The sequence below is a fragment of the Leiobunum rupestre genome, chromosome 7 (genome assembly GCF_980474605.1).
Source record: "Leiobunum rupestre chromosome 7, qqLeiRupe1.1.hap1, whole genome shotgun sequence".
Lineage (NCBI taxonomy): Eukaryota > Metazoa > Arthropoda > Arachnida > Opiliones > Sclerosomatidae > Leiobunum > Leiobunum rupestre.
In genome coordinates, this window is record NC_143390.1 from 18,373,424 (window position 1) to 18,516,543 (window position 143,120).

Genomic DNA, 143,120 nt, shown 5'->3' on the forward strand with positions numbered 1-143,120 from the left:
CGGGATCTTTTATGTTTAATGGAAGAGTAATTTTGTTTCCTCTTATAATTTGGTAGTCAATTGTTGGTTGGTAGCTTTTATCAAAATCTATCATTTCTCTCTGGTTGACAACGCAATGATATTTGTTGCTATTCCCTATACGTAATAGGTGTGTGTGTGTGGTTTTTTTTTATTATTTTAAATTCGTCGGCTATTCCAGAAAGTTAGCTAGATTTGATTTAGAGTCCCTAACCAATTATCTGCATTTCCATATTTTATTGGTAAGATTTATATAGCTTTATGAGTGGTGATTACAGTCCCACTTACCTTGAATATTGCAAACGACAAAGAGAAGCTCGTTACCAAAAGCGAAGCGCAAATAGAGACGCGTCGAATACTCCCGTATCCGCGAACCCCGCTAGCTTAATACCTTGTACGATGAATACAAGTAGTGGTTCCGCCAATCAGGTCATCGCACCTATCCCAACGCTATCTCCAGCCGCAAGTAATGTTGCTACCTCGGGCATTGGTTATACTAACCCCCTGTCTCCGAGTAATGCTAGTGGTAGTGGAGTTAACGTCCCACCGGACGTATTGACCAATATTTTAGCGCAATTGCAAGCTTTAGCGACACAGCAGCAGCAGCTTCAAAACGCATTAACCCAACTCCAAAATGCAAGGCCGCCCTTAGTGCCTCCAGCGTCTTCTGCACCTGCCATGGGAATTATTACTTTACCGGCAACAATGCCTACTGTAACTTCGGCGCAACTGGCACTTTCTTCGGTTAGTAATCTAACTTTGCCCTTGGCATCGACAAGTGCATTTCAATCCCCCACGAACCAAAGTCCGTCACTATTGGCATCAACGGTTGCAAATCAGAGTCAAGCAATTCCACCGGTTGGTGTGAATCAAATTGTCCCATCCTTGGCTAATCTCAGCCTCAGTATGCCTAGCTCTTTATCGTCACAATTGGTAACAACTAATTCAGGGAACCCGATGGTAACCTCCTCAGTGCAACACTCTGCTTTTAATGTTCAAGGTCAAATGCCAGCCGCCCCAATGAGTCTGGCGCCATTTATTTTCTCAAACCCATTTAAAACTCCTACCTATTCCGGTAAACCTACGGACACAGGTCCGAAAGATTTTCTCAGACGCGCCAAACAAATGCGTATAACTAGCCGCTTAAGTGAGGACGATTTCCTGGAACAATGCATTCCGGCTATGTTAGATGGGGCCGCGCTCGACTGGTTTTGTGATAACCAGCCTTTTAGTTCGTGGAATGATTTTGAATCGGGTTTGCGCGCGCAATTTGAGCGTACAGCGCACGACGATCACGTAAAGGATAAAATTTTCGATCGCTTCCAGTACGCTCAGGAAACGGTTTACGAATACACTGAACAAATGCAAAAACTTTTTAGTCAGTTGAATATTTCCTTGTCCGAACGTGAAAAGATTAGATATGTAGAAAGAAACATGAGAGATGACATTAGAATTCATTTAATAAACCCGCGAGGATACGATACATTACGTGAACTTATTGATAGTGCTACGCAGGTGGAAAGAATTGAGAAAAAGCATGGACGCCGTAAGGGTGAAAATAGTTTTCAGGCTGAATCTGGCTCCTCGAGAAACCATGATTTATCAAGCAACAACACCTCTTGGGGTAATAGTAACGCTAATGGTTTTCGCAACCAGAACTCTCGCCGTAATAATCGGGGTAATCACAGTTTTAATCACACTAACCAAACTGAGCACCAAAACCATAATCAAAGCGCTCATAATAATACCCACTCGCGTGGTTATAGCGGGCAACAACCTAGCAACCTTGGTAGTCAGGCTCCAAACACTCAATCCATTAATGGTAGACCAGGACCATATTTCAACCCGAACTTGACTTGTTACGGATGTCAAGAAGTCGGCCACGCAAGAAATCGGGGTCCTAACCTTAGGAACCCTCCGAATCCGGTTCAGGGAAACGGAGAAACGGCCTCTGCCGCATTGACAGGCAGCAGGCCGCCATCTCAACAATAAACACAACCCAATTAGCTAGCGCGGCAGTTTCTCCACCAGGGTACCCAGATATTTTTAATATGGGCCAAGATTTATTAGACATTTATTTGGAAACTGTTCCGTGCGTAGCCCTCATTGACCCTGGTTCAACACATACGATAATTCATAGTAGTCTCAAACCCTTATTAGAAAATTTAGGTTGTCAAACTTCTCAATCTGTTTTAGGCCTTCGTCAACCCGATGGAACCCTTTTACCCACTGATGGGGCAGTAACCGTCAATTTTGGTTTGCCTAGAAAGCTGGTAAAATTTGAGGCAGTCTACTGCCCAAATATTCCCTACACTTGTATTTTAGGGAAAGATATTTTAAGGCATACCGGCATGGTCGTAGACCACGAGTTGAGTAGTTTTTATTGGAAAGATCAGAGTAATCATTTATTGAAATTTAAGGGTGGAATTAACTGTAGTGACTCCTTTAGGTCAGGTAGTTGTTTTCACTTAAGCGTTCAGCAGTTAGTTGATGATAAACCACCATCCATAAGTATTTATCCCAAGGAAAATTTTAGTAACAATTCAATTTTCAACTTAGCAGTTACCGAAGGTTTAATCGATGAAGACGAACTTTTTAAAGCGTTAGAAGCCGCCCCGGTCAATCTAGAACAACGAGAAATATTAGAATCCCTAGTTAACAGATTTAAACCTATATTTTCTACAGTACCCGGACGCACTGACCGCGTTCAACATTATATTGATTTGACAAATGATAGGCCAATTTCGACCGCCCCGTATAGGTTCTCTCCCGCAAAGCGTGCCGAAATTGATAGAATCATCGACGAGATGATTACTCTCGACATCATTGAGCCCTCTTCTGGTCCTTGGGCCAGTCCCACTTTGTTGGTGGGTAAGAAAGATGGAACCCAGCGACTCTGTATAGATTACAGAAAAATTAACTTAATTACAAGACGCGACGTCTATCCGTTACCACGGATAGACGATATTCTCGATTCGCTACACAAACCCAACTTTGTTACGACCCTTGACATGCGTAGTGGTTACTGGCAAATGCCAATTTTTGAGGGTCATAGGGACATAGCTAGTTTTGTAACCCATAGAGGATTGTTTCGGCCTAAAGTACTCATGTTCGGCCTTTGTAACGCACCCGCTTCCTTCCAACGCCTAGTAAATTCGTTATTTTTGGATATGTCGGGACGTGGCGTATGCGCGTACCTTGACGATATTATTGTAGCATCTGCGAACTTTGAAACACACATTAAAACATTGGAAGAGGTGTTTAACCGGTTGTCAAAGGCGGGCCTAACTATTAAAGCTTCAAAGACGCAATTCTGCCAAAAAGAATGCGCTATTTTAGGACATATAGTGAACAACTCCGGAATAATGGTCGACCCAGCAAAGACTGAAACGATGCGAAATTTTCCAACTCCGAAAAATGTTAAACAGCTTCGGCGTTTCTTAGGAATGGCATCCTACTACCGACGTTTTGTTAAGGATTTTGCCAAAATTGCTAGCCCTCTGAACGCGCTGTTGCATAATGACACTCCTTGGAAATGGTCTGCTCAGCGAGAAAGCGCTTTTAACGTTTTGAAAGAGCGCTTGTCCTCAGCCCCGGTTCTTTGCACCCCTGATTATAATCACCCATTTAAAATTTTTACCGATGCCTCACTGACAGGCCTCGGAGGCGTCTTGGCTCAGCACATTGATGGTCAGCGCCGCGTTATTCAGTTCGCGAGTAGGTCACTAAGCGTCACTGAGCAAAAATATTCTACGACGGAGCGTGAGTGTCTCGGAGTTGTTTGGGCCATAGAGAAATTCCGCCCGTACGTCGAAGGCACTCACTTCGAAGTCTACACCGATCACTCGGCACTAAAATGGTTACATCGTGCTCCTGACCCAACAGGCAAATTCGCTCGTTGGAACGCTAGGTTGCAGGCTTTTGACTTCACGATCCACCATGTTCCAGGCAAAGATAACGTGGTAGCCGATGCGTTATCGCGGATCCCCGAAGGAGAAGTAAATGCCATCGTCGGTGTACCGAACTCTACCCCTATAGTTCGGTTCGATAATACAGAATTAATCACCGCGCAGCGAGCTGATGAAAAATTAGGAGCGTTAATAAGATATATGGAGGATAATGAAATCCCAGCTAACGGTTCAATCAGAAATTGGGTTGAAAAAGTTGCGCCCCGTTGCGATATCCGCGATAGAATTTTATACCAAGACATCGGTAAAGCCAACCCAGTCGAATGGGAAACATTTCGAGTTTTAGTACCTACATCCCATAATATCCGCCAGTTAAAACCATATGTACAGCGAATGGATTGTGTTTTAAGGGATTCAGATATAGATGGAAATGTCGATGCCAATGTAGTTACTAGCTCCCCGGCAAGTTATGGTGTTCACAACCTTCGTCAACGAGACTCACAAACTGGAAGAGTCCGACGATAGTGTGCCTGGTATTTGTTTTTGGTTTGTTGTAGTTTCTAAAGGCCTGTTAAAATGGTGCACCAGAAGATTTGTAGTTATTTCATTTGAGCTCATATTTTTTTAACTTTATTTTTTTTTGTTTATCTATCACTGTTAAAAAAGTGGTCTCACGGGGACGTTCGACTTAAGTAGGGGGGGAATTGTAATGCGAAATATCAAATTAATAAGAAATATACCATCCCCTTTCCCCCAAAATAATTGCTGGTCGAATATTTTGGTGATTGGGTGATTCGGTTGTTTGTGTTTTACCCCAGGTAAGGGAAGGGCCCGTCCTTTTACCGGGATATCTTTGTTTTTGTGGGATAGCGAGGAGATCACAGCGCCCCTTTGACCCCTTATTGATATGCCGACGTGTCTAAGACCAGTTGTTTGATAGTCATTTATATTTCTTATACATTATATATATTATAAATTATTTATTGTGTTAAAATATGCTTACATGTATTATACATTTTTACGTTTATATTTATTCTCAAAATTGAAGAGTTGGAAAATAATACGCGAGATAAATAACGCGAGTTTTTTTAATAACGCGCGCTCGGACGCGAGCTAAAAAAAAAAGAAATAGTAACGGTTCGGATTTTGATTTGAAAAGGACTCCATTTTATGATCGGAGCAAAATAATTGATATTTCAACTAATTTTGGACGTTAAAGTCGTGTTTTGTTTAACCTTCGAGCTGTAAACGTGTTGACTTCAAGATAAGGACAGGAACAATCTATATTGGCCAATTCGTTATGCCCAACCATCCAGCGGTTACATTCAACATATTGTACGAGATACCATCGCCACCAACATAAATTCTGTGTTCCGCTGTTCCGAAACGTCAACAACGTCGCTCAGATTCTTCCACGGCTCCAACCGGACTCTGCCACTTCGATAAAGTTTCCGCAGTTCAACTGAACATTTCGGGATGAACTTTGTTAAGTAATGGTTGCAACCTAGATTTTACATTTCGTTAATGCCGCGAGCACTGGCCAGTTGCTTAGTTTGATAATATTTCATTTAGTTTAATTAGTGTTTAGGTAGTTTTAAGTTAGCTTAAATGTTTGGTTAGGATATTGAGTTTAAATTAAATCAATTAGTGTTTGGCAATCTAACAACTGGCTTGATACGTTTAATAACAAATTTCTCCTAGACACCAATTTAATACTGAGGACCCTCGCTAACCCCACCATATCACGTTACGCGAGTAGTCCCGGGCGTATTCAGTCATTATTATTAATTGTAGACGGGTACCTTAGGGGTTCGCTTAAGTCGATTGTCCCTAGGTTGAGATCTCCAACATTCGACACCCGCGCTACAGACTGTTTATCCCCGAAACAAAGATCTCTGAGAGAAACCGTCCCCGAGACAAAATCTTACTTCAAGCTTAACGTTCTTAGGGTCTACTTACTTCCGAGTCAAACTGTTCTCGATATTTATCGCTGAGACTAAAACTCCCTAAGATAAACTGTTGCCAGACAAATTACCTAAATGACAAACTCTTTTCGAGATGAATAATCTCTGAGACAAACTGTCTCCACGGCAAACTATCCTCAGTAAAACTATCCTCTAGACAAACTCTCCCCGAGGTTAACTATGCTAGAGTTTAAATATCCTCGAAGCTAAACTATACCCGAGAATATCTTCCGCGAACAATCCATACCCTAGAGGAATTATCGCTTAGACAATCTATCCCCATGGTTATATCCACTGTGATGAGTAACTCGTGCCCTGCTTAACGGTAGCGTGTTTCCCCCATCATATTTATTGTAAGACGTCATCTGTCAATCACTAACCAATATCCTTTCACCGGGGAAAATCCTTTCTCGGCGTAGTAAGACCTCTCCTTGAAAAGGGACTGCTCACTGCTCTTCGAGGAGAGGTTCTCTCTAATGCTAAATAAAATTATTTCTTTTTCTTTAGATTAACTATCGCCGAGATTTACAATGGCCGAGATTACTATCTTCGTAAGAAACGGTCTTCAAAACCCCTGTCTCTTGTATAAACCTGCTTCGAGAAACTATCTCCGAGACTACTTCGCCCCGAGACAAGCTAACTGACGAAGTAAAATAATACCGGTGAAAAACCTTTTCCGAGTTTAACTATCCTCAAGACTATCCCCGATACAAACATGCACCGAGCCCAACTATTCAGTGCCGGATTAAGGACTAGGCCTACTAGGCACTGGCCTATGGGCCCCAGCAACAGGGCCGTCTTAAGGCATGGGCTAAGTGGGCTACAGCCCAGGGCCTCCAGCCAGTTTGGGCGCCCCTTAAAGGCCATCCATACCGCCTCTACTCTAGGGATTAGGGATTAGTTAATTAAATATTATTTATACTCATTTAATATTGCGTATCTTTTAGTTACGTCTAAAGTAATTTGACTCATCGCCACATCGCGCATCATACGGTACCAACAATTTCTAAAACCTAACAGCGAGTCACTGTCAGTAAAAATCTTATTTTCAGTAGGCCTATGTTATACTTTTGAAATGAAAAGCTTTGGTTTGATTATTGTGTAGTTGAATTTAGACAACGGACATACAAAGGCTTAAGACTGATTAAATCAATGGATTTTTCTTCGGGACATGCGGGTTTTGCGATTTTATGCTTTCCTTATACATAGGCCCCCACCTTCAGTACTGCAACTATTCCCGAAATAAAGTAACCCCGAGACTATTTACCAAGAGAATACTTTCCCCGAGACAACTAACCCCGAGAATACTTACTGAAGCAAAAATCTTCTAGACAATTTACCCCTGAGACAAATGGTCCCCTTAACAAATTATCACCGAGTAAAACCATTCCCGAGAAAAACTATATCCGAGATGGATTATGCCGGAGGCAAACTTTCTCCGAGACTAGTATACTTATCCCCGTGACTGTTATTATCCGTACAAACTATATCCCCAAGACAAACTGTAGCCGATACAAACTCCCTTCGAGACCAACATTCCCCGAGTCTCACTACCCCTGATATTAACTACCCCCGAGACTAAAAATCTTGAACTAACTGTCCATTAAACCAGAAGTTTATTAAAGACCCCCTAAGTTTGAAACTTTATTATGAAAAAGATCAGCTCCGCGAGAAAAGTAATACATAAGTGTATATAATTAGCCGTGTGTTATTCACTGCCCCTAAGAAGAAACAGGGATTAGAGAGGGTGGTTAGTATAGTTGAAAGGTATATTTGCGTGTTTTTAGTAAAACCATAAGTGTATAATATTATTACATAAGTGTGAAACTTCCTATTCTTCACATGCAAAAGTTTTACTGAGAGCTATTCACAAGACAGACTGCATTACGGGCTTCATCACAGTTTTGGGTCCGCTTACTAACGCGTCACACGTAGCATACAGCGCCTCGCTAGGGGGAGATTTTCTTCATATGATGACGTCACTCCGTTACTAGCTCTCAGTAAAATATTCCTCAAAAGGACAAACTTATGGAAAAATATTATAGAATTATGGTAAAACCAATATGTTTTACAAAAATGAAACAAAAGTTTCAATCAGGTTTACAACATCATGTACATAAATGTGATGATATGATGCTATATATTTCAACGGCGAAACTTCGCTGCTCCTTGTAGAGCGTTAATACTTAATAGTAAGTTTAGGGAGCTTGGTGACTCGCGTCAAGGTTGGTAAAAATACTGCGTAGGGCTTCCAACACCCTCCTACGCAATCTAACCCGGCCACCGGAATTAAAGTCAATAGATTATAGATGACTTGGGCTTAGGGTGGACGTGCCTTGGGTATTAGCCTCGCTGATTATTACTTCTGGTATCGAAGCCTCGGAGTTATTACCCGTAAAAATTACTTGCTTAGACCATGATACTTAGAGAAAGTTGAGAACAGTGTTGGAGCAGCTTTCCAGCATTCTGGAAAACGTCATTAATTTTATTGGGCTTGTGTACTGGTGTGGTCCCCGCTTTTTCATATTGATTCTGGCAACGCTGTTATCGACGCTGTCGTTTCGCGCTTTTTAGTGTTTTCCCTTTGCTTTAAATTGTGATTTTTTTTTATTAAATAATAAATAATTTTTATATTGAATTATATTATTATTGAAATGGATCCAAGCTCAAACTACTTTTCTTCGAAAGTAATGCCAATATTATAGTTTTAATATCTATTATAATTTTATATTAGGCCTTGGATTTTGGTGCTAAGTTCAGTTAGGAATAGCAACTTTCAATAATTCAAATTATCATACCATGAGCCTCATAGGCTCTATCCGATTTGGTTTAAATATGGTATTATAAGCTGTTTTCCTTTAATTAGAGTGAGGACTTGGATTCTGATATTGGTTTCACTAGCCCTGATGTTGGATATACAACTAGCGTATCAGGGGAGCAGGATGCTAACAAATCAAACATAGTACGTCAAGGAGAATTACGTCAAAATCTAAGTGATATTCGCAGTTATTGTAAGCCAAACAAGTACAATGAGTCAGGAAAAAATGACAATTCCGGTGGAGAAGATGAGGATGAAGATAGTGATCTATCCGCTTACTGTATTTGTCGCACGAAAGAAACCAACCGTTTTATGATGTATTTTAACTATATTATAATGCTGGTGATGTATAGGAACTTAAAAATATATCTATATTGCAGTGGTTGTGACAATTGTAACGAATGGTATCATGGTGATTGTATAAGTATCACAGAAGAATATGCAAAAAACATACAACAGTTCTTTTGCCTTATGTGTCGGGGTAAATACTAATCCATCTGCAATTTTCTTTTATACCAAAAAACTAAAAAAGTTTAAAATTATCTTTAGAAAGGGATCCCTCACTCTCTATTAAATTTAAAGAGAAACAAAAAAAAGAACCGAAAGAAAAACAAAAAGAATCTAAGAAAAGAAAGAAGCAATCTTCAGAGAGTGCAAAGGTTCATATAACATGGTGACTATTCACATAAGTGTGTATTTTAATTAATTAGTTTATTCATAGGATAATTCTAAAAAGTCTACAAGAAGGTGTGGAGAATGTAAGGCCTGTTATAGAACAGAAGATTGTGGCCGATGCGACTTTTGCAAAGTAAATTTAATTTACATATTTAATTATTAAATTTTAATTGTTTTCTTCAAAATTAAGGATATGAGAAAGTTTGGAGGGCCAAATAAGATTCGCCAGAAATGTAGGCAAAGACAGTGTTTAAATTTTGTAAGTTGGCCTACTTTATGCTTTAAATACCTTTGATACCTTTAATTTGAGAAGTACATTTTGTTTTTGCCCCCTTTCATAACTAAACACCTAAACATTTCTGCTCCTTGTTCTTGCTATTAGGGCTATTCCTGTGCTTCTACTAAGTAGAAAGCGGTGTAGGCTTTTAAGAGGGAATTTTTATTTGTTTTTATTGTGGGGGTGTAATTCGTTTATGTTGATTTTTGTCTGTAGGCAAAGATACACGTTCGTTATCATGACATTCAGTCAACCAGTGATTCAACGGTAAATATCAAAACACATTTTTTTTGTTTCATTTTTTGGTTTCTGTTTAGTTCCAAAACACATTATTACATTATGCACTGGCACGTTGAAGATAAATAAAACACTTCTATCAAAAACATTGTTTATCTTACATAATAACATATTCGAATATAGCACATCCAAAAGAAATAAAACAGCCCCCATCTTTAATTATTCAGAATAAAAATTCTTACATTTATCGGTACTGGGTCTTCCACGCAGGGTTTAGTTTTAGGAAAGAAACCTAAAGAGCAAAGTTCAAAAGGCAATGATGAAGATTACGAGGATGATATGGATTTTGAGGAGTTCGAAAGTGGTGACCCTTCGTATCAACCTGTTTCAAAGAAAGTAATTACCATGGCCTCTGAGATTCAATTAGATAAAAATTTTCTTAAAAAATCACTTATATTCTAGACCCAAAGCCAATCTTCCGATAATGATGAAGATTATGAACCTAAAAGAGCCAAAACTATTTCAAAAGTGAAGCATAAAAAATCCAAGAAAAAGGTATAAACAAATATATTATGGAATCACGTAATGTGAAATTCAAACGCAATTTGAGTTCTTTCTCTTGTCTAGCCAGAAAGGAAAAGAAAGTACAAAAAAAGAAATAGCAGTAGTTGGAAAGCCAAAGAAGCTGAACACCGCAGACGCCGAAGTGGCCACCGAAAGCGGAGAGAACATGAAAAGTGGGTGGAAAAAAAGGAAGAGGAAGCACCACGTCAGTGCTATGGACCAAGTTGCGTGAAAGCGGTGCGCAACAATTCAAAATACTGCAGCGATGAATGCGGCCTCAAACTTGCCACCAAGTAAATTTAGCTCACTTAGGTATTTGTGATGGGTCTGACAAATTTTATTTACAGCCGCATTTACGAAATTCTTCCACATCGTATCCAGCAGTGGCAAAGCACTCAGTGCTATGCGGATGAAAATAATCGGGCGTCAGTGGAGTTAATCAGGCAGCAACAGTTCCAAGCTAAACAAATGCTAATGGATTTGGAGAAGAGACAACAAGATTTAGAAGCTCTTATTCAGAGAGCCAAGAAGACTCCTCTTGTTGATTCAGATCAGGAAGTATGTCTCTATGTTTATCATATAATTTTTTCATTATAATTCTGTAATTATAATTATAGAACAATGATGAAGTCGATGAAGCTGAGCTTAGTATTTATTGTGTCACCTGTGGTCATGAAGTTCCCTCCAGGCTTGCTATGAGACATTTGGAAAAATGCTTCAATAAGGTATATTGTAGTGTTGGCCAATATTGTAATTTAACAGATTCCAATACCGATACAGATTTTTTTTTACCAATATGGCAAAATTCAGTTTCGGAACCAATTTTTATTTTCACCAATACTGCTGCAGTGGGGGAGGGGAGGGGAGAAAATTTTACTCGCCAACCATGTACTGACGTTAACTAGATCAAAGTTAGCTCCACCATCTATCACGTATTTGAAAATAACTTAATCAGTCTTAAATAACTGGAAAAAAATCATGTAAATTCAGTATTGGCAGTTTTATTCAATAAATCTTGCAATGTGCAATTTTTAACTACAATGCTAACTACATTTACCTAAATTGTTTTTCTTTTAGTATGAGAGTCAAACATCATTTGGCTCAATTTTTAAAACAAGGATTGAGGGTAACAACATGTTTTGTGACTTCTATAATCCTCAACAAAATACTTATTGCAAGCGTTTGCGGATACTCTGCCCAGAGCACTCCAAAGAGCCAAAAGTATAATAATTTTTATAATTTGATTACCAAATATGCGTATACAATTCTAATCTTTTTCACCCTTTAGGTAAACGATGACGAAGTGTGTGGATGTCCTTTAGTACAAAATGTTTTTGAGAGCACTGGAGAATATTGTCGACAAGCAAGGAAGAAATGTACTCGTCATTACTGTTGGGAAAAATTAGTCAGAGCAGAAATTGACATGGAGAGAGTAAGACAGGTATGTATTGGTCTTCACTTTTCAGTTACAAAGTTATATAACAATTTTAACGAAAAATTTACTTTTTAAGTGGTTGAAGCTTGATGATTTATTTGAACAAGAACGCAATATTCGTATGGCTATGGCAAATAGAGGAGGAGTGCTTGGTGTCATGTTGCATCAAACAATATCTCACGGTACCATGTATGATGAATCCCCAATTGTTGAATCTCCCGAATCACATATTTTACAAACAACGCCCATTGCAAATGGAAACTAAACGGAAAGAAAAATTAACTTAATAACAGATGAATTATAATAAAAAAAACTTATTTGTTGGTGGGAAAGTTTTTTGCGCCGCCATTTCTTTCAGTGTTGTGTAATTATTTCGGACAATTTCTTTTATATGAAGAAGGAAGTATATTTACATTAAATGTGTACATGCTCTTAGTAAACAAGTGGAATGAAAAATTTAGGGGTGGAATTTGTAAAATGGTTTTTATAACACTGATGTTGAAGTGTATTATATATATTAGTAAAGAAAGACTTTTTCCATGATTAAAAGGTCCACAATACTTTTTAACGTTATGTGTTTATAAGTGACTTTCTCCTGCTTTCAAAATGGAACAATATGGTGTTAGCCAATTAAAAACTGTCTGTTATGATGGTTGCAATAGAGTGTTGTCGTCTGAAACCCTGCGACGTCACCATTGTAATTTGTAATTTGCCTATTGATAAAAAACGGTAACTGTCATGGCGGCCACTATTAACACTACAGCTGTGACGTTACAAGTTTTCAAAATCGTATCAGACGACAATAGAGACTTGTCCTCTGATACGATTTTGAAAACTTGTTACATCACAGCTGTAGTGTTAATAGTGGCCGCCATGACAGTTACCGTTTTTAGTTCCACATCGAGATATATATATCGAAGTGGGACTATTGCTATGGACGGATTGTCGTTAAGTGTTGTTGTTTGTGTGTTTATTGTGGAAAAGCGATGACACGGTAGATGGAGCTGCGAAAAATAATTTATTAATATAATTTAAATTGCTGGCCTGGTCGCTGCTCGAACACAGACAGCCGCTCGCCGCGCAATCTTTAAATAATACCACGGTCTACCAACCTAGCCACGCCGTCTTCAATAATCATTGGCTTGAAATTTTACGGTTGAACAGTTTTTTTCTTCCATTGGGGGCGGGACGAAATTTTGCGTTTACTCAAAAGCGGGACAAGTAGATTGTAAATTAGTAGTGCCCGTAAAGGCAGGAGAGCGCGCCGCTGACGGTGCAGTCTGCGGATCGGACTGAGGATTTGCGGACAGCCGTATTCCGTTCTCTTTTCGTATCACATAGGCTTTTTCGCCCGTCAATTTTCTCCCTCGCCCCTGAATCGCGAAGCCCCGCTGACGGTGCGGTCTGCGGGTCGGGCTGGGGATTTGCGGACAACCATATTCCGTTCTCTTTTCGTATAACATAGGCTTTTTCGCCCGTCAATTTTCTCCCTCGCCCCTGAATCGCGAGCCCCCGCTGACGGTGCGGTCTGCGGGTCGGACTGGGGATAATAAGTGTGGCACTTTCTTATCGAAACCGTGTTTGGTCAAAAGTAAGAAGTGAGGCACTTTCTTATCGAAACCGTGTATGGTCAGAAGTAATAAATAAGTGTGGCACTTTCTATAGCGGTACAAGTAGATTGTTAACTAGTAGTGCCCGTAAAGGCAGGAGAGATAGATCCGTTAGACATTGCAGCAGAGAGCATAGAATATTATATAATAATAATAAGTGTGGCACTTTCTTATCGAAACCGTGTTTGGTCAGAAGTAATAAGTGTGGCACTTTCTTATCGAAACCGTGTTTGGTCAGAAGTAATAAATGTGGCACTTTCTTATCGAAACCGTTTATGGTCAGAAGTAATAAATAAGTGTGTCACTTTCTTATCGAAACCGTGTATGGTCAGAAGTAATAAGTGTGTCACTTTCTTATCGAAACCGTGTATGGTCAGAAGTAATAAGTGTGGCACTTTCTTATGGAAACCGTGTATGGTCAGAAGTAATAAATAAGTGTGGCACTTTCTTATGGAAACCGTGTATGGTCAGAAGTAATAAATAAGGGTGGCACTTTCTTATCGAAACCGTGTATGGTCAGAAGTAATAAATAAGTGTGGCACTTTCTTATCGAAACCGTGTATGGTCAGAAGTAATAAATAAGTGTGGCACTTTCTTATGGAAACCGTGTATGGTCAGAAGTAATAAATAAGTGTGGCACTTTCTTATCGAAACCGTGTATGGTCAGAAGTAATAAATAAGTGTGGCACTTTCTTATCGAAACCGTGTATGGTCAGAAGTAATAAATAAGTGTGGCACTTTCTTATCGAAACCGTGTATGGTCAGAAGTAATAAATAAGTGTGGCACTTTCTTATGGAAACCGTGTATGGTCAGAAGTAATAAATAAGTGTGGCACTTTCTTATCGAAACCGTGTATGGTCAGAAGTAATAAATAAGTGTGGCACTTTCTTATCGAAACCGTGTATGGTCAGAAGTAATAAATAAGTGTGGCACTTTCTTATGGAAACCGTGTATGGTCAGAAGTAATAAATAAGTGTGGCACTTTCTTATCGAAACCGTGTATGGTCAGAAGTATTAAATAAGTGTGGCACTTTCTTATCGAAACCATGTATGGTCAGAAGTAATAAATAAGTGTGGCACTTTCTTATCGAAACCGTGTATGGTCAGAAGTAATAAATAAGTGTGGCACTTTCTTATCGAAACCGTGTATGGTCAGAAGTAATAAATAAGTGTGGCACTTTCTTATGGAAACCGTGTATGGTCAGAAGTAATAAATAAGTGTGGCACTTTCTTATCGAAACCGTGTATGGTCAGAAGTAATAAATAAGTGTGGCACTTTCTTATCGAAACCGTGTATGGTCAGAAGTAATAAATAAGTGTGGCACTTTCTTATCGAAACCGTGTATGGTCAGAAGTAATAAATAAGTGTGGCACTTTCTTATCGAAACCGTGTATGGTCAGAAGTAATAAATAAGTGTGGCACTTTCTTATCGAAACCGTGTATGGTCAGAAGTAATAAATAAGTGTGGCACTTTCTTATTAAAGTGAGAGTAACCGGAAAAAAACAGTTGGTCTCATTCGATAGAACTCTTTAACGCGCACGCAGTGCCGTTAATTTCCGCCCCCTCCGACCAACCCCCTTAAAGGGAGAGTTACCGGAAAAAAAGTTGATTTCATGAGGGTGGGCGGTGGCCACTCTTTAACATAGGATGGTGAATTTTATTTCAAACAATAGGAAATCACATGGGCCCAACAGATTTTTTATTAGTTTGCCCACCCGGGTCAGCTGATGGTGGGCGGCATCCACTCTTTAACTTAGGGTATTCATATAATCATATTTACCAGTGTTCATTCAAATCTACCAGTATTCATACTTTTTTACCAATGTTCATTCATGTTTTCGTTCATTATCACTATTATTCCAACTATATATGTCTCTAAAATTTAATGAAAAAATTAAATTATTAATTTTTACGTCAAACAAATTATTTCATAAAAATAAAAGTATTTTTTATGCTCATTACACTAAAATTTTAGTTGCATCACTTTAAATATCATTTTAATTGTTTATCTACTTGCCATCAAATAGTTTAAAATCCAAACCAAAACGTTTGATGAAAAATTCCACATGTCGGTTTGTTTACATTCCATTCTAAACACGTGATTTTCACTGGCGCCTGAGCGGTGGCACTTTTGGAAATAGTCGATCTCGGCGGGAAAAAGGAATTAGAAAATTTTGAAAAGGGTTGTAAATCATGGAAAAAGGTTTATTATACCTCTGACATCGACGAATATATCGAATAGTTTTCAATAAATTCCTTAAAGTAACGAAAAACCATAATCGTTCCATTCGATTCTATGCTAATAGTTAGGTCCGGAGGTGGCTCCAGCGCCTCCGTAGCGGCAAAGAACGAATTTCGCTATTTTTGATCTTTTGGGTAGGCCGCCTGGTGCGAGCGTAGTGAGCGCGCGAAGTTGGCCATGGGTGAACCACGGCCCACTGCGCATGCGCTCGCGTTCTCTCGCCCCATAGCGGCCCGCTCAATCAGCCCAAAATAGAGAATGCCATTTGTGGCCGCTACGTAGGCTGGAGCGCTATAATCTGACCCCTCTTTAACATTGAATCCTACGGAGATATGTTGTTTTTTGATTTATTATGAAAAAGATTAAGAATTAATAGGCATTTTCAAGGAAATGAAAGGTAAATCAACTCTTTTTATACGTTTTAATCACTTTTTAAAAAATTTTACGTTTGTTTTTCCCGCCGAAAATAATATTTTAAAATCACCAGATGTCAGATGCTCTCGCTACTGAGTCAGCTGTTACAGTTGACAACACGTCGATGAAAAAGACTGCTTGGCAGTGCTGTTCCGGACGGTACAATTGTACTTTTTTAGTACGTTTTGAAATTTGAAGTACCAAAATACGTTTTGGAATTTTTTAAGCGTATTAAGTACGTTTTCATTTTTGCAGTGCTAAAATACAATTTTTTAATATATATATATATGGTTTTTAATACATTTTGAAAATGTTCGTATATAAATAATGAAATATTGAAATATGAAACTCTCGCAAAGAGTAGTAAACCATTGAAATGCCCTAAATATATCCTCCTTTTTTCTTGCTTTAAACATAAACTGTAGCGTGTTTCTATTATAAATTTATGTTTTGAATTTTCGCGCTACATTTTTTAAAAATTCGCGCGCTTTTTAATTTGAAGTCAGTAGATGGCGCTCTCAACGCACCATAGACTACGTAAAGTACGTTTCACCCTTCAAAAATACGTTTTGGAAAGGGGGAAAAATACCTTTTCATTTTAGCCTGGAACAGCACTGCTGCTTGGATAATCACAATTAACGCTTGTAGCTAAGCCAATAGCAAATATTTTAATAACTGGGAAATGGAAAGTAAGTTATTATTTAAATATTTACAATCCATAATATGGAGAAGTTTAAACAAAGTTATTATTTATCTGTTTCCAGGAATGACTGCCGTAAATGTTGTATTGGACGTTTCACATTTGGAGAAACTTTATCGTTTGAGGCTTAAAACTAAGTTCTTTAAGTTTCTCGTAACAAGCTGAAATTTAACTGTGTTATATTATCAACTAAAGGTGGAATTATTTTGTCACAGATAAATTTTGCAGAAGTTGAAGCATGAGTGTCATTGCAATCACACTGTAAAAGAGGACATTTAGAAAGCTTCGGCAAATTGTTACAAATTCCAGCAGTTTCTCGTAAATATGGAATCGCTCCCTCTATGAAGGTCAAAACAATTTAGATAATCAAACAAACTTCTGCTTTGGATATTTTAAACCACCTCTGTCTGATTTTTAAGAGGCAAGAAAATGACTAAACATTATTTACATTTTTGAGGGACTACTAATTTTTAATTTCAGGTCAGTATATCCCACCCCCAAGGGTCTAGAGACGCCAGTGCATTTATAACCAAATTGTTTACAGGTTCTTTGAAAATGTCAAGCCCCACAATTGTCTGTTAAAGATGAATTTTGTACCTTTATCTGTGTCACTAAAGTGTAAACTGCATACTACACTTGATGCTGATGTGTCATTTATTTTGTAATTATCACGTGATGTGATATGATTTTCAGCCATCTTTCTCACAGAATTTCATCACTTTTTTTAGATTTGCAATAAGGAACGCAAAAGCATTTTAATCTAGTTAAGTAAGGGTAACTAAATTGTTGAATAAAAATTATTTAATTTCTAATTACCTGTAAACTGTATTATTACGTTTCAATAGTTTGTATAATCTAGTGAATTCATTGACTTATTGATAAATGAAATTCGAAACCATATAAATATGTTGGAACTTATTCTTAAAAGGGTTTCAAACAATGTAAATCTTAGAACATGTTTATAATAAAAATGAACAAATTCCACCTAAATAAACATTTTATTTTCTTTAGAAGATAATGAAAATTATATAGTTATATCAGAAATTCATGTATTTCTGGTTATATGTATGGAAAAATAGCTACAAGACAAGGTAAAAGTTGTAAATAAAACTAACTAGGGTTAACTTTCTTGCTAAACAATTTGAAAAAAACTGAATTATAACCTAATGTTTTAAGTTATAAATGGAAATATAACTTTCAATTACAAAATAAAAATGAAAAAAATTAGCTTTAAGAATATTTAGGTACTTTTTAGCAGCACGTACTCATCAGTTGTTGAGTTTCCAACCATAGAGTATGATGTTAAATCGGTTGTAAAAAGACGCGTTTTTAGGGTTGGGACGAAGCGCTCCCGGCGGACGACGATGACACTAATCGCTAAACTTTTGATTCGCGCCAATACATGGATTTGAAATTCTTTGAGCGGGCCGCTATGGGGCGAGACACGGCCAACTTTGATCACGCGCTGTTCGCGCTACTACGGCCAACACATTGGTCGAAATTCCGCGAGCAAGGATTTTCCCCCTATAAACTGTACTATAATGTGTAGGAGTTCAGCGCCACGCTCGGTGGTTATATTGTCCCCAATGTAAAAACTATACTAAAAATAATAATCCGCTAGGGGCGCTGACGTCATACACATCTTTTGCTCATAGGTTAACACAGGAACGTCAACGAATGAGATGGCCGCTGTAGCGCGAGAGATGCGCGAGAAATCAAAGTTGGCCGTGGGTGAGAGAACGCGAGCGCATGCGCAGTGGGCCGTGGGTGAACTAACACTCTATTTCGCGGCTTTTCGCCTGAAATTAAATGGCCGACTTTAGCTCGACGCTAACGCGGTTTTTTTTTAAATCTTTAAAGTTTAATTAAAGTTGAAGAATGGCTCAAAACTGTGTAATCAAATCGTGTAAGAGTACATACTCAAAAGAAAACATATCTTTTCACAGGTTAGTGTTAGAAATAGTTTTCTTTTTACCATAATTTCCAATCGCTAAGAACGCACTAGAAAACGCGTTTCTTTCAAATCATAGAAAGCTAGTTTTTTTAAATAAAAAATGAAGAATGGTTCAAAATTCCGTAATTAAATATTTTAGGAGTAATTACTCAAACAAAAACATATCTTTTCACAGGTTACTGTTAGAAATAGTTGTTTTACGAGCAATGGTTATGCGGGAAACCGGTGCACAGTAATGGTTTATCGCGAATATCTACGTTAGTATTGTATGTACGGCTATAAACCCAAGTATGAACATTAGGGTCCGGCTATTTCCTACCAAAAATGTTCTATGAACATTTTACATACGAGCAATCGTTGTGTCGTAATCGCGGTTTTAACGTTGTACCTGAAACGCGTCTTACAATTTTGCGCCTTCGTTGACTTAAAACGCATCCGCCGCTCTTTATGTAACCGCGTTTAAAATTTACCACCTAGCTAACTCTTGTTATTTTTGCAATAAATCGCTTGAAAATGATGCTATTGTGAAGGTTGTGTGAGACAAAATGATAGGAAAGTCGGAATAATATGGGTCACTTCAATTTAAGTTCATATTGCCGTAAGGAATAAATCCAAAAGATCAGTATCAATGCTTTGAAAAGAAAACACGACACCGATGAGACTTTTCGACATGTAGAACTCGAGCGAATCAAACTACCAAATGATATAAGAAATATTCAACATACAAATTGTCCCGTTTATATGAACTTAAATGTAATATAAAATCGTCTTGAAAAAACGTTTATTGCTTTATAACATTCAAAAATAATATTTTTAATGCGCCATGTAGATAATCGAACATCTGCTCGTCTAGGTAATGTTTGCATTGTCAACGCTCGTATTAGAAAGCAGAATGAGATTTTAGAAAGTAGGTTGTAATTCGGAACGATATTAATACTTTTCGCGAATTTGGTCATCAGTGAATTATAAATATGACTCTGCTCTGTGTATGATTTTTAACGATATCCTCGATAATGGCGTTGTTCCTATCTCGTGGCATACAGCAAAGGTGTCTCTAATATTCAAAGGGAAAGGAAAGGATCCTACGGAAATGGACTCCTATAGGCCGATTGCAGTCACTTCGGTGTTGTACAAACTTTTTGCCTTGATTTTAAAGGACCGTTTGAGTGAGACCTTGGAAGACAATGACTTACTCAGTGAGGGTGTATTGTTAGTACAAGTCGTCGTCACTAGGTGACGCCACTCTCCTGGGATATTGTTTGTGACTCTCGGACTACATGTACTCTGAAGGAGATCACGGCACTTGCCGAAGCGGCGACCAAAAGCAAGTCATACTGTTAACTATCGTCTATTTATTACTAGACTAATTGCTAGTTAAGTTAACAATATATAGTTAAAGAAACAATACATGGTGCCAGAAGTTTTATACTCCACGCTCAAGTAAATATTTATGGTTTTTCCAATGGATGGATTGAGATTGCCTCCAGCGTTATCGTTCTCGGGCAACGATGCTGCGGCGTGGGCCATTTTCTTTCAGCGATTTGAAATATACGAACAGGCTACGTCTATACCGAAGGCAAGAAGCGATAAACCGAAAATAGCATTGCTATTAAATGTCGCTGGAGAACATGCTATTGATGTCTTTAATACCTTTACGTTTTCGCAAGAGGATCCTAAAACATTTAACAATGTGGTTGCAAAATTCAAAGCATATTGTTCGCCCAAGAAGCATGAATCGTACGAGCGTTGGATTTTTCGAAATTTGATGCAATCAGAGGGTAAAACTATTGACGAATTTGTGGTGTTGCTCAAAAAAAAAGTGCAATCTTGCAATTTCGGGGTCATTGAAGAGTCAATGATACGGGATCAAATCGTGGCTGGAGTTTCGTCGTCAATGAGAAAGAAACTCTTAGCCGAAGAAGATTTAAGCCTTGATCGAGCGGTAGCACTTTGCCGAGCGGCAGAAAGGTTGGCAGTACATGTACAAACGTGGACGGACCAAGGCGCCGCTACAGCCCAAGACGTTCGTAAAAATACATCATCGGAGCCTCTAGTAGAAGCAGTTACTAAGAACCGAAGAAACAATCAGTCGCAAGCGAGAGAGCGAAGTAAGAATGCCACTCTATCAAAAGCTAATGGAAAACAGGTTCGACCGAAAAGTGGGAATGTCACAAATTGTTTCCGATGTGGCGGAAGTCATAAGGGGAATGGTTGTCCCGCATATGGCGACATTTGTCACAAATGCAAAGGTAAAAATCACTGGGCAAGAGTTTGCAAAAGCAAAAAGAAAGTTGAAATGGTTCAATACGACAGTGAAGACAATGAAGACAGCGATAACGATTTCATCATCGATGTGATTCAAGTTAAAGAAGCTAAAGATTCACGAGATTGGGTAATACCAGTAAAGGTACTCTCTAAAGTGGTCAATATGAAAATTGATTCGGGAGCGCAAGTAAACTGCTTACCATTAGACGTCTATAATAGTTTGAGACCTAAGCCTGAAATAGAGAAAGGCGTTTCGCTTAAAGCTTACGGGGGATCGAAAATAAATTCACATGGGATAACAGTGTTAACCATAGTTATTGGGTCAAAACAATTGACAACCAAATTCGTCTTGACTGATGCAGGCGAGAGGCCAATATTAGGGCTACGATCTAGCGAAGCTTTTGGATTTTTGGAAAGGAACTTTACTCGAAATGGATATATTACCAGTGAAAACCACAAGACTATAGAAATAGTCAAAGAAGTTGAAGTTTCATCAAAGGGAGATGAAAAGTTTAGTGAAGACTTACTCACTCAATACCCGAAAGTATTCAAGGGAATAGGACGTTTGGAGACGCCGTGTAACATTACGCTCAAAGAGACAGCGATACCGGTGGTCATACCACCAAGACGAGTTCCCTATGCACTACACGAGCGTCTTAAAGAAGAGCTTAACCGTCTAGAGAGACAAAATATCATAAGGAAGGTGGACGAACCAACTGATTGGGTAAGCCCATTAGTTATAATTGAGAAGAAAAATGGAAGACTGAGGTTGTGTTTGGACCCCCAGGAGCTTAATGCTACCATAAGGAGGGAACACTTCCAGATACCTACGAAGGAAGATATTGAGGCTGAACTGGCGGGAGCCGTATACTTTTCAAAGCTTGACGCCGCTTCAGGTTTTTATCAAATACCGCTGAATCCGAGTAGCCAGTTGCTGACAACTTTCAATACTCCTTGGGGGCGGTTTTGTTTTTTGGTCTTGCCATTTGGTGTCTCGTGCGCACCTGAAATTTTCTTCAAGATATTCAGCCAGATTTTCGATGCAGTTCAGTGTGTTCGACCTTTACACGATGATGTCATAGTATGGGGTGCCACAGTTGAGAGTCACGACAAAAATCTGCATACTGCTCTAAGCCGCTTAGAAAAAGCTAAGGCTACGCTGAATCCAAGCAAATGTATTTTCAGAGCTACAGAGCTGCTATACATGGGAGAAATCATCTCCAAAGACGGGGCGCGACCAGATCCAAACAAAGTGGAGGCGATTGTCAAAATGGCAAACCCAAAGACTAGAGCCGATGTACAACGTACCTTAGGTGTGGTGAATTTTGTTGGGAAATTTATACCCAATTTATCGGCGCATACTTATCACCTAAGAAGCTATTTACGAAAAGACGTTGAACCTACGTGGCAAAAGGAACACGATAACGAGTGGAATTACATTAAAAACATTCTTACTAGCCAACCACTTCTGCAATTTTACGATCCAGGAAAACTGACCAAAGTTTCAACGGATGCGTCTCAAAATGGGATTGGTTCGGTGTTGTTACAGAGGCACGACAAAGGCTGGAAACCAGTGGCATACGCGTCAAGAACGCTCACAGAAGCGGAGACAAGGTACTCCCAAATCGAAAAAGAGAGTCTAGGGCTTGTGTACGGTTGTCAGCGTTTTCATAACTACATCTATGGAACCGACTTCGTATTAGAGACGGATCATAAGCCACTGTTAGCTATGTCAAAACGAATAATTTCGGATGTTCCACCCCGGTTGCAACGACTTTTCCTAAAGTTAATGAAATATCAATATACTCTACAGTTCACGCCGGGTAAAGAGTTGATCATTGCGGATGCTTTGTCCAGAGCCAGCTTGCCAGCCATGGCGTCAGAAAAGAACCTACACGAAGAGGTTCAGATTCATGTGAATGCAGTTGTAAAAGCACTGCCCGTGAGTAAAAACAAGTTGTCAGTTTTACAAGAAGAAACGGCTAATGATCCGATTCTTAAACAAATAAAAGTTCAGCTACGAAACGGTTGGAACTCCAACGATAAAATCACTTCGTCGTACACTACAATCAACTCCGAGTTAACCGAAGTCAAAGGGTTGATTTTAAAAGGATCGAGGATTGCAGTACCGAGCAGGTGCCGAAAGAAAATACTCGATGTGATACATGACGGTCATCTCGGAATCGAGAAATGTCGAAGACGCGCAAGGCAGTCTGTCTTTTGGCCCAACATCAATGTTGATATAGAAAATAAGTGCAAGAGTTGTTCAACATGCAACAAGTATCGTTATAACCAGCCTTATGAACCTCTAATTATGAGAGTGACCCCCAAAGAACCATGGAAACGTTTAGGAACGGATCTCTTTAGTCTACACGGGAAGGATTACCTAGTAGTCATTGATGCGTATTCCAATTACATTGAAGTCGAAGCCATGAGTTCGATAGCAGCGGGACCAGTCATCAAGAGCCTCAAAAGAATATTTGCTCGACATGGCATACCCAAAGAAGTGCTCTCCGACAACGTACCGTTTAACTCCGAAGAGTTCAAAGATTTCAGTATGGTCTACGGGTTTGATATAACGCTTTCAAGTCCCCGTTATCCGCGATCTAATGGACTTTCAGAAAAAGGGGTACAGATCGCAAAGCGTTTGTTGAAGAAAGCGATAGAATCGAAAGAAGACTTCGAATTGGGCCTAATGAGTTACAGAAGTACACCGTTGGACGGAGGTCTATCACCAGCACAGCTGCTAATGGGCCGAAACATTAAGACAAGACTTCCTGATATACGAAGCTTCAAGTCCTCAACACCAAAGAAGCAAAAGCAAACGTCTAAAGGGAAGGAGTTACCAAAGTTAAAAGCAGGTGATCCGGTGAGAATTCGAGACCAAGGAGAATGGAAGAGACAGGCTACAGTACTGAACGAAGTCGCACCTAGATCATATCGCGTGGAGACGGAAGATGGAGCCATATTACGACGTAATCGCCACCAACTACTACAAACTAGAGAATCGGTACCAGAGTCGCCTATTTCTAAACCAACTAAACTCCAAGTACATAAGGCCAACAGGCAAGTGACGGTAAATAACAAAACTCCTGTGTTAAGTGACCCTAGTGTTCGTACACGCGTTATAGAAGAGAATCGAAACAAAAGTCCAAAAGATAAGTCTGCAAAGGTGCAACCTAGAGCGTTAGCAGAAACACCAAGAGCGTCTACAAGTCGTGAGGCCATGTCTGGGAATTCTCCAAGGAGACCCAAAAGAGTCGTAAGACCACCTATGAAACTTAACCTGTAATTAAATAAGAGATTGAACAATTTCTTAGATCTCAGGTTATATAAACATTAAGTGTTAGTAATATTCTTTAAAAAAAAGTTAAAAAAGTGTTAAAGGCATAATTAGTTATTTTTCTAAATATATATCTTTCTAGCAAAGTATTTAATATTGTTAAACGAAACCACTAAGTGAAATTGTAACGTTGCTTGTATGTGTCTTAAGGGGAAAGATGTATTGTTAGTACAAGTCGTCGTCACTAGGTGACGCCACTCTCCTGGGATATTGTTTGTGACTCTCGGACTACATGTACTCTGAAGGAGATCACGGCACTTGCCGAAGCGGCGACCAAAAGCAAGTCATACTGTTAACTATCGTCTATTTATTACTAGACTAATTGCTAGTTAAGTTAACAATATATAGTTAAAGAAACAATACAGAGGGCTCATCTGTTTGTTATCTGCCACCTGCTTGAAATTTCAAGATCTAGATCAATTCCTCTTAAGGTGGCTTTCCTGGACCTTCAGAAGGCGTATGACAGTGTATCGAGAGACTTTTTACGGAAAAGACTAGATGAAATGGGCATACCTCGGCGCAAAGGTTTCGTTGGGGTGTGTGCACCTCAGCAAGGGAGTCCTATAACCCATATGCAATAGGTCGTATCATTTGGAAAACTGTGGCTGTCCCAGCCTTGACTTTTGCGAACGAGGTAATCTGTTATTCACCCAAAACTCTAGAGGTATTGGATAGAGCTCAGCGGGATGTTGGTAAAACACTCCTAAATGCGGGTCCAATGGCAGCAGATGCTGCGATCCAAGGCGAAATGGGATGGAGCCTGTTTCGTGATAGGGAAGCTAAGAGTAAATTGAAGTATTTGGGAAGACTTAAATTTCTCCCTGAGAGAAGGCTAGTAAAGAAAATGTTCCTCTATATACGAAAAAACGGGATTCGCACGGAGTGGACAAAAGCTGTGGAGCGTCTGGATCGTTCGCATGGGGCTGGTACAAACAGAGGAACGGCTGAAACGTATATACAGTGGATCAACATAGTGGAGAACGAGGTAAAAAAGGCGTCTGAATGTGCTTGGAAGGCTAGAGTGCTGAGCAAAGACATACTACGACAATACTCGGCTAAGGAAAAACCAGCTCCGGAGATGTTTTATGACGGAACAAAGAGCAGCAGTTTGCTGTTCCAGGCGCGATCTGGGTCACTGTTGACAGCGGGGCGTCAGAGTCAGCTGACAGACTGCTCACCTGAATGTCCTTTGTGCGGGTGGTATTATGAAGATATTGAACATGTTTTGGCGGAGTGTCCTGCTGTGAGTAAGAGTACCACGAGTAATGACTGGAGGGCTGAATGGTTTGGCTCGTCTCTCAAAGATATGGTTGGCTTTGGGCGCACTGATTGGAACCCTGTAGGAGTTAAATGTATCTTGTTGGAATGGCACAATGCCAGGGAGCAATGGCGCCGCGATAAATTGCACTGACCCTTTTTACGTTTCTTGTTTTTGTCAGAGGATGCTAGGGATGATAGGAATTAAGTTATAAAAGACATTGGTCAACTTGAAGTAAGGGTGGCGGAGATGTGTAAAGGAAAAGAAGTTGAGCCGCCTAATAAGGCTACTAAGACTAATAAGACTAATAAGACTTTTAATACGACTTATATTTGTATTTTATTTTTTATTGTTTTGCGTTTGTAGAGTGTTTATGGTATGAGGACGTTATAGTTTTAAATGTTGTTATAATTTTCGTAACTTTAAAACGCTAAAATGGTAGGCTGTGCTCCGGCCCTGTGTCGGAGCCGCTCTGTTATAAAAGGGTGTATAACTACGGCTACCAATAAACCTGTAAACCTGTAAGCTAGTTTGTTATCCGATTTCTATGGGCGGGGCGGGGGTCAATGGGAATTTTTTTTTTTCAAAATAAGAAAGATATTTATTTGGTGCCTATGACAGCGGGGTCTTCGCACCACACACTCCAAAATTACATAGTTAATAATTTTATTTTCCACCAGATGGCAATAAAAATAGTTTTGACATTGGTTAATTTTTGTACTGAATGCGTCTTGGTGAATGTGTAGAAACTAACGCTCGAGTAATGACGTTTCTGAAATCATTTTGACGCAGTTGAAGTAATAATTTTCTATTGAAAGGGTATTTGAATGAGAGAATCGTCAGTAAAAATTCAAATAAAATATTTTTCAAAATTTTTATTAAATTACATTAAGTACGGGAAGACGAACTACGCATATTTAAGCTAAGCCTTGGCAATTTTCTGGCCGCATCGAAGACATTCCACCGCGGTGAGTGTTCTATTGTTCACGGGCGGGTCGGAAGTGCTTATTCCCATTTTCAAAAGTCACCCAGCAATGACAGCTCATTTAAATTAATAGCCAAAGTAGTATGTTAGTAGAAATAGGTTTTGCATTAAACGAAAACCATGCCTGACGTAAAGAGTAGTGAACAAAAATCCAAAGTGCCTAGAGAAAGTGGGGGTGAAGATTCTGAAGATGACTGCGATATTTTGGAAGAGAGCCCTTGTGGACGTTGGCTCAAGAGAAGAGAAGAGGTACTGATATCGCGAAAATTTAATGCTCTATCATTTTTCAAAATAAATCTATGATTCTACTTGATATTTGATTTTAGGTTCAGCAACGTGACATTCCAGGAATTGATGTGGCTTACTTGGCAATGGATACTGAAGAAGGAGTAGAAGTTGTATGGAATGAAGTTAAATTTTCTGAGAGAAAAAACTTCAAGTCGCAAGAAGAAAAGATTAGACAAGTGTTTGACAATCTCACTCAATTAGAATACCCCAATATTGTAAAATTTCACAAGTATTGGATAGATAACACTGAAAAACCAAGAGTTATTTTTATTACTGAATATATGTCCAGTGGTTCTTTGAAACAGTTTTTGAAGAAAACCAAAAGAAATGTCATAAAATTACCATTGCAGGTATATTATCAGTCCTAAGTCAATAGTTGACATTATGTAATTTACAAAATTTTACAGGCTTGGAAACGTTGGTGCACTCAGATATTGTCCGCCCTTAGCTATTTGCACAGCTGTTCACCACCAGTGGTGCATGGTAACTTAACCTGTGATACGATTTTTATTCAACACAATGGTCTAGTTAAAATTGGCTCTGGTGAGTAGTCCATTTTTAAATTCTGATTGGCCTTATTTAATTCATTTTGGCTATTAACAGTGGCACCAGATGCTATTCATAGACATGTTAAAACTTTTCGAGAGGACATTACTAATGTCCATTTTATTGCTCCAGAATTTGGAAACAAATCATGTAAGAGCTACTTTTTACCATTTTTAATTTTTGCGCTGTTATATTGCGAACAAAATGGTTCTGAAACTCGACTTTACAGTTTCCATGGTCACACCTGCTGTTGATATTTACTCCTTTGGCATGTGTGCGCTTGAAGTAAGAATTCCCATTATCGCTCAGCCAAAATTCTTTCATACAAATTTAATTAAAAAAAGGTTTTTTCAGTTGGCCTTTATCTATGTACCAAGTACATTTTTACTATTCCCTGTTATAAAAAGTCACGAACCCTTATATGATGTTTAAAAAAGGATCTGATTGTAATATTTAAAATTTTTTTTAGATGGCAGCCCTTGAAATTCCTGGTAATGGTGAATCTGGAACTCAAATCACCCAGGATGTTATAGAAAAAACAATTGAGTCTCTGGAAAATTCTTTGCAAAAGGTTAATGTTCCTAATATCCTGTTTAACACTTTTATGGCAATTTAATTCTATAATTTTCAGGATTTTATTCGTCAATGTTTGAGACTATCTCCTATTGAACGTCCAACTGCCAAAGGTTTACTCTTCCATTCAGTCATTTTTGAAGTTCATTCCTTAAAGCTACTAGCTGCCCATGTAATAGTTCACATTACCTGTATGTTAAAATAACAAAACTTAAGTTACTGTCGATGTGGATTAAATTTTAACAAAGTAATTTTTTTATCAATAGCTTATCAACCGGATCAGTTGACTGACGAAGCGTTTCAATCTGGTTTCGAACAGGATGATTTTGTAGCTGAAATCATTCATAAAGACGGCCGACCAGGAGTAAAACTAAAACGCAGCGATTGTCCAAAACTAGAGTTAGAAAAGTTTTTGGAAGATGTCAGAAATGGTATATATCCCTTAACAGCATTTACGGCTCCTTCTTCCGCTGCTGCTCGCACAAGAGCCTCTTCTCCCGAAGTGGTTGAATCTGTGAAATCAGCATCGCCAGAGCCAACTGATCAAGAGACCCGTAGAATTATCGATATAATGTGTAACATTAAGCCCCAAGATGAAACCCAAAACCTTATGGTAATTTCCAATAATCCCTGTTTAAAGAGGAAAATTTATTCATTTCCATTGCTTAGCTAACACTTTTGCTCAGGATGGATGATAAAATGAACCGACAATTAACCTGCGAAGTTTCTCTTCAAGATACGGCCACTCTGCTTTCCAGCGAGCTTGTTGAAAATGGGTTCATAAATCAGGTTTGAGCAGATTTCTCTTTGATATGTTAGATATTAGATTGGTAAATTTTAGAGTTATGCAATTATAATTATAATAATTTATTTCATATTTTATTATAGACTGATAAGGAAATGGTGGAGAGTTTCATCGCAGATACCCTTAGTCGTAGACACGTTGCTCAGACAATTGTGGCTAAGTGAAATTGGTTATTTTCTAGATTAATAACACATAGTACTCTATAATCCAAATGAACTCATATTACATGGAACTTGAGCGTGGGTTGAGTGAATTTATTGTTTGAATGGTTTTTAACATAAGCATTTTTATGCCTGAGAGGAAAAAAAATTTGAAGAAGATATTTCTAGTGATATTGTATTTTATACGAGCTTATCAGATGTATGCGGAGTGCCATTGAGTGTGCTTTACCAAAGGATTGCGAGTGAAATAAACTTGACTATAATTTTGATGCCAATAAGCTACATTTTAACCTGTTTATTATAAACAAAATTTGTTTTTGAAATATGTTGGCCTATATTCTGGTAAATATATTTTGGAAAAGTGCTTTGGGGTATACTTTGTAAATATTGACAATTTACATGACAGTTCTAGACCCCTACCACTTCCTGTATATTACGCCCTCACTGCATACTTTAGTCATAAGAGGAAAAAATTACTTTTGCCCCTTGTTGGTCCAAGTGGACGCTTGCTTGACAATTTGATGCCCCCAGGGCCCTATTTGAAACTGAAGAATCGCCGCTATTCAACGCTGGGAGGTCACTGGTGGTCAATTCCAAATGGTACAATTTTTTCGGGTATTAATACTTTGATTCTTACTACTTCGCCTTTTGACCTAGTTATTTCAGTACGAATTTAATTTTTTCGTTTTGTTTATATCTTTTGGTTCAAATTTAAACGCTTAAACATAAATAATGTTTTTAAATTTAAGCCTTGCGGGTGCAGTTTTGTTACATGATTTTCGGGGGTAGTCGCTGAGTATATGCAACCTGTTTTCTTAAAATATTTTAGTACGTTTTTGTAGTTTTTTCCAAAAAAACCTGATGCCTCTAAAATGGCAAATTAAAAATTTTGCTTCCCGGCGATGCACGTACTTCGGTGGCAAGTCTTAAACTTCTTTTTGAAAGCGGTTTCTGACCCTGAATGGAATGAAAGGGGGGGGGGGGGACTACTTTAATAACGTTTACTGCCACCGCTACCATATATTTCTTCCCCCTCTTATCATCTCGCGATACGCTTCACTTGCTAGCACCCCTCTAGCTGTGGTCAGAATCATCTGAATTGCCCAAGTACCTGACAATAAAATTATTACACGACTAATACAGTAGCGTTTAGTGGCATCGAGATCTCCCTGTAAACCCCCATTCAGTTAAATTGGTATCCTAACTCTTACTGATAACAATCAATAGGTTAATTATTAGTCTTAATTTCATGTGTGTTGCTTTAATTTTCAAAATTTTTCAGGTGAATAACATTATCTAGCCTATGTAGACATGAGTTACTGTAGCAGTGTGATTAACATTCCCCTCTTAAATTTCTGACAAGTTGTTAAACTCGATACTTTCTATAAAGAATTCCCATAGAACTATCTTAACTAATGCGTGAGGAAGACTTTGAGACTGCCATAAAGGTATGTTTATTGGTCTTTTTTTACATTTTATTTTTCTTAACCATATATTTGTTTTGGCTTAAAACATATAGGTAGTGGTTGTGGGCAATGGTGCTGTTGGAAAATCAAGTATGATACAGCGATATTGCAAAGGAATTTTCACCCAGGAATATAAGAAAACCATTGGGGTAGATTTTCTCGAAAGACAAATAGAGTTAGTACATTTGCTTTATTACTTCTTAATTGTAATTGTAGATGTATATTTTAAATTGGTTTTTAGAATTAATGGCGAAGATGTTAGGCTGATGTTATGGGACACTGCAGGACAAGAAGAATTTGATGCTATAACAAAAGCTTATTATAGAGGTATTTTAAAAAAAATTGTATTTGAATATTGTACTTTATAATTGGACATTTATAGGAGCTCAAGCGTGCGTGTTAGTGTTTTCAACAATGGACAGAGAGTCTTTTCTAGCCATAGAAAGTTGGAAGAAAAAGGTAATATTCCTGAAGTAATTTTTATAGAAATTCATGTTGATTTTGAGCACTTTATTAAGGTTGAGAATGAATGTGGAGGAGTGCCGACGGTACTTGTACAAAATAAGATTGACCTTGTGGATCAAGCCGTAGTTCATAGGTATTAATGAAAGAGATAAAAGTGTGCTAGTGTTTCCCATTTTTTTAAATTAACTCCTCAATTCCAGGGAAGAAGCTGAAGATTTGGCTAGAAAGTTAAAATTAAGATTTTATCGAACCTCTGTTAAAGAGGATTTGAATGTCAGTGATGGTACGTTGTGATTATTGAATTTTTGGCTTATAAATAGCGGACTAACGCTGTATTGTATGGAATAGTGTTTCGCCACTTAGCTACAAAGTATATGCAACAAATGAATGATGTGATAGAAATGCCTCCTGAGAAGCAATCGCCTACGATAGAGAATCGTGAGTTGCCTTTACATTCTTGAAACAAAATAAATTATCTTAAATAATTTTTTTCGCATTAGATTTTCTTAGTGGCAATTCAAACAAGAATCAGCAGTTTAACAGTCGTAACTCAAAACAACTGAATGGTACCATCTCTCTTCACCATCAGAGTAGTAGGTCTAAAAGTGGAAAGAAGCTCCTAAAGAAATCCTGCAGTCTCATCTAATATTATCCCCAAGATATAAAACTACAATGCCACTTATTATTATCCATATTCTAGGCACACGCATCTCGGTAGTTTACTGAATAAGGTAAAAACTTTGTGCAAAGGAAAAACTGTATCCGTCCATTTTTGTTTCCTACAAAACTATACTCAAAATTTGACTGTTTATGGTCAGCTATTTTTGCCCCAAAGTGCCATTATTTTATATTTTCCATGCCATTGCTGCATTTTTTAATTTTTATAGTATTATAAGACGAATGTGTTAATTTTTATATTTCCTGGTGATTTTTTTTATTATTTGAGAATCTTTGTACCTTAGTGATAAATTTATATCCTATTTAGTCGTTAGAAAGCTAAGGAAGCCTGAAAAAGAGCTATAATTTCTAGAGAAGTACTGGCAGTTTTGATGGTTAAAATAGCTACCAAGGTAAAATTTAGGGATGCACCGATATGGGTACAGCTGATTTTAACAAAGTAATGTATCATAACAGTAGTGTATATGATAAAATCATTTTATTCTAATTTACCATGAAAAAAAGTTTGCAAGGGCATATCCAAATTTGTTTCTTTTCATTTTACATGATACATATTTTCTATCAAAAAATGAAATATCATTGCTTTTTATTTGTTAACACTCGTAACCCCCCCCCCCCCCCCCCCGTCTATAAAAAGGTTTGATCTAGCTTCTGGCGTACTTAGCATGGCCAATCAAATAAAATTTTCTCAATAGTTAGTCGAGAATTTTTTTATTTTTAAATGTTTTTCTGAAAATATTGTTCTATTACTGGTATCAGCCAATATCGGCTTCGCTTAAGCCGATATTGATATTAGAAAAATAGGCAGATATATCCGTGCATCCCTAGTAAAATTTATTTACTTTTACATACTGGGTTTTTTTTTTACGTTTATGACACAAAAATAATATATGTTATGCTAATATTTTAAAGTAGCTTATCAAAGTTATTATTTTCAAACGCTGTAAATATTTGGTAGCTTTAAATTTATCGAATTCAATATTCTTTTGAATTCTAGGTCAGTAACTGCGTACTTCATTTACGTAGCGTAATTAACTTGATTTTTAAGTGAAGGGCACTATTTATGCTCAATTTAATAAAGACTTACAATTTTCACTAAAAATCCAATGTTGGCAAATTTGAGCTAAGTGCAATTATTAGAAAACAAGATTATTGAATTATGAAATGATAAAAATATTTTCTAATGACAGTATAGAAAGGTTTCTTTGTCAATGTGGATTTGCACATTCCCATGTAAATCCTTAAGGAATACCATGGCCCACTTCACCATGTGCCCAGGCAATTGCGCCTTCATTTCACAAAAATTTAGGGTATAAATAGAATGAACAAATCAATGTTTTGAATGATCACAAACCGTCCATTTTGTTAATTTAAAGGTGTAATAAAAAATACTCCTCCTTTTTCTGGGTTTGTTTTTTCTAAACCAAAAGACTAAGAATGTTAGTACACCTTTTTTATTATAAAATTAGTAACATTTACAAATTATGTTAAAGCACTCTTAACACTTTTTTTTAATCATTTACAGTTTTTCCCAAGTCAATTTACAAAACATAAACAGAGGAGATCTCGAGGAATATAAATATGCCAGTATATACAAAGGCACGATTTAAAACTTTTGGAGTGTTTTTTTTAAATTTTGCACTTTGGGGGAAGGTGGTGTAGTAATACTGATTAATTTTAAGTACTTATGATTTTAGATGTTTCCCCAAACTGATTTTTTACACTTAAAAAAATTATACCCAGCAAAACAAAAACTTTAGATACGCCCTTTTCTTGAAAATTTAAATTAATGCCTTTAAGGGGTTAATTTTGTATCAAGTCATTTGCGTATCTTGATGCTCGGCGTGTTTTATAGTAGTTAGTATTGATTCCAAACGTTTTCGAGTTTTTTTCTGATCATCGGCAGCGCATTCTATTAAGCAAGCTTGAAACCTCTGATCAATCGGACCTTGATAGTCTGGCAGGCAACAGTTCAGATATGTTTGACACAATAATTTAGCTGCATTTAAATCTGACCGTGCTCTATCTAATACGCTATCTAGATACTGGGTGACTTTTTCCAGTGCTTTTTCTTGAAGTTCATTTCTAGGAGTAGATACAGCTACTTCCACAGTTAAGGTTCTTCTTATCAACCGATCTGCTGTTAATTCTATTTCTTCTTTTTCATCTACATGGATATATATATTAATATACACGTCTTTAACTAATAACATGTTGGTTTTTATTAAATACCACATCCTATATCAAAATATATTTTTGGATACTGTTAGGGAACTTTTAATATGTCATAAAAAAGGTAAACGCTAATTCCCGCCCCATTCTTATGCAATTTTTCACCCCTCCCCTAATCTCTTCCCATACACGTTACGTGTCATTTTCCATGCCTTAAAAAGTATAAAAAGTTCTTAATGATTCAGCCGGTGCCCTCAAGGCACCGTTTCAGCCCAAAAGACAAAGGCCTACCTTGCCGTATATGATGAAGGTCTTTATTATTTTGAATAGTGTGTATCTGGAACGGGCAAAAATGGCTCGATTTAGGTGCAAAAATGTGCCTCCTCTAGAAACAAACACGGTTAAACTTTTAATAAATTTACCATGGAAAGTAGCGCTTCCTTTTCATGCTCGATGGCGTAGGCGGATTCCCTCAAAATTTCTACTCTTTTCTCTATGTGATCTAACATTTCGACAATTCTTGTCGCCATTACTTGGTTAACTAAAAAATTTTAACGTAATTTTGAATAATAGTGTTTGATATACACGCAAAACTTAAGAAATTGGACCCACATGTAGGAAATTTGACGACAATTTTGGAGTTTTCCGCCAATATGTTACCGCCGAATGTCATAGAAACTTCTTCGTGGTTTCGCGTCCCGAAAGTCAAACGCTGACATCGCAAAATAGCTAGTTATAGTAATAAAATTAGACACGCTTAAGGTTACATTAAAATGTCGCTTACCACCACCGCCACCAGAAATTGGTTCATGCTCCCGCCGACTTTCACAGCCGTCGCTTAATTTCAGAGGTGCCCGGTCACTGCTTTCTGGTGAGCCATCCACCCGACGAACTGTTTCATGGGAAACCTTGCGGCACGTTGAAAGAGCGTAGGTTATTAACGAACCTCCTCTTACGTTCATTAGTAAGGATATCAGGGGGGAGTGTGGAAAAATTATCGCTAACCATAAATTTGAATTTCTTATTTCCTGCAATTCTGAGGTAATAGATTTGGTAATAGTACCCAATATCTAACATTTTTCGTTTTTTGGAAATATATTATGAATTGTTTCTATAATGGTTTATTTGCAAGGTGGAAATTTGGTTAAAGATTTATACCACATACATTATCCTATAAATAATGTATTGATTTAGGAGAGTATAAAAGTTTAGACAGCAATAACGTAGCATCTCCGAATTTAATAAGCATTCGGTTTCGCAGTACTGTCACGAAACGAAGAGCCGTTTACGCTCTCCTAAAAACTGACATTTAATAAAAATAAACTTTTGGTCCGTTAAAAATAAGGAACCCAGAAGGTGGTGATACGCGTTTTAAAGCTATGACCTTGGCCTTACCCTGGTATAAATCCGCCGAATAGTCGCTGGTTGCTGAAGGTGATAACCGTACTTTCTAGGGTCCGAAGATGCCATTTTCTTCTTTGGAATGCATACCCAAAGAAATTAGCCCTCTCTCTAGCATCAGGAACCGAAGCGCAAAACTTTAAGCTAAAATTAGTTTCTCTCAGCTGAGAGGGAGAAGTCGGAGGATTATATATATATATAAAAAAAAACTAAAAGCTACAGTTTGGATGTTCTAGAAAAATCGTCATTTTCTTAGTAGTTTTCCGAGACAACAGCAGACGAGTGTGGTGGTTCTAGAAAATGTTTGTCTTTTAAGTTTCTCCATCTTCTACGTCTACAATAGCTGAAAACGTTTTATCTTATAGTTTTGTTTCCCCAGAATTTCAGTTAAAAATTATGAACCGTTTCAAATTACTCCTTTTTATTAGAAAATAGGTATGCATGCCAATTTCATTGTCATATGTAGTAATATAAATTACCTTCAGAAATAAAGTTTCTTTATTTTTTTACATATAAAACCCTAACTTAAACTTAAAATTTTTCAACTTTTTCTTTAGTGCAGCCAAGAATGTATTTGACGTGTACGTTTTAAACCAACTTTATTTATTATCTTTTTATTTTTACATGTCTTTTTGCGTAAAATTGTTTTTTTTTATTAAATATATATAAACTGAGAACGAAATCTTTTGGCACGCACATTTGGTGATATCATTGATTATCTATAATAGCTAATCACTTATTTTAATTAGACGCATCGTAGCTCTACGCGTATGAAGACTTTCCCATATTATTCTACATTACCTGTTCTAAATTCCAATACTGTTTATTTGGTGCTTGTTGATACAATGGAAACTTTTCACCTTTAAACAGAACACCGTGTTTTTGCTAAGCCTTAATATGTCAAAAAAAAGCTACATGGTTAAAAGGAAACACTTGTTGCGTACCGTACAGGTGAAAAGTTTCCATTATTTCTACCAGCACTATATAAACAGTAACTTCCTGTCCTGGCTCTCAGAAACATTACTACTTGGCGATTTCCTTGAAGATGTTATATTGAAGGGCCTATTGAATACATCTGTCGAAGAATAATAACACCTAATTAAGGTGTCTAGTAAGCCCTGAAAAACTTGACAAAACCTAACTACGAGGAGCGTAATTACTATTCTCAACAATAACGTTGGTCCTGCACCTTCGGAAACTACTGAACATATCAATTTCGGCAACAGTAAAGGGACCAAATGATAATCAGTCGCTTCATGAAGAGGGGTGGTGCCTTAGGTAATAGCCTATCTGATTATTATTATCATAAGTAACATAATATATTACTAGTGTAATTAATTATAAATGAATTGCGTCGTCTTGCCTGATTTTACAACTGCAGTACTAATCTCGTTACCATGTTAATATACCGTTTAGTGGCGGAATCGATAATGAAGCTACACACAGACGATTAGCCTGTGTCAACCACCACAAAATACCATTCAGTGGATCACTTCCGATTCCTAAATTTTTCAAACAAATACCTACTACAACGGTAGCGATAATTCAAAGATGGGCCAGCACATTGGCTACGTACGTACTACGAAATCCAATATCTACCAGGTTCCAAGAACTACAACGCAGACGCGATGAGTCGACTAATAATAATACTATTATTGTCAGGAATTAGAAAGTGAGATACACTTATTGGGCTCCTGAGTACGCACTTATATTACGCACACCAAGCAGTCGAATACAAGAATAACATAAAACAAAATAAAGGAATACAAAACAAGATTATCAATACAGAAAAAAATAAATAAACATAAATATACAAAATAAAACAAAAAAAGGGGGGGGGGCAAGTGATTAGACGTTAAGTGATACGTTTAATAGGAAAAATAAGCGAAACAACAGTATAAAACTATGTACAGATAAGAACATTACCGACCCTAGGTGTCATTCCGCAATGGGATATTTCAGTTCGTAACTATGGTGATGATTTGTTGGGTCCAGAAAACAACATTCGTAACACTTTTTTAACGTTTGAGAAAAATCCTTTAGCCGATTCTATTTAGCTAAATGATGACCACTATAATTGGAGTCAAGCCCATAGAGTAACCCACTCACAAAGAGTGGAAGGCTATCAGCGAAACTTGTTAACACTTTTCGTACGCAACGTTTGGTTTTGGAGGCGTGAAATAAACAAGTTGGTCTAAAGGTAATGTACAATATCTGGTTAAAAAGTAAGTTTATATAAAAAAAAAATGTAAAAACCACACCATCGCTCATCGGACTATATTTACTCAAGCCTCGAAAACAAATTGGCGAGATAGAATTAATGTTTCATGTCGTTCCATAGGGCCTTCCACTCTATAGTAGTAAAAGGTCCCCATAAGCAAAGGTCTACCATAGGGGCCCATGTTAACGGCGTTGTAATGAAGATAAGAAAATTAACGTACGACGATAGGGCAGTAGCGCCATCTTCTTTTTCAAAATTTCTACATCTAAAATATTCTCTTACTTAGGCGCTCTTGTCGAAACTCCAAGCTCACGGTCTCGAAGGTAACACCCTTCGTTGGGTTCCAAGTTTTTTGGCGGAGCATACGTTCCAAGTTCGAGTCAATGGAGAACTTTCTACGCCCCGTTCGGCTCTGTGAGGAGTTCCTCAAGGCAGTGCAGTCAGTCCCATTCTGTTCAGCGTGATGCTGGACGGAATCCCGCAGCTCTGCCCCTCCTCGATCGACCAAGGGCAACATGCCGATGATATTGCTCTATGGACTAGCGGTCACACTATTCCCAGGCTATACCCAGCTATGCAAACCACCCTGGATAGGGTTTCAGCCTACGGGGTAACCTGGGGGTTGAATTTCCAACCTCTCAAATGCGAGTATATGGTGATCTCGAAAGAAAAACGTCTGCCGAACAACCTCTCGCTCACGCTCGGCTCCACCACTCTGGCTCAGGTGTCTTCTTATCGATATCTCGGGAGTTTATTCGATGACAGACTCTCTTGGCTTCCTCACATCGAAGCTCTCCACACTTCCTCTTTAAGCCGCCTTAATCTCTTGCGGGCGGTGTCGGCTACTCGTTGAGGTGCCGGTTGAACTTCCCTTCGGCTTCTATACACCCATCTAATTCGCTCCCGGTTGGACTTCTCGAGCCCTCTTTACGCTTCGGCGTCTGCTTCTTCTCTGGCCAAACTGGATAAAATGCAAAATGCAGCGCTTCGATTTATACTTGGGGTTCCAAAATCCACGCCCATTTCCCTGATGGAGGCTGAAGCAGCCCTTCCGTCGCTTCCTTACCGGAGGGATTCAATCGATCTCTGCACTCTAGCGCCTTGTGGCGCAGCGGACACTCCTGTTTTGATAGCTCTATTTCAGAGAGGAATTGGAACCCCTGGAGGTACTTGAACACAGGTTCCCAGCAAACAGGCTCCATTTCGTGCTTCGAGCGTGGCGCCTAGCGCAGCTGCACAATCTGGACTGGCTCTTCCACCTACCCCTTACATACTCCACGGCCACGATCATTCCGCGCTGGCTATCTACTCCCAAGGAGAAATTAAATTCTGTACAGTTACGTCAACTATTCTTTGAAGCCTTAGATCCTCACCTCCCAGACGCAACGGTGATATATATGGACGGTTCAACGGCTCCTGATTCAGGTGTCGCGGGTGCGGCATTCTCTCTCAAGGTGGGTGCGACTTCGCTGGTTGAATCGGTTCATCCTATTAATAGGATAGAACTCTTCGCGATCGAAATGGCCCTCTCATACGCGTTCACGCATCTTAAAGACTCACAAAGTGCTCTCACACAACTATGTCAGCGATCTCTTGACCCGGTGGTTACGCTTATTCGTAATTTATGCGATTGGTACACTAGCCCAATTACCTTCTTGTGGTGTCCGGCTCACGTTGGAGTTCCTGGTAATGAGTCGGCCGATCGGCTCGCGTCTGTTACTCGGTTGATTCGTCCTTCGAAGGTAGACTTCCTTCTACCTTCTACTCTTGCGGAATTAAAGGGTGCCTGTGCGTGGTCGGTCCTCTCCAGGTGGACACAGCACTGGAAGTCTATACCGGGTTCCTGACCCTACGCGAAGCGAAGCCATTCCCCAGTTCTAGGGATGTCTTCACCGTTGAACTCTCTCTACAAGGTTCAGGTTCTAGTCTTTGAAGATTCTTTTGAGCCTAGGCCTAACTAGGCTTGATATGGATTTTAATATCGCTGGTGGAATATTCCACTTCGACGACTTTTTCCATTTTCGGAAAGCGATCACTTATTGATCATTTTCCCCAACCTTTTATTTTTCTAAATTACTCATTATTTAACTTCATCCGCACAAACCGAGTGAGTTTATAAATTTCAATAAAGCTACATTGGGCAGACTAAAATTCCGACGCAAAAAATTCCTTCTCAATTTAGAGGTTTTCCATTGGCTTAAATAAATATGTTAGTAGCCAATAGTGTGACTCCCAAAATTACTAGGATTAATAAAAAGGTTAAAATCTAACGTAGTCCACCTTTTTACTGGTTCGTGGTGAAACAAACCGTTAGTGAAAATTTTTGAATGGAATAAACAATAAAGGTACAATGGCATACTTATGAGTAATAAAGTTACATATGCTTATGAGGAAAAGCCGTTTTACGCGGGAAAATTCCGCTTGGCGCGTTGAAAGCCGCGACAACCCTTCTAACGTTATCCTAAGGGGAAAATGTTTCGAAACAGTCCCACTTTTAGGAACCTTTTACGTTATCGTTGCAATTTTTTTCAACGCTGAGATTTTAATATGATTTGAAGTAAGGCTTAAGCTTTATTTTAAGCCTATGTTTGTAATTTTAAGATCTTTGGTTCGCGTACAATCTTCTTTTAAAATCGACCAAATTTGAAGGCGAGGAATTGACTCCGTATCGAAAATAAGCCTCGCGGTCATCTTGCGCCGCGAGATTTAAAAATGTAAAACTAAGAACACAAAATAAAATATCTGTAAATACAACTTAGGTTCTATTTTTTACTTTAGTTATTATGTTATTACTTAAATTTTTACGTTTTATTATTATTAAACTGTTCAAAACATTATTTAAAATAGTTAAAGTTTGCTGTGTAACAATTTGGAAGTCGACGAATAGGAAAAACTTTCGCTGGGTTATTGTTCCACGAGTTTCCAAGTGATCCTATTTTATGCAATGAATGGCTTAAAGCCATTTTTTTTCCTCTAGAGTTCAGGAAGGGCTAGGGTGAAAAGCCATACAGCCCATGGGGACCATTCGGTTAACATTAATAGTCAATAATTCAAGGGGATATTGACAGAAAAGATTTTGAACCGAATGTTCAGCCAGACAGCCTCACACCAATCTTAGGATTACCTGAAATAGAAAAAGTATTCTTCCTCGAAGAAGAGTATGAATTTTCAAAAGTCATACCTGATAACATTCTGTCATTGCTGGATCAACTCAATAAGTTACCCCGGTTTCTATTAAACAAGCAACGGTGGCATATCTTGGAGGTGTGATACTCCGTTACTGAGAAAAAGATGCAGTTTTTGAAATGTGCAGTTTCTATCGAATCAGTACTCCATCATAGGACTCATCACTAGATCTGATTGTGGTAATCTAAAGTATCCAAGCGGAGAATTGGTTGAAATACTGGAAACTATTAAAAATTTGGTTGAAGGCGCATTACTATACTTGCCAACATCGGGGATCCTACTTAAGGTCAAGTCTCTGATACAACCTAAGCTAATACAGTGTCCTGTATTAATTTGTGATTGTAACAATCAACAACACACTGAGAAATTGGTTAAAACCATTATGAATCGCTTAGTTCCTCCTCTTTTGAACAATTTGATGCACAATATTTCTCAAATATTTGAATAAGTTAAACACCTACAATACAAACCAGTTAGTCGAAAAGTTTTGAAACTTCAAATTTTATGTTAAACACTTATATATTTCATGTGAAATTTGTTACAAGAAATTAGATTGATTATATAAAACTATGAAATTTAATATAAGACAAGTTATTAAAATATAATACAGAGTTTGAAATACTTACTAGTGGAATTTATGTTTACAGTTTTCAATCAGGCGCGCAAGATGACCCCGAGGCTTATTTTCGATACGGAGTCAATTCGTCGCCTTAAAATTATGGTCGATTTTAAAAGAAGATTGTACGCGAACCAAAGATCGTAAAATTACAAACATAGGTTTAAAAGAAAGCTTAAACCTTACTTCAAATCATCCCTTCCATAAACTGCAACCTTGTACCTCTTCGTGGTGGAAGGGAGTAACAGGTGGAGGGGTAACCCTTCATGCTGGCCAACTAAGGCTCTGCTTCTTCTGCTAAGGTGTAAGGTATCGGGCTGAGGGCTGAATGGTACCGGGGAAGTGAAAATACGGTATCACTAGCGATCCTCTCGGGGAACCAGGTGAAACCCCGTTGTAATTACCCTTACTAACCTCTTACTTTCCTCCATACTCGTGGAATCATTTATGAAATCAAAACAAAAACAAAACCAAAAAAAATGAGCCAGGGTCTACTTCCAGTAGTACCCGGCTTGATGAAAAGAATGAGCAAGGGTCTACTTCCAGTAGTACCCGGCTTGATGAAAAGAATGAGCAAGGGTCTACTTCCAGTAATACCCGGCTTGATGAAAAGAATGAGCAAGCGTCTGCTTCTAGCAGCACCCGGCTTGATGGAGGGTCTGGGTCATCTTCGGATGTTACCCAACCCTCAAAAACGTCGATACGCAATGCACGCCGCAAGGGTCTGCTTCTAGCAGCACCCGGCTTGATGGAGAGTCTGGGTCATCATCGTATGTTACCTGACCCTCAAAAACGTCGATACGCAATGCACGCCGCAAGGGTCTGCTTCTAGCAGCACCCGGCTTGATGGAGAGTCTGGGTCATCTTCGGATGCTACGTCAAAAACGTCGATACGCAATGCATGCCACAAGGCTGCAAGGATCGCTAAGAAGGAGGTTCAGTCATCCTCGGGTGACAAAGTAACCCCTTCACTTAAGAGGCTCAGGTCGGAGGATTCCAATCCCTCGCCTGGGTCTTCTCAATCTGCGGCCAAAAAGGCTAAGGAGCATCCAACTCCTATGTCCTATAGCGACGCAGTAGGGTTGCCTAAGATGGCCATTGTAAAAGATGGCTTTCCGAACAACCTTATCACAGAGGAGGAGATGGGCGCCGTCCAGTGTGGGATTCTAGAGAAAGTTGATGGGACACCTTCGGGTGAACCTCTTCCTCTCATCAGGAATTTCCAGCTGGTTGGAGATGCCATCACATATCTCTGTGGGGATGCCCCAACCAGGGAGTGGTTAAGGAAGGCCTTTGACCAGAATGACTGCGTTTTGGAGGGAACGAAACTTTTAGTAATAAAGGCTAGTGAACTACCGAAACCGGTCAAGGTCGCCTTCAGGACTAAGGATGTCGGGACGAAGAATCCAGAAGTCCTTCTAAAGAGGCTGCACCTTTATATCAACAAGCTCATTACGAGCCGTTGGAAAGTGGTCACCTCTGACTGTGACAAGAACTTCATTCGGTGTATTTTCCAGATGGATGAAGATTCTGTCGCAGTTCTAAAGGAGGCAGGATTTACTGCCTACACAGGGGTGGATAGGGGGACTTTTAAAGTCCTTAAAAGTCCTAACACCCCAGCACAGCCTGAAGCGGTGGCAGAGGACTCTGCTACTGAGATGTCGGACTTTGATCTGGCAGGAGAACTGGGTGATATCACCCTGGGCTCCATGTCGGACATTTCCGACATCACGGTTGTAGAGAACACCTCCACCGGCGCAGAAGGGTCTGTCCAACCCACAAGGGCATTAGGTGAAGATGCGAGTGGTTCAGCTGGTGATGGAGGTAGGGTCAGTCCGGTACCTGACAAACCTGAACAGAAATCATCCTCCTTGAAATGCAGGCTGAAGACCATCTATCTGTTACCTATTTAGTTCCAAAGATGTACCTAAGCATCTTTTATCTTCAATTATATTAGTTTTAAGATTCTTACTCTTAAAACTAATTAGATTTACAGAAAATTCTACCTAAGAACGGTTATAAACTCGTGAATTTGCTATATATATAATATTAATAAAGATTTGTTATTATTAAAGATTTATAAATTTTAAGGGAGACATTATTTACGCGTCAAAACGCTCTAAACACCTCTACAGCCTTCAAAACTATGTATTATAATATGGCGCTTTCGCGTAAAAAACGCGTCTCTTTATCTTCATTTAATATTTATAAGGCAATATTTTTTAAATTATGAATTATACATAAATATATTGCGAAAAGATAGTTTAACTTACTATACCTTGTTTTTTCTAAATAGGAAAGTGGAAAACATTTTTCCGCGATTTCGCTTGTATTCCCCGCCTTTGGTGATAGTAGGTTTTTGGTCGTAAGTAGCGCCCCTATCGGGATTATTCATACACGCAAAATAACATTAGACGCGAGGCGATTGACGTGGCCGCTAAAGCGCGGTACGCGTGATCGAAGTTGGCCGTGGTCAGACATCAGTTACAAACTGAATAACTAGAAAAGGTTTCGGCCAATGTGAAAAATAGGCCCCCCTTTTAGTTTTCGGTTTTTTTACGATTTATTGATACCATTTTTTTACGCTGAAATTAATGGTGTATTAATTATTATCCGCAAATATGTAAATAAAAAGTTATCGGTAATTTCACTGGCTGTCCTATAATTCTGCCCCGGAGATAGAGTAGGACACATGAAAACAAACTTTCATTTTGGTCTATACTAATAAAAAAAGAGAAAATGTAGGTGTAGTAGATCTCGGGAAGAGTTTAAATTAAATATTAAACACCATTATACATATTGAAATTATATGTACCTCAATTAATTTCGTTTTCCGCGTATTGAGCACGTGATGCACGTGCCGTTTTTGAACATTTTCTTTATTTTATGTTTTAAACCACAACACCCGAGCCTTTGAACATGTTTAGAAACTAATCTTAAGAACCTTTAGATGTGTTTTCATTGTAAGCGCCAAAAGCATTTAATATGTTTAATCTCTAAACATATTCTATCCAAACACGTTTTAATGATAAATATGAGAAGCAAATAACATGTTAAATTTATAAACGCATGATGTTGCAAAGCTCAACACCACTATCCTCTAAACATGATCGTTTTTAAACATGATAAATATTCTGTTGCATTTTGGTGTTTAAGAAAGTGTTTAGTATCTAAACACCTTTTTTTCTGTGTGGTGAACCACTGTGAGAGACTGGGCAAGAAGCTTGTCATTGGGTGCGATGCCAATGCTCACCACGTTGCATGGGGCAGCAGTGACTCCAACCAACGTGGTGATGACTTAATGGAATATCTGGTTAGTACTAAACTTCATATTCTTAATAAACACAATATACCAACTTTTGTTACAAGTAACAGGAGTGAGGTTATTGACTTAACTCTGTGCACAGAAAATGTATTACACTCTGTGACATAATGACATGGGTCTAATGAACCATCACTTTCGGATCATAGGCAAATGTTTTTCTGTTTTGGTCAAACCTGCCCAGGTAGTTACCGAAATACGCAATCCTAGATCAACTAATTGGCCTAGGTATAGGGAAGACCTTGATCTTCACTTACGGGGATGTGGCTCTAGGCTTTCCTCGATGCTCGAGCTCGAAATGGCTGTTGATCACATGCAACAGTCCATAATCGACTCCTACCACCAAAACTGTCCTGCAAAATCTACCAACCAGCCAAGGTTAGTTCCTTGGTCGAACAATGAGATTGGTAGACTTCGCAAAACTACTCGTAAGCTTTTTAATAGAGCTAAGAGGACGGGTGATTGGTCAGCCTATAAGCAGACCTATCATAAGGCCATCCGAGAAGCCAAACAGGCTTTCTGGAGGGATTTTTGTGAGAGTATCTCTGATATTATCACTACAGCCAAACTAATGAAAATTATGGCACATGACAATAAAAAACATCTAGATACTATTAAGTTGAAGGATGGTAGTTACTCCAGTTCTGGAAAGGAAACACTGACACATATGTTGGAGGTTCACTTTCCAGATTCTAAAGTCACTGACACAGATATTCTTATGATCTTCCTCTTCGGTTCAAAAGAACTAAAAAGGTAGATTGGGATGTGGCAAAACAAGTTGTCACTCACTCCAAGCTTATGTGGGCTATGAAGTCATTAAGCCCTACAAGGCCTCTGGTCCGGATGGGATATCACCCATTTTGTTGCAGGAGGGAATAGATATTCTCTCTCCTGTGTTGTGCAGAATCTACAGATCCTGTATTGCTCTTGGGCACGTACCGAGCTCTTGGAAGCATTCAAAGGTTATCTTTATTTCTAAGCCCGGGGAAACCAGTTATCTCGAGGCTAAGGCATTTAGACCAATCAGTCTAACTTCATTTCTCCTAAAAGTTTTGTAGAAATTAGCTGATAGATATATTAGAGAGGAGGTTCTTAGTGTTACACCCCTCTCGAATGCTCAGTATGCCTATAAAAAGGGCAAATCTACTGAGACTACCCTTCAAGCCACAATTAATTTCCTTGAACGTGCTGCTCTCAGGGGGGTGTTCTTTCACCCCTGCTGTGGTGCCTGGTTGTGGACGAACTCTTGGTGAGGCTAAACAGGGATGGCTGTCGCGGCTTTGGTTATGCTGACGATGTCGCAGTGATAATTACTGGGAAGTTCCCAGGAACCATTTCGACTATGATGAGCAAAGCTCTCATCTCTGTGGAATGCTAGTGTAGGGATGTTGGCCTCACCATCAATCCTGACAAGACGAGCCTGATTCCTTTCACTCGGAGGAAGGTGCAGGACTTGTTCAATGATATTTCTTTCTTTGGGACCATCCTGGTCAAATCAACTGAGGTAAAATACCTCGGTGTTATTCTCGACAGTAATCTAACATGGAAGCCACATCTTGACCTTAGTATCAGGAGGGCAAAAATGTTATTCTGGAGAGTAAGGGGTACCATAAGCAAGTCTTGGGGTCTTAGCCCAAAGGTTGTGTATTGGATCTATACCGTGATAATCAGGCCTATGCTGACGTATGCAGCAGTGTTTTGGTGACCGAGGGTAGTGCTTAAGTCAGTTCAGGCTGAACTACGCACTGTGCAATTACAAGTTGCAATTATGAGTGCCCATCGGTTACTACATAATGGTCGGTGGAGGTCTGCTAGTTGGGAGTGCAGTCACAACAAATTGTTTCGGCAATATTCTGGTCACTTACCGATCTTATTGATGGGTTCTGACAACATGGCTACAAAGATACACTTTGAAAAGCAGTTTAGTGTTAGACTGGTCTGGCGACACAGTGTTTGGAACTAAGGGCGAAATTGTTTGGTTCACGGATGGCTCCAAGACTCACTCAGGGGTGGGTGCTGGAGTTTATTGTCCGACTAAGAAGTTTGGCTTCTCTGAGAGCCTTGGCGTTTTTGCTACGGTTTTTCAGACTGAGATTTCAGCCATCTTCTTCTGTGTAGACTTCTGTCTTAAAAAGATGTATCGGGGCAAGACTATTCAGATTTTCTCGGACAGTCAGGCTGCCCTTAAGGTTCTTAATCAGTTAAGTATTACTTCTAAGCTCGTTCTTAGCTGTTTGGATTTTGATCGTGGGTTCATGGATTCAAAGCAACGACTAGTTTAAACGTTTGAACATTTATTTGGATAAATAACGAGGGGTGAAGGTCTGCCATTATAAACAGATCGTAAAAAAGTGTCGTAATATTTAAAACAGTTAACATAAAAAATAAAGAATGCCAAACGTATAAAAAACTGGTGAGTAGCGCCGCCGCGCGGAGGTTAGCGACGAAAAATTCCGGCCGCCTTGAAAGACTTTCAACCTTCCAGCGGTAGTTACTAGTTGGCACAACTTTCCGATTGCCCTCTGTGGGGTGGCGGAGTGGTTAGCACTTTCGCCTCGCAGCAAGAGGAGCCGGGTTCGATCCCAGCTTGTGGCACTGGGTGAAAACTCGGAATAACTCCTTCTGCGTTGAGTTTGCAAGTTCTCTCCCCACTGGTTTAAGGGGTTTTCCCCCGAGTTCTTCGGTTTCCCCTTCCATAAAAACTTGTATAGGTTAACGGTAATAGTTAGTGTAGGGAGCTGTTGGCTCGATCTCGTGGCATGCAGGGCTTGCCACCACCCTCCTACGCATTGTAACCCGGCCACCTGAATTAAGGGCTTCAAAAGTCGCATGATGACTTAGGCCTAAGGTGGTGCCTTGGGTATTAGCCTAGCTGATTATTATTATTATATTATTATTCCTTGTCTGCCGTTTTCACAGACACCACGCGGACATATCCATCGTCTCCTGGATGAAGCATGAAAACACGGCCCATCCGCCATTTCAACGGTGGCAGATGTTCGTCCTTCAGCAGGATCAGATCACCTACTGTGAGGTTACGCGTAGGAGTGGCACACTCGGGACGCTATTGCAGCTGAGTCTAGTAGGGCGCGCAACCATAGGAAACGCCCATCCGTGTCCCTGACGGGGATCAGCGCCGTCGGAAGGATGACTTGTGTCTCCACTGTGCGTGCAGGTGAGCCAAGCGACCCTTGACGAGAGACGTGGGAGGTGACTGTTGATGCCTTGACTGTCTCGTCTCCTGGCTATCGATGGAGCAGAGTGTTGTGTTTCGAGCTGCAGCGTTTGCAATGGCCGAGCTTACATTCAGGGGTTCGATGATCTGTACGGAGGCAGTTGAAGCACAGCGTATGTTTTTTTGCCAGAGCCTATCGTTCCTCCACCGATGAGTTCAGAAGCGTGGCGCACCTGTAGATAGTATGATCTTCGGAGCAAATAATGCATCTCAGACGGACGGCTCCGTGATGCGAGGACAATTGTTTCCTCTGGTGGCTCACTTCCTTCGATCTTGACGACCCTTGAGAAGGTTGTGAAGTTGCCAAAGCTCTAGCTCGTTGCTCTATGAAGCGTACTTCAGACGCTTGGACCTGCCAAGGATAGCTCCCATTGACGCCGAGACTCCATATCCAGCTTCTCCTTGATGATGTAGACGAGAATTGCGTCCCAATGCTGGACTGGTTCTTGCAGCACCCTGAGGGATCTGGTGCACTCCGCGGTGGTGTCAATTAGCTGACGTAGGGCTATTGACGACTCTTCTTTGATTGTGGGTTGGCTAAAAAGGCGTTTGACCTGAGCGTCAACAATCTCCCTGGCATTGTGAAACCGTTTTGTCAGAATATCCCACGCCTCAACGTAGTTGCCATCCGTGAGCTGTAGTGACTGTATAAGACGGGCAGCGTCCCCGAACATAGCGTTTTTTAAATAATGGAGTTTCTGGGCCCCGGACAGCACGGCATTGTTGTGGACTGTCGCCAGAAACAAATCGTGGAATGGCAGCCATTCTGTGTATCTCCCGCCGAACCTTGGCAGATCGATGGGTGGCAGCCGAACGTCCGATGTGGGTCCAGTTGGTGTAATTATGCTTGCCAACGCAGCTATGATGTTGCTCTTAGCGTTCTATAGTAGGATATCCAACGACTCCAGCCTGTTGACCAGCCCGTCGTATTCCGTCAAATGGCAATTAAAGTCTTCCACCTTGCACTTAGTAAGGATCAGGTCTTGGACTGCCTCTAGGTCGGCAGCCTGCTTCGTAACCTTGTCAAGATATATGCTCAATGCCGCGCCGCTCAAGGGAACGAGCGTCGTCAGGTCGGATGGATTCAGGGCATTAGACTCGATGAGCGTAATCTGGCTTTTGACGACCTTGCGTTTGGTCAGCAGGGCGTCCATACGGAGGCAATCTTTCGGACAGTAGACGCCTTGAAATCCCTGGACTTCTCACGGAAAGAATGCTGGAGACCTCAGGCCTGCTTCGTGACTTCAGGCGATCCGGCTCGACGGACCAAAAATGATCGTGGGTTCATGGATTCAAGGCAACGACTAGTTTAAACGTTTGAACATTTATTTGGATAAAGAACGAGAGTACATACAAATGAGGTGAAGGTCTGCCATTATATTGTGACGCATTCAGAGAACAACCTTTCCCAAGATTCAAGATCGGTGAAAAGCCCGCGTGCTTCGGAGAACGTGGGGAGGATATTAAAGAACGAGCGCTCGAGCGAGGTGGAAAAACGACGGTTAGAGGAGGTTTTGAAAAAAGGGTTTTTAGGTTTAAGTCCGGAGAAGGAAGGAGAAGGTTCAACCGCCGAAATCGCCGCTAAGCAAAAGTATTATTTTCGTCCAAGAATCTTCCGTCCCCGCTACAAGACCTGAACGTCGCGTTTATCTTTTATTATTATTCTAAATTATTACTCAGTCGTGTTCCTTTTCGTTATAAATAAACTTATTATCTTCCTCAACCTTATTGAACGTCGCATTGGTGGAGGCGCCGGGCAATCGTATTCGTCACCTCTTGTTACTATGGCTCAACAAATCTCCCCATTCCGAGGCGATTCGACCGAAGACATCGAGGAATGGTTGTACAGATTCAAAACCATCGCTACATTGAACGGATGGCCTGCCGACAACTGGATTCTGTATTTGTCTCTCAATCTCGAAGGTACAGCCGCTTCCTACTGGAGAAATATCTCGGCTTCTAAACAAGGAATAACCTGGGTCTGGGCTGAAAACAAACTGAAATCAACTTTTGGGAAGACCATTGACGACGCCACAATTGAACAACAATTGTTTAACCGACGCCAAGGAACCAACGAACTTTATGATGTATACTGCGCTGACGTTTTAGCCCTGTGCGACAAACTAAGTCGAGACGTCGCTATGCCAGAGAAGGTCCAAAGACTTATGAATGGCCTACGTCCCGATCTCGTAGAAGACGTGTACAAAATGAAGCCAATTTTATTGGGGGACTTGAAAGAAGCCGTCGCTCTGGTCTTGGCAGCTAAAGACGCAGCCGCCCGTAGTCGATCCGCCGCTAGAAATACAAATTCTCTTGCGCTCCGCCCTGATGCCTCTAATATGATTAAAAATATACCTACCAACTACCGATCTCTACCTTGCCATCAAACGGAGTTGCAACTGTCATCAAAAACCCAACAACAGTGGCAGTTACCCGCAAATCGACTAACCCAGCAGCCACGCCGCGCCGACCAGATGCGTACCCCAGACGGTCGTCCAAACTGTTTTATCTGCAATAACATCGGCCACGTTTCTAGGCATTGTCGAAATCGCCCCTCCTACGCGGTCAATACTGTAACCCCGGACAATCAACAGCAGCCTCAGGAAGACGAATCCCAACTTCCGGGAAACGAGCACCAGCGGTCGTATTAGAGGGTACGGCCGCCGAGGATAATTCATACACCTCTGCCAATGACGCATTACTTAGACGACACTGCGAAATCAATGGCCACGCCGCTACCGCCCTTATTGACCCCGGAGCGGCTATCACAGCTATCAGCACCTCGTTTGTGGAATCTCACCGAATTTGTCTTCAACCGTGCAGTGTCCCTATCAAATCAGCTAGTGGCCACTTAGCGTTTGCGGTAGGAAGAACTGAAATAGTGATCCATCAGGAAGGCAATAAGTCCACGATTTCGGCAATTGTTCTACCAAATCTACCGGCAGATATTCTTTTGGGAATTGACTGGTGTCGACATACAAAACTAGTTCTTAATTTCGGATCCGAACCTACCATACGGTTTCCAAGCACATCGACAGATCCCGACGCTACCACAGCTGAAAATCTACCCATCGTCGCCTTCATCACAATCGCCGAACCCGTCATTATGAAGCCTTGGACCGAAACGCTAGTTCCCATTGTACTATCTCGTAAAGCACCGTTTCGGGATGGTTTACTCACTCCAAGTTCTGAACTACGTTCTAAAACTGGACTTACGGCGCCATATTCTGTTCTATCATCATCGTTCGATTCCGCTCCGATCGCTAATATGTCTTGGGAGGAAAAGGTCATTCATCCGGGAATGAAGTTGGGAACCATTGAACCTCTCTCACTGAGTACCACGATTATCAGTCACATAAACCACCTAGAAGCAGCAACCGAGCCTTCCTGGAAGAACTCCGAAATTTCAACCAACATCACACCTGACCAAAAGACAGAACTTGAAAGTCTTCTACAGGAGTTTGATCACTGCTTTAAGGCAGCAAAGGACCCGCTACGCCGTGCAAAGTTACCGGCGCACACGATTGACACACAAGGCCACCTTCCTGTCCATTTACCTCCTTTCCGTACATCCTTCGCCGAACGCGAAATGATTCAGGAAGAAGTTCGTACAATGCTACGAGACGACGAAATACGTCCATCTTCGAGTCCTTGGTCTTCTCGTGTCGTAATCGTTGCGAAAAAAGATGGGTCACCAAGATTTTGCATAGACTTTCGTCGCTTAAACGCCATAACTAAGCGTGACGTCTATCCCCTCCCTCGCGTGGACGACGCCCTCGATCGCCTACATGGTGCAAAGTTTTTCTCAACTATGGACTTAGCCAAGGGCTACTGGCAACTTCCAATGGCCGAAGACGACAAAGAAAAGACAGCGTTTTGCACCCCAGACGGACTATTTGAATTTAATGCACTACCAATGGGTATTTCGAATGCTGCCGCCACATTTCAACGCGCTATGGATGTTGTACTAGCTGGCCTTAAATGGAACACTAGTCTGGTCTACCTCGATGATATCATAGTTTATTCTTCAACTTTTTCCTCTCATTTGAACCGCCTCCGTGAAGTTCTACATCGCATCAGTGACGCCGGACTATCTCTGAATGCGGAAAAATGCCGTTTCGCCATGAGTACGATTAAATATCTCGGCCATATCATTTCGGAAAATGGAGTTACGTTGGACCCTGTCAAAACTCGCGCAGTGGACGAATTCCCGACGCCGTCCAATCGCACCGAAGTCCAATCTTTCGTTGGCCTATGCTCCTATTACCGACGATTCATAAAAAACTTCGCCAAGCTGGCCCGACCACTCACTGAAATCACAAGTTCTAAAGCCCAATTTATATGGGGCACAGCTCAAGACAAAGCTTTTAAAACGCTCAAATCAAAGTTAACCCAATCTCCAATTCTACGACATTTTGATCCATCGCTACCAACAGAAATTCACCCTGACGCGAGTAACAAAGGCATTGGAGCCGTCCTTTCGCAGCGTAGTAATGGTGAGGAGCGAGTTATCTCCTATGCCAGCCGATCCCTATCAACGCCAGAAATCAATTACAGTACAACCGAAAAGGAGTGTTTAGCTCTGATATGGGCCCTCGGACAATTTCGTCCTTACATCCACGGCAGACATGTTCGGGTTGTCACTGATCATCACTCTCTCTGCTGGCTCCGCAGCCTCAAAGACCCGCATAATCGCCTTGCTCGCTGGTCTTTACAAGAACAAGACCAGGACATGGAAATAGTTCATCGTAGCGGCCGTCGTCATTCGAATGCCGACTGTCTAAGCCGACTTATCAGGAACCCGGCTCCGGACCCCACAAATACAGACGATCCTGATGTTATTGGCGCATTAATCGAATTGCCAGAGATCGTGAAGCTCCAAGAACAAGATCCCGTTTTTGGTCCAATCATAACCTATATCACCCACCCTAGTGCGGCATACACTGTTTCGACGCAACATCAAGCCAAAAAATATACCGTGAATGATGGAATTTTATATCGCAAAGCAAGCAAGCGTCCTCTTCTAGCCATACCAAAGTGCCTTCGAACTGAAGTCCTTCATGCTGGACATGACCATGCTTCAGCGGGTCATTTGGGTTTCTTTAGAACCTTCAAGCGCCTATCCGAACGGTACTTCTGGCCTAAACTTCAACAATCTGTCCAACAGTATGTGCGATCCTGCGCTCTTTGCCAAAGCCGTAAAATGCCCACCTCTGGACTTCAAGGACTTCTACAGTCTATTCCCAGTACTGGCATGCCTTTCACACGTGTTGGTATGGACTTCCTAGGCCCATTTCCGAAGTCTCGCCAGAAGAACACATTTATCTTGGTCTGTACTGATTATCTCACGAAATGGGCGGAAACCAAGGCAGTGCCAGCCGCCACCGCCGAAGAAGCCGCCGCATTCTTCGTGGAACAGGTTGTTTTCCGACACGGCACCCCGAAAGAGCTACTTACCGACCGAGGAACCCAATTCATGGCCGCTATGACCCAAAACATCTTGACGCAAATAGGAACTAAACACATTCGAACGACATCATACCACCCGCAAACTAACGGTTTAACGGAACGGCTCAACAAGACACTGGCGGACATGCTTTCCATGTATGTATCCGAGGATCATTCCGATTGGGATGACGCTTTACCGGGAGTGACTTTTGCCTATAACACGGCCGTCCAGGAATCAACAAGAGCCTCGCCATTTTCCCTCGTTTATGGACGAGACCCATTCTTGCCTATGGATCGAACGTTACCCGTCGCTGAAGATTCCCTGGAAACACTTTACCCAATCGACGAAGCTCGAGAAATAGCACAAGCTAACATCGCAGCAGCCCAAAACCGTCAAACCATACTTCACGACGCTCATCGCCGGGAAGTTAACTTCACCCCAGGCCAGTGGGTCTATGTCAGGAAACCGACTCGAAAACGAGGACGGTCAGAGAAACTACTTCATCAATTCCACGGTCCTTTTGAGATACTTCGTCAAACGGGTCCAGTCAATTTTACAGTACGAGTCAAAAACAGAGGACAACGGTAAACTGAAACTGTCCACATCTCCAAAATGAAACTAGCTTATCGTAGAGAAGACGATAGACCCGAGACGGGTCTTCCGGAGAAGGGGGGTTATGTGACGCATTCAGAGAACAACCTTTCCCAAGATTCAAGATCGGTGAAAAGCCCGCGTGCTTCGGAGAACGTGGGGAGGGTATTAAAGAACGAGCGCTCGAGCGAGGTGGAAAAACGACGGTTAGAGGAGGTTTTGAAAAAAGGGTTTTTAGGTTTAAGTCCGGAGAAGGAAGGAGAAGGTTCAACCGCCGAAATCGCCGCTAAGCAAAAGTATTATTTTCGTCCAAGAATCTTCCGTCCCCGCTACAAGACCTGAACGTCGCGTTTATCTTTTATTATTATTCTAAATTATTACTCAGTCGTGTTCCTTTTCGTTATAAATAAACTTATTATCTTCCTCAACCTTATTGAACGTCGCAATATACAGATCGTTAAAAAAGTGTCGTAATATTTAAAACAGTTAACATAAAAAATAAAGAACGCCAAACGTATAAAAACTGGTGAGTAGCGCCGCCACGCGGAGGTTAGCGACGAAACAGATTTCCTTTCGGAACTGGGCACGCATAATAGGGTTCAACTATATTGGGTGCCTGGTCATAAGGGGCATCATGGCAATGAAATGGCCGACACTCTGGCCAAGGAGGGTGCGGAGGCTAGGTTCTTAGGTGCTGAACCTGCTATTCCAATACCCAATGGCCTGGTTCGCAGCCATGTGCATGGCGCTATGACTGAGAGGCAGGTCAGGCTTTGGCTTGAGACCGAGGGTCAGAGGCAGACCAAGGAGTTTATTCCTGGGCCTTCTATGAATAAAGCAACTGAGTTGCTTTCGCTCTCTAAGAGTAGTATAAGGGTGGTTACGGGCCTACTTTTAAGTCACTGCCAGCTTAATAGACATCTGCAACTGATTGGTATCAGTGAGAGTCCTTTGTGCAGGGCATGCCTTGCAGAGGAGGAAACTTCCTCTCATGTCCTTTGTGTCTGTGATTCTTATGCGGCTCAATCAAAGGTTTGAGTACCTTGGTATGCATAGGTTGGAAACGAGCGATCTTTCCAACATCCCGGCGAGCAAATCCTGCGCTTCGTTTTTAAAACTGGGCTTTTCCATGTTTAAATGGCTGGGGCTGCACAATGGACCTCTGGTTGAAGTGCTAGGTTGGGTCTAACCCAACCACCCAACTTTTACTAATAATAATAATAATACTTCAAATCATATTTAAATCTCAGCGTTGAAAAAAAATGCAAAGATAACGGAAAAGGTTCCTCAAAAGTGGGACTGTTTCGAAAAATTTTCTCCGTAGGATAACATTAGAAGGGTTGTCCCGGCTTTCAGCGCGCCAAGCGGAATTTTCCCACGTAAATCGGCTTTGCCTCATACGGTCGTTAACATGGGAGGAAAGGAAAACAAGATGGAAAGCTTGCCAAAATATACCTCTCCTCGGAAGAATTTGCCCTTGGGTGTATTAACTACTGGACACGGTACCCAATGATTTCGCCATCAAAAGCGTCCCCCAAAAAATTTTATCCCGGTGCTATCCCAACCAGTAGATTATTTTTACCTCTCCGAGGGTACTTTGTACCCTGGAGGGGTTATACAATCACCGTGTCTGTGGGTGGGTGTGTGGGTGTCCTGCGAACGCGTACGCATTTTCGGGGCAAAGTGTAATCACTGCGTACGCTTTGTGTTGAAATCACCGCGTTCGCAGTTGCTAGGGCTCTTTGCGTTCGCAGTTGCTAGGAGTTAGGGAGCGAAGTCTAACGGATGGCAATACCACCGTGTAACGGTGAGCGTTAACGGATTAGTTTGCGGATGGGTTTGGTTTCGATGTTGTTTTGTCGTTAACGCTCACCGTCGTGACTCAGTTTGATTGGGTACTTAGTTATGGTAATGTTTATGCGTAGGTTGTGAATGTTGAGTTCGTGTTATGACGGTTGTGGGTGTTGAGTTTGTTGTGTTTGTGTTATGATGGTTGTGGATGTTGAGTTCGTGTTATCACGGTTGTGGGTGTTGAGTTTGTGGTGTTTGTGTTATGATGGTTGTGGATGTTGAGTCTGTTGTGTTGGTACGGGCGTTTTATCTCAAATTTCTTCTTATTGACTTTGGGACGGACCGAGTGCTGAGTGTTATGCAACCTCTCAACGTCCAATGGCAGGGTTTCCACCAATTGTACACGGTATTCATCTTAGTATCAATTTGCTATTAATTAGCGCCGGCCGGGAATCGAACCCGGGTCTGGCTTGTGCAAGAGATTTACTTTTTTTTTTTCAATTTATTAAAACACAAAGTAAAGTATGTACAAGTTATAAAAAGTTATTTTTTCCCTTCAAACCCATGTACTACTAGAATGTGCGGTCTAATCCATAATTATAGGCATATTGTTTTTTAGAATATTAAATCAAAAAGGTGGTACACAACTTTATCAGACGTCCCGTCTGATAAAGTTGATAATTTTTTTTGTTTATATCGACACTCACGTCGCAGAATAGCTTTTAATTTTTTAAAGGCGACTTACTGATTAAACAGGTCGCCATTTAGACTTAAATTACATCGGGTTTTCCAAATTTCACGTTTTACAACGGAACATAAATAATTAACAACTAACCAAAACATTTTAGGCTTAAGCGACTTCGTTGGATAAACTCCAAAAATTATAAATATTTCTAACAACGACTTTTCTTTACCAAAACTGCTAATTGACAAATCAAACAATTCGTAAAATAACCATCGCCACCACTGCTGAGTGACTATACAGTTTAAATATAAATGTTCAACTGTCTCTGGGTTGTCCCCACAAAATAAGCACTCGGTGGTTTGAACAACGTTGGCGTGAATAAGACGGGAACGGACCGGAAATGCCTGGTGAACAACACGCAAATTAATGGCAGACAATTGGGGGCCAAGAAACCCAGACCGCAATAGAGACCAACGAGCAGCCAACAACGGACCACCAAAATATTGACGCCAACGTTCTTCCCCATTAGATTCCACATCAAATTTAAGCGTGAGACTAATATAAACGAGCTTAACAGAACTACTTGATACTTTTTCACCTGGTGCAGTCAGAATTGGGTAACTACAATCAGGACTTTTTACATCAACTTCGGCGCTACGCGTTGTTATGGAATTGTGCCACGAAACCGGCATCGTACGCTTTATCTCATTGAACAAAATTGATATGCGGTGCCGCGATAATGTACTTGAAATATCAGCAATGTTGTCAACAATGGCCTGCAGTGGAAGAAAGCCCGGCACAAATTCATACGAAATATCACGGACGCGACACATTCCCGCGCGACAAAAAATGTTACGCTCCAATCGACCGAACGACGGTAGCGAGACCCGAGGATTAAGGAAAATAGGTTCGTCCATAAAGTTTCTGAGCGCCGGGAAGGACCAGACGTTGACGGCACAGTTCTCCTTCCAAGACAGAAGCAAGGATTGGTATCGAGGCGGAAGACCTATAGCGTAGTTCCCCGTGACAGTGAGACGTAGAACTTGTAGCCCGACTTTTGTACCGCCACCGTAATAGTCAAGAATCTCGGAGGAAAGATATTGCGCGTAAGTCGGCGAGGCATCCGAAAACCACGAGAGGGCCTCGTGGACCCGAAACGCCCGTTCTTTTGTGACGATGTCGACAAGACCGAAACCGCCCGTCTGCCGAGTTCTGACCAGAGTGTTGTAAGCGACGTGGTGCGGGCCGGAACCCCAGAAAAAGTCCATCACCGATGTGCGAAACTTGGCAACCCAGGACGGAGCAATAACTAGAGTTTTCAATCCATGCCAAAGCAAAGAAGCCGCGAGTGTATTAACCACGAGTACCTTACCAAGAAGCGACAAAGAACGACCCTTCCAAGTTCGTAAAACTCCGCCAAATTTGCGTAACCGTTCATCCCATTGCAACGAAGAGATCGTAGCGACATCGTACCCAATATAAACACTGATAATCTTTAAAGGAGCACTAGTAATTTCGATGCCACATTCCGAGACAGCGACACGACCATGAGAGCAACCGAGCCACTTGCCGCGACATTTAGCCGGATTGATTAGAGCTCCCGAGGCCTCGCCGAATTCCCGGAAAACCGAAATGACCCACGACACGGCTGAAACCGAAGATGTAAGAATCGTTGTGTCGTCCATGTGTTGAAAGAGCTTCGGCAGCGGACAAGAATTCACGAGTATTATTGGCGGTATTTTTCCATGACCGTTAATTGCCACAAACAAGGGCTCCGTGGAAAGTATATACAACAGGGGACTAAGCGGACATCCCTGACGAACCGACCGACCTAGCGTGAATATGTCCGTCAAATATCCATTTACCTTGACGCAAGCCTTAGATCCAACAATGAACGCTTGCAACCAGCGACAGAAACGGGGTCCGAAACCCATTGCAGCAAGGAGGCCGAAAAGATAGTTCCACGATACTCGATCAAAGGCTTTCATAAGGTCAATTTGGAGCAAGATGCCTTCCTCCTGGCGTAATTTCAATAATTCGATCACGTCAGAAAAAGTCCTAGTCGAGGTCGAAATATCTCTTCCACGAACGGCTCCCGTTTGAGTGGGGGAAATAATCAACGGTAAGAGACGACTTAGGCGGGCGGCGAATATCTTAGAGAGAAGCTTGTAATCAACGTTCAAAAGAGTAATTGGTCGCCAGTTCGTCAGCAGTGACATGTTGTCAGAATTTATAGCCCGGTGTACCGGTAAGAAAAGAACCACACCACCGGAGGCCTATCATCAGAATGCCCTACGCCAGCGTCCACAAGCCCGGACAGGTGACAAAACCAGCATGGGTAGCAGAACCACACTACTGATGGTCGCACCCTCGACGCAAGCCGCTCAACCCAGCAGAAGGTGCAACAATGGGACGACCAGCCCGCCACTTCGCACACAGCAGTGGGATAGAGAACGGATGCTCTAGCAACTCCGGCCGACACCCCACCTACAAAGGCAGGGAGCCAAGCCCTTTGGAGAGAGCTCCTAAAGGGGAACGGTGGGCACACAGCAGCCCGCATAACCTGGCACAGCTGGCACCGGAGATCCCGGTGGGAGCCCAAAAGGCCGGGAGATGGGTCCGCCATGCCCTCATACGGAGGCCCGCAGCCCCACAGCAGGCTACTCAATCCGCCGAGGCGGCCAGTTTGCCCGGCCCCTCTCCATTAGCCTGGGCCGAAGCCCCGTATCCAGCCCACACCTGACCGAAGTCGGAGGTTGGAGATAGGACCCTTTGGACGGAGCTAACATCTCCCAGTGCGCCACCGCCCTTACGGGTTACAAGAGCCAGACCCCGACTCCCCGGTACAGCCGCCAGTTATTGCACACTCCGACCCCTTGAAGGCCCGTCAGCAGTGACAAATCCCCAGTTTTGGGCAATAAAATAACTAGACCAATTTTCATACTTCCAGGGAGTATTCCAGTGTCGTCAATTATTGACACCAGCCGGAGAAATTCGTCCTTAATTAGAGGTAAGAAAAATATCCAAAATTCAACGGTAAGTCCATCAAGTCCAGGACTTTTGTTCTTTTTCATGCGATGCAGTGCGTCTACTATGGCAGCCCAGGAAACGGGCAGATCAAGCTCGTCTTTATCAGCGGCTATCACACGATTGCGGACCAGTCCTGTAAAGGAATCGGTCGCCGCAGGAGACAAATCTTCAGCGGCATATAAAGTACGGTAGAAATCAAAGATTTCCTGGCGCATTTCGTGGCCATCGCGTAATTGGTAACCGGACGAAGAAGTTAATGTACCAATAGCTTTGACAGTCTGGCGGTATTTTTCTAGGCGAAGAAAATAACTAGTAGGCTGGCTTCTCACCTACGTCCCGATATTCAGTCTTCGAGCGAAGAATTTGTCCTCGAAGAACTTCCAAGTCCAATTCCAGCAATGCGTTACGAGCAGCCAATAGCTCAGGAAGAATGGTGTTGTTTGACGGATACTGACCTTCAAGGGTAGCGATATTCGGTAGAAGAGCGGTGCGATGAATTCGGCGTTGCAGAGCGCGGTATTTCGCGTAAAACATTGAATAGTCCGTAACCGTGACTTTCAAGTTTTCATACCAAAGAAAGATATCGTCCCGCCATTCCAACGAATGCCGACTGCGGTCAACAATTCGTTGAATCGCGGTACAAAAACGTTCCTCTTCGAGAAGCGCGGCGTTAAATGACCAAACTCCTGGACCTCTCTGAACGCCGCTCAGGTCAAACACGAAAGACACGGCTTTGTGGTCCGAAAATGGCACCGGCGAGATGGTGCACCGAGAAATATTATGAAGGTCTGGTGGACGAACAAAAACGTAGTCAATACGCGACATGACATAATTACCGTAGACGAAACCAGAACGAGTGGGTGAAAAATGATCTTTATGGGTAGCCCTCCAAGGGTCTCGCAAATTAAGCTCCGAAGTCCAGAGCTTTAGAGGCGAAGGCCGAAGAGTGTGACGCGAATCGGCAAAAGGACGCCGATCGAGCCGAAAATCTAAGACATCATTAAAATCGCCAACGATAATCGGACGGTGCAGATTAATACACCACTGAGAAACAGAGGACATAAACCCGGCACGCGACGGAGCATCATTGGGTGCGTAAATATTCAAAAAATCAACAGCGAAATCGTCAATGTCAGCGGAAACAAGAAGAAAACGACCATAGCCACTCCGGAAAACCCGACGCGGGATGACCTCGAGACCTGCGCGAAAACAAATGGCGACACCGCGAAACGTTGTGTCAGGGTCATTGTCAATAAAAACGCGGCCGCGATAGAAATCTTTAAAACGGCTTACGTGAAAACCAGTCCAATGAGTTTCCTGTAAAAATACAATATCATAGTCCTTTATCAAAGTTACAAGTTCCAGCATCTTATCGTCATTCCGAAGTCCGTTAACATTAAGCGAGATGGTTCGAAGAGTCATCAGTTAGAGACAAGTGAGACTTTTCCCCCGTAGACCGTGATAATAGAGCGTCGCCGGGTTCAGGTGGAATAGGCCGGTCCAAAAGCACGGAGTCCAGTTTCTTTCGTGGTGGTTCCAAACCATCCGACTCAGAGTGACCAGATGAAAGCGTGTGTTTATTTCCCATAACAACTGAAACCTGACCTTTGGGGGTCTCTACTCCATCTATAACAGCAACCGTAACATCCATTGGATCATTAGCACCGACAGGAGGAAGACCTGCCGACGCTGCTGATTCATCGCCAGTCTTATCTTTCTTGTTTGGGCAAACGCGAGCAATGGGGCCTTGGCGCTTACATTTGTAACAAACGAACTCAGGGCAAGAAATGTAGAGGTGGTCAGAGGAGAGGCAGCCATTACAAACCTTGGTTTGCAGATCATGACGGACTTTATAAAATCGCTCCCGTCCGAGCATATCCTTCAACTTCAACACATAAGGTAGGGAATTGACTCCCTCCGGCAATGTAACCCGTATAGATCTAGTACCAAAGTAAACCCCATCTCTTCTACGCCATAAAATTTCGCCTTTTAATTCGCACTTAAGCGAATGGAGCTTCTCCTTAATTGCGTCATCCGCCACAAATTCAGGTAAATCCAAAAGACTTACGACGACTGTTTTGTTCGACACTCCAGACACGCCATAGCGCTGACCATTCAAATCCACACCAGCATCAGCGCAAATCCTAGCGTCCTCTTCCCGAAAAAATGTGACGAAAAAGCCCCCATCGGCCGGAACTACAGACGAAACGGCGTTAGGCCCGAAATCAACTTTCAACGTTTCGAGAACTTGAAGCTTCGAAAATACTTTTTCATCGCAGTCCAAAAAGGTAGACCGCTTTAAAACATCCATCCCAGTACCTCAAAAAAGAGAGAACCAGGAGGAAACACGAGTAACTATAACTACTAACCAATTCAAGATAATTAACAAAACTACTAGAAAAAAACTGCACTGAAAATGCAGCTAAGGCTTAGCTAGAGAAACACAGAGAGCAAAACAAGAACGAAGCGCACTCTCCAAAATCTCAAGCCGAACTGTGTTATGATGGTTGTGGATGTTGAGTTCGTGTTATGACGGTTGTGGGTGTTTAGTTTGTGGTGTTTGTGTTATGATGGTTGTGGATGTTGAGTCTGTTGTGTTGGTACGGGCGTTTTATCTCAAATTTCTTCTTATGGACTTTGGGACGGACCGAGGCTGAGTGTTATGAAACCTCTCAACGTCCAATGGCAGGGTTTCCACCAATTGTACACGGTATTCGTCTTAGTATCAATTTGCGATTAATTAGCGCCGGCCGGGAATCGAACCCGGGTCTGCCTTGTGCAAGAGATTTACTCTAACCACTCAGCCACCAACGCTTGTTAAGTTACGGTGTTTTTCTAAAAAACAGCTTTGGCGAATGTCCTTTACAAAGTTATAACATTAGGTACTGTAATTTATTCTACATCATTTTAAATATTTATAAATTATATTAATCTTATATTTAATTAAATATTTATAAATTATATTAATCTTATATTTAATTAAATATTAATAAATTATATCAATCTTATATTTAATTAAATATTTATAAATTATACTTATATTATATTTAATTAAATATCTGAGTATTTTAATTTATTTGATCGTGTTCAGGAATTGAACTCGGGTCGCATCGTTACAATGCAGATAGTTTACCGCCGAGCCATTGACTTCCTTTAGGAAAATTAAAAGTAAAGAAACCATTATGATAAGGCGGGTTTTTTACCTTTTAATAACGCTTAGAAAAAGGATAAAGCTGGTTTCTCACTCGACCGAAAATATGACGGAAAGACGATAATAAACGCCGAGCTGAAAATTGATTCCCATTACATTTACCGCTAACGTTCAACTTTCCGCGGCTAATTTTCCGTTGAGTGTGAAACCAGCTTAATGATTCAAAACTCCCGCGGAAACTATATAAAAGTAATAATATAGCGCCACCGAGTGGAGAACTATCAATCAAACCGGGTAAAAAATATAATCTCTTCAATTTTTCGAACTTTAGTCAAATCTCGAGGGGTCAAAAAACAACATGAAATAAAGGTATATAAGGCCGTTGCCGTCAATTTAGAAGATTAAGTCTGTCTTAGTTCTTGGCTGTCAGACGAACTACTACAGGACGGGGTATTTACAAGAAGCAAAAACCTTACCATCAACAAAGCACAGAGAGCCACTTGACTAACCGAAAGCTCTTAAAGCAATAAACGTTAAATTATCGCCTTTGCATTAACACAACTATATATAGGTCGATAATAAAACCCGTAAATAAATAACACAAAACTAAAAAAGTGGACCACCCACAGGGTCTACCCTTTAACCCTCTTATCTCGGCTGACTGCGCTAAAACCAGATTTCACCTTTAAAATTTCATACGTAAACAATTTTGATTTTAAAAACCATTAATATACTCTTCCGCTAAGCTGAGTTTATAATTTTCAAAGAAGCGTAACATCTATCGGTGGTTCTGTGGTAGAACATTCGCCTGTCATGCAGGAGGGCTCGGGTTCGAAACCTGGGCGGCGCTTGCGTTTTTAATCAACAGAGAATACGCTACATTAGAATTACTTCGATGCAATAATTTAAATGGAACACGGAATTTCGTACTATTTAATAAAAACCGAAATTTAATACTCTGTTAATTTGTAATAAACGCTTCCGATAAAGCTGAAGGTCTAATTTTCGATGAAGCGTAGTAAGTGTCGGTGGTTCTGTTGTAGAACGTCCGCCTGTCAAACAGAAGGTCTCGGGTTCAAATCCCGCCTGATGCGATCGCAAATTGATACTAAGACGAATACCGTAAACAATTAGTGGAAACCCTGCCATTTAGACGTTGAGACGTTTATCATAACCATCAGCACTCGGTCCGTCCCAAAAGTCAATAAGAAGAAGTTAGAGAGAAAACGCCCATACATACAAAATGTAAACACTACACACTGAACACCCACAACCGCCACATCACTCAACATTCCCACATTACGCACATACATTACAATAACGTAATTTCCAATGAAACTGAGTTGAAACCCTCACGACGGTAGGCGTTAACGAAACAAGTTGGCAAGCCAATATATACCTCTCCTCGGAAGAGTTTTTATTTTCAGTGAAGCGGAACTGTATCCGTGGTTCTGCGGTAGAACGCTCACCTATCATTCAAGAAGGCTCGGGTTCGAATCCCGGCCGATTAAAATATTATACTACACCCAATGACAAAAAGGGGGCGCTTTTGGAAAAACCTTTTCCCTGATTCTAAGAAACTGCGTACGCAGTGATTACTCTTTGCCTCGAAAATGCGAACGCGTTCGCAGGCCTAACAGACAGACAGACCCACCCACCCACAGACAGACAGACAGACAGACACGGTGGTTGTATAACCCCTCCTAGGGTACAAAGTCCCCTCGGAGAGGTAAAAACAACCATACCAAACCTCGCCAACCGCAAAATACTCCGTTAACGCTCACCGTCAAACGGTGGTTTTGCCTCCCTTTAAACTGCAAACACGGTTTTTCGACTTTGCCCCGGTAACGCGTTTTGGACTTTTCCCCGGTAACGCGTTCGCAGCCCACAGACAGACAGACAGACACACACACAGACCTACACGGTGATTGTAATACCCCTCCTGGCGAGACATGGGCAAAATCACGAGTGATTTCGAAGGATGTACTCTCACTTTTAAGTGAGAGTGGTGGAAAAATATCAGCCCGCTTCCGCTCAAGAGTGATATCGGTCAAAAAACGTCTAGTTCACTCCAACTCAATAGTGATAGTGTCCAAAATAATTCCAGCCCACTCCCGCTCAAGATCAGAGTGTTGAAAAACAGTCTAGTTCACTCCCACTCGGGAACGAGAGTGGCGGAAAGTATTTCTAGTCCCCACGCGCTCAAGAGCGAGAGTGGAAAAGTGGAAAACAATTGTTTATCCCTTTTTCACTCTTTCTCCATCCGCCGATAGTTCACTCGGCGATAGTGAAATATTTCAATTGTCGTCACCTGCACTTTCTTTCTGGGCGGTAATTTGAAATGTTCGGCAAAATTTTCTAATTTTGTATAAAAACTGATATTTTAAGCGAAAGGCACTAAGGTCTAGTTTAAGAGTTATAGTTACAATTTTTAGCCATGGTGATGCTATTCAGTGGACCACTTTCTAAGTCACGACTGAAAAGGGTATTTTAAGATGACATTTTATTGGGAAATAGTGGATCGGTATCATTAATTTTACGTATGTAGTTGGTCGTGGTATTGCAGATGCTGTTCAACAAATTTACCGTGAAAGGTATTCCAACAGGAATATCTCGAACCCACGAATTTTCCCAAATGCCCATCGACGATTACCCGAGACGCAGGTAAGATTTGGTAAAAACGCTACTGTAGTAATTGCCATTTACTAAAGATACATCTGATTTATTAACCGGTAGCCAATGGCGACATAGGTTGGCCAAGGGTTATTTGAAATTCTAAGATGGAAACACGATGGATTAAAACGACTGCTATTTTTTGGGAAGAAGTCACATTGTTGCATTTATTAAGGACTCAGATTTAAGATGGTAAGAATACAAGTTTATTACAACTTAGTCGATGTGGTTACAAGTTTGAAAGAGACAGCACAACTATATTGAAGTGAAGTGAGAGTGCCTTATATACGTTAAATTATCGGCATAAACCACCAAAAAATAGTCCCTTAAATTAAGCGTGACGTAAAAAGATTCTTTGTTGATTTAAAGCGTAAACACATTTTCCAGAGAAAGTGTTGGTGACACTCGCAACCAACACGAAAATCGTCAAGCGTCGTTTACCAGTGGTTAGCAGAAGATATTTTCCTTTAACTGGTGAGCTGGAGTAGTTAAAGGCGTTTTGATTGGTCCGTAAATGTTTCTGCCAAGACTCAATGGGACGCCGTACATCGTTTCTCCGCGTGATCCCTTACCAGACCTTCTTGATGATGTCCCGTCAGTAATTTTACGACAAATCTGGTTTCAGCATTACTGTGCCCCGGCGCACTTTTCCTGGCGGGTTCGTGGGTTACTCAACGAAAAAGTTCCACGGAGATGGATTGGTAGTGCGGGGTCCAGTCACCTGGTCTGCAAGATAACCGAATCAAAGCGCCCTAGACTTTTACTTGTGGGCGTTGATGAAAGATCGTATCTACGAAACTTCAGGTGTAGGACGAATGTTGTTCGTAGCGACGTTGATTCTTACCACTAAAACTACCACTAGGACGTACGCTTTTTGGCCTCTTCTAAGAATTGGATAACGACATTTTAAGCATTTGTTATAAACAAATAAAAACATTTTTGCACACAAAAATGTTTTGCTTCTTACTTTTGTAAAGACAGGCTGACGCGGTTCGGTTCGGTTCCGGTTAAGTACATAATAGAAGTGGGAGCCCGCGGTCAAGAGTCAAATTATCGGATAGTAACAATCGTAACCTTATTTTCCAAACCACGTAAATTCCAATTTCGGTTCGGTTCTGGTTCTAAATGACAACAATCTGTACAGTACCAGTTTACTCCTGCCCTTAAAATTGACTTTCCTATCTGAGTTCTTAGGCTATCGTACGTTAGGTGTTTAAAAATATCTAGCGTTTGTACATTAGTCGCTGAGTATCGGGATGAAGACAATATAAAATTATAAATATTTACTCAACCCTTACATTTTCTGTACTGAATTTTGATACATCCTGTATACAGATTTTCGGCCATACTGAACCAACTTACCAAGGTGACTTTATTTACTTTTTTAATGTAGGCAAAATTACGATTAGGTTTAGGACAATTAAACAAAATGACAAGTTGGTGACGTACCACCTTCTGCGCGCCCTAAAAAATATTAGACCATCTAGCGGACTCCCAATAAGGGGGGGGGGTTCTTTGTTGGGGGTCGTATTTTGCAATATAAAGGGAAGGTAACGAAGAATTGTTCCCAGTTTCTTGTTAGTTTTACTGCGTTTTCCTATTTTCTTAGTTCGTACAACGTTTTTGGTCGAGTTTCCGGAACTATTGTGCTTCAGAAGACACGAATATGTAATTATTTCAATTTTATCCGGGTATTTATTTTCTTGGTTAGATTAGACAAGGGACAGATTTCATGACCTTATACAGTTTTTTTGGTCGTTTTAGTTCTGATTAATTTACTTCGGATAAATTACGGTTTGGGTATTGGTTTTTCTAATTGGTTCGGAAAATTAATTCCCCGCGTTTAACGGGCGCTTTTTCGGGTGGTAAGAATTATTTCTTAATTACATATAGGAAGAAATGAAGCTCTTCGGCTTCCAACGTTGTACACGCCACTGTAGACGACATGTTGTGCATAGGTACTTTACTTATGTGGGGCGTAGTAATAGGAAAGACAAAACTCTTTCAATGTATGGGTGTTGTAACATATGCAAAAAAAAACTTACCAGGCCTCCAACGGCTCCACCTCTAATTGGAAACGGCATCTTGAGGTTGGCATATTTATACTCTTATTTATTTAAATTGCATTTTTTAAAAGAAATTCCTTCGTATACTGTCGTTTACCATAGGATATACATAACATTTCGCTGACGCCTCTAGTAGCGGATGAAATATCAAAATTTCAAATATTTCCAGAACCTTTTTCAACTACGAAGAAGCTAGCCTCCAAACACCCCCAGCAGCTTCTATTCCGACGAGCCCTGGTTAATATGGTAGCCACCACCAATATATCGTTCAGTGCAGTTGAGAGCGAAGGATTTCGCACTGCGATTTCCGTTGCTAATCCAGCGCTGACCGTGTATTCGCGGCGCCATTTAACCAGGGATTTGGATTTCATCGCCGAGGAAGAACTAACCCCGAGACTTAAAGTTAGACTTCAACATAGAAAAATGTTACAAGATGTTGCGAGAAATCTTGGCCAAATGTAACATAGAGCCGTCCCGGGTTTAACTTAATTTCTTAATCTAGGTTTCATGCGTTGGCGCGGACAACGCGGCCAATATTTCGAAGGCTTTGAGCTTGGCTGCGATGATTCCGAAGGCAAAGAGGTCGAGTACCGATAGCCAGGTTTCAGAAGTTGACCTGGATGGTTCTTTTTCGACGTGTCAGTCGTCAGAGGACGAGGCGCAAACGGAAAGTGTAGCCGAAGAAAGCGACGTCACGCTAGACGAAGGTTCGTTATATTATCTGTGGAACGTAAGAAGCAGGCTTTATTTTGTACTTCAATCGGGTTTTCAGCTTGGAATCCTATGACGCAAATAAAAATTCCAGACGAAGACGGTTCCTCGTCCAATTTAGGATGAGCCGATGTAATATCTTTCGGTGTAGACGATCGTAAGTTAGATATTGAGATACCTGCCTGCTGGAAGCGGAAAACAATGTATGGCCCATTCCCTACAGATTGTAGTGAACCGTGCCATAGACGCTCCAGAAAGTGAACGGGCAAAAAACGTCCTTAAAAAAGTCAACTCCTGGTTAGGTTTTCTGCAGAGTGTCAGAATTTATAGCCCGGTGTACCTAGTAACAGAAACCATACCACCGGAGGCCTATCATCATAGTGCCCTACGCCAGCGTCCACCTAGCCCGGACAGGTGACAAGTCCAGCATGGGTAGCAGAACCCTACTACTGATGGTTTCACCTTTGACGCAAGCCACTCAACCCAGCAGAAGGTGCAGCAATGGGTGGACCAATCCCCACTTTGCACATGCAGTGGGATTTAGAATTGATGCTATAGCAACTCCAGCCGACACCCTACCTACGAAGGTAAGGAGCCAAACCCTTTGGAGAGAGCTCCTAAAGGGGAACGACGAGCACACAGCAGCCCAAGTAACCCGGCACAGCTGGCACCGGAGATCCCGGTGGGCCCTAAAAGGCCGAGAAACAGGACCGCCGTGCCCGCATATGGAGGCCCGCCACCCCACAGCAGGCTACCCAATCCGCCGAGGCGGCCAGTTTGCCTGGACCCTCTCCGTTAGCCTGAACCGAAGTTCAGTATCCAGCCCAAACCTGACCGAAGTCGGAGGGGGAGATAGGACCATTTGATCAGAGCTAACATCTCCCAGTGCACCACCGCCCTTATGGGTTACAAGAGCCAGACCCCGACTCCCCGGTAAAGCCACCAGTTATTGCACACTCTAACCCATTTAGGGCCGTTAGCTTTTCTGCAGCGGTCAACAAAGTGGTCCGAGGCATTCCGCGATATTTCCCCGAATGGCCAAGATATCAAATCAATTGGCGGGATTAGGTGGAACGACACGTATATGGCCCTCGAACGCCTTGTTGAGGTATTAAACGGATTTTTCTTATTAAATTGCTTAACTTCACTTTATTTAATCGGCGAATTCTTCCAGCCTGACATGTTGAAATCTTTAGCCACGACGATCATGTCAGCCCAGTATGAGAAAGTCGCCACCGACTTGTCCTTACCGGATGACAACGACCTCCATATGCTGAAAGAGCTGCTGATGCTTTTAAAACCGTTTAAGGAGGCAACAGATATTTTTCAAGCTAAAGGGCCGGTGGCCAACTTGGTCATTGGCGAGCTTGTTAAGATCCATCGGCAACTACTCAACGCTAAGATACCGGTGTTTAAGTCATTTAGAAAAGAGTTGCTTTGCCGGTTGAGGTTGCGATTCGAAATGGAAATTATCGACGAAGACTATGTTGTGGCGGCGTTATTGGACCCAAGACAAAAGCTCTTTCTCTTCGAGTTCTTCTCTGGTATGTAGGGCTATTTTTACGTCAACCAATTAGCTCTAATTTAGCATTTATTAAACGTAGGTAACCCCAGTTTCCAAATCTTCGATAAGGAGAAAGCGAAAGCTACGCTGAAGAAGTACCTCGCGGTTTTGATTGAATCGGACCAAACGCAGCCACCAATTCCCAAGAAAGCGAAGCGCGTAGTTCCAGCCGAGGTTCTTTTTAGATTAACCGTTTGTAGGGACGTAGCCGAGAATGAAGATATTGTTAAGGAACTACCATCCATCCAAGACGTCGACCGGGAGATTGAAGTTTATTTTTCCGAGAAAAACGAAAACGCAAAAACAAAGCCGTCGGAGTACTGGAAGATGTTTCAGAAGAGATTTACTCTTCTCAGTACTCTAGCTCAAAGAGTTCTCTCTATACCCGTCTATACCCGCGTGTACTGCTGATGTAGAGCGAATATTTTCCGTAGCCGGTGCCATATACAGCTACAGGCGATGCCGCATCACTCTCCCTCGTATAGCGACCTTACTTATGTACCAGGAGTATAAACATATCCATTAACAAACTTCCGTAAGTAATAATAACTATTTGTAAGGACAGTTATCATTAATTATCATTTTTTATATTATAAATTACAAAAACAACTGTTGCGCCTTTCTCGGCCTCTAATTTGAGCTTTTTTTGCTAATGTCACTACCGGGAGCCAAGTCTTCCAAAGGCGACTGAAAATTTGCTGGAGATCGTAGACCATTATTTTCAATGAAATTCACCAACTTATTATTTAATTTACGTAATAAAAATATTTAACGTATAACTGTATCTTTAGTTTAATTTGCCATATTTAAAACCAACTTTAGTTAATTTTAAATAATAGATTCCCAAGATTTCTAAGTGCTCAAGTTTAGTGCTAAGTTAGATTAAAATGTGAATTTCACCTAATTACTTTATTTTAATGGAAACCCGCGAAAGAAAGTAAACCTCCATGTACTACAATAATTTAATTTGCCATTATAATTAGAACCATAAATGTATTTAAATTGATTTGTGTTTCTACCTAAGTGCTAAATAAATTGAAATTGAAATTTTTACTATTTTAATGTCTATGTAGTTTTTGAAATATCTGAACTAATTAACATACCTCCAAAATACGTTTTAATAAACATTCTGGCATCTAGGAGCAACAAACACAACACCCCACACAAGGAGAACGCAACCCGTCAAAAGTCGTGGATTTTCTTGTGTACGTTTTTCATTGGCTAGACGCTTTAGCGCCTGCTGCCGTCCGAGGGGGAAAATTCGGAAATTGTCTTCCCCCCCCCGCCCGTAAAACGTTCAGCGTAAAGGCTCGTGACGCTCGTCCAATGAAATTCGTACACAACCCTTCGTTGGCGTGTTTAAAGGCTAGCTGCGTCTTCCTTATGTTTGTTGCTCCTAGCTGGCATCAATAAAAAAAATTAAGAAGAATCACATTTGAAATATTTAACTCGAATTTCCCGCCTTTATTGAAAACTACCAAAATCGGAAAGAGTTAAAATGTTGACCTAGACTATTTCCACTCTTTCCCAAAGAGCTCGCTTGGTGAGTGACCAAAAGTGAAAAATATCACTATTACGAGTGGAGCTTGTCCTACAGAAAATAAAAACCTCCATTCTTACGAGTGGAACTGTTCTTCAAAAAACGAATAAAAACAACTCTTACCAGTGTAGCTCTACTACAAAAGTGAAAAACACCACTCTTCCGAGTGGAGTTGTTCTTCGGAGAGTGGAGTGGGAAAAAGTGGGTCGCGAAATCACTCGCAAAAGTTTTATACGAGTTTTGCCCATGTCTGCTCCTGGTGGACTTTGTCCCCTCGTAGAGGTAATAAAGCTGGGGGGCCTTCTAGTGCGAGTAGCAGTGGATCTAAGTTGGCAGTGTTTGGGGAAATGCCTAGTTGAAAACATAACCACTTGGAGGTGCAGATTTTGAATACCTACCTCTTAATAACGGGTATGTGATCGTCAAAAATTTGGCCTAGACCTTTGCTTATGGGGACCTTATGATAGGCTTATGGAGAAATGGATAGTGTAATTGAAAATTACTGTCAATGTAACTTATCACTATAATTTACACAACCAGCGAATATCCAATATGTAATATCATTCAAAAACGGTCCACTTTTATCTCGAGTGCTAACCTAATCTAATTCTGTTGAAAGCCATTAGCAACAACGGAAGTCTTTATGCCATTTTTCAGAGTCTTTCATTATTATCTGGAATAATCGAAACAGTTTGGAACTACCATCGTAAACGAACTACACGTTGGACACATATAGGCATTATCAAGACGAACCTGTCGCAACTTTTCGTTCGATTGGTTTAATCAGAATAATAATAAAAAATTTATATAATTTGAGTTAAACTTAGGTCTAATATTTTGGTAAATATTTTTTTTTAAGAACCTCGATACGAGATTAGCCTTTTGCCCTGCTGTGACTGAAGTTTACCTTGTTAAAGAAAATCTAGAAACTACTAGTTGCGTGTCTGACCTGTTCGAGATATGTTTGTTCAACTGACTAAGCTTTTAAATGTAAATAAAGTCGTTTTATTTTAACCGTTGTGCTCTCATCATTCACTGACGCTACGATCTGAAAAATTCTGCGACAACTTTATGGTGCCGAAACCCGGTTGGAAGGAAAAGTATGCGCATTGACGAGGATGGGAGCTCTCTGGGAGAAATTAACGGATGACCTTGAAGAGCTGATACCTTTAGCTTATTACCACCAACAAACCACGGACAATCTGGCATTTATCTCTTAGATGGAAGATAGTAAAGTCCGAGTGCCGAGACGGATCAAACAAGTGGACGGGGTTCGCAATGTCAACAATGGGCGTAGTAATTGAGAATCACTGTATCACCAGTTAATCTTCCAGTCCTGAGAATTGAGAAATTCGACTGAAGTCCTGAAGATCATCAATGGACATTATGACAAGCTACTGGATCTATGAACGGTATCTTCAATATTTGACCTGGTGGGATGTGTACACTTTATGACTCCGTTGAAATTAATGGAAGAAATTTGGAGGCTTTGGGTCAGGATGCTCTTTCGTATACCACCATATGCCCACTTGGTAGAAGCATTCCATAATGTTACCCTTTCTGAAGCCGGAGAAGTCTCCTCTCGACCCTGCGTCCTACCGCCGTGTCGTTTGGTTCCTAGAGGACAATCATGTGCTTCCCCCTGAGCTAATCGTCCAGGTCAGTGTCAAAGGCGTGCTGTCGGAAAATGCAGCTAGCCCTGGACCATATTTCTGGCTACGGAATCACCTGAGGGCTCAACTTTCGGCCGCTAAAATGTCGCTATATGCTTTTTACGAAGACAAAGGCTTTTCTCCACACCTGACCCTTCAGCTTGGCCAGACATCTCGCTATCTGTGAGGTACCTTTGATGACCGTCTCTCCTGATCGTCCCATATCAACGATCTCAAAAAAAAAGCGCTGTGGAATAAAATAAAAAGGCAGTTAGGATTGAGCCTCCGGACTATAAAGATATAAATAAAATTCAGTGAACTATATCTCTTAACTATATTTAATTAATTTAAACAAAAAACAGGTCTCAAAGACGTGAAATTAGCGACAGAGTGGCTTCAAAATCTACGACTATATTCATTTGTGAATGTTTAATCGCAGCTATTACTCAAGACAGCTCAACATCAATTGTGTACATTGACATCGTACTCCGATCAAAATTATCGCTGTTGCCCTCTTCAACGTTGGAGGAACAACCATCAAAGCATTAATTAATACTGGAGCTTCTGTAAACATAATGAGCTACACCACTTATCAAGGGCTCAAATGTCAGGCAGCTCTCCAACCTTCCAGAATCCACGTTTATCCTTTTGCATCTATAGAACCACTTCCACGCATTGGTAAATTTTCTTCAGAACTAACTTATCGAAGACAATCGTCCCGAGCAACGTTTCACGTGCTACATCCTGAAAATCTGCTTACAACATCATTGGCGCCTCAAGCCTTCAAAGTCTTAACATATACTTCCAAAACTCATGAATCTCAACGCTTCGTCAATAGGCACTAAAGAAAGCAACTGTAAATCCATATTAACCACGTATTAACATATTTTTCACGGGATAGGTAAAATGAACGATTTCAAGGCTCACCTTCATATTGATCAATCAATACCACCAATCGCTGTCCATCACCAACGAACACAATTTCACCTTCGGGAACAAGTAAAGCAGGAAATTGATGAGCTAGAACGTTTGTACATCATTGAACGAGCAAATGGGCCTATACAACTTGGTTGTCGCCGTTGGTCATTGTACTCAAGAAACAAAATTTCAACCCACGAACACGAGAAACTACACTTTTAACCGAAAATCATGACGATAAAAACATAGAACCGAATAACGTAATAAAATTGGATATGAACCCAGGAATTCAAGTATGTGTAGATATGCGCCTTCCGAACACGGCGATCAAGAGAGAACGACACACTCCACCATAAATAGAAGATTTTATGTAAGCTATGAATGACATGACTATATTTTACCGGCTACCAACAAAGGCTACCACCAGTGGCGTAGACAGGGGGGGGGGGTTTCTGGGTTCAGACCCCCCTTGGACTTACCTTTGACTGTACTAAAATCCCCCCTCTCGACCCCCTCTTAACATTCAGATACTTGGCCCCCCCTTGACGAAATTCTGGCTACGCCACTGGCTACCACCAGATTGATTGAATTGGATGAACAGTCATTGGGTCCATTTCGTTATAAGAGGCTAGCATTTGGTATAAATTGAGCAGCCGAAATATTTCAAAAAGTAATCGGAGACGTCATCCGTGGGATTCCGAATACGATCAATACTAGCGACGACATAATAATCGGAGGGTGCGGTGTTGAAGATTACGATTAAAAGTTAGAACTAGCTTTAAAAATAATATTATATATCCTACGCGCGGTATCCGCCACTCGGTGGGGCGGGCCGCAAGGCCCTGAGACTCCTCTATACTCACTTAACCCTTTCGCGACTGAGCTACTCAAGCCCATTTTATGCGTCCGCGCCCACTACTATGCAATTTAAACTGCATAGAATTCAAAACGCCGCCTTAAGGAGGATTCTCCCAAGGAATGGATCTCATCATCATCAGGCCCCACGGTACGGCCATTCTGGTACGGCGTATACTCCGTCGTTCTACCCCGCACTCATGAGGCAAGAATTTCCCGCACTGGAGCTCATAGAGTATCTATTTCCTCCTGGAAGGCTCCCCCTCCTCCTCTGAAGCACATTTTGACATGGCTATTTCACACCACGAGGAAGGCCACGGTTGTCTATCGTTAATTATCGTTGTCAAAAAGCGACAACGCGTCGGAGGCGTTGCGTCAACTGTTTTACGCGACTCTTGAACCTTAATCTCGGGCGGCCACGGTAATCTACACGCATGGCTCCTCTGTCCCACATTCGGGAGCGGCAGGCGCGGCTTTCGCGATCCCAGAGCTTCTGGTTGGTGTGGCATCCCTGATTGATTCTGCCCATCCCATTAATCGCGTCGAGCTATTTGCCATACAATTGGCCCTCTCTTACGTGTCAGACCATCTCACTTGAGGCCCTGGTGGTTTGTTAGGACTCCAAGAGTGCTCTCACCCAACTTCGTGCTTAGTCTAGGGATCATGTGATTACGATTATCCATGACATATTGTAGCCAACATGGTCAGTAGCAGCCATATTTTTAGTAGGCCAAATGGCCAGGTCCTTATCTTATCAGACCTAACTCCCAAGGGCACCAGTGGTGGCGCCAGTGTGGGGTTAGTATAAAAAGGAGATAAGCATAGAGATATGAAGCAGAACAGTATAGAGAGTTGGACACAGTGGTTAGTTGCGGTCAGAAGTTAGTAGGGGAGTGGTTAACTCCCATATAGCCTGCTAGTCAGTTATAGTATTTCCCCCAGTGGCTGCAAGGTTGCATTCCTCTCCCTTGCATGGTGGGAATGACTAACAGTTATTAGTCTCTTATTATTTTTGTGTAGTTCGTTCTAAGGCCTCCGAAGGCACGTTACTCAACCTTCTAAAACAAAAAAACTACTACAATATGCATGTGAAAAATGCCCAAGCCCAATCACCTTCCTGTGGTGTCCTGCTCATGAATGGGCGTCCCGGGCAATGAGACAACTGACTGACTAGCGGCTGCTACTCCTTTTCCAAGTCCTCTTTATTTGTAAAATAAATAGCTAAGTGATTTCCAAAAAAGGAGTTTGAACCATAGCCTATACAAGAATTTCCGGTTATGCGCGCGAGTACCGTTAGAGTGCGTTGATGCTTGTTCTTTTTACTTTTTTCCCGTGGCGGACCGTCCTTGTTGTTAATTAGTCCATGAGCTAACCATAGATATAGGAAACGTATATAAAGGTCTAGATAAAATATTTCAAAGGGAGTGAATACGGAGGTGACAGCTAGCAGAAACTCGTAATTTCTGCAGGCTATCCGTATAAGGCGCTATCTATCGGTAAGAAAGCTCGTGCTATCGTAGTGAGAGCCATTGTCTCCGGCTTAAAAACTATACTAAAAGTCACCAACAGATGGTGTCTAAAGACTACGGCCTGCGGAAAGGTCAAGCACTTAGTACTAAAATGCTAAGAGAGCTCGTGCTCTTGGTCACGTGCCTTCCTCGGTGTCTGCTAGGTGTCAATTCCGTATTTTAGGTTAGGCTTAGACGCCCCGAAATTTATCTAGACCTATATATACATTTCTTATATCTATGGTTTGAACGAATGATTGTCAGTCTTAGTAAAAGTGGGTAATCTAAAAGAATAAGCCTATCTATAAAGTAACATTGGCCTTCTTGATGTTCCTGCTGCGTCACGAGCGACGTTTTACTTCGAAAAGCTCTGGACATAAGAATAAATTCAACGAGGCACCCTGTTTTTAAGCATAAAACTGAACTGAACTGAGCTTCTACGTTTTTCGTGGCGAATGAGCTACATAAAACTATAAAATAAGCTGCGCTTGCTGAACTGGTTTTTATGTAAAAACCAGTTCAGCAAGCGCAGCTTATTTTATAGAAAGGTCTATTGAAAGCGTATTTTGGCTTGCCCAATTGTCAATTTTTCACGTCGTGTTTTTCAGTGAAAAATTGTTCTTTTTTCATCGAACTACAATATTTGTACGTTTTCGATCATTCGATGACGCTCTACAACTTTCACAAATTTCATCTAATAATTAGCGACAGAAAACTATCGCTACGCCCCCTTTGGTTCGACTTTGAAAACTAGATAGGTAGCGGCTAAAGCAGAAGCTAATTATAGTTTTTCCTAATCGTTATTCGTGTAGTAACTTACATTTTAATTTAATTTTTGTACTGTTTGCTTATATTTTGACGTTTATATAAGAAAAAACGTTCTTATGACTTTTTAATGTCTGTAGCAGAAGCTACCTCAGAGAAGCTAGAGAATATTTTGAAAATTCTTAAAATATTTTCAGAAATCAGTGTCCCCTGGCATGAATAAAGAACCATAAAAATTTCAATATTCTAGAGATCATAGTTTTAGAAAAAAATTCACTTTTTGAGGAAAAAAAACCAACCTGTAGGCTGTATATGTATTAGATCATAAGTAACATATTCCATTTAGTAGCCCATAGTTTAAGTTGGTCATATCTGATCTATTTTAAAAAACATTTACAAACATAGGGCAACCAAGGGGCTGATCACTATCCGTAATCGGTGTACAAGTCCATAGCTTTGACTGTACTAAATTGATTACGTAATCGATTACAGATTTAGCACTACCAAAGGCTGCACTCGCTGTAATCAGTGTACAGAATTTGAGGAAGTGGTTAGCCCCTCGAGGGCAACTACCGCTATCTGCGAGTTTGTTGTTTAATTTCTGTCATAAGGAATTTTTGTCCCTTGAGGTGCAAAATAGCAATTGTCACATTTACAGTTCAATATTATAGGCTCATGCTTTGATAAAGTATGTAGCTCAAACTTTATCTGAGCTAGCATTTGGTTTTTGTTTCACATTTCCTCTTCCTTTCCCGTTTAGTGGAAATAGATTTTATGCAATATCTCAGTTTGGTGGCATTTGTAACATAAAGCTAACTGTTTTTTCACATTTGAGGTACATTCTTTACTAGGCTTGTCTCCAAGTCCAATTTCTAGTATTTCGTGAAATGGGCAGCGTAATTAAAAGTGACAATCAATAACTTATCACTATAATTTCCTTTTATTACCTTACATTAATGTTTAAAGACCCAAACAGACAAAAAAAAAGTCATTGCTGGGAGCCATACACTTCTTCATAAGAATCTAATTTTGGGGGATCAGCAAATAATTCTCTCCAATTTTTTTCACCTCTTAACACTTGATAAAATCTCTCTTTTCTCATAGCTTCATATCTTTCAACCTAGAGTAAATTTTATTATTGTTTATTTTTTTAAAAACACATTGACATAATGGGTACCTGTTTAGTACTGAAAATACATTCGCGGAAATCTTCTCTCTCGTTTTTGCATTTTTCACCGCCTGTTGGATAGCCATATGCTTCAAAACATTCCATCATGTTCAGCTGGAATTCTCGACATCTTTTATTGGCCATATTTGGTAAAATGGGTGTAAATAAATCGCTTAACGGGGTGCGAATAATCGACATTGTATCTTCAAAAGTCTGAAAAAAATATGAACTAGCATCTTAAAATCGTAACACTTTTTTAATCTAAGTTAGCATTATGGAAACCAAGTACCACTCTTTAAAATTTGGTTAGTAAATAATTGCAGGATTTTCCTTTTTCAATAAAATTAAAAATGATAGTTTACTCTGTTTTCCAAGATGTTTACAAAACTCAGAACCCTTCCTTGTGGTGGTTGATGGATGACCTTCCGGCCGAGGTTTAAATACGGTACAAAACTACAGTTACTGTAAAATATTTTATAGAAAGTTCGCGACTAGGGCTACGTTCAGTGAAGCTTAACGGTCTTACGTTTGCGTTAATTCCGTTGAGACTTTTGCTGAAGTTGCTGAACGCTTTTTGACGATTGTTGTAATTTTTTTTAAATATCGTCTGCTGAGTCGTCCGCAGTTAGCCTTCCCGTGTGCTGTTTAACAACGTAGAAACTAGCTGAAAACTATTCGTGAGTTCTGAACCGTTCAACCAGTCCCCATGCGCACTATTCGGCAAAAAAAATTCTAGAACTACCCAAATGCAAACTATTCGCAGACAAGAACCTCTTGTTGAACCGTTCGGAACCGTTCTAAATGGTACCTGCTCAAGACCAAGTACTGGCCGGAACTCAAGGTTGAAATCTCTAAAATTCGTCTGCACATCGGGCTGCTTACGTCAAATCGTACGAATCACAACTATTCGTACAAAAGTTCTGAACTATCCAGAACTTTTGCGTGACGTTACAGCTCAGTCCTAGGCCGTTCTCTTAACGGTTCAGAACTCACGAATAGTTTTCAGCTACTCTTTCAATCATCGAGTTTGTTGAGCTAACCATGGACTAATTAACAATATATTAGCACTGCATGGTAATCTCGTAGTTCAACTTCTAAATTCCAAGCCTTCCAAGGAAGATTTTTTCCCCATTTTACTCCCCCCGCCTATTTTGAATCACCAGCCTATACAAGAATTTCCGGTTATGCGCGCGAGTACCGTTAGAGTGCGTTGATGCTTGTTCTTTTTACTTTTTTCCCGTGGCGGACCGTCCTTGTTGTTAATTAGTCCATGAGCTAACCATAGATATAGGAAACGTATATAAAGGTCTAGATAAAATATTTCAAAGGGAGTGAATACGGAGGTGACAGCTAGCAGAAACGCGTAATTTCTGCTGGCTATCCTTATAAGACGCTATCTATCGGTAAGAAAGCTCGTGCTATCGTCGCGAGAGCCATTGTCTCCTGCTTTAAATTATACTAAAAGTCACCAACATATGGTGTCTAAAGACTACGGCCTGCGGAAAGGTCAAGCATTTAGTACTAAAATGCTAAGAGACCTCGCACTCTTGGTCACGTGCCTCCTCGGTGTCTGCTAGGTGTCAATTCCGTATTTTATGTTAGGCTTAGACACCCCGAAATTTATCTAGACCTTTATATACATTTCTTATATCTATGGCTAACGTTGCCAACGTGCAGGGTTGCCAGTTGGGTGGTTGCCCTACAATTTGGGCGGTTTTCGATGGTCATTTTGGGGGAAAAAATCGGTTGGACGGAAAGTGGGTTTTTGGGCGGTTTTCAATTTAAAAAATCCCACATGTATTAAACTTATTTTTCCGAGAAAAAAATAAAAAGCGTATAATATTTAAAGCGTGTCATGGTTCCATATTTTTTAAAAGACATTTCTCTTATTTAAAAAATAAACAAAACGCTATATAAAGGATAAAAACGCATTTCGAAATTTTAGTGCGCATAATTCTTAGGTTCATAATATAATTTAATGTTAACAACGACTCGGCCAATGAAGGAGATTTCAATTAGCAAAAAAAGGCTGGCGTTAAGAATTGCTACGTACGTTGCAGCTAAAGCGTCAATTTAGCGGAAGATGAACTTGGTGAGATATAAATGGATGAGTTCGGCGAATCCCGTTTTAAAATGCATAGAACAAAATGCGGGGCATTAATTAAGAATATACTAGGCCCGTATTTCAAAACGTCGTTATTAGAAGACATAGCAAACGGACCATATTCCCTTTTACTAGACGAGTCAACGGATATTAGCACAACTAAGTTACTATGCGCGTCCATAAAATATTTTAGTAAACATAGTTTAGATTTCGTCACTACCTTTCTTGGATTATTAACTGTGCCGGATGGTACCGCTGCCGGGTTATCTGAAAGCATTATACAGTTTTTGAAGACAGTAAATTTGGACACGAAGAAGTTAGTTGGTATAGGTACCGATGGTGCCAATACCATGTGCGGTAAAAACAACTCGGTTTTCACGAAATTAAAGCAAGAGATACCCAACTTGGTATTAGTTAAATGCGTTTGCCACTCGCTAGATTTGGTGGCTAAAAAGTCTTTCAACGCGATGCCTGCTTCTTTGGATTTCTTTATACGGAATACATATAACTGGTTCGCCAACAGCTACTCCCGCCAGGAAAGTTATAAAGAAATTTACAGAGTAATTAATGAGGACGAGGATCCTCTAAAATTAGTTTCATTATCCGCAACTAGATGGATAGTCATTGTAATATTGGTTAACTCTCTAAAATCTTTCGATTTAAATTACGCGCCAAAACCCCGGATATCCAAGAAGCAATCTTCCTCCACTCGATTGGCGAAGATGTGCAAAAGCAAGGTCAGACGCAACCTTTATATGACTATCTGACGGACATAAGAGCCCAGGCCAAGAATTGCGATTTTGGTGACCAGACAGACTCTCTGTTACGCTATCAGATTTTGGCTGGTATTCACAATTCTGAATTACGTAAGACTCGGTTTTCCTATCAAGACTTAACTCTACCCAAAGCAATATAAATATGTCAAGCGGATGAGACTTCTTCCTGGCATGCTGCTCTGGTACACCAAATACCTGCTACTTTATCTAACTCCGCGCTTACTACTGTCCGGACACGTTCTGCATTTCGCCGGCCGGGCCATTCCGTGAGGCCTCGCTATCTCTCCTCCCGACCAAACCATCAATTCATACCCAGGTCTCAGGGTGCTTCTCACATCTCACGCCACCTACAACTTGCTGCCCACCAGTACTATCATCGGAATCCTACTCCCCGCGGAAACCTTCGCTTCCCGTCTTTATCTGGATATCAAGCTTCTTGTACCAATTGTGACTTGCTTCCAACCGGCAGGCCAGGTGTCCAGCTGCGGCATCGACGTGTTATAATTGCCACCGCATAGGTCACTGGGCAAGCCTTTGCCGCTCCACTCAAACGGAACAGCGTACTTTATCTACATTACATGTACAACCCACGGATTACTCGACTATGGACTGTCCCAACGCTGCTTACCTCACGGACGCCTACGACTCGCAATCCCGAGTTCCGGATGAGTATCTATATACTGATGATTTTCCTTTTCCTCACTTCCAGTCAGCTCAACCTGAATATCATGAGGGCTACTTCTTTGAACCAGGGCCATCGACCAGTAGTGTGGACTCCTTGGACTTCTCTCTAAACTCTTTAACGACCCTCGACAGTGTCACTGGTCTGGCTAGGTACCCCTCCCTGGACGATGAATGGTATGAAAACATTTATATCGATAATACTCCTATATCGTTCAAACTCGATACGGGCTCCCAAGTAAATGTTTTGCCTCAACACATCTACGAGACCTTATTGGTTAAACCACCACTTGGTCCCCCTGCCCTCAAGATTGTGGCATATACCGGCCACTACGTTCCTATACTTGGTGTCGTACACTTGCATGGTAAATCCTTTGCTGCTACCACAAAGTTGGAATTCTACATCACTAAAGCCCAAACCACACCTATATTGGGCGCTCAAGCATCTGTTGATCTTGGATTAATACTCCGGACACGGAGAGACAAACAACAACCACACCTCCAGACATCTGCCTTGAGCCTCGAGCCTTCAGAAGACCCCGCGACCATAATACAACACTTCTCGGACATCTTCGATTGCGTTGGAAAACTACCTATCAAATATAATATTGACTTAAAACCAAACGTGATTCCGTATATTTCAGTTGAACACAAGCTTCCGCGTGCTCTCCGTCAACCAGTATATGAAGAACTCCAACAGATGCTCGAGAATTGAATCATAGCTCCAGTTCATGGTCCGACGGAGTGGGTACATCCCATGGTTGTGGAAAGGAAGCCAGCGATAAAACGGAAACACTTTCCATTACCAACTGCGCAAGAGATATTCTCGAACTTACACGGTTGTAAAATCTTCTCTGTGCTAGATGCCAAGAGTGCCTTTTGGCAGGTGCAATTGACTAAGGCTAGTTCACTTCTGTGTACCTTTGCCACTCCCTTCGGGACTTTCCACTTCTGTCATATGCCATATGGCATATGTTTGGCCTCAGAAGGTTTTCAGGAGGTGATGCACCAGATATTTCCCAGGGAAAAATTTAGAGCTACATACATCTCAACAGATGACTTTCTCATCACAGTCATGGACATCCCGCAACACAATCACCTGCTTACTCGTGTCTTGCAAAGGGCTAAGGAAGCGAATCTAACGTTCAGCAAGAAGAAGCTACAACTTGCTGTCTCTACGATAAAATATTTGGGTCACATTATTTACCCAGACCAAATAGCAATGGACCCTGAGTGAATTAAGGCTATAACTGAGCTTCAACCGCCACAGGACAGAAGGGCTCTACAGCGTTTCCTCGGAATGGTGAATTATGTCACGAAGTTCCTCCCTTCATATTCGGATAAAGCTGCACCCTTAAGGGAATTACTTAAAAAGGGAACTGACTTCGTATGGACACCAAATGCTCAAGTAATATATGACTCTCTAAAATCTTTAATATCCAAAGCTCCTGTTCTCATAGTTTTCAATCCTGGAAAAAAATGCACGATCACTGTTGATGCCAGTGCACATGGCGTTGGTGCGGCTCTCTTACAAAATGAACAACCAATAGAATATGCGCCGATGACTTTCAACCAGACTCAGAGGCGGTATGCCCAAATTGAACATGAGTTACTTGGTATAGTTTACGCATGCGAAAAGTTTCATTACTACATTGTGGGTATGCACATTAACATTGAAACGGACCATAAACCGTTAACCGCAATAGTTTACAAACCAATGCATCTACTTTCACCTCGTTTACAGAGAATGGTTATGCGTTTACTACGGTACCTCTTTACTTTGAATTACGTTCCAGGCACAAAATTGAAAATTGCGGATGCCCTTTCTAGAGCACCGATGTCTCACACAACTCTCGACACTTCAGAGATGGAGGGTCCATATGCTGCAGTCCATACCGTTACCTTGATCTCTGATGGGAAACGCAGAGCTCTCCAGGAAGCAATAACGACTGATTCCACCTACCAAACCCTCCTGACTTACATTTACGAAGGTTGTCCAAACAACGCATTCCTGCCGATATCAAGCCATACTGGCCATACCAAGAGGAACTACATGAGGCCGATGGCCTACTATACAGGGGAACTCGACTGATAATACCCCCAAGCATGCGCACTAAAATACACGTTTTCTGGTCCCAGATCACGATGGAATTACCAATTACATAAGGAGCTGTAAGATATGCAGATCTCGAGACCCACAGAACCTGAGGATGCCTCTTCACCCACATCAGGTTCCATCTCTTCCATGGGAGACCGTAGCTACAGACCTATTTCAGGTAGATCAATCCCAAATGATAATCTTAGTTGATTACTTTTCTAAGTTTATAGAGGCTCAGGAATTACGAAATACTACTGCTGAATCTGTCATAAATTTCTTAAAACCGCATTTTGCACGCTATGGCCCTCCCCAACGTCTGGTGTCTGACAATGGCCCACCATTTAGCTCATTCAGGTTCAAAACATTTCTCGATTTATGGGGTGTACGCCACATCACTAGCAGTCCATACCACCCCCAGTCCAATGGTCTAGCTGAAAGGTCAATTCAAACCATTAAGAACCTTCTAGCCAAAGCAAAACAAGATGGACATGATCTTCACTACGTCCTACTAGAGTACAGAACAACTCCGATTGGAAACCTTCCTGCTCCATCACAAATGCTAATGGGTCGCCGCCTTAGAACCCAGCATACCACGGCTCACGATGCACTGGTTCCTCAATTTCCGACCACCAGATCCAACAAGCTTCACGACACCGTCAGCAACTTATGGTACAGTCACAGCAGGGACATCGGTATATGACCCCTACTGAATTTAAACCGGGGGAACCAGTCTACTACTATGATGGGCATCGTCAATGGAAACCTGGAACAATTATATCTCCGGCAGCTGAACGACATTCATACAACGTTGCTCTGCCTAAAGGTAACATCTTACGAAAAACAAGAATTCATTTAAAATCATATCCTACAGAACTGGCCAACTCCTTTCAAGAAACTCTGGATAAAACAACTTTATCAAATCGTACTCGGTCCTCTGGAGGGGAGGAGACAGGAAGAAAACATAGGAAATGAAGATCAACCACGACAACTACAACCTCAGACCGACAGCGCAGAGTTGGAACGACCCAAACAGCTAGAGTCCCAGACAGCCAAGGAGAAGATAGATGACACGATTAAACAGAATCGACTAAGGCCGCAGCCGACAATGACCTCAAAAATACAACAGCCACAGAATCAATTACACCAATCCACTTCTCCAAGGCCAGTTGTGATACATCTAAAGCCGCAGTCTGTATGCTTAAACATCGTATCTCCAGCACGGGCCCAAGTTCCTCCATCACCATTTCCAACAAAGTGTCCTCCGTTTCCAGGACAACTTCAAGCCCAGAGAACTGAAAATTTTACAGCGATTCAGACCAAAAAACATCGAAGAGGTTATTACGCTCTCGGGCCGTGTGATCAAGAAACCACGGCTATTTAATATTTGAATTTAATTTAACATTTTTCAGTTAGGTTCGAAAAAAAAAGTTGTAATATTGGTTAACTCTCTAAAATATTTCGATTTAAATTATGCGCCATATGTATGGCCAAGTAGCTAGATGGCGCTATTTATGTCACGTGAGCTATTCTAGATTCTAAATGTGTATATAAACAAGTGACCCAAAAAGGGAAGACTCACAATCATGTAACTAACTGTTTAATTAAAGTACTTTTATTGATAACCAAATAGTTGACTCTCTAGAACTTCATAACAGTCATGTTCGATTGCGTAAATAAAATTTTAAGTCAATATGATGCCCTTAAACTCCATTTTTCTATGGTCGTTGATAAAGAAAAATGCATGGAAGCGAGGATGCTCCATGAAATGTACCAAGACCCCGCCATTAAGCTGTAGAATTTTTAAATCCAATTCTAAAAGAACTAAGCCGATTAACGAAATTGTTTCAATTGGAAAACGGAGAGCATGTTACCATATTTGATCAATTACCATTGTGTTTCGAACAGTTTATGAGTAGGATTTTGCAACCAGTAATTTTTAATGTGAACAAGGAAAACGACACCGTGGGAAATTTAGATATCTCCAATTTACAAACCATATTTTTAGGAATAGAAAATGTAGACGTTGGATTCGTGTTCAAAGAACAATTAGAAAATAGTAAACTCTCAAAAACCAAAAAAGAAGAAATTTTACCAAGGTGTTTCAATTACTTAAAGGAAATTTGTATCGAAATGCAATCGCGACTACCAAGTAAAGATCATATTATTCGAAAATTAGAGTGCATCTCGCCACAAACTATCTTAATTAAAGGACCAAGGTGCGAGGGAAATTTGCCCATGCAGTATTTCGATTGTTCACCCAGCGATCTGGAAGTTCAAATAAGAACTATAAACGCTCTTGTTTGGAAAAACAAGACCAAAGCCAACGAATTTTGGAAAGAAGTTCTCGCTTTCCAAGATGCGTCGGGAGATTTTTTGTTGAAAGATATCGCTAACGGAGCAATTAAGCTCTTATGTTTACCACTATCTAATGCTCATGTGGAGCGAGTTTTTCCCCATGTTAGTTTAACTAAAACTAATTTAAGAAATAAAATGCGGCCAGATATGCTTCGAAGCATACTGTACATAAAATTTGGTTTGTTACGTTTAAACTTAAAATCATCTCAGTTTGTACCTCTCGCTGGGTTGTTGTACTCCATCAATAGCGCCATTTACGATGAGTAAATCTTTAACCTCAATAAAAGTGCTTTTAAAAATAGTATTTTAGAAAAATTATTTATTTTGGGCGGGAAATTGGGCGGTTTGTATATATTTTTTGGGAGGGTCATGAAATTTTTATCTGGTAACCCTGCCAACGTGACGTCAAAACCGGAAATTACAAAAACCGTTCAGTGGAAAAAAGTTAACAACGTTGAGCTTCACTGAACGTAGCCACTAGCCAAAGTTCTGTAGTCAACAGAGTTGCCAGGTCCCAAGGGCCAGGTCCCGCGGCAGCCCATCGGAAATTAAACTAGCCGAAAAGAGTGCCACCGTCAAAAATGTTTTTAAGAAAAACCAAAGTTCTTACCCATTTTATGGCTAAATTTTCTTAAAATACAGTGAAAATCTAATTGAAACGCGAATTTTTTGACAAATAATTACTATTCATAATCTATAACAAAACCGAAACCAATATAATTTATGTTATTAGCATTACGCGTGACTATCCTAAAATCAAACCACAATTATATTCTGCTAAAATCAAAAATTATATTTATTTCGGTTTTGTTAGGCTTCTTGTATGGAACTGAGCCAAGACTTACTAGACAGGCGTCTCCATACAAAAACCTTTTAACACTTTCGAAACACGGGATAAGTCTTTGACCAGCCGTTAGAGGCGTCACTAGTAGCACTGCTGTAGCGCGGGGAAAATTTTGACCAGCGTTTGCTCTAAGAATATAAAGCTTTATATTCTCTGGTTTGCTATCGTATGCAAGTTGAGCCCATAGAAATAGAAATGAGACTATAAGCACGATTAGATTGTGGTGAGATGTGCAAGTTAGAAGGCTGGCATGAGAGTGGAATCGCCAGTATTCTTTGTGGGAGCACGTCATCTATTTTGAAAAATTTAAAGTTTTAATTTTTTTTAATAGATGGGGCACTCCTGCGTGGATTAGTAGCGATTCCTCTCTCATGCCAATGAACACGCCAGTCAGTAGGTGGTTATTTTCGCCTGTCTGAGGACAAAAAGTTTAAACTTTTTACCCTAAAACGTTTTATTCGCCTGATTTCGAAGTAAGATTTAACCATAGAAATCGGATAACAAACTAGAACGATTTTTGAAATTTTGTCGTGGGGTCCGATTAGAACTTTTAAAAAACCCTGCCTTTGGCCCATGCTTTTCGTTTGGCTGGCAACGAAAGTTACGCCATCGGTGCCAAACTGGTGAACTAACACTCTATTTCGCCTAAAATTAAATGGCCAACATTAGCTCGAAGCTAACGCGTTTTTTTTCTAATCTTTAAAGTAACTTATGTTTAATTAAAGTTGAAGAATGGCTCAAAACTGCGTAATCAAATCGTAGATACTCAAAAGAAAACATATCTTTTCACAGGTTAGTGTTAGAAATACATGTAGTTTACTTTTTACCATAATTTACAATCGCTATGAACGCACTAGAAAACGCGTTTCTTTCAAATCATAGTAAGCTAGTTTTTTTAAATAAAAAATGAAGAATGGTTCAAAATTCCGTAATTAAATATTTTAGGAGTAATTACTCAAACAAAAACATATCTTTTCACAGGTTACTGATAGAAATAGTTGTTTTACGAGCAATGGTTATGGGGATACCGGTGCACAGTAATGGTTTATCGCGAATATCTACGTTGGTATTGTATGTACGGCTATAAACCCAAGTATGAACATTAGGGTCCGGCTATTTCCCACAAAAATGTTCTATGTACGGCTATAAACCCAAGTATGAACATTAGGGTCCGGCTATTTCCCACAAAAAATGTTCTATGAACATTTTACATATGAGCAATCGTTGTGTCGTATTCGCGGTTTTAACGTTGTACCCGAAACGCGTCTTACAATTTTGCGCCTTCGTTGACTTAAAACGCATCCGCCGCTCTTCATGTAACCGCGTTTAAAATTTACCACCCAGCTAACTCTTGTTATTTCTGCAATAAATCTCTTGAAAATGAAGCTATTGTGAAGGTTGTGTGAGACAAAATGATGGGAAAGTTGGAATAATGGGTCACTTCAATTTAAGTTCATATTGACTGCCGTAAGGAATAAATAACAAAGACCAGTATCAATGCTTTGAAAAGAAAACACGACACCGATGAGACTGTTCTACATGTAGAACGCGAGCGAATCAAATGATATAAGAAATATTCAACATACAAATTTTCCCGTTTATTTGAAGTTAAATGTAATATAAAATCGTCTTGAAAAACCGTTTATTGCTTTATAACATTCAAAAATAATATTAATTAAAATTATTAACATTAATAATATAATAAGTTTGCGTTGTCAACGCGTGTATTAGAAAGCAAAATGAGATTTTAGAAAGTAGGTTGTAATTCTCAACGATATTAATACTTTTCGCGAATTTGGTCATCAGTGAATTATAAATATAACTTGAAATAAGTTTCAAGGTTTATTTAAAAGCTAGTTTCATAACTTTTCATCCATTGGTTCGTTCAGAATTATTCTTTAAAGTAGACGAAAATTTGAAGGCGGTGAATCTTTCCCAGTCTTAAGCCTCGGTTTAATCTACTGCGTATTTTGAAACGGAAAAATCCGATTACTATCGTTAAATCTTGGATTAATCACGGCCAACCAGCGTTGCCAGAAGCATTAAAATGAATTATCGTACGAACTTTGTAAAGATATCGTACATAATGAAAAATTATCGTACACTAGGTATATCGCGTAGCTCGAAACGGTTCTAGGTGGCGCTGCGGCGCTGAAGGTTTCATATCACATCTTGGGTGTGTAGCATCTGCTAGAATGGAAAATGCGTATATCGGGTAGTCAATGCTTTTCTTTATTGTATTGTAATAATAAAGTAAGTAATTTCAACGGAAAAAAATATATTTTCATATATTTTCGCGAAAGTTTTAAAACTTTGATTGTCAGTAACGTCTGCTTATATGCTACCTCTTACTGTAGCTAAACGAGGGCGTATGCGTAGTAAAATCGTGCAGGCCACGGTGATAAATATCGATTTTTTTAAAACTGGACCTGTGGCCAGTTACCCTAGGTAGTTTAATTGAAAAACTGGCCACTTACCACTTTTAACCTTGCAAAATCAGGCTTTCATAATTTATGGTCAAATTACCTATTCTTGACAATATGTGCTGCAGACCCGACCCGAACAAGCCTACTGAGAGAAAGACGGTTTATATTTCTTTTTTCTAACTGCAAAATTTGCTTCTTCTATAATGTAGAGGAGACAGACTCCCCTAGTCACCCACCCATACACACAATTGACACAAGGCCAAGCACACAGCATAGAAGCAAAGACCAAACAATTTTAGGGATTAATATAGCATTTTTTAATGAACTAAAAAAGGGAAAAAACTTCGAATTAATTAAGTGGTCACCAGGGCGATTGGCCTGTGATAGTGCCTTATTTCTCGCACTGGTGCAGGCACCCACCAGTGTTTGAAAAATTCACCCTGAAAATCAGGTGGCAGACGACGTGTCGAAGCTTCCCTATGTCCGTAATTCGCGGGAAACTGACGAAATTCAAACGCCGGTGGAGCCCTTTAAGTTTGGCCTATTCGAAAGTGTCCCAATTAATTTTATAGTGTGAACTGGGCTTTAAATTAACCTATAATATGTGGTCGACGTTCAACATTGTTAAAAGGAAAGGCACCATCAGGAGTTTCAATTGGTGCTCTAAGTGCTCAAAGAAGATGGCCACGTTGACGCCACTCCATAGGTTTGCCCATGCAGGACTATCATGACTGTATTCTTTTTCATTAAGAAAAAGTAATCGCTACGTTCTCTGACGACCTCATGCCAAGTAAAAATTACGGAAAATTTTTATAAGAGGTTCCCTCTCGAAAATTAGATTTAATAGAACTGGAGTTTCGATTCCCTCTAGACCAGATTTCTATGAAAGTTTCAAACTCACGACCAGTGAAATTATACAAAAAAAAAATTGAAAATAAGTAGGTGCGAAATTTTTGGTGCGACATTTGGGGTGAAATTTTTATATTTTTCATTCGCCCAACTAATCGGATCGTGTAAAAACGGTACAATTATTCATAGCTTAAAATGTCTATAGAAACAGACAAAGGGAAGTTACACGCTTTTAGACATTTCAAATGAATAATTAATTTCATGGTTAAAAACATTACACCAAAAATTCTACATGTGACTTTGAAGGGGCGGTTTGGAAAGCTATTTTTTACAAGTTCTATTGAGTAAAAACAAGTACAACATAAATTTAAAAAACATTGTATATAATGTTTTATTTTTGGTGTGATAAAATACACTGTATTTTAAACTTTCTAGTTTCTACGTCTCAAGGTAACTTGCATTTGTGGCCTAGCGAAAACTAAAGCCGGCACTAGAAGCCTCCTAAGTTCTAACGTTGCATTGCAAGTGTATATTTTAATGTTATTGTTGAAATAACTAATAATATACCGTTTATCTTATTGGTATAATTATCTAAATAAATGTTTTACTTCTTAAACGGCTTCTATGAAGTTATATATGATGAATGTAAAATTGGTCCTTACCGTTGCTCAAATAAAATAGTCCGGGTAAAGATCCAAGCACGGAAGTGGGGAAATTTGGCGAGGCGATGTGTAAGCCAAAACATTACCCATAAGCCTTTGGTAGCCGGTAGGCGCGTGTAAGTGGCGCCACGTTTCGGAAATAAACGTACATTACCGTTTCATAGGGGTCAGCTAAAGCGCTAGATATTCTGGGAGTTCTTCGGCAGTCGGCTTCTAGATGTGGGAAATAGTTCACTATAGAGGTATGGAATTTTCCCCTCCAGGCTCCATCCTTCACTGCGCGCGTAGAAAATAACGGCAACGGCAGAAGAAACACGATTTTTATCATACGTGGTGTTGTAACAGTGTAAAAATTATTTTGTAAAATATAGACAAAATTATCGTACTTTCGCGTACGATAATACATTTTACATCGTACATCGTACCTGAAACGAAATTCGCGTACGTGTACGATAATTATCGTACGTCTGGCATCGCTGCGGCCAACTTTGATTTCTCGCGCATCTCTCGCGCTACAGCGGCCATCTCATTCGTTGACGTTTCTGTGTTAACCTATGAGCAAAAGATGTGTATTACGTCAGCGCCCCTAGCGGATTATTATTTTTAGTATAGTTTTTACATTGAAGACAATATAACCACCGAGCATGGCGCTGACCTCCTACACATTATAGTACAGTTTATAGGGGGAAAATCCTTGCTCGCGGAATTTCGACGAATGTGTTGGCCGTAGTAGCGCGAACAGCGCGTGATCAAAGTTGGCCGTGGATTAATAATATGATATTTTTAATACGAAACAAATATCGAAATACGTGGAATTTTTATCGTTAAATAAGCTTAGAACGTTATTTGTTTCTTATTACAATGAGCGTTCGCCATCATTCGTTTTTCTTGGGATTTTCCGCCGTGGTTATACTAATTCTCTTTAAGAACTCAAAAATAGTTTCGGTTGCCGTCTTGATATTCGGAGTGTGAAAATTAACTAAATCGCTTTCTATTTCCGGCAGGTCTTGCGGATCAAAATTGAAGGCCGGGTCGCTGTAGATTTCTATACAAAAAATACGTTTAGTTCCGGATTATACCATTAAGCAACAGTTTAACGTACCTTGAAACAGAGTTGTTTTTTGCCAAGGGTTCAGGATGGCAGCTGCTATATACTCCGAGTCTTTAATTTCTTCTTTAAATCGGCTGGACATATTTGAAAGTAAATTTGATTGAAATTTTCTAAACGATGGTATTTCGAGGGCTTTAATTTGGGTGAAAATGGTCATTAGCTGACCAATGACTAAATGAGAAGTCGGCCCGTTGATTTGGAAGGCTTCTGTTGCAATCTTAATTGGCTTCAGTAATGAAAGAATGCCCATCATTATCTTGCAATCGCCAACGCACGGAATTTCAAGGTCGTTGGGGCATTGCTTAGCTTCTCTCGCGTCCAAAATGGTATCATGGAGCGCTTTCAACATTCCATGCTATAGATAAATAATTTACGTGTTTTAAAATGGTTTTTTCTTCAATAAATTAAATTAGATCAGATCAGCGTTTAAAAAAAGGCTTACCTCAGTTAAACGCTCCAATGCGAAATAGACGGCGTTCCACCTGACACCACCGATGCAGGAAAGCGATCCAAGCGCTTACACGCTCGATCATTCCTTTCACTGCATCGCTGCTCCTAATGGACTTATTCACTACAAGCTGTAGTGAATGCGCAATGCATCGCTTCCTTACCCATAATGGACTGTCATCCAGTACCTCCTGTATAACTTCTTCCGGCGTTGTTACAAAATCTTCATAAATATGTTCCGCCGTGATCTCGGGTTCGAATTCATTTGGTTCATTTCAAAACCTTTCCGGGTGAAATATCTGGTTTAACGAATCCCAACCTATAGGCAATTTTTTTTGAAAATATATGAATAAAATGCAATTTAGTATAAAACTTAGAAACACTGTCATAGATAGGGATGTAGAGGACTGAAAGCTAGTCACAAGAGAGACTAAAAAACGGGCTTGGGCACCGTTTCGCGTCCGCTCGCTCTCTTGTCTCGGATAGCCTTTACAGATGGCGATTTTCTTACCGTGATGACGTCACTCCGTGAATAGCTCTCAGAAAAAAATTCCCCATAGAGACATACATATTGAAAAATATTATAGACTTATTGTTATACCTTCATCTAAAATGTGAGTGTATTTTGAATCTCCTGCCAAGTCATCGTCGTCACTCCCCACTGGTTCAACCTCCCCGGATGGTTTTTCACGTACAGTAAGCCCGGTTACGGTCCATTGTTTTTCCAAGACGTCGATCATGTTCAACGCCTTGGAAATATTCTGGGCATTGTCAGCGCATACGCTATATATCTAAAAATATTTTTTTACCCAAATGTTAAAACATTATTACATCAATTTCGAACTGCAAACTATAACAAGTTTGAAACCTGGATATACTAACCATTGAAGGAGCAAGTCCAACAGTTTCGTGGCAATATTATCCGCGGTATGGCTACCGGGAAAATGAAGGAATGACAAGAGGAGGTTTCTAAACTTCCAAGACTTGTCGATAAATTGAGTCCTCACTCCCAATACAGATTCTCGCACCCTACTGCTCCAAAGGTCGAGCGTCAGGTGAACTTCCTTCGACTTTAAGTTGGTCAGCAAGGTCTAAAAATAGATTTTAATTACCCCTAATTAGCTAAACACCGGTTTTTTTAAGCTCATAACATACTTTCATTTTTGGCAGTAGATCGCTTTTAACGGTATTTTCAATACCCCTGACCAATGTCCGACGCGACGGCACTTTCAAGTCAGCGGTAGCGTATTGAAAGGCCATCTTTAGACCCTTCCCTTCTACGACAGAGAAAGGTAGGCCGTCCATGGCGACCATGTTGATTAGAAATTGGATAAACGTAACATTTTTCACTTTTGTGACGTTTTCCTCTAGTTTCGCCTTTTTTCGCCTAGGGGCTTTCGGTAGTCCGTGAGCCAGGTGCCTAAAATCGACCATTCGACAATAAATCTTCTGACCAAAGGAAAACATAATTTATGTGTACAGTAGTGTATCAGGAGTCAGGAACCGTTTGCCGGCGCCCTCTAGCGCCCAGCTGTTAAAAATGGCGCCCCATTAAATATGGCGTCGGAAACATATCCTCAAACGGTCGTATCTCAGTCGCCTAATATTGCAGCTCAACGTGCAGTACCTTAAATTACAGATATTAATATATTCTACAATTTATATTTATCGTTAATAGATTAGTTAGTCTGTCAAATTCAAAAAACTACATTTTTACTCCGTTATACATCTTCGTTTGGCTTCCCCAGTAATGAACAGCGACACCTAGATTTTTATTAACGAACACAATGTATTATTTATATAATTATCTTTATTTTAAGGTATTTTACTAGTCGCTAGTGTACTTATTAGTGGTGCTACGATAATAAAAGTCAAAGGGGGATAGCAGAATTTCGCTATCCCAAGCGACCCGAAAGAGAAGCAATCTGAAACCTTCCAGAGAGACGGCGGAAAAACTAAACGGACGGGTCAAAGTTAAACAGTTTTAAGAGAGGTTTGGACAAGTAGAAATCGGACATTTGAGGAGTGAAGTGGTAAAATTACAACAATTATAGGGTCGGAGAGGTGTGACAAAAAGGAGTTCAAAGGGCGTGGAACGACCACAAACGTTTCGCAGCTTTTTTTTGCCAAATCTAATATTATTTTGAAAACTATTACTTTCGCAGATAGTCTCTCATAGTATGTGTCAAGGTTAGGGTCATTATTTTATTAAACCTTTTGTTGTGAAATATAAATATTATATTTAATAAAAGTTAAGTTTAATAATGTTGAAAAATATAGAAAAGAAAGTGGACAACGTAGAGAAACACCCGTACTTGGTAATATAGAATCGCCTTCACAGGAGCTTACCCGCCCTCAAGACGGACGGTCTCTTTGTGATGTGGCTAAGATTAAGAAATTTTAACCGCTTCTTCGCTTAGTTAATGACGATACAACGCTATTTAGCGAGATATACTACCATCGCAATTGCAGAAACAAGTTTACGTCTAAAAAAAAACTTTGGGTAAATTCGAAAAACGAAATCAAGACCCATCAACTTCGGCGGAAGTTGACGATTCGAGACGTTCTTCGAGGCAAGGTCCATCACACTCTCGAGTTTATGGGAAGGTTTGCATATTTTTTCATAAAACGTCTAAGTATATTAAAGGGACTCGAGAACCGCTAATACAGTCTGTAGACTTAAGAGCAGACCAAACGCTCAGAAAGACGGCAATAGAACAATGTGATGAAAGACTAATAGCGATAACCTGACGAGACATAGTGGCTGCAGAAGCTCACTTAGCCTCACTATCATAAGTCGTGTCACAAATACTATACAAGCTGGAAACCAAAAAATCAAGACGTTCAACTGGATTCAGAAGAGGCAGATCGATACAAAAGTATGGAAAACAAAGCTTTCGCGGAACTGTTTCGCGATCTACGCCATGAAATATTCGTAAAAAGCGCAATTTGTTATCTGCATGACCTTACCAAAAGGGTTATATTATCTATGGATAAAAACGTCGTACGTTCGTTTAATGTTCAAGTACGAAGTGAAAGTGGAAGCGAAGGTTTCGCTATCTTTAACTCGTGGAGCAGCTTTAGCACTGCGAGAAAACATTAAAAATACTGTCCAAGAACAAAAATGGCCTCCTCACCCCAAAGAACTGTCTTCGGAGTACTTAAATATACCTACAAACCTTACCGATTTTCTTAATAATTTGATTGGCGGTAAAAAGTTAACGTATTCGGATCGTATCTACAGGGTCTCCTGGTCGATAGCTCAAGACATTATTTACGCTGTTAGTTCCGGCCAGGTAAACACGCCAAAGCATATTCTACTTCCATGGGTCGTGAAAACGTTAACCGGGAATGTTGAGTTGCTAAAAATAATCAATCGCATTGGCCATTTTTGTATCTAATCAAGGCTAGAAGAAATAGATACATCATTATGTATCGAAAAGCTAGATAATGTCGAAAGATAATTAGTATCGCTTTCCTACAAAATACACCCAAATGTTCCTACAGTATTATCATTTGATAACATTGATCGTCAGGAAGATGTTTTGAGCGGAGCCGGTACTTCCCACCGCGTAAATGGAATAATGGTTTAACGTCAATCTCTAACGTGCAATCCTCAGTTGCCAATAACCAATGTAAGTAAGAAAGACAAGAAGCGTACTATTCCATTCGACGATAACCCTCTTGAAGCTTACGTAGTTTCTAAAAGAAAAGGCCCTACTCCTATAGTCCCGAACGATCATTCTGAGCGCACAATTGTCGCATCTAATCAAGCTTACTATCGAGATTTAATTTGGGTTATCCCGAGAAATTCAAATTCGCCAGATCAAAAGCTAAGCTCTTGGACTGGATTTAATATTTTAGTTCGAAAATCAATGTCAGTGACGGCTGATTCAGTAGGCTACTTGCCCACAATCAACGCCGCAGCAACAGATATGTCGACCGTTCAGGAAATCGTGCGCTACTGTCTTCGTATTAAATCTACTTTGAATCTGAAGAGCATAGCCGTGGTCTGCGACCAAGCGCTATATGCGAAAGTGGAACTCGGTCTCGCGTGAGAATGGTGGATATTACAAAAATATCCAACGCTATCGGAAATGAACTTTTAAAGCTCTACTTGGTTTACATTGCTTTACTGGATGTGATACCGTAAGTTCAATGGCTGGTCAGGGGAAATTGAAAGCGCTCAAAATTATTTCCAAAAATGAGAAGCTAAGGTCCGTCGTTACTGGTCTTGGTGACAACTGGAACATTTCCGAAGAAACTGTATATTCATAAATTTAAAATATATAATATATTTTAAATTTCGTTCCTAAAATGGGTGTTTTTTTATTTTTCACATTTCAATAGAGCGACATTCTGCCATCCCCCTTTGACCTTTATTATCGTAGCACCACTAATAAGTACACTAGCGACTAGTGAAATACCTTAAAATAAAGATAATTAGATACAGAATACATTGCGTTCGTTAATAAAAATCTAGGTGGCGCTGTTTAGTACTGGAGAAGCCAAACGTAGATGTATAATGGAGTAAAAATGTGGTTTTTTGAATGTAACAGACAAACCACTCTATTAACGATTAACATAAATTGAAGAATATATTAATATCTGTAATTTAAGGTACTGCACGTTGCGCTGCAATATTAGGCGACTGAGATACGACCGTTTGAAGATATGTTTCCGACGCCATCTTTAATGGGGCGCCATTTTTAACAGCTGGGCGCTAGAGGGCGCCGGCAAACGGTTCCTGACTCCTGATACACTACTGTATACAGAAATAATATTTTCGTTTGGTCAGAAAATTTATTGTCGAATTTTCACCTGGCTCACGGACTACGGGGAAAAAAGTAACTTTTTCGGCTGAACGTTTTTGGTCTTTGAGGCGCAAAACGACTTTGTGAACGTCCTATAAATAACGTTTTATATAATTTAGAATATAAAATATAAAAGAGTTAATCCAAATTAACATTATGTCATACCGTAACGTGGCGTTCCCAATTATGGGCGTTGTGAATGGGAGTTTTAATTTCCTTATCGCAATAATTGCAGACAGTTACAGCAGTCCTGCTACCTGCACTTTTGATTGATTGACAGCTTCCAACGTAAACGCAGTGCTCTTGAATATTTTTATATCCAAAATAACCATCGTAAAAAACCGTTTTAAAACCATCATCAATTAGGTACGCTTTGGGAGCAGAATTAGGCGAAAGCCGCAAAATAGGGCTCGGATTTTTCTGATCGTTTCAACCGGTAAATTCAGTTAACCATGATTAATCGGAAAACTTCCAGATAATTTAACGGTAAAATCTCGAGTTTGTTTATCAACTAATTATATAGTTTGAAAAAAAAACATTATCTTGATCGCAATAAATTCACCGCCGCCTTACTTTCCCCGAATGTATTTTTTTATCATGAAGCCGATATGAACTTTTATTTAAATAAATTTGTACACACTTGTTTTTTTAAGAGAAATAAGATCAAATTATAACTCTTCGAAATATTTACGAATTAAATATTTACCGAAAAAAAGCAAATAGTTTTTTCTGGAAATATAGACCATATTTCTTCGTTAATCAATCATATTTGTTGTTCCGGTTGCGATGTGCCTCGACTAAAAGGTAATAAAACACTAATGGAAAACTCGTATTAGTCTACCCATGGATAATAGTCAACTACTTTATCTATTTTTATAATAAAAACCATGGTTTAGCAAATAATATAACTATGTTTTCATCTGGTGCTGCTAGTATCTTACACTTAATTCCGAAAAGGATGGATAGATAAATCACGAAATAAACTGAAGTGTCAATGCTGACTAATGAAACGGTGAAATACATTTTATTTTAACAAAATGGATAAAGTTGGTCATAAAATTCCCTTTCTAATCTGGGCCGCGGAAGTCTACAGACATCTGGCCAGAGCGCAATATAACCTGTGTCGTTTGCGCAGTTTACTAAAATACGGAGCGACGTTTCAGTGAGACGGGCATTTTTGGTCCTCAATGCCCCCACAACGCGATTGAGTGACCAGTCCTTACAAGCACCCGGGTACAAGTATCGCACTTTCAATAATAAGCCTTTTCAGTTTACATAGAGCCACGTAGTGGCAAATGCAAGAAGCTCATAAACTGCTGGATTTTCGTCTGCTAAGCAGACGCTTTATGGAAAAATCGTCTGCTTAGCAGACGAAAATCCAGCATTTCATGAGCTTCTCACATTTGCCACTATGTGGCTCTATGTAAACTGAAAAGGCTAATTACATTTCTTTCTCCACTTCTGAAATAATATCCTTTTAGTAAGCTATGGAAATTTTACTTCCTTAATAGACAACATAAGTAAGGACTAGAAACGTGTAGGGTGAATAAATATAGGAGTTATAGTCTTACAAGTTTACTCATTTTCTCCCAAGTTAATTTTTTCTACGCTTAACTTCCATAGTGCGCGTATAAATTATGTCAACAGTAGCAGACGTTGACGTAGACAAATAAGTTACACGTAGAAAGGAGTTCTTCATAGTCCTTCAAAGAAAACGTGTCGGTTGCACACAGCAAAGCTATACGATATACACTCAGTGGCGTAAATAGCGCCCCCGCAGACCTCGCGGCGCGGGGGGGGGGGCCCGAGAACTAGGGGGCCCCCAAACGTTTATGATTTAAATTGATGCTTTTTAAAAGGACCCCGAGTCGTTTTTCAAGGGGGGCCCCGGAGTTCCTAGTTACGCTACTGTATACACTTCTAAAAGTTGCCGCTGATAATTATTGTTATATTATTTATTGGCTTATATATGGGGCGCCAAACCGGAAAAACTAAATAACATTTCTAGGAATATTTTAACAATTCTAGGAATATTTTCAAACTTCTAGGAATATTTTCAAACTCTAGAAATATTTTCAAACTCTAGGAATATTTTAAAATTACCTATCAATTTTAAAAATCCTATATATTTTAAAGCGTTTCCTAGTTATTTTAAGAGAGACGTTTCCTACATATTTTACGGACATAATATATTTTTCGGCAAAACGCGGGAGAGAAAGCAGCGCTTGTAGTTTCCAATCGGAGAATTGAGTGTGAACACTGTAAAGGCTAGCTATGATGGGATACCCGTAAATCAGATCTAGTGTCCGAATCTGCATCCTTCAACAAGCGATCTGATTTACGGGTATCCTCTGGAAAACCTGGTCTCCTAATTCCTAATTGAACTCGGATACTTGAGCTCTACGTGTTCTCGCCTCAAGAAAATTTATGGTCAACGGTACAAGTACCACTCCATCAACGGTACAAGTACCATCCCATCATAGCTAGCCTTTACAGTGTTCACACTCAACTCTCCGATTGGAAACTACAAGCGCTGCTTTCTCTCCCGCGTTTTGCCGAAAAATATATTATGTCCGTAAAATATGTAGGAAACGTCTCTCTTAAAATAACTAGGAAACGCTTTAAAATATCTATAGAAAGTCTATTAAAATATATAGGATTCTTAAAATTGATAGAGTTTGAAAATATTCCTAGAGTTTGAAAATATTCCTAGAGTTTGAAAATATTCCTAGAGTTTGAAAATATTCCTAGAGTTTGAAAATATTCCTAGAGATTTAAAATATTCCTAGAGTTTGAAAATAATCCTAGAGTTTGAAAATATTCCTAGAGTTTGAAAATATTCCTATACTAGAAGTGTTAAAATATTCCTAGAAGAGTTAAAATATTTCTAGAAATGTTATTTAGTTTTTTCCGGTTTGGCGCCCCATACGTTTCAGCCATGGTTAATCGCAACAATTAAACGTGAAATATTTATTTCAACTACCTTGCGCATAAGTTTTAAAAATCGTTTTTTTTAGTACGATAAGAAACCAAAAGTCTAAAGATTTTTTTTTCCGGTAATTGATAAATATGAATTTTTTAAATATTACCAACTATAAATAATGAAAAACTCACGGAAGATAATCAAATAAAGTTTTGGCCAAAAAGTGATAGAATAATTTAATTTTTTGGTTGAAAAAAAACCTTAGGTGAATTTTAGATTATTGGATAATAGTTGAACTAAGAAAAAAAACTATTGAACATATTTGCTAATAATTACATCAAAAGATAACTTTATTTAAAAAAATATACGTATTAATCAAATTATACGAATAAAATTGATCGAAAAATATTAACAGCATTTTTATTCAAAGAAATATTTTTCGAAAAAATTCGTTTGTGTCTTAGTTACGGTTAAAAGTTTACCGACACCGAGCCCTACCGCAAAACATCTTCAAGTTCGCTAACAGACGACTTGGAACTCGTAGAACTACACGGTGAAGGAGGTTTACTCGACATACTCTAAGGAAATAAAAAAAATAAAACATTAACTAAGGACTGATATTTCGTAAATAAACCTAGCCAAACGGTATTGAATCACCGTTGAGAAGAAAATCGAAGTATGATAAGTAGAAGGAAAGTGAGGGCGAGGCATCGATCCCAGGTTCAGGTTTAGGTTCGGGATCGAGATCCGGGATCTAAGGGGTGAAATGGGGGTAAAATCGTCGAAAAGTCAATGTATTTATGATATTTCTCGCGACGATTTGTTTTTTCGTATATCAACATATTATGTTCAGGCCCAACTTGTTTATTTATTTCCGCTAATCTCGAGTGACGCTTGAACGTATTTCTTATCGCGTTTTATCGTACGGAATAAGTTGAAATTATGTAAAAAGTCATAACCTGGGCGGATTACCAGGGAGGCGCGGTTTTCGCGGCGCGGTTAATTTAAATGAAAACATGAATTTGAGTGTTTTGACGTCATGGAATATTTGTTGTTAAAGTAACGTAGAATGGAAATATTTTTAAACTTCATTTTAATATCATTGTAGTACGCTTGGCACTTGAACCTATCTCACGAGTATTTCAAACTAAAGTTTAAGTATGAGAAATGTATCGTTCTCAAATGATACTTGAATATACTATAAAAGGGGTTGTATAGGGTTGTGGGATGTCATTCCACGGTTATAGGTATAAAAATACGATAAAAACAACTTACCTATATTTTAAATACGGTAAAATACAATTCTTATTCACGAATATAGTCGGAAAGATGCTATAATATATTTCAGATATTCAAATACATAGAAAAATAGTACAAACACATCTAAATTCATCTTTTAATGCAACAAAATAAAATTCCAATATTCCAATATTTAAAAATACTTAATTAATGTACTAAACTACGTTTAAAATAACCTTTTGAAACAATTCCAATATATAAATATAGGTATAAAATTACGATAAAACCACTTACCTATATTTTAAATTCGGTGAATTAAAATCTTATACACGAATATAGTCGGAAAGATACTATAATTTATTTCAGATATTGAAATACATAGAAAAATAGTACAAACACATCTAAATTCTACTTTTAATGCAACAAAATACAATTCCGATATTCAAATATTTAAAAATACTTAATTAATGTACTAAATTACGTTTAAAAGAACCTTTTGTAACAATTTCAATATGTAAATATAGGTATAAAAATATGATAAAAACAACTTACCTATATTTTAAATACGGTAAAATACAATTCTTATACACAAATATAGTCGGAAAGATACTATAATATATTTCAGATATGCAAATACATAGAAATGTTCTACAAAACATCTAAACTCTACTTTTAATGCAACAAAATACAATTCCGATATTCAAATATTTAAAAATACTTAATTAATGTATTAAGTTACGTTTAAAAGAACCTTTTGTAAACATGCTTTCTACTTTTCTGCTCTCTTCCAAATATCTTGCAATATTTTCAATCCAATTATATCTGTTTTTATATCTTTAACTTTATTTCTCAGTACAATTTCTCTTTGACTAGCTTCATCAAGCTTAAATTTCCATTCTTCAATATGCTTTTCCATTTCTTACAAATGCTTTCTTATGTCTTACACATCTAACCACGTCTCATTATACTCTTCCACTACCTTACTCGCTTCTTCAAATGTATTGAAATCCATATGGTTATAAGTAATAAAACATAATTAATATAAAAAGTTCAGAAATGCTAAAATTTAGGTCTTCTGAAAGAAACTTCTCTCTACTACGTCACAAGAGTTTTGTTAAAGTGAATCAAATTAATTATAAACTCCATTTAATATCATTAAGTGCCTATATACCAAAGTAGTGCTTTAGCCAACATCACAAGCTTTTTGTTAAAATAAATATCTCAAGTTTTAGTATGAGAAACGTATCTTTCCCAGTATTGTAATTGTACACGTGATTCCGTATGAGGACCTGATAAATTTATATATACCTATTGTGTAAGATGAGCCGAAAATGATATGCCAATTGTAATAATAACAATTTTAATGTGAAAATATAGGTAAAATACGATAAAAACAACTTACCTATATTTTAAATACGGAAAAATACAATTCTTATACACAAATATAGTCGGAAAGATTCTATATAAAATCACAAAAATAAAATTTGTGTGGATAAGATTTGTAAATATCATTTTGAAACTAATAATTTTCACGCTTTATTTAAGTCAAGCAATTACATTTTTAAAAATGAAAGACGTTAAACAAAATAATTTTTTTTAATATTGTAAATATTTTTAGACAATCTGTAAATATAATTTTGAAACTAATAATTTTCACGCTTTATTTAAGTCAAGCAATTACATTTTTAAAAATGAAAGACGTTAAACAAAATAAAAAAATTAAATATTGTAAATATTTTAGACAATAAAGAAATTAAGAAATGTTTTAATGTAACCTAATGCTTATATCCGTTTCAACTAAAATTCTCTCTCCGGTGGGTTAATATGGACGTATAGGTAATTATTTATTAATGGTTACTAAAATTATTCCCCTTTAATTTATTCTATAGTACATGTATCTTTAGCTCCACGTTCAGATCTAGCAATACGCAACGGCATCGACGTTATGGCCTAAAGTCCATTTTTCAGGTATTAGTAAGTATTTCATACAAACTAACTTCTAAGTTTGAAGAAAATATGAATTTAGTTTGTAAATAAAATCCTTTTATAGTACTTTGAAGGACTCTTTATACGTTTTGTACTTGAATAAAATTAAAAACAATAATCTAAGATACCTTTAAAGTTAAATTCCTTTAGAGTTTATCAGTAAAACCACTTACTTTAAGTATTTTTTAATCCGTTCGGTCTAATAGTAGAAAATATGAATTTAGTTCGTAAATAAAATCCTTTTATAGTACTTTGAAGGACTCTTAATACGTTTTGAACTTGAATAAAATTTAAAACAATAATCTAAGATACCCTTTAAAGTTGAATTCCTTAAAAGTTTATCAGTAAAACCACTTACTTTAAGTATTTTTTCAATCCTTATACCTATATTTAAATATTGGAATTTTTACAAAAGGTTCTTTTAAACGTAACTTAGTACATTAATTAAGTACACTTTGTTCTACAACGTTTTAACATACACCATTTCAATACATTATTAACTTATTCCATACGCTATTTAAAACACATGAGATAAAGATAACGAGGAAACAAGTAGACTGAAAAAATATGTTTTACTCTACGGGAAGGATGTTGTAAGAATAAATTCATAATGGTTAATGTGAAGTATTTTTCTACCTTTTTAAATTTTGTAGTATTTCTTTATCTATATATGTGTATCGGAAATGTATATTAACGAATCGAACGTAGAGTAAAGAGTTTTTTATTAGTATTTTCTTTCTAAATTTGCGTATCGGAGTTGTGTTATGCCGTATTAAAAGTAGAATATGGAATTTTTATATTATTATTATACCTATTAACATATCGGAAATTTATTTTTTCAAATTTAAAAAGGGATTTTAGTAGTATTTTTCTATCTATATTTTCATATTTGAAATGTATTATAACGTATTAAAAGCAGAATAAAGATGCATAAGAATTCATCTTTCTGACAAGAGGCTTACATACATACATCATCTAATCTGGAATTAATATTTAACAATTGGATGAATTCGTGTTTACAAAAGGTTCTTTAAACGTAACTTAGTGCATTAATTAAGTATATTTAAATATTTCAATATCGGAATTGTATTTTGTTTTAATAAACTCGTATCATTCAATTTGATATTCGTCAGTTTTCAACAGATTATAGGTCTTATAAAATATATAAAATATGATACACAGAATTGATTTTTTTTAATCTTAAAATGAAATATTTTTATTCGTAATTAGCAGCATGGTTCAAAATCAGATGAGCTATCCGAATCTGGAATGTGATTAATGTTTTTGTTCAACGCGGACTGGGCCATTTTTTTCCAAATTTATTAAATGGTTGAGATCAGCGTCGTCTTCGACTCCCTTGATTTTTCTGGTCTTCAATGGTGCGTTCGCGTCCAATGAGCGTTTCTTTTTTGATTTTTGGGGAATTGTTGAAGTGGAAGGGTTAAGGGAACCGGAGAAGGATGTTATTGGTAGGGAGATCTCAGACGATTTAGATAGGGGCGATGGTAGATCGGTGGCTTTTGTATTTTTTAGTGGGATAGACGATGGTGGTGGAGATGTTATACCCATCAATATTCTAGCAATATCGTCATCCTCGTGAGACACGGTCGAGTCTTTGATGAAGATTTTTTTCAACCTTGAATGACACAATTTAAATTTATTATTTTATTAACAATATATATTTATATACATCGAAGAATCGATATTTACCTCAACATAGAGGAACGCCATTCCTAGTTTTTCCCTCCAATTCTCCAGGACCGCATTAAAACAAACGTGTACGTCGATATAGTTCCCTTCAACGTTTTGAACATACTTCACCCAAAATTTCGTTGGATGGGATCTTTTTACAATTGCGCCAAGAACTCCGAACTTAATTTTCTCGATTACTGGGTCATTAACGACTTTTGGTGAATAGCGTAAAATGCATATAGCTACATTTATGTCAACGGGGTGCTGCATTGTCGGCTCTATTTTTTTTTTAAACTTACTACGGGAGAGGAACGAAGTTCTATAATTTTCTTCCTTCAAAACTGTCTTTATATAGGATACTACTCCGCAATAGGTCTGTGAATTACCATATAAGTGTACTCTTTAAATACTTGAGATAAGCGGAGATAAAGAAACATATAGGTAAGTTGTTTAATAAAATAGTGGAAGAGTATAATGAGACGTGGTTAGATGTGTAAGACATAAGAAAGCATTTGCAAGAAATGGAAAAGCATATTGAAGAGTGGAAATTTAAGCTTGATGAAGCTAGTCAAAGAGAAATTGTACTGAGAAATAAAGTTAAAGATATAAAAACAGATATAATTGGATTGAAAATATTGCAAGATATTTGGAAGAGAGCAGAAAAGTAGAAAGCATGTTTACAAAAGGTTCTTTTAAACGTAACTTAATACATTAATTAAGTATTTTTAAATATTTGAATATCGGAATTGTATTTTGTTGCATTAAAAGTAGAGTTTAGATGTTTTGTAGAACTTTTCTATGTATTTGCATATCTGAAATATATTATAGTATCTTTCTGACTATATTTGTGTATAAGAATTGTATTTTACCGTATTTAAAATATAGGTAAGTTGTTTTTATCATATTTTTATACCTATATTTACATATTGAAATTGTTACAAAAGGTTCTTTTAAACGTAACTTATTACATTAATTAAGTATTTTTAATTTACCGTATTTAAAATATAGGCAAGTTGTTTTTATCGTATTTTTTTACCTATAGTTATATATTGGAACGCGGAAAAATCTTCCACCAAAATCACAACCTCAGTCCCACCTCAATCCCACCTCCACCATGGAAGAAAAGACCTAACATATTGTTTTAAGGAATCGGTCGCGTCAAATATAATTTAATCCCATTGATCATTGTATATAGGTAAATGTTAATTTTTCTGAATCTCTGAGAGAAAATTAAGTAGCAGTCTTCGATCTCAATGTTCGTGAAGATAAAACATTTGTTGGACTAGATCTTTAGAGTTGTTACGTGGAGCCAAAACTTGAAATATTCGTTTGAAATACTCGTGATATAGGTTCAAATGCCAAGCGTACTACGTAATTTTATACCTATATTTATATATTGGAATTGTTACAAAAGGTTCTTTTAAACGTAATTTAGTACATTTATTAAGTATTTTTAAATATTTGAATATCGGAATTGTATTTTGTTGCATTAAAAGTAGAATTTAGATGTGTTTGTACTATTTTTCTATGTATTTCAATATCTGAAATAAATTATAGTATCTTTCCGACTATATTCGTGTATAAGATTTTAATTCACCGTATTTAAAATATAGGTAAGTGGTTTTTATCGTAATTTTATACCTATATTTATATATTGGAATTGTTACAAAAGGTTATTTTAAACGTAATTTAGTACATTAATTAAGTATTTTTAAATATTTGAATATCGGAATTGTATTTTGTTGCATTAAAAGTAGAGTTTAGATGTTTTGTAGAACTTTTCTATGTATTTGAATATCTGAAATATATTAAAGCATGTTTCCGACTATATTCGTGTATAAGAATTGTATTTTACCGTATTTAAAATATAGGTAAGTTGTTTTTATCGTATTTTTATACCTTTAACCGTGGAATGACATCCCACAACCCTATACAACCCCTTTTATTGTATATTCAAGTATCATTTGAGAACGATACATTTCTCATACTTAAACTTTCGTTTGAAATACTCGTGAGATAGGTTCAAGTGCCAAGCGTACTACAATGATATTAAAATGAAGTTTAAAAATATTTCCATTCTACGTTACTTTAACAACAAATACTCCATGACGTCAAAATACTCAAATTCATGTTTTCATTTAAATTAACCGCGCCGCGAAAACTTCGCCTCCCTGGTAATCCGCGCACGCGCGCCGCCCAGGTTATGACTTTTTACATCATTTCAACTTATTCCGTACGATAAAACGCGATAAGAAATACGTTCAAGTGTCACTCGAGATAAGCGGAGATAAATAAACAAGTTGGGCCTGAACATAATATGTTGATATACGAAAAAACAAATCGTCGCGAGAAATATCATAAATACATTGACTTTTCGTCGATTTTACCCCCATTTCACCCCTTAAATCCCGGATCTCGATCCCGAACCTAAACCTGAACCTGGGATCGATGCCTCGCCCTCACTTTCCTTCTACTATGATACTAAGAAATAAACTTACAACTTTAAGAAATTTGAAATAGTTACCTTTGAACCTGAGCGGTTGAACGTAAGTGATGGTCGAGGACAAAAGAAGTGAACCTTTATTCTAAAAATGTCTAAAATAAAACTCTGAAGAATGAAGATTCTGAAGCCGAAACTCTAAACGAAACTTCGAAACAAAACCCCAAAAAATTAACTCCCGAACAAGAATCAAAAAATTAATACGCAGACTCGAAAAAAGTCGTCAAGAGAATGTTTGGGAATCGAAATGGGAGCCCACTTTTATACTACGGCAGTGAAAAGAATTACAATTATAGGAAACAGAGCATCCTAAGCCGTAAAGTAGGGGAGGCCCCTTGGCGCCGCGTCGGTATTCGGACGGTGGACCCTGGTCATTCTTTCTAGAGGTGCCTGCTTGTCTGGATGCTAACAAGGAGACTACCCGAGGTGTAAGTGTAACACACCGATTTTGTTCAAATTACTCGGGGGTTAAGTAGGCCTTAACGAATCATGGAAATTCCCAAAAGGAAAAGTTTCAACGGGCATTAGTTTTGCCATGGCAACCGAAAACCGAAAATGTTTGTGACAACACATAATGGAAAATTCCTTACCGAAAAAAACATGAGATTTTGAAAATTTTCCAAAATGTATCAGTTTTTCAATTTGATGAAAAGGGGTTAAAATGCAAATGAGTTGATAGAAAATTAATAAAAATGGATTTTATTGATAAAAAAAATCTTATGTGATAAAAATCAATTGTGTTTATCAAATTGATAGAATGAGATAAATTGGCCCAAATTTTGAAATAGTGATTAATTTTGATAAAATTTAATAAAATTGATAAAAATATTGATTAACTTTGATAAAAATTTATAAAACTGATAAAAAATATTGATTAACTTTGATAAAACTTAATAAAATTAATAAAAAATTTAAAATAATATGGTATTAATTTAGATAAAATCGATATATTAGAACACTTTTTCATCATTTTTTTTCAATTTGATCAAATTGGGTAAAAATAGATATAATAATAAATATAATTATATTGCAAAAATATTGTGCAAATAACATTAGTCAAATGGTATATTTATTCACTTTGTTCTATAAATCTATTAATGTTTCGTAAGTTCCGTACCACACTTAACAAATATCGGTTATTTCGATACCGAAATCACTGACTTCGAATTTGGAAAATGCGAAGATGGACCCAGTTAATTTTGCGCCGTGTTTAAAAGAGTTAGTTGAATTAGAATTCCCTTCATACGTTGCAAGTTCATATTTGTATAACGAAAAGGAAAAGCATTTTGCAAAAGAGATATTGAAAAGCATGTGTGAAATATTAACTGAAAACGTTTTGCTAGAAGAGCTTCCTCTAACTAGTTGGTAAAACATTATACTCTTAAAATATTTTTTTACTTGAAATTAGTTTGTAAGAATGAAACTTTTGATTACTTATAGTGAATGTTTTCAATATTAATGGAAAATTACTCTTTCGTGTTTATAATTTCAATTAGAACATAGCGCCGATTTGATTTACGTCGGCGGCGGAGCGGCGCGCCGGTTTTTTCTAAAAACGGTCGGCGGCGTCCATTTCTTACGGCAGCGGCGGCGCGAAGGGGAAAATATTACTCAAATGTTTTTGAAAAGAATTTTGAAAAAATTAATTATACGTAAATATTTAAAAAAAAACCTTTCGGCGGCGGGAACGAAAAAATTAGGGCGTCGGCGGCGCACCGAAATGTAAATAAATCAGCGGCGGTGGCTCGGCGCTAGAGAAAATATCGGCGGCGGCGGTGTTTAACAGCTGTGCTAGGCTCTAATTTCAATTCTTAAATTACACAACTTAACAATAAAGAACAGATATCATATTAGTGTTCTCTTCGTAAATGTGGTACCGTAGAACTCAGGGGAAAACGTTTTATTCCTTATTGCGCAATCAATTTTCGGCATGAATTTTTTAATCTATGATCCAATATTCCTGGTTTTCATCAGAACTTATTGAAGATAAGTCACTTTTCTATTCGGTGAAGGAAGCGTGTTTTACGTTCACAAAGAAATACTATCTCTCATGTAGTCTAAGCAATTTATTAAATGCGCCCATTGCAGATATAATTTAAGCTTTGCTGGTTTTTATTATGATTACCACGTGCATTTTATTTAAATACCACATTAAGTGATTCTTTGCCATTTATTTGAGAAATATACACAATTTTGGGTTTTTACATAAGCTTACTCATTATCTTCGTAAATAGAGACGTTAGAAATATTCTCTCAAAATGTCAAAATGTGCACGAACTTATATTTTCAAGTTGGTTTTGTTATCTCATTCTATCAATTTGATAAACACAATTGATTTTTATCAAATTTAAGATTTTTTCATCAATAAAATTCATTTTTATTTATTTTGTATCAAATCATTTGCATTTTTACCCATATTCATGAAATTGAAAAATTGATAAAAATTTTATAAATCATTTTTTTTCGTCAATTTTTATAATTTTTTCTAGTTTTTGCATTTTAAAATGTTTAATTTTTTAGAAATATGTCAGTCATAACTTTGACTTCGTATAATAGTCTTAGTCGATAGCTACGCCGCAAAATTTTTGTTTTGAAAACGAAACATTTGAGAGAGTTGACGATTACGCCGCCGAAAATATTTTGCTAAACTTAACGGCGGCGTTTTTTACCGTTATTTTTAATTATCGACTAAGACTATTTCTACGAATAATTTCTAGGCCTAAATTACACGCTTCAAAGAAATTACACTTATTTTTCAAGATTCTGCACAGGCAACGAACTAATTATTCACCAAATTCAATGGTTTAGTAAAAGAGTATAAACGTGAAATTATCATTGTTATTTATTTAAATGTAAATAAAAAGAATAAAAACGGGAAAAACAAATGAGTCAATAACAGCATTTCTTTAAAATTAGAGGTTGCATTTCTTAAATTCACAATTAAATTTATATCATAATTGTAGTATTTGGTTAGCAATTGCACTTGCGAGTGCAATACTTTTGTTGACAGCTTGACAGAAAAATCAAAGTACAAGTAAACCAATGTACCGCCTGTTCCGGCTCCAAAGTCAACAGCCTTTACCAATCAACGTCGTGGAGAAGCGAACGATACTTGACCCAGTCGGCCCCAGAAATATCCCAACGCAAAGGCGTGGAGATAGGAGGAGAATCGACCTCCCCCAAAGTAACACAAATTGGAAGATGGTCGCTACCCGAAGCTGGTAAGAGCTTCCAGGACGAGCGAGGGGCGAGATCACTGCTGACAAACGTGAGATCAATAGCAGAGTCCCTTTGACCATGATGACCAAGACGGGTAAGAGAACCATCATTGAGGAGCACCATAGTATCCTGGGTCATATACCAATCAATCAAAATATTACCCGCCAAATTGTCCTGAGAGTCGCCCCAAAAAGAGTTATGGGCGTTGAAATCGCCGAAGACACAGTAAGTGCCAGTCAAAAGAGGAGTCAGTGCCTTATAATCTGTAGCCGGGGCTGCCCCATGTAAATATTGACGAAGGTGCACCAGCCAAAAGACAGATGGACCCTAACCGCTATCACCTCCAAAGACTGAAGGGATGGGCAGGCCAAGCGATACTGGGGGAAAAGATGATTAACCAGAAGCGCCACACCACCATGGCTTCGCTGCGGGCGATCCTGACGGTAAACTTGATACACACCTAGGCTCAAATTCGACCGAGATGCGCTATGAAGGCAAGTTTCTTGGAGACCTACCACGGTAAGCAATTCCTCGAGGATAAGATTAGCCAGAGCCCCGAAATGCGAACCAATACCCGCCACGTTCCATTGGAACAAAGAAAGGGAAGACCGTGCATAGTTAAGCATAAAAACCGGCCACCGACCCACTCGGGGAGGAACCGATCAGAAACAGAACCGCATTGAGTTCATTCCATAGAAGCGTAGCCCATGGAGAGGGGCGCAAATGCTTATCAGCACAGGCAGCAATGTGCGATGGATGCAACGAGTGATCACCCGTCGGCGCATTCACCATGAAGACATCACCCAAAAATGAAATGAGAGTCGACAGAAAAGCCGGAGGAATAGAGGCTGCTCCCGGAGGAGCCTCTGGAGACACACGTGAAGAGACCGAAGAGACTAAAGGAGGCACGTGAGGTCCAGAGGCGGGCGGAAGAACAGGAAAATTAGCGTAATTAACCTGCGGAGCCGGCGGCCGCGACGAAGCTACCGAGTGATTTCCAGCACAGTGAACGCAATGGAAAGTAGCCGTGCAACCAGCAGACTCATATGAGCCCCCACATCGGGAGCATCGGCATGAAGATTGACAATTACGCACTGAATGACCATAGCGGAGACATTGACGGCATTTCAAAGGCCGTTCCTCGAAAGGGCGGACCGCAAAACGCTGGCTGAATAGAGAGACAAAATCGGGAATGGCCGTCGCCGAGGAAAAGCCCAGAAGGACAAGCTTACTAGTAGCGCCAAGCGTGCGGATTTCCGAAGGGGAGCCAGGCTTTTCGATTTGCAATTCAGAGGAAAAATCATCCTGAGAGTAGGACAGTGGAATAATTTTACGCCGAAACAAGCGAGGGGAAGCCTCGGAAGCCATGGCGAAAACCAGGTCCCCAATCGTAGAAGGAAGCGCAAGGATGATGTTATATCGCGGTTGACGAGATAAGAAAAGACAAGCGATCACGTATTTTTTATCACATGTAAATCAGTTATGTTTTATCTCAATGTATATAAACCAATAGTCCGTGTTTATTGACACGCAGTTTTGCCCCGACATTCATTGTATTCGGTTATCTTCAGATTGTAAATAAACTATGTAAATATCCTATCATGTGCTTGCTGATGCTTTCATCCCACGATACATCAATGGCGATGGGGATGGGATACGAATAACTGCTACTACCACGTGGGATTCAACTACTTGCCACTATCGTACGTACTACTGCTTTTCTTCCTGCCTTACGTGATGTTCCCACTGTCCCTATCTAGTGGTGTGATGGGGTCACTGGAGCCTGTGGGGGGCTCCATACCCGGCTCTCAAGGTCATGTGATCGGGGCGCTGGGTCACTGGAACCTCATGGGTGTTCCACCATGGATATGTATTAATACTGCGTATTATGGATTCCAAACTCGTAGTAGTCACAAGGCATTCGCGCTAGCTCACCATTTGCGGAGAGATAACCGATGCAGCTCCCCCATTTTTTACCCCTCTCTTCCCAAGTGAGCCGGAAATACGATAATTTAGATTTTCTGCGCATGACATGCTTCAACACAGCATTTTTATTTGTTTTTAAAGAAGCAGTAGATTTGGAACTCGATTTATTTTTTGTAATTCTAGAATTAATAGTAGTCCATTCATCATCAGTGCTTTTAAGAAAGTTATACTTTTTTGGTGGATTGTTTACTTCATGTGTATCACAGTTTAAATTTGAAGGTTTCAATGCGCTTGAATTGACTATAGTAGAGCTTGAATTTGATATGACTGAAGCCAATACTGATTTCGAATTTGATTTCAATTCCGAAATCTGGGAGTAACTCGATTTGGCAACTGGAGTGGAGCTTGATCTTGGTTTGAATGTTGTAATAGATGGGCTCGTATTGACTAGGGTAGTGTTTGAAGTTGGATTAACGCGACTAACACCAGTTCCACTAATCCGGGTTGGGCTAAACTTTTTTTGGGCTTAATAATGCGACCAGATCTAGATATCAGGATAGGAGTTGTAGATGGTACTTTATTGTTACTCATTTTAAGTCCTGAAAATAAATTCTTTGTTAAATGTTTCTTTAAAATTTCACTGTTTAACTAAAGTCTGATAAACTTACCTTAAGTTTCACCAGTGTAATAAAATTAGGAATAGAATCAAAGAAATTTATAATAATTCGCGTTAATATAGTTAGAGCTTTGGAAATCATACACGCGGTTTAGCGAGCAGACGACATTTCCTGCCTAACTTCCGGCTCACTTTGGAGAAACGTTCGGTCCGTTTTTTTAAAACCCTGCTAGATGGCGGTGACTGCGATTAAGACATTTGCTGGTTACTTTTTCTCAGAGTTTGGAATCCATAATACGCAGTATTAATACATATCCATGGTTCCACACTCGTCATTCTGTCACCTACTAAGGAGGGTAGTTTGCAGTGGAAGAGGAAGTCACTCTAGTCCTCAGCTGTGCGAGGGTGGGTCTCGGGCAGCCCATGGTGTCGCCTTTTGTTGGGCCGTGATGAGGGCGTTTGTTTGCGATATGTGAGGCAGTCAAAATGGCTGTCTCACTGGCCGAACGTTGTTTCGCAAAGCGCACTTTTGTCCGGGGCTGGTTGTTTTAGGTGGCCGCTGTAGTGCTTAAGGTGGAGCAGCGGGGTACAAATACATATACTTATGCCTTACGTGATGCCTTGCACGGGAGTATTTCAGCAATTCGACGACATCGAAGAATCATGGTCTCTATATGCGGAGCGAATGAAACATTATTTCATTGCTAATGATATAACGGATGCGGCAAAAAAACGAGCAACGTTCTTAACATTACTGGGTCCCACAACGTATGCCTGTCTCAAGAATCTAATAAGTCATCTGCAACCCACGGATAAGACGTGCGAAGAATTGATCACAGCTCTCAGCGACCATTACAGTCCGGCTCCTTCACAGATTACGGAACGGCTCAATTTTCATCAACTTAACTGAGCGTACGTAGCAAAATTGCGTCAACTTGCCTTACATTGCAATTTTGGGACGAACTTGGACGATCAGCTTCGAGATCGGCTAGTGGGAGGAATCCAGAATGAATCCATTCAATCTCGACTGCTATCTGAGCCAGCTTCAGACCTCACTCTCAAGAAAGCCATCGAAATTGCGGTCAACATGGAAGCCACTGCCAAAAATGTACTTGATCTCAATTCAAATGCCAAACCAGTTCCTACGCTGAGAGACGACTCCATGAACGTGATGAAGTCAAGAGACCATTGATCCAGAAAGTTTACCAGTAGGAGGGGTGGACGGAACCTCAGAGGTTCACAGAATGATGATCGACAGGGCTCGAAATACAACAGGTTCGATCAGAGCTGTTATCGTTGCGGTAGTGTTGATCATTTGGCCGACAAGTGTAGTTTTAAAAACACTATCTGCAATTACTACAAGAAAACTGGTCACATTGCGAGGGTATGCTTGTCCGCTGAGCGAGACAAAAAGAAAAAACCCAATCGACCGGAAGAACGTGATGGTCGCCGTAGCTCCCGAATTCAATTTCTCTATGAACCCGACGAACAGCATGGCAACCAGAATCACCCAACCGAGTATGATGGCATTTTCCAGTTGAAAACACTTGAGCCTGCACCAAAGCCATACATCTATGAATTTCTAATCAATAACGAGAAACTACTCATGGAACACGATTCTGGAGCAGCGTACACTGTCATTTCGTTTAAAACGGACAATCGCTTACGCGAGAGAACTTCACTTCAAGATTTACGACCAGCGGGAAAAGATTTGCACCAGTTCAATGGCGCCGGAGTTCATGTCAAAGGATAAGTTGAGGTTAGAGTTTCGTACCAAAATATCACTAAAACTTTACCAATTGTAGTTGTGGAGCTCGACGGAGCAATCCTTTGCGATCGCAATTGGATCAACGCATTCCATTTGACCTTACAACCGACCATGGACATAAGCACCTCTGTATGCCGCCTGACTGCGGAATTCCGCCTGCAAGAAATTCTTAACAACAAACAACAGCTGTTCTCACCCAGGTTGGGACTAATAAAAGACACCCAAGTTCACCTTCATCGTAAGCCTGACGGTAAACCTCGATTCTACCAAGCCCGCTCTGTTCCGTTCGTCATGGCGGAACTCGATCGACTCAAGCGTGAAGGGATACTGGAGCCGGTTACCATCTCGGAGTGGGCGGCGCCAATTGTCCCCATACTGAAAAGCGATGACACGATTCGTATTTGCGGGGATTTCAAACTCACTGCCAACCCGGCCACGTCAACAGAACAGTATCCTTTACCCAAGATAAGTGACATCTTTGCAAATCTTAATGGCAGGACAAAGTTCTCCAAAATCGACTTAAAGGATGCGTACAACCAATTGGAGCTCGACCCAGAGTCCCGAGACCTCGTTGTCGTGAATACGCAGCAAGGGCTCCTCCGCTACACCAGATTGCCTTTTGGGGTATCCTCAGCAGCTGTCGTTTTTCAACGTCAAATTGAGAAGGTACTTAATGACATCCAAGGAGTGAGCGTTTTTCAGGACGATATCCTCTTGACGGGACGATCGGATGATGCATATTTGGTAACTTTGGAAGCAGTTCTCGCACGTTTGAAGAACGCAGGAGTCAAATTGCGAAGAAGCAAATGCCAGTTCCTCGTGGATTCCGTGGAGTACCTTGGACACATTCTTGACGCCGAGGGTCTGCATCCGACCACAAAGAATTTAATGCCAATCTTGGAAGCACCGGAGCCTTCCAACGTTTCCGAGTTAAAATCGTTTCTTGGCCTTGTCACTTATTATGCGAAATTTATTCCGCACATGTCAGAATTATTGAATCCTCTTTACAAACTACTTAAAACCGACACTCATTGGAAATGGGACAACTCGGCGAAAGCATCCTTCCTACGAGCCAAGCAAATCCTCACCTCCTCTTCCGTTCTTGTCCGCTACGACCAACAAAAGCCGATCACATTGGCATGTGATGCGTCACCTTCAGGCTTGGGAGCAGTACTATCACATGTTGAAGGTAATGGCGTGGACCGTCCAATTGCGTTTGCTTCTCGCACATTGACCCAGGTGGAACGGAACTACAGTCAAATAGAGAGGGAGGCTTTGGGATTAGTCTTCGGAGTCACCAAGTTTCGAGACTACCTCCTGGGACGACGATTCACGCTACTCACTGACCATAACCCACTAACGAAATTACTCTCTGCAGACAATCAGACCCCAACAACAGCTGCAGCACGAATCCAGCGATGGGCCATTATACTGGGAGCCTATGACTACGAGATCAAACATCGTCCAGGCTCCAAGAACTGCAATGCGGACGATCTTAGCCGCTTACCTCTGCCCAGTCCAATCACCACTTGTGAACCACCACCACCTAAAGAACAAGTTCTTTTATTGGACGCCTTTTGCTCTGGTCCCATCACTTCCTCGGACATTCGACAAGCTATCGTTTCAGACCAGTTCTTGTCTCGCATAGTCCACTACATCAGAGAAGGATGGCCTCGGTCTTGACTCAGACATCGAGAAGATCGTAGCCACTTGTGCTAAATGTCAACAAGCCGCCTCTATGCCTCCTCGAACCCAGACTCCCTGGCCGATGACATCAAAACCGATGGAGAGAGTTCACGTAGACTATCTCGGATCAATTTCAAACAAGATGATACTAATATTTCAAGACACCTACTCGAACTGAATTGAAGCGTATCCCACAGATGGTTCCACCACTCAAGTTTCGGTGGAGATCCTACGGGACATTTTTTCTCGACATGGATTACCGCAATGCCTGGTTACGGACAATGGGACTACATTTACGGGTGAAGAATTTTGCCAATTCACCAGAGCTAACGGAATTCGTCACTTAGCCATAGCGCCGTATCATCCCAACTCAAACGGATTTGCCAAGAAAGCGGTTTTCACCGTGAAGCATGGCCTGTTGAAGATCACAGAAGGTACACTGAAAAATCGCTTATCTAAAATCCTTTTTAGTCACAGACGTACGCCGAACAGTGAAGGAAAATCACCTTCTTACCTATTCCTGAACCGTGAGCTAAGAAGCACGTTTGACCTTCTAAAACCTGGTACACAACGCCGAGGTGTGAATAACACGAAAGACTTGGCCGTGAACTCTACTTTCAGCCAAGGAGATTCAGTTTGGATCAGGAACTACGGCAAGGGTCCCAAATGGTATGAAGGTTTAGTGTCATCAAAGATTGGAAACACGATGCCTTCTGTTTCTACGCCAATCGGTACGGTGCGACGTCACGTAGATCAGATTCGACCACGAACCAACGCCTCCGCAAAGAATACCCCAGCGGAAGATGGTCATACCAACGAAAAAGTCGCTAGGAACAGCCCCATGGTCAAGCCCGGTCAAACTTCACTCGAAGCTCATTCTCAGTTGACTGACGGTTCCAAGACGTTCATCCAGAATCAAACACAAACCTCAGCGATTGATCCTGTGAGGCCGCTCGAATCTTTAACCGGGAGGAAGATGTTATATCGCGGTTGGCGAGATAAGAAAAGACAAGCGATCATGTATTTTTTATCACACGTATATCAGTTATGTTTTATCTCAATGTATATAAACCAATAGTCCGTGTTTATTGACATGCAGTTTTGCCCCGAAATTCATTATATTCGGTTATCTTCAGATTGTAAATAAACTATGTAAATATCCTATCATGTGCTTGCTGATGCTTTCATCCCACGATGCATCAGATGGCTTTTCGCTGGTCTTCATCAAAAGGAAGAACAGAAACACGGCCACCAGCGAGAACACGAATATCAGAAACCTTACCCACTTTGGCAGTGACAAAAGCAGCACAAATCTCTCTCGGAGTAATTTCGGCAGAACTGGAGGATTGAACCGTCAATATTACTTGTTGGATAGGAGGAATCTCGTCAACCTCTATAGCCTCGTCAGAAAGCACTGTTGATAGAAGCCGGGAGTGATGCGGGAAAATAGTAGATTTCTTCTTCGGCGGGGGCGATTGAGACGGCGATTTGCGAAACTTGCCCTTCCCCATGGCGCGATAAACCCACCCCCTACGGGGCAAAGGAAAAAGAGAAGCCAAAAAACAAAACAAAATAGACAGGAACACAGAACAAAAAAGAAATTAATAGAACGTACGAACTGTTATCTTCTCGCACCGGCCGTGACTCGGTGCAAAGGTCTAGAGAATAAGAAAGGCCTAAACCTAAAGAAAACACAAGCTGAGCTATAAGGGAACAAGGGAGAAAAACACGCAACGAACTGACCACTAGCGTAGTCAAAAAGCGACAAGAGTATGGAGGTAATAGAGATAAAACAACCGGGAGAGGTCCGCAACGAAACGTTCACCACCGCGGGGGTTGACAACGGGGAAAAACCTCTGGAAACCGAGCTTCAAAATATCTACCGCAGCGCCATTTCGGGATTCTTGTCCTGCTTTTCGTTTTGAAACTTTTGGTAGATTTCACTTTGCCATATTTATGATCTAAATTCATTTTCAAATTAAAAAGGTACTCTAAGAAAAGACCAAGCGCTATCAAAGAATTCTCTTTGGCGCTATTGTTTCAATTAAATTTGTGCCTTTTCGATTACGAAGAATCCCGAAATGGCGCTGCGGTAGCTATTTTGAAGCTCGGTTTCCAGAGGTTTTTTCCCCATTGTCAAACCCCTCGGTGGTGAACATTTCGTTGCGGACCTCTCCCGGTTGTTTTATCTCTATTACCTCCATACTCTTGGTTGCTGTCACGCTGCTTTCCTACCCTAGTCGGGAGCGAAATCTAGCGCTAAAGTTAAAGTTTTTAAAGTCAATAAATGTTAACGAAAGTAACGTAACAAATTCCTATTCTTATATTTTCTCACCTATTTTAAAATGTTTTCCCTCATTTCACCTCCCCTGGGCCACTGGCCCTCAATAAAAATAAACTTAAAGAGGGTCGGGAGCCCGAAAGGCTCCGGTTAAAAATATCTCTATTTCCAAGTCTGCTAGCCAGCTTATATAGAAAATTCGTCTGCTTAAATTTCGTTTCACGAAACAGAGCTGCCAGTTGGACTCTTTTACAGCCCAATTGGGCTTCTTTTTATGTCTACCTGCGGGAAAAAATGAATTGAATTGTTGGGCTACTTTTTGGAGGTTTTCAATAATATAACGCTTTAAAGCACTCCGAAATATAATACTCTCAATATATGTACAGTTTTTCTTCAAAAATTCGATTAATTTGTACTTAAAAAATATTTCGAACAATAAAAATTGGAGTTTCTATAAAATTTTGCATGACACTTAAAACTATGACATCACGCAAACACCAATATTTTGAAAAGCGCGCCTTTTAAAAAATAAACTCTCGCCAAATTGGGCTTGTTTATAAAATATGGCCTATTTTGTAATTGGGCTCCTTTGAAGAACGCGATCCTGACGACGACAGCCCCGAGGCTGGCCTTCCAGAGAGGGGGAGCCATGTAACGATCGGATCCCAATGCAACGCTTTCCAGGACGTCCACCTCCAAGCACGGTAGTGGCTAGCGGTGCTCTCCAAGACGGTCCAGCCACCAAGTACCGATAACTTATATCATAGCTCGAGACGATCCACCGCTCCTAGTCAACGCGCATCGACAGTCAGGGAGCAGTCACCGCCGCCAAACAGAGCACAGTAACCACAGCCATCCGATCAACAGTTACCGCAGCTATTCGAACAACAGTTAACACAGCTGACCGTAGCGCCGTTAGCGCTGCCTGCTGACCATCCCACACGCCGTTACAACCTGAGAGAGCGAACACGAAGACCGGACTTCATCGACAATAAAAATATTTTATTACCATACGAAATCACTAATGGGAGTTGGAAAATCAACTTCGATTGCACAATTCTCTAGTCTGGGAAAAGAAAACAAATGGAAGTGAAATTTGGAAGTGAATCACGAATATAAAATAAAAAAATGACTATACTTTCCCCTCTTTAAGTTTAAACCCCCCCCCCCTGTGCCACCGAACTTTTGAGCCCCTTTAAGCTTTTAAGCTTACTAATTTCTAACGCACAAGTTTGAACGAATTTTATCCCAAGTGAATTTGACGAAAACTGATCTTAGAAATCGAATGAATCTTTAATAACAATTTGTTTAATACCGGATAAAAAAGCTGTACACTTATTGGGCCCTGATTAGCGATACAAAAGATACTATAATGCTCGAAACAAAAGAAACTATTTATACTAAAATTTATACAATGATAGTGCCCGAAAATCGAAAATAAAAAAAAGAATTACCCAAAAATAAAAGGTACATTTGATGCGACAGTAATAAAATTAAAAAAAGGCTAATAGTAAGTATTGCTAAATTGAAAAACTGGTTAGCTCCAGTTTCTATATTTATCTAATCGACACTTGAATGCCGAAGCGGAGGATTTAGTCATAACTGCAGCCGGGAGAACATTCCAAAATGTCACAACCCGTTGAGTGAAGAAAACCCGCCTAGCTACCCCGTTGCACCACTTTTTACGATTGTGGGAGCCTTTCGCCCCTCCCACTTGATGTCGAAGAAGTCAACTATAGTAACATCATACAGGCCATAAATGATTTTGAAGGTTTTAACTAAGTCAGCGCGAAGACGTCTGTTCTTAAGGGACAGATGACCCAACCTTTTTAACCTTTCATCATATGGTAAGGTTCTGAACCCTGAAACTAGCTTCGTGGCCTTTCTTTGCACCCTTTCCAGCTTCTCAATGTCTTTGACCAGGTGGGGGGACCAAATGCTGGAACAGTAGTCTAAGTGAGGGCGAATGTAGACACTGTACAGGATTTTGAAAGATTTGACACTAAAATGAGACAATGATCTCCCCAGCATATATAAAGCCCTGTACCGCGCGCAGAAGCGGCCTTGCTATGGGTATCCCCGAACATATGGCCTGAAAGCATGACCCCAAGGTCCCGAACCACAGCCTCTATCACTTTACCCCCCAAAACTGTACTTATAGCGAGGATTATTAGCCCCGCAATGGAGAACAACCGATTTAGTAGTATTGAAGCTCATACCGTTCGAGGAGACCCAACGTTGGTCGTCGTCGGTCGTACGTCCGAGCTTTCAGGAATGTTTGCTTAGTCGGTCATGAAGCCAAATGCGGGGCGGCGAGAAAGCGCCAGCGCGGGACCGAGAGAGAAGCTTCGTTACTGAGGTGGTTCGACTATCTATTTTGAGCTTTTGGTTAGTCAGTAAGGAAGGCGAAGGCGGGCCGGCGAGGAAAAAGCCTTTCACTGAGGTGGTTCGACTATCTATTTTCTCAAAATATGTCGCCCCTGAGAGTTGGGCCGTGTTTGTCCCAACACGCAATACACCCGAAATTTTCTCTCTCTCCGCCGCAAATTTCGGAGGGGGGGGGGGGAGGGTAGGTATGGGGTAGTTTCAGAAGGCCTGTGAGTTTCGGAAACTGGTAGGGGGGGGGGGTCAGGGTCGTTCCGATTTGAAAGTTCCGAGGCTCTCTCGGTGTACGTTACTCCCGTGGCCTTTATGCATCAGCCATTGGATACGGGGGTTTAAAGGGGTACAGGGGGGTTTGGTACGACTGCGAGTTTGAAAAGCGTACCACGGACATTATCGCATGGATAAAAGGGGGAGAGAGTACCACGGTAATTAACAAATGGGAAAAGCGGAGAGGGGGTACCACAGTAATTATCACATGGGCAAAAGTGGGAGGGGTACCCCGGTAATTATCACATGGGAAAAAGGGGGAGAAGGGCCTTACTAGGGTGGTTCTACTATGGGGAAAAGGTTACCACGGTAATTATAACATGAGAAAAAAGGGGAGGAACGGTAATTATCACATGGTAAAAAGGGGGAAGTGGGTACCACGGTAATTATAACACGAGAAAAAGGGGAGGAACGGTAATTAACACATGGGGAAAAAGAGGGAAGTGGGTACCACGGTAATTATAACATGAGAAAAAATGGGTGAAACGGTAATTATCACATGGGGAAAAGGGGGAGGAAGGGCCTTACTGGGGGTACCCAGTAATTAACACATGGGGGAAAAGGGGAGGTAGGGCCTTACTGGGGTGGAGTGCCTCGAAACACACAACTAGCTGAGGGCCCGCCTGTAAGGTGGGCTTCTCGGCTAGTTAATAAATATAACAAAAAGAGTTGGGCCTAACACAGATCCCTGAGGCACTCCACTGGTCACCTCACACCATTCCGAACAGACCCCACGCAGGACCACACGTTGCGTTCTACCACTCAAAAAAATCCGCGATCCAATTGAGAATCAAAGGTGGAACCTCTAAGTACTCAAGTTTCCGAAAGCCTTGCGTAGGTCCAAATAGACCAGGTCAACGGAATGCCCTAAATCTAGGCACGTAGTGACTTCCTCAAGGGTTGAAAGGAGGTTCGTAAAACACGAACGTCTTAAAAGAAACCCATGTTGGTCTCTCGAGAAGAAAGATCGGCTAGTAAGGAACGCCACCAAGTAATCTCTTACGATGGTCTCAAGTTCCTTACACGGCAGACAGGTTAGACTTATACCCCTAAAAGTGTCAACCACGTTGGAGTTAGGAATTTTTTTGATCGCGGTAACATTAGCCCGCGTCCATAAAAGTGGAAGACGACCCGACGAAATAGAGTAATTGAATAATATGGCCAATAGAGGGGAAGCTAAGATGGCTGAACCCTCTGAAAGTAATCGCGGATGAAGGTCATTAGGCCCTGGGGATTTAAAAGTAGACAGTCGCTTTAAATATCGTCGGACTGTAGAATACGATAGGCCAAAGTCTAGGGGACTGAAAACAAAATCAGAGGGCTCAGAACGGTCAAAACCAGAGAAAAAGTCACCCAGATATACTGCCTCCAAATCGGGCTCGCGGGTGAACACGGAACTAAAGAAATCATTAAGCGCCGTTACCATCGCAAATGGATCGCGAATTAATACCCCCGCAGAGTTCTCAACCACCATAAGAGAGAGTTTGGGTTTAAGAGAACGGGAAACATGCGAGTAAAGCGCCTTGGGGTTGGTAGGGATTTTATCAATTAAACGGGCTTCGTACCTTTATTTCGCGGAACGAATGTGTTTAGTAAGCAAGTTATGTTTTTTCGCAAATTCATGTCTGTTGTCAGTAGAAGCGGAAGCTTTGAATACACGAAAGGCAGAACGTTTGTCTTGAATAAGGTGCTCGATTTCCTTGGACCACCAGGGCTCCCTCAAAGACCCGAACGCTTAGTGGGTTTAATGGAGATCAAGGGCACCGACACGTCTCTGGCTTCAGTAACGTAAAGTAGAAGGATATTGTTCGGTTGTACACATCGTAATTTTGTATAGTACATGTACCTATATTCGTTTTCAAATGTTTATATAGCGCACGCGCGCGTGAAAGTGAGTTTTTGGTTGCTGTTAAAAAAGGTGTTATTTTGCGCGTGTAAAAATAAATTAACGGCCAGTTCTGTTTTGAAATAAGAGGAAAAAGGTTTACCGGTTTTTATGTCGGAAAAGTTCGCGTCTTTTATTTCGCTGTTCACGACATTTTTTGGTCCGTCGAGCCGGATACATTCGTCAACTTGATTATGTTCCTCAACTAATCATCGAATCGGCTATCTTTCCGTGAGAGACAGTGAAAATTAGCGTGGATTCTCCGTTGGAAACCGTTTAAACCATCGATCATATCCCGATCGTAAACGAATCAACATAAGTCATCATGGATGTTCTGGTGAGGAGAAGAGCAGCTATCAAGGGACAGACCACCAGGATTGAAAATGCGGTGGGTCAAACAGCAACGAATCTATCTGACGTCGCCTTGAAGCTGTATGTAGACAAGGTGGAAAAACTTTCGAAAGACTTGGATGAGGTTCACGATGCCGTAGTTGCAAATGTCGATCCCGACGACGAAGATTTCGCGGATCACGAAGATGAATACAACCCCCTAATCGCTCGACTCGAAGATCTGACAATCCTACTCGTCACTGAATCGAATGAAAGAGCAGCAAACATTCCAGTGAGACAAGTCAGACCAGCTAGTGATGTACGTTTACCGAAGCTGGAACTTCCATCATTCAGCGGTGGTTACGTCGATTGGCTTCCATATCACGATCTCTTCACGGGCACCGTACACAACAACGAATCGCTCACCGGAGCTCAGAAGTTTCAGTATTTGAAGTCATCATTACGAAACGAAGCAGCGCTCCTCGTTCAATCTATTCCGGTAACTGACGCTAACTATCTGGAGGCTTGGGATATCTTAAACAATCGGTTCAACAATACCCGGGAAATCATCGATGCACACGTAAAACGTCTCTTCAGTCATACTAATGTCATCCAAGAATCTTCATCCGCTTTACGAACGCTCATCGATACCACCGCCGAATGCATAAGGGCGCTCAAGGTTCTCAAAGAACCAGTACAACATTGGGACTCCATACTACTTCATCTTGTAAAGGAAAAACTGGATTCAGAATCTCGCCGACAATGGGAACTTTCCCTGAGGGGAACCGAAAGACCAACTTTCGAGGATCTCGTTACATTTCTTGAACAACGGGCCAGAGCCTTAGCAGCAGCTCCGCCTACAACTACTGCAATCAAGTCGAAGCCTCCATTACATCAGAGACCGAGTACAAAGGCTCATCATGGTGCTCTGAGCGAGACGTGTCACTTTTGCAACGAAACACACTCTGTATACAAATGTACCAATTTTCTGAATGCATCTTCGGACGAGCGTTGGAACATGGTCAAGAGGAGTGCCATGTGTTTCAATTGCTTACGAACCGGTCATCAAAGCAATGACTGCAAATCTGGTCATTGTAGGAAATGCAACGCACGACATAACACACTTCTACATCAAGAGAAGGAATTAACGAAGACGAAGGCAACCTCCGGTGTAGTTTCATGCCCATCTCGTGAAATAATTGGATCAACCCAAGTTATCTTGGCAACCGCAATGGTCCAAGTCAAGGGACTTGACGAGCAACTTTATCCAGCCCGAGCGCTTCTGGACTCGGGTTCTCAAGCCAGTTTCATCACGGAACAATTCACGAGGAAACTAAGATTGAAGCGAACACGTTTCAACGTCTCGGTTGACGGAATTGGAGCAACCGGAATGAACACCTCTCAAGGCAGTGTCATGGTGAATATTCAGTCAAATATCATTAACACGTCGGAGGTCATCGTCGAGGCAATCGTCCTGAAAAAGGTCACGGATTATTTACCTAACAGTCCGTTCGATCCTGGAAATTGTCTACACTTGAAAGGCTTAACACTTGCTGATCCAACTTTTCATAGCCCTGGACAAGTGGATATTTTACTAGGTGCTGACGTGTATCTAGAGCTCTTACAAGATGGCATTTGCAAGGGGAAAGAAGGTCTTCCAGGTGCCTTTAATACTCTTTTCGGATGGGCAGTTTCCGGTCCATTGCTGATGGCCGGAAGAAGTTCGAAAATAAAGGTCCACCATTGTACATTGGAAGCAGATTTGAAACATCTTTGGGAGCTAGAAGACATCCAGCCTCGAAGAATACTATCTCCAACAGAAATTCAATGTGAAAAGAACTTTGAAGAATCACATACACGTGACTCTACAGGAAGATTCACTGTACGATTACCAAAGATAAACGATGCACCAAAACTTGGAGATTCTAAACAAATGGCAATCCGTCGATTCTCTCACTTAGAACGACGTCTACGTGTTAACCCGAATCTCTATGAGGAGTACCGCAAGTTCATGGGGGAATACATTGCCCTTGGACATATGGAACTCATTCCCTCGAATGAAATAAAAATCGAAACCAATCCATCTTACTACGTGCCTCATCATGCGGTATTCAAAGAAGACAGTACCACCACGAGAGTTCGTGTGGTGTTCGACGCCTCTGCCAAATCTACAACTGGAGTTTCCCTAAACGATCATCTGCTAGTGGGGCCAAAACTTCAAGATGATTTGGTCAACCTCCTTATTCGCTTTCGTCAACATCGCATTGTAATGAAAGCAGACCTTGCCAAAATGTTTCGTCAAATTAGAGTACATCCAGACGACTCCGATCTTCAAAGAATTGTTTGGCGAAACAACTCACACGAACCCTTGCTCGAATACCGTTTGCTAACGGTTACATATGGAACCGCATCAGCGCCATACCTAGCAACTAAAGTCTTGAAGCAACTCGGCCATGACGTGAAAGAGACACTTCCGTTGGCATCTTCGGCTTTACAAAATGACTTCTACATGGACGATCTAATGACAGGAGACGAAACGATTGAGAACGTTTTAAGACTTCAGTCAGAAATCATTCAAGCTACATCTCAAGCAGGATTTGAAATAAGGAAATGGGCGTCGAATGAAGCTGCATTATTGGATACACTACCAGCCAACATGAAGGATTTACAAAAGCCACTATGCATCGAGAACGACGAATCAGTCAAGACTCTCGGCCTATATTGGACTCCTTCGGCTGATAATTTCTCGTTTATGGTTACTTCTCCAGCGTCAAGAAGTTCAATCACTAAACGTACGATTCTTTCGGATACAGCAAGGATATTCGATCCTCTGGGACTGTTGGCACCAGTAACCGTTCGAGCGAAACTGATGTTACAGGAAATGTGGCAGCTAAAATTGAATTGGGATGAGCAACTTCCCCAACCACTTGAAGCTAAATGGAGGTCGTTTCGAACCGATTTACCAGAAATTGAAAACATTACGGTTCAACGGCACATTTCGCAAGCTAATGCTACAGACATTAGCCTGCATGGATTTTGTGACGCATCGGAGAAAGCGTACGCAGCTGCCGTATACCTGAAGACGGTGAATAACAACGGACAAATCAAAATACAACTGATCGCTGCGAAAACAAGAGTCGCTCCGCTCAAACAAATCACACTTCCGAGACTGGAATTATCTGGTGCATTACTTTTGGCTTCTCTGATTCAACTGATCAGGGAGTCATTGAGATTGGATATAGCTGATGTTCATTGCTGGTCGGACTCAACAATCGTCCTAGCTTGGTTGAAAGCTCCACCGCAACGTTGGAAAACGTTCGTAGCCAATCGAGTGTCAGAAATCCACGAGAAACTACCGAGAGCGCAATGGCATCACATTTCAGGAGATAGCAACCCTGCAGATTGCGCTTCTCGAGGAATATCCGCTAGCGAACTGGGAAATCATGGTCTCTGGTGGCATGGACCGCAGTGCCTTATTTTCGCCGCAACAACGCAAGAACTACATGAACTCTCAGAGCCAAATGAATGTTTATCCGAGGAAAGACGAATTATTTCGTTAGTAACACATCATCAAATGGATTTCACGCTCCTTTCCAAATTTTCAGCGCTTAAAAAACTCATTCATATCACCGCCTACATTCTACGTTTTGTCTTCAATTCGCGAAATGCGACAGAATTGAGGATTACTGGACCTTTATCGAAGGAAGAGAACGAAAAGGCGCTATCCCATTGGATTCGGGTCGTCCAAAGGAACAGTTTTAACGAAGAGATAGCTTGCCTTAAACAAAACAAGGAATTACCCCGGAAAAGTAAAATCCTTTCGATGCGTCCGTACATCGATCAAGATGGGATTCTTAGAGTTGGTGGCAGACTTTGCCACTCCAACTTACCATACGAACAAAGGCATCCGGCACTGTTACCGAGACAGAGCAAATTAACAGAACTTCTAATACAACACGAGCACGAAAAACATTTTCACGGAGGTGCTCAACTACTAACTTCTGTCTTACAGAAACGTTATTGGATCGTCGGTCTTCGTGATGCCATACGTTTCCATATCAGAAGATGTGTTTCATGTGTACGACAGCAGGCAGTCACTGTAAAGCAACTTATGGGCGATTTACCACCAGCGAGAGTAAATCCTGCTCGGCCATTTTTGAAGTGTGGAGTCGACTACGCAGGACCATTTACCCTTAAACTAATGAAGGGACGAAGTCACCTCAGGTTTAAGGGATACATTGCCGTCTTCGCTTGCTTTACCACAAGATCAATTCATCTTGAACTTGTCAGTGACATGACCACCGAAGCATTTCTGGCAGCATTGAAACGCTTTGTTGCTCGACGAGGAAAATGCGCCGACATTTACAGCGACTGTGGAACCAACTTTACAGGAGCCGATCGAGAGATGAAAACATTCATCAAATTCATAGTCTCTACAAACAACAACGATCAAGTGTCACGATGGCTCGCAGACGAAGGAATTAATTGGCACTTCAACCCGCCTGCAGCGCCACATTTTGGAGGCCTCTGGGAAGCCGGGGTGAAGTCCGTCAAGTATCATCTGAAACGAGTTCTTGGCACCATGGTTCTAAACTTTGAGGAAATGCAAACGCTTCTTTGCCAAATCGAAGCTTGCTTAAATTCACGTCCTTTAACGGCGTTAAGCTCGGATCCAAACGACTTCAATGCGTTGACACCTGGACATTTCCTAATCGGAGATGCGCTCACCGCAATACCCGAACCCGATCTCACTTCTGAAAACGTCAACCGCCTGTCACGTTGGCAATTGGGCCAACAAGTACTGCAGCACTTTTGGAACCGTTGGCGAAATGAATTCCTCTCTCGCCTTCAACAACGTCCAAAGTGGACTACACCAAAACCGAATCTACGAGTCGGCGACTTGTTCTTGCTCAAAGATGAAGTTTTACCTCCAACCAAGTGGAGAATGGCAAGAATCACTGAACTTCATCCAGGACAAGACAATCAAGTTCGCGTCGTAACTGTCAGAACCTCTGACAAATCACTGAAAAGACCCGTAGTTAAATTATGCCAGTTACCACTAGACTGATTTTAATTGTATTCAAACTGTTTACTAAGGGTTATTTATGTATGCAAATGTAACTTTTCGGACTTTTACTATCTCATTTGAAATTCGTTATTTCAAGGCGGGCGGAATGTTCGGTTGTACACATCGTAATTTTGTATAGTACATGTACCTATATTCGTTTTCAAATGTTTATATAGCGCACGCGCGCGTGAAAGTGAGTTTTTGGTTGCTGTTAAAGAAGGTGTTATTTTGCGCGTGTAAAAATAAATTAACGGCCAGTTCTGTTTTGAAATAAGAGGAAAAAGGTTTACCGGTTTTTATGTCGGAAAAGTTCGCGTCTTTTATTTGGCTGTTCACGACAGATATCAACCATTTCATCTAAGGTATTTGAGGATGACTGACCAATCTTTCGGAAGCAGCACGAAATAGATCATAGTCCCCACGACTATAGGCATAGCGTGCAGACGGGGATATTGGCACAGGAAGGGAACACTTGAGCTCGAAAGAGAAAGTGAGAACATAGTGATCACATTTATCTAGGGAGGGGAGGTGGGAAAGGTCATTAATAGAATCCCAATCAAAAGTAAAAATGAGGTCTAAAAGCGAAGGGATATTGTTCCCACGGCGCGGCGGCGAATGGGAGATAAAACATGTTGTGTTAGTTGAAAGGAAGACACAGTATCAAGAAGCCTTTTCTCAACAGATCTAACCCTCTTACCCGTGGTACAAGAAGTCCAGTTTATCTAGATTTATTATGTAGTACATTGTATTTTAAATTCGAACTATCGCGGTTAAACATAAAATGTTTGGAATTTGTGCCACCAACTTAACTTTTAGGTGCATTGAACCAAGAATGTATTGAAGTTACTAAGAATATTGGACTACAGGATTCTGATTCCCATCCTCGCAGCCTTTGTAGCTTAAATTCGTCTGCTTTCCCATTCAAGTTTGCTATATGGTATGACCTTGAATGCGCCTGAAATGCAGACGAACTTTCTCCACAAAAGCTGTGAGGATGGTACCAGGGGTTAATGCTATGCTGAAATATTCTTAGTAACTTCAATACATTCTTCATTTAACCAAGTAAATAATTAATTTACCTTGTACATTTTTCAATAAAATGATTGGTCTGATTTCAAAATTAGTTTAAGTGAGCTTCTACTATTTGTTAACTATGGAAAACTATTTGTTTATTAATGTTTTATTTTGGGCGACAAATTTGGCTACTTCAGTAAGACTGAATTTTATATGGGCGCCCAAAGGCCCTGTAAAGCGCTTTGAAAAGGAGCCCAATCGAGCCGGAAAATCGCCCATCTGGAAACTCGTCAAGGCAATAAGGACACATTCCACACTAGAGACAAAACGTTCAGGGAGCCATCTTTCGGTAAGCAATTTAGATTATGGCCAAAACTTTCAGCTGAATGACTGGTGATTTTCAAATTGTTTTTAAGCCTCGCACGGATTTGGATGCCGAAAGTCAAAACTGAGTAACCAACTCGTTCTTTTACTCATAGGGCTCATCATTCCCAATTATGTCAACTTTTAAAGGTATTTATGATCTTTTACTCAGTTGAAATTTTAATCGAAAGCTTTGCGTTTTTGGTTGATACAATAAAAAAGCAGACAATGTGCCACTGTCTGTCATGGACATGGTGACCAGTTCTTAACTGGCTTTGTGCTTGATGGCATATTTTACATTTATTTTTATATATTTTCCAGTTAAAGTGAAATGGGGTAAAGAGTTGTATGATGTTGATGTTGATATAGATGAGCCTCCGATGGTTTTTAAGGCCCAGCTATTTGCTCTTACTGGTGTTGAACCATATCGGCAGAAAGTAATGATGAAAGGCACAACAGTAAAGGTAGGCCTATTCTGCTGTGCAAAGGCAAAATCGACTATAGAAACAAACCGTGTTTTGAGTTTTAAGTTTTGAGAAAGTTTAAGCGCATTATTTTCTGTCAAGTGTTAATTTCATGTTGATTTAAATAACAACATTGAAAATGCCATTATAGTTTTAAGCAATTGTGATGAGATTGTTTTACTGCTTTGAAATTCGTTATTGGTTAAAAAACTACCAGTTATTATAGCAAGATTCCTGCGGAAAAGAAGTATTGACCATTTGTAATGAATTTATTTTAAAAAGAACCCAGAAATACCATTATGGTACTTGTGTAGACCGAAGCATGATAGAAATGTAACATCTATATGCTTTGTAAAACAAACCATTTTAACCTTACTAAGTAAAAATGAAATAAATTGTGTAATTTTTGCCTCATAAATGTTCAAAATCCTAATTTTCGTGTTTTAAATGATCTACTAACTTGGAAACTAAAAAACTATTAGGGTTAAAAATATGAAACTTAATATCTTAGTTGGAATAAGAATAATCTTGAAATCAAAAAAAAATTTGTTATAGTCAGTTTTGCACAGTCAAATTTTATATTTACCTTTAATCTAAAAGGTATTAATATAAGTATTTCTTTAATTTCAGGATGATGATTGGGGGTCAATAAAACTTAAAAATGTGAATTTCTCATAGGATATTAATATAATTTCACATTTAATGTTCATTATTTGTTCATCTGTGATAGGGTGCAACCATTTTATTGATGGGTTCGAAGGAAGAAATTCCTAAAGAGCCAGTCCAAAAACCGATATTCATGGAAGACCTCTCTGAAAGTGAACTAGCAACAGCTGTTTGTATATTTTTTCTGAAAAATTTAAATTTGATTTTTTACTGTAATTTGGTATTTGTCATTCATTTCAGCTTGATCTACCTGCTGGTTTAACAAATTTAGGCAATACTTGTTATTTGAATGCCACGGTCCAATGTCTAAGGGTTGTTCCGGAGCTAAGAAAAGCTTTGCAAAACTATCAGTGTTTAGGTAGTGGTGGTGCCTTGCCAGCTCAGTCCATTACATCTGGTAATTATTATCAGATTTTTTTCTCTAAGCTTCAATTATAAAACTTTGAACATTATTATTATTGATTTTAGCTTTAAGGAGCCTCTACTCCAGCATGGATAAAACTGGTACTTCAATTCCTCCCATGTTTCTTTTGCAAGTACTTCATTTGGCCTTTCCAAGATTTGCTGAAAAATCTGAACACGGAGGTTTAATGCAACAGGTAGATAATTCTTTTGGAAATTCGTCCCCATTATTTATAATTATATATTATATTGCTCTTTAAAGGATGCTAATGAATGTTGGACAGAAATAATGAGAATGTTACAGCAGAAACTGTCTCCACTGAGTGATTTGGAGACCTCTAGTAATACCCAACTTGAAGGTGCTTCTGCTCCAAAATATAGTAACTTTGTAGACCAATATTTTGGTGGCCAGTTCGATGTCACGTATCCTTTTATTAAATGTTTTTTGAGAAAAAGAAAATATTTATAAATTACCTTAATTTCAACAATTAGTTGGAAATGTACTGATAGCGAATTAGAACCCGAAACTCATAGCAAAGAGAACTTTCTTCAGCTTAGTTGCTTCATTTCAACTGGTTTGTAATTTATCAATTACTACCAGTTTTAATTTTATTTTTTTTTAACAAATTTGTTACAATTGTAGAAGTCAAGTTTTTACATAGTGGCTTAAAATCTGTATGTAACTAGTTTTTATGGTGTTAGGTACTTAATATAAAGTAAATTTAATTCATTTTCACTATATTTTAGAGAATGCAGGAGACAATTACTAAGCATTCTCCGAGTCTTTCTAAAGATGCTCAGTATCTTAAAACGGTAAATAGCTTAAATTATATTGAATAAATTTATGTAGGAGTGACTTAATTTTTTGATAAATTCTTAGTGTAAAGTCTCTCGATTGCCTGCGTATTTGACCATTCAGTTTGTACGTTTCTTTTACAAAGAAAAGGAAGCTGTCAATGCTAAAGTATTAAAGGTCAGTGGATCTGTTTTTTTTAACTTAGACAGAAATACTAAATTTTTATTTTTGCAGGACATAAAATTCCCCATACAGTTAGATATGTTTGAATTATGTTCGGAGGAGCTCCAAAAAAAGTTAGATCCCATGAGATCTCGTTTTAAGGAAGTGGAAGACAAAAAAGCGATGGAACAACAGGTGCCTAACATTGTTCAGTTTATAACTAGAATCTTTCCTTACCAAATTTTATTTTCATAGGTAAAGCTAGAAAAGAAATTGAAAAAAGACTCGGAAGAAAAACCTACAGCTCCCACTAACTTTTTGCCCTATACTTTTGAAGATGGTATTAAAAATTTTTATTTACACTATTTAGTTAAATATTATAATGTATTTCTTCATGTAGATCCTGGATCAAACAATAGCGGTTATTATGAATTAAAAGCGGTTCTAACTCACAAAGGAAGGTCAAGCTCTAGTGGCCATTATGTTGCTTGGATTCACAAGGAAAATGGTATTTCGCAATATAATTATCATTAAGAATTTGTTTAAAAATTTAGTTTTTAAATTACTGTAGATGAATGGTACAAATGTGATGATGATAAAGTTTCTGTAATAACTTCGGAAGACATTTTAAGGTTATCTGGTGGAGGTAAGTTTATTGGGTTTAAAGACTTCTCTTCTTTAATTATTTAATTTTCAATAAAATAACTTTAATTCCAAGGGGATTGGCACTGCGCTTATGTATTGCTTTATGGACCCAGAAAATTAGCAACAGAAGAATCTGATTGTGAAAAAATGGAAGTTTCATCCACATAACCATTTCATTGATCTTAAATTCTAGTCTGGCTTTAAATATTGAAATTGGCTACCGTTTTTCCGAATGACATGGAGCTAAATTATTTTCATTTTAATTTAACAATGACACACCCTTATTTCTCAGCCCTTTTAATACAAAGAGAATACCGCCATTCTATAGGTATACAAAATCAATGTTTCTAAATGAAATTAAATAATGATAATTCGTGTAGCTTTGCTACAAAGAGTTTATTATTTTTAATTTTCTATAACAGTTTACTTTTTCAACAGATTTTTCCAATTAAAAAATGTTTTGGTTTAATAAAACTACACATATATTCTTTTCCCATAGTTAATTACTTTCTATTTTCCCAAATTTGAACTTCTTTTTATCATATTGTTTTAGTGTTCAATTCTTTTTTTGCCGTTCCCGTACGCGTTCCAATCGCTATAACTATCTTCATTTACGGAAACGAGTTCGAGATATGTAGTAGGAAATTCAGTGAAAATATTAAAAATTACTCCATGGACCCATCTGCGATAGGTTGGTTTCCGCGGTTCAGTGACCGGCACTGAGAGTTTGGACAGCGTTGCCAGACGTACGATAATTATTACCTGTCGATAATTTCTTTGGGCTGTAAGGATAATACGCTATTTTAGATTATTTTTTCCTAAATTTTGGAAATAGTTTATTAAGGTGTTTGGTTTTCGATTATTTATATTTTAGCGAAAAACTTGTAAAATAGTTGAGATATTTTACACTAGTCTTAAATCAAATTGTGGTTATATTGACGTGATTTAAGAGTTATTAAAGTATTGCAATGCTCGTAAATATTACTTCGACCAGTTGTATATAATATCTCACCAAAAAAGAGAGAAATATCCAGCTAGGATGTAAAAACTAAACATATACTTTCGCATGGTCGAAGCAGTTTTCAATGGTCGCGATTTTCCAGTCAAACTGAGCAAGCATTACACCACATCAAGTCTCAAAATGAACCATTAATATTAACCCTGACGATGTAAATTTAAAATACCTATTTATCAGCCATATTTTCCATATGAAATAACTGTAGAAAGTCAATATAATAACAAATTTTAAACACCTATTTCTCCTTTTGAAAAGTGTTTTGTAGAATTAGTGAGAGCCTACGAAGCTACTGTTTCAATAATATTAGTAGTATAAGAGTGTGAATACTTCTCTCTAATAATTTTATTATCAACTTCTGCTTCGACTAAATTAAAAACCAATATTCGAAAAGACTTAAAAGTTGACAGAGGAACCTATGCTCTGGCGTACGATAATGGTTTTCTGAGATCGATAATTTTCTGGTCTTAGTGCAATAATGTTATTTTCCGGATCTGGCAACGCTGCTTTTCGGTAAAAACATTCTACAAGTTGTGTTGTAAAAGGCGCGGTATGAATGCAGTTAAAAAAAGTAGATCAAACATCTCCGAAATGTACGATAGAATTTATTATGCCATTTCGCCGTAATCACTTTATTATTTAGTTTAGTTTCTCAATATTTTCATAAATGGGAGCCTATTTGTCTAGTCCTATTGTGGACAAAGTATCGTCGGATGATAAATCAAATCGTTTGAGTTATGGAGCCTCTTCTATGCAAGGTTGGCGTGTCTCCCAAGAGGTAAAGTTTTAAGGCCAAGGCTTAATGACGTAATTATTACGCGACTTTGAATAGATCTAAAGCGGCCTACTTAAAATTTTCATTCCTTATAATTTTTTTATTTAATAACCTCGTGTTTTCTTTTTGGAAATTAGTTTTTATGTTAAAACTTTCTTTTCTGTCTCATTTGAACTAGTTGTCATGAAGTTATAAATACCATTTTAAGTTTTTGTTGCATTGATGACTGATTTTAATGATAAAAAGAAATGTATCTCTTGCAGGATGCTCATAATTGTATCATAGATTTTGATACTAAAACCTCATTATTTGCTGTTTACGATGGACATGGTGGTGTGTATCTTTCATCAAAGCTTCATCATTTTAAAAGTTTTGTATTCCATACGTTTACCTTTTTTTTCTTATTTCAGGGCCCGAAGTTGCAAAATATTGCTCTTTGAATCTTCCTGACTATTTGCGATCCGTAACCGATTACAAGGAAGGCAACGTTAACAAAGCGTTGGAAGAAACATTCCTACAATTTGATAGCACCCTGACCAAGCCGGAAGTGGTTGCTGATCTTAAACGCTTTGCAGATATTCAGTCTGATTCCTCGGCTGATGAGTCTGGTAATTTAAAAAGGTTTTAAAAATCAAAAAGATCTTTTGTGATATCGGTATTTTTTCTAGAAGATGACACCAGAATGCTTAATGAGGAAGCTGACATGCCATTAGAGGAAGTTTTGGCGCGTTACAGTGGTGTTGTTCCTGATACAGAAGCTCCTATCACTGTAGATGCTGACTGCAGCGCTAGTTCCAGTAGCAAACCTTGTAGTTCCAAAAGGCTAGCACCTCACGTCACGCGATATCATGATCAAAAACCCAAATCTCCCATGCTTCATGCGAAAAAGTCTTGTAAAACCACCAATGCAAGCTTGCCTTGTGACAGCAAAGAAAATAATTCAAATCAAAGCAATCCTGTTGAAAATAACACATCCAAAACTGAGAGTGTCAATGTTGTCAAAAGTGACAATGCAGTTGCTAGTTCGGTAACTGATAACGAAGCTAAAGCAGATTTGAAAGATAATGCAGGCAATAGCCTGAATGGTGTATCAAGCTCGGAAGTCTTAAGTAGCACAAATTTGTGTTCCAAAGTTAATAATCCTGGAAGTGACGGCTGTAATTCTGTGGACAGCAGTGACTTCGCGAAACCTGAAAAAAAACAGTCATCCAAAATACCCTCTCTAAATTCCAAAACTGATATTGAAACGGGTGAAGATGGTGTTAGCTCAACCACCCTTAATGGTGAAAGTGCTAAGAAATCAGATGCAGATGATGAAAGTGGTCAACCAAGTTGTTCTAGCACTGTTTCCTCTTCGTCCACTAGTGGTTCTGTCAAGAAGAAAGAAGTTAGTAGTTCATGGGTGTCTTCGAATGAAATAGTTTCTTCATCAGATGATGAGGAAAGTGAAGAAGATGAAGATTATGAAGGAGCTGATAGGTTGTTTTTATTTTTAACATCTTTAAAAAAAATTGGTTTAAATAAAAAATTCCTTGTTTTAGTGGCTCAAGTGATGGAAAATTAGATGATGATGACACGACTGATGATGAAATCGAAGAAGATTTAGATGAAAATGACGATATGGGAATGAATTTAACAGACCAAGAAAAAGTAACCTATAATTTAACATTATTTGTGTTTCTTAGATGACTTTGTGACAGAAGTTTGGTTTTTCAGCCGGGTCAAGACAGTGGTTGTACCGCAGTTGTAGCCTTATTAAAGGGTTTGGAATTATATGTAGCAAATGCAGGAGACTCTCGCTGCGTGCTTTGCCGAGAAGGTAAAGCTGTTGACATGTCCTTTGATCATAAGCCAGAAGATGATGTAGAAAGAGAGAGGATTGTCAAAGCAGGAGGAAAAGTTACTTATGATGGGAGAGTTAATGGTAATTAGAAAAATGTGAGAATCTTAGACTTTATCATAACTATGAATTTCCATTCTCAGGTGGGCTAAATCTCTCGAGGGCAATTGGTAAGGGTCTATTTTGAGACAGCCAAATCTTCGATAACAAATATTCTTTCTTAGGTGATCACGTATACAAATCAAATCCAACATTGCCCTTGCGAGAGCAAATGATTACTGCGCTACCAGATATACAACAAATAACTGTAGATCTTGCGAAAGATGAATTTATGATCTTGGCTTGTGATGGAATATGGTACAATAAAAATAGTTTTATACAACAGGAAAAATAATTAAATATTGGTTAATTTTAATAGGAATTTTATGTCAAGTCAAGAAGTAGTTGATTTTGTTAAAGAACGGTTGGACAAAGCGGAACAGTTATCTCATATTTGTGAAGAAGTATTATAACTTTAACTTAATAATTTTAGTTTGATTGTAACGATTATGCTAATTTTGGGTCTTTTTTACTTAAAGCTTTTTGATCATTGTTTGGCCCCAGACACTCATGGTGATGGCACTGGTTGTGACAATATGACAGCAATTATTGTAAAGTTTCAAAAGTTAACTGAAGAAAATACTAAAAAGCGCCCTGCTCAAGATGAAGTTGAGAAGAAATCTGAGGAGTCAGATAGAAAGAAAACTAAACTCGAAGAAACCTAGATCTGGTGTTTTATTTGTAAGGTAATATTAAGGGGAAAGAGTTAAAAACGCCAGGTTTTGTCTTCCTTACAATTAATTCACTGTGCAACTCTCAGATTGTGTGTTATGTGTTTTGATTAAAGGTTTTATTATAAACTTTTTCAACGGCTGGTTTTAGTAGATTCATTGGACATAGTTCCATGGTTTAAGTAGTGAGAAAGGGGGGGGGGGGAACTAATTTTTGTACTAATTGTAATAACCATCTTATTCTTTAAGACATAGGCTTTATTTAATCTATTTAGCTGTGCATGCTCAGTATTTAAAAACACATTAAAAAGATGCCAAGAAATGTGGCTTAAGTGGTTTTATCACACTAATAGGTGTTTTTTTTCGCCTGTTCTGGGTTTTTTGAGCAGGTTGAAAAGTGTAGCCATATGACGTCATTTTACCTCAATTCTGTCTTGACGAAAAAAACGAGTTGGGGTAAGAAGGGAGTAGTTAAAGATTAAAGGTTATTTATAAAAAGTTTCCCATCATGTTTTCGTGAAACGAAATTTAAGTAGAGGAGGAGTAAAAAGTGTAACCTTAGAGCTCAGGAACACGCGAACAAAATTCGGGACAGGGTAAATCTTACCCCGAGAACAGGCGAATAAAACGTCTTAGGGTAAAAAGTTTATACTTTTTGTCCACGGACAAGCGAAAAAAAAAAGCCACCTATTATACGCCAGAACAATTTTTCCAAAACTTGGATTTTGAGCCTTCCTATCATTTTCTGAATGCATCTGTAGACTATACTTCATCTCCTATTTGCAAATTTGTTGGGGTACAAATTAACAATGATTTTTTTCCTATACCTGTCTGGTTTAACTTATGAAAAAATATTATAAATTGTTGGGCGTGTTTCAATGATGAAGTAGCCACTTCTTATCTAGGTTTAGATGGCGAACCAAAGGGGGCGTAGCGATAGTTTTCGGTCGCGAATGAATAAGTTACTTTCTAATCTAACTTTTACATCGTTTTCTTATATTTAAAAAAACATTCTATTGACTTTTTAAAGCCAAAAATTATAAAATTTTCTAGAAAATTATAGTAAGATTTAAGATTTATTGGTAAACCCTTACAAAGTACACTCTGTTTGAAAAGTCTTCGACAGCTGAAATTTTTGCCCTCTTTTTAATTCTGCTAGAAAACTATAATAGATGGCTCGATGAAACCAATTGCAACTTTTATTTATTTTCCAATATCTTTCGTTATTTATCGGTTTCGTCCGCCAAAAATTAATAGTTTGGCGGGAACCGTCAAAACTCATTTTTGACAACTGTTTAAATATTGGTTCTACGGCACTGACTCGCGCGTTTTTGAATTCACAATGGTCGATTCATATTTAGAAAGTGGAAAAATTATCTCTCTACAACCAACGGTTGAGAAGCTATCGCGTTTCCAAATTGTCGTCGAAGTTGCGTTATTTATAATCGCTTGATGCATTTTAGGTGTTTCCTAGTTTAGAGGTAAGTTTTGAAACGCTATAACTTCTCAACCGTTGGTTGTAGAGGGATAATTTTTCCACTTTCTAAATATGAATCGACCATTGTGAATTCAAAAACGCGCGAGTCAGTGCCGTAGAACCAATATTTAAACAGTTGTCAAAAATGAGTTTTGACGGTTCCCGCCAAACTATTAATTTTTGGCGGACGAAACCAATAAATAACGAAAGATATTGGAAAAAAAATAAAAGTTGCAATTGGTTTCATCGAACTATCTATTATAGTTTTCTAGCAGAATTAAAAAGAGGGCAAAAATTTCAGCTGTCGAAGACTTTTCAAACAGAGTGTACAACCCCTTGAAATCGGGCGGCGTCACCAAATTAAAGGGAGCACGGTTTAAAAACAATACACAACATTAAACCAAATATAAAATATAGAGTACTGGAAAGTAAAAAAAGTAAGTTACAGAATGCAATAATAAAAAATATATATAACGAATAAATATCTATATTTCTAAGGATTTTCACGACGCCACTTATCTTTATTAAACCCTCCAGGTAACCAGAATGTGTTTAACTATATACAAGTGATGAAAATTTCCTGACAATCCAAGGGCTTCTTCTAAAATTTAGAGATCTCCGGGTTCCGCACGCGCCATTCAAAGATATCTTCATAACTTTCACCAACCAGACAATGAAAGAGTACATGGGCGACGTCTTCAGAGGCATTCACGCACAGCTTTGAAGGCCGGTTCAAAACCAAACAACCGATGTTGCTTCTCTCCCGTCCGAAGGCAGCCCGTTCTAGCGTCGAACAGGAGGCCACTACACCAAGAACCATCATAACACGATTCGGTCTGTGGCTTCTGTTTCACTTGGTAGAGCGTCAGACTAATCTTGCTTTTGACATCATTACGCCAACGCCTCTCCACCGCTTCATGAACATCTCGCACTACTACAGCAGCCCATTCTCTCTCATTCGTCGCTGTATTCCAGGTCGTGCCATTGCCATAGACACGATCAAACTGTGCCACACGCTTAAGTAGCATGGTCTCAACTCCTTGAAGCCTCAGCGATCTAAAAACTATGCCAGGAAGCATGGACACCGGCATAAGTAACAGCCGCCCTAGGTATTTCAGCTTACTCGTAGCTTCACGTTCCTCCATGCTGCTCCAACCTTTAATTGCAGCCTTAGCTGAGTAAGGGCCCGCCGAAAGTGCAGCACGGCCAACTTCTCTCTGATCATATTCAAAGGCTGTGATTGAGACCCGGGAATACGGTAGAACATCGTTTGCATACGCGATGGCGGGTACCGCCACCGCTTTCCACAAAGTCCTAGATACGCTGTATTTGTTATATGATCCATCCGCCATATTCTTGACCACCCACCGTAGACGAGTAGCTTTAGCTACAAGGTTGCGCTCATGATTTTCTATTTAGTTTGGCTTGGAGCAGAAAAGGACACCAAGATAACTAAACTCTTCCACCACTTCCAAAGAGGCGTTTTGCAACGTAAAGGGGACCGGGCTAGCTTCGTTTGACATACCAAACATCAAAACGTTTGGGCTAAACCTTAACACCTTGGAATCAGCATAAGCAGAACATCTATCCAACAACTCCTGTAAATCCTCCGCAAAATGCGTCGAAAGAAGAGTGTCATCTGCAAATAGTAAGCAAGGGATCGACACTTTGCCAACAGAGGAACCTTTATCGTTCTCCACCTTGTCGATCTTAGCGCCAACTCCCGACTCGGACAGACTCACCGCCAGGCCATTGATATAAGAAATAAACAGTACGTTGGACAGTGGACACCCCTGACGCAAACCGACACCACACCTCTGTTGTAGTTTAAAATATATCACTATAAATATGTAGATAAGATTTTAAGATATGATTATACATTAAAATCAACTGCACGATTATTATATAAAGTTTTCCGGGTTTGTTTGTATTCACTTACAACGCCACCTGTGATGCATAACTATTACAACAACGCTGGACTATGCTCAAAGAAAAGCCGGTAGGAGTGCTTTGTCTGCGGGTCCCAGACTCCGAATGTAGCCTTTGACTACATCAGTTGAAAAGTGTTCCCGCTCCAGAGCCCTTCTACGACGGATCGTGGCAGAGTGGCCTACTTTTTGATGCCCGTTGTGGTTCTTTGTTGACTGGTCAACGACAGGCCCAACTTTTCGGTGACTTACCAGCATGCAAACTCTGTAACCATGAGGTCGAAGAACTAAGTCACATCCTTTTGACGTGTCCAGCTTTGGAGAACCATCCGGGAGTTTCGGAATGGCGGATGGATCACGAACACCTCCCTACAGAGGTGCTTGTAGGCTTCGGTAATGCCGGTTCGGATGTACATCAGGTCAAATGGATTCTTGGGTTGTGGAAGAAGGCCAAGGACGCTTGGCGTCGTTTGAATAATAATTAATCGGTTTCCTTCGCTCTTATCGTATTATATATATGTATTTTTTTATTTATATGCTTATTTTGAAATGGGTTTTTGGCGGGTTTTATTTCTGCTGTACAATTCTGGATTGGGTTTTTGGTATTTCCTGGATTTTATATCGCTGGTTTCGTGTATGTATTTTTTTTCGACTGTGACTGTGCTCCTCGTTTGTGAGTGAGCCGCCCTGTTCCAAAAGGGTTGTCAACAAATAAATCTTAAATCATAGAAATCTCATAGGTAACTAGAATGCTGCCGCCTACGGCCGAGCTTGTCACCAGTTCGTTTTGAACCTTCAGCCAATGAGAGGCCGTAGAGTGATTCCGCCAAGGAGGATAATAATCCTCCTTGGTTCCGCTACTATCGCGGGAGCTAGGTGACGTCATTCTCTCTGGTGACATTAAATACTTGGCAGAACCACTCTTCGAGCTCTGATTGGCTGAGATCTGGCTATCGTCTGCCACGGCGTTTGGTCCATTTGCCAGTTACATGGCAGCATTCTAGTTACCTATGAGATTTCTATGACTTAAATCATAAACTTTTTTTTATATGTATAGTTTATGGGGTTTCGCGATAATCCGACCATAACGATTTGTTACAGTATCTGGTTCCTGACTTTGATGTTTTGGAAATGGCGCACGAGTTACTAGAAATGGTGAGACATTGATTCGCTGATTAGATAGTGACATCGCGGGTGAGTCTCTTTGCAATGGTCTTCCCGGAGTTTGATGTTGAAATTTGGCTTGGTTTGCTGATGGCTGTGCAACTGGACTGGTCGGCAACGAGTAGGTGTGGTCTAATGGTTGTGCGCTATACGGAATTGGAGTGGTTAGCCTCGGATACTGGTGTGATGGTAGTGCTGTTTGTTGAGGTGGCTGCAGCAGAGGGACAGCAGATTTTTGAGAATTAAGTGGATTGTAACTGGCTGCATGTTGAAGCTGCGTTGAGGTCTGAGGGACGACATGCTGAACTGAGATTCGGTTTTGCGGTATGGTTCAGTCGGGTGGTTGTTGGGTAATAAATGAGAATGCTGCTTTGCCTTTGAAGTTTGATTGTGTATCCCTAAGATTTGTTTTATTATATTCTGGAGCGCTATCTATTGGAGGACTAGATGGAATATATACTGAGTCCTCTTTCTGGCGAGGACGTAGGTGAACTCTTGTCCTACGAAACACTCTCCCCATCTTGTCCTTTATGATATTTGAATGCGGTTCGTCTGCAGGGGTTTCTATTTCCGCTGGCAACCAGTCTCTGAGTCCCTTCTGATAGTCAAGGTCTCCTGTATAGAAAAATGTCGGTTTCGGGATTGGGCTTAGTAAGGACTGCTTGTTACATGTTGTATGTTCCACATGTGTAGAAATTCTTTGAATTTAAAAGATAAGAAAGGTGGACCGTTGTCCAATACCAAGCGTTGTGGAGCTCCGTAGCGTGCAAAGTGTGGTT

General features: G+C 39.8%; 10 protein-coding genes and 1 long non-coding RNA gene across 14 annotated transcripts; 8 read left to right on the forward strand and 3 right to left on the reverse strand.

The window, feature by feature from the left end:
* Window positions 1-8,451: 8,451 nt before the first annotated feature.
* Window positions 8,452-12,403, forward strand: LOC149934962 (CXXC-type zinc finger protein 1-like). Its single transcript, XM_090153078.1, has 15 exons — window positions 8,452-8,577; window positions 8,757-9,025; window positions 9,089-9,189; window positions 9,258-9,367; window positions 9,430-9,516; window positions 9,574-9,642; window positions 9,877-9,927; window positions 10,168-10,293; window positions 10,360-10,452; window positions 10,525-10,754; window positions 10,809-11,019; window positions 11,079-11,186; window positions 11,539-11,682; window positions 11,750-11,902; window positions 11,973-12,403. Exons 1-15 carry the CDS (start codon window positions 8,545-8,547, stop codon window positions 12,159-12,161), a joined length of 1,974 nt encoding a protein of 657 aa, XP_090009204.1. The 5' UTR covers window positions 8,452-8,544; the 3' UTR covers window positions 12,162-12,403.
* Window positions 12,404-16,793: 4,390 nt separating this feature from the next.
* Window positions 16,794-17,839, forward strand: LOC149934963 (uncharacterized). Its single transcript, XR_016472253.1, has 3 exons — window positions 16,794-16,854; window positions 16,930-17,526; window positions 17,594-17,839. It is a non-coding gene; the product is annotated as an uncharacterized LOC149934963 (long non-coding RNA).
* Window positions 17,840-26,406: 8,567 nt separating this feature from the next.
* Madm (MLF1-adaptor molecule) lies at window positions 26,407-29,321 on the forward strand. Its single transcript, XM_090154494.1, has 10 exons — window positions 26,407-26,919; window positions 26,997-27,308; window positions 27,366-27,501; window positions 27,562-27,654; window positions 27,734-27,789; window positions 27,974-28,075; window positions 28,136-28,268; window positions 28,344-28,690; window positions 28,747-28,866; window positions 28,966-29,321. The coding sequence occupies exons 1-10, from the start codon at window positions 26,791-26,793 to the stop codon at window positions 29,044-29,046; spliced, it is 1,509 nt and encodes a 502-aa protein (XP_090010620.1). The 5' UTR covers window positions 26,407-26,790; the 3' UTR covers window positions 29,047-29,321.
* A 202-nt stretch (window positions 29,322-29,523) lies between these two features.
* Rab23 (RAS oncogene family member Rab23) lies at window positions 29,524-33,053 on the forward strand. Its single transcript, XM_090154496.1, has 8 exons — window positions 29,524-30,491; window positions 30,563-30,684; window positions 30,751-30,836; window positions 30,892-30,968; window positions 31,028-31,107; window positions 31,175-31,257; window positions 31,323-31,412; window positions 31,475-33,053. Exons 1-8 carry the CDS (start codon window positions 30,459-30,461, stop codon window positions 31,618-31,620), a joined length of 717 nt encoding a protein of 238 aa, XP_090010622.1. The 5' UTR covers window positions 29,524-30,458; the 3' UTR covers window positions 31,621-33,053.
* Window positions 33,054-33,094: 41 nt separating this feature from the next.
* Window positions 33,095-35,371, reverse strand: LOC149934966 (BAG family molecular chaperone regulator 2). Its single transcript, XM_090154495.1, has 6 exons — window positions 35,220-35,371; window positions 34,609-34,732; window positions 34,437-34,553; window positions 34,247-34,365; window positions 34,116-34,161; window positions 33,095-33,819 (listed from the first exon to the last, which is right to left on the reverse strand). The coding sequence occupies exons 1-6, from the start codon at window positions 35,292-35,294 to the stop codon at window positions 33,467-33,469; spliced, it is 834 nt and encodes a 277-aa protein (XP_090010621.1). The 5' UTR covers window positions 35,295-35,371; the 3' UTR covers window positions 33,095-33,466.
* Window positions 35,372-45,825: 10,454 nt separating this feature from the next.
* Window positions 45,826-48,479, reverse strand: LOC149934967 (uncharacterized). Its single transcript, XM_090153490.1, has 2 exons — window positions 48,150-48,479; window positions 45,826-46,056 (listed from the first exon to the last, which is right to left on the reverse strand). Exons 1-2 carry the CDS (start codon window positions 48,477-48,479, stop codon window positions 45,826-45,828), a joined length of 561 nt encoding a protein of 186 aa, XP_090009616.1.
* Window positions 48,480-68,078: 19,599 nt separating this feature from the next.
* LOC149934968 (uncharacterized) lies at window positions 68,079-69,971 on the forward strand. 2 transcript variants are annotated; one of them, XM_090154460.1, is made up of 5 exons: window positions 68,079-68,109; window positions 68,176-68,254; window positions 68,933-69,060; window positions 69,127-69,496; window positions 69,557-69,971. In XM_090154460.1, exons 3-5 carry the CDS (start codon window positions 69,037-69,039, stop codon window positions 69,925-69,927), a joined length of 765 nt encoding a protein of 254 aa, XP_090010586.1. In that variant the 5' UTR covers window positions 68,079-68,109; window positions 68,176-68,254; window positions 68,933-69,036; the 3' UTR covers window positions 69,928-69,971. The 2 variants fall into 2 exon arrangements, with proteins under 2 accessions (XP_090010586.1, XP_090010585.1); XM_090154459.1 differs by lacking the exon at window positions 68,079-68,109 and having other exon boundaries at window positions 68,162-68,254.
* Window positions 69,972-77,675: 7,704 nt separating this feature from the next.
* Window positions 77,676-78,695, reverse strand: ND-15 (NADH dehydrogenase (ubiquinone) 15 kDa subunit). The gene is made up of 3 exons (XM_090153117.1): window positions 78,285-78,695; window positions 77,932-78,135; window positions 77,676-77,874 (listed from the first exon to the last, which is right to left on the reverse strand). The coding sequence occupies exons 2-3, from the start codon at window positions 78,118-78,120 to the stop codon at window positions 77,743-77,745; spliced, it is 321 nt and encodes a 106-aa protein (XP_090009243.1). The 5' UTR covers window positions 78,121-78,135; window positions 78,285-78,695; the 3' UTR covers window positions 77,676-77,742.
* A 35,099-nt stretch (window positions 78,696-113,794) lies between these two features.
* On the forward strand, window positions 113,795-114,943 carry LOC149934970 (uncharacterized). The gene is made up of 3 exons (XM_090153491.1): window positions 113,795-114,047; window positions 114,111-114,366; window positions 114,466-114,943. Exons 1-3 carry the CDS (start codon window positions 113,795-113,797, stop codon window positions 114,941-114,943), a joined length of 987 nt encoding a protein of 328 aa, XP_090009617.1.
* Window positions 114,944-129,212: 14,269 nt separating this feature from the next.
* Usp14 (ubiquitin specific protease 14) lies at window positions 129,213-133,824 on the forward strand. Its single transcript, XM_090152838.1, has 18 exons — window positions 129,213-129,350; window positions 130,072-130,223; window positions 130,291-130,387; window positions 130,559-130,701; window positions 131,332-131,364; window positions 131,432-131,536; window positions 131,608-131,764; window positions 131,836-131,966; window positions 132,032-132,192; window positions 132,262-132,344; window positions 132,413-132,444; window positions 132,517-132,582; window positions 132,650-132,742; window positions 132,800-132,922; window positions 132,983-133,067; window positions 133,128-133,235; window positions 133,299-133,373; window positions 133,446-133,824. Exons 3-18 carry the CDS (start codon window positions 130,372-130,374, stop codon window positions 133,538-133,540), a joined length of 1,506 nt encoding a protein of 501 aa, XP_090008964.1. The 5' UTR covers window positions 129,213-129,350; window positions 130,072-130,223; window positions 130,291-130,371; the 3' UTR covers window positions 133,541-133,824.
* Window positions 133,825-134,858: 1,034 nt separating this feature from the next.
* Window positions 134,859-137,910, forward strand: LOC149934972 (putative protein phosphatase CG10417). Of its 3 annotated transcripts, XM_090153143.1 has the most exons (11): window positions 134,859-134,980; window positions 135,031-135,165; window positions 135,426-135,495; window positions 135,573-135,770; window positions 135,831-136,641; window positions 136,704-136,812; window positions 136,879-137,086; window positions 137,146-137,172; window positions 137,227-137,359; window positions 137,421-137,505; window positions 137,581-137,910. In XM_090153143.1, the coding sequence occupies exons 2-11, from the start codon at window positions 135,055-135,057 to the stop codon at window positions 137,764-137,766; spliced, it is 1,938 nt and encodes a 645-aa protein (XP_090009269.1). In that variant the 5' UTR covers window positions 134,859-134,980; window positions 135,031-135,054; the 3' UTR covers window positions 137,767-137,910. The 3 variants fall into 3 exon arrangements, with proteins under 3 accessions (XP_090009269.1, XP_090009268.1, XP_090009270.1); XM_090153142.1 differs by having other exon boundaries at window positions 134,917-135,165; XM_090153144.1 differs by having other exon boundaries at window positions 134,917-135,165; window positions 135,834-136,641.
* Window positions 137,911-143,120: the final 5,210 nt, after the last annotated feature.

Bases quoted from the DNA above. Each gene is read 5' to 3' on its own strand.
- LOC149934970 (XM_090153491.1), top strand. From the start codon at position 113,795: ATGCCTTACGTGATGCCTTGCACGGGAGTATTTCAGCAATTCGACGAC. The intron at 114,048-114,110 runs GTCCGGCTCCTT...GAGCGTACGTAG, and splicing joins AGCTCTCAGCGACCATTACA to CAAAATTGCGTCAACTTGCC. The intron at 114,367-114,465 runs GTCAAGAGACCA...GAAATACAACAG, and splicing joins GACTCCATGAACGTGATGAA to GTTCGATCAGAGCTGTTATC.
- ND-15 (XM_090153117.1), bottom strand. From the start codon at position 78,120: ATGTCGATTATTCGCACCCCGTTAAGCGATTTATTTACACCCATTTTA. The intron at 77,875-77,931 runs GTACCCATTATG...AATTTACTCTAG, and splicing joins GTATTTTCAGTACTAAACAG to GTTGAAAGATATGAAGCTAT.
- Usp14 (XM_090152838.1), top strand. The intron at 131,967-132,031 runs GTAGATAATTCT...TGCTCTTTAAAG, and splicing joins ACGGAGGTTTAATGCAACAG to GATGCTAATGAATGTTGGAC. The intron at 133,068-133,127 runs GTATTAAAAATT...TTCTTCATGTAG, and splicing joins GCCCTATACTTTTGAAGATG to ATCCTGGATCAAACAATAGC.
- LOC149934968 (XM_090154460.1), top strand. From the start codon at position 69,037: ATGGCCCTCGAACGCCTTGTTGAG. The intron at 69,061-69,126 runs GTATTAAACGGA...GAATTCTTCCAG, and splicing joins CCCTCGAACGCCTTGTTGAG to CCTGACATGTTGAAATCTTT. The intron at 69,497-69,556 runs GTATGTAGGGCT...TATTAAACGTAG, and splicing joins TCTCTTCGAGTTCTTCTCTG to GTAACCCCAGTTTCCAAATC.
- Rab23 (XM_090154496.1), top strand. From the start codon at position 30,459: ATGCGTGAGGAAGACTTTGAGACTGCCATAAAG. The intron at 30,492-30,562 runs GTATGTTTATTG...TAAAACATATAG, and splicing joins ACTTTGAGACTGCCATAAAG to GTAGTGGTTGTGGGCAATGG. The intron at 31,258-31,322 runs GTACGTTGTGAT...TGTATGGAATAG, and splicing joins GGATTTGAATGTCAGTGATG to TGTTTCGCCACTTAGCTACA.
- LOC149934962 (XM_090153078.1), top strand. From the start codon at position 8,545: ATGGATCCAAGCTCAAACTACTTTTCTTCGAAA. The intron at 9,928-10,167 runs GTAAATATCAAA...TCTTCCACGCAG, and splicing joins AGTCAACCAGTGATTCAACG to GGTTTAGTTTTAGGAAAGAA. The intron at 11,683-11,749 runs GTATAATAATTT...TTCACCCTTTAG, and splicing joins AGCACTCCAAAGAGCCAAAA to GTAAACGATGACGAAGTGTG.
- LOC149934966 (XM_090154495.1), bottom strand. From the start codon at position 35,294: ATGGCATCTTCGGACCCTAGAAAGTACGGTTATCACCTTCAGCAACCA. The intron at 34,554-34,608 runs GTAAGCGACATT...TACTATAACTAG, and splicing joins AATTTCTGGTGGCGGTGGTG to CTATTTTGCGATGTCAGCGT. The intron at 34,366-34,436 runs GTGGGTCCAATT...AAAATTTTTTAG, and splicing joins TGTCGTCAAATTTCCTACAT to TTAACCAAGTAATGGCGACA.
- LOC149934967 (XM_090153490.1), bottom strand. From the start codon at position 48,479: ATGTTCGGGGACGCTGCCCGTCTTATACAGTCACTACAGCTCACGGAT. The intron at 46,057-48,149 runs GTCTGAAGTACG...TGATTTGACCAG, and splicing joins TATCCTTGGCAGGTCCAAGC to GATGGTCCCAAAGAAAGAAA.
- LOC149934972 (XM_090153143.1), top strand. From the start codon at position 135,055: ATGGGAGCCTATTTGTCTAGTCCTATTGTGGACAAAGTATCGTCGGAT. The intron at 136,642-136,703 runs GTTGTTTTTATT...TCCTTGTTTTAG, and splicing joins GATTATGAAGGAGCTGATAG to TGGCTCAAGTGATGGAAAAT. The intron at 137,087-137,145 runs GTAATTAGAAAA...TTCCATTCTCAG, and splicing joins TTATGATGGGAGAGTTAATG to GTGGGCTAAATCTCTCGAGG.
- Madm (XM_090154494.1), top strand. From the start codon at position 26,791: ATGCCTGACGTAAAGAGTAGTGAACAAAAATCCAAAGTGCCTAGAGAA. The intron at 27,309-27,365 runs GTATATTATCAG...AAAATTTTACAG, and splicing joins TCATAAAATTACCATTGCAG to GCTTGGAAACGTTGGTGCAC. The intron at 28,867-28,965 runs GTTTGAGCAGAT...ATTTTATTATAG, and splicing joins AAAATGGGTTCATAAATCAG to ACTGATAAGGAAATGGTGGA.